This window comes from Ipomoea nil, unplaced genomic scaffold, assembly GCF_001879475.1.
Source record: "Ipomoea nil cultivar Tokyo-kokei standard unplaced genomic scaffold, Asagao_1.1 scaffold2845, whole genome shotgun sequence".
Lineage (NCBI taxonomy): Eukaryota > Viridiplantae > Streptophyta > Magnoliopsida > Solanales > Convolvulaceae > Ipomoea > Ipomoea nil.
The window spans coordinates 1,515,035-1,659,015 of NW_017619273.1; the positions used below are offsets into that span (position 1 = coordinate 1,515,035).

Here is a 143,981-nt window from a genome sequence, read left to right on the forward strand (position 1 = left end):
GGTTTATACATTTTATAGATCAAAAGTTCCTAAGTTTAACATTTCTAAAGATACATAGTACTTCCCAAAATATTTATGATTTTCTGTATAAATATACTTTTAAATATAAATAACCTTCAAACCCAAATAACAATTTATTTATCCCAAAATAATTTTACAAAGATTAAAGTTGCTCAAATGGAAGGGATTTTAATTATTAATTATGAGATTAAGGGTTCAAATCTTACTTCAAATAATTTTCCAAAGCATACAAGCATATGACCAAAACTATATGCAAACTTTGGCTAGAGCATTTGACCTCACAACTTTTCACTTAAACACGTAGAACCCGAACCAATGGGCCATCTTAGTCACGGGACTCGTGTAGTAACGGAACTACCATCTTAGTGACGGAACTCGTGTAGTTCCATCTTAGTGACGGCCAAATCCATTCCTAAGCTTTTCTTCCACACCCTCCATCTTCCTTCTCCCAACCAAAGCATAGCAACCACTTCACCATTTCAACTCAAAAAACACAAGTCACCCACATAAATATATCATTTTAGTAACTTAACTAGAGGATGGAATGGAGAAAGAGAGGAGGAAGCTTACCAAATCTTGAACCCTAATGGCCCGTTTGGTTCACGGAATCAATTTGGAGGGAATAGGAATGCTATTCCATAGGGAATGAAATAGGTAAGGAATAAAATAGAAATTGTATTCTGTTGTTTGGTTCGCTGAAGGAATAGACATTGGGAACTGTATTCCAATGTTTGGTTGGTTAAGGAATAGGAATAGAATATATGTTTAAAAGACATAAATGCCCTTGTACAAAAAATATTATTATTATTATTATTATTATTATTATTATTATTATTATTATTATTATTATTAGGCATCAATAATATTCAGAAGAAGCATCACATATGTTATTTTTAACAAAATACTCAAAACAATCCAATGAAAGTTACAATGTTCATAAAATATAACTATGAAGAAGAATGATTAATTGATAGCAAGGAATCTTCTGATCCAGGATAGTCTTCAATCAGGATCAAGATTGAGAAAAAAAACCTACTTTATTAGGATGATCAGTGAGCTTAAAAGAAACAAGGTCCATTTCATCATTTGCCAAACCATCAACCTCTTTTAATGCACGTTCAAGCTTCTGAAACATATCCATATCACGATCATATTGAAGACCATCGGACAAATTCTTACCAACCTCTGACATTGTATTGCTTATTAGCTTCGCAGCATTAAGTATATTCTCAGCACATATCTCAATAGCTTCATCATGACTTCTCTTGCCTCTTACTTGAATTGCTTCTTTTTTTACCATCATTTTGTGGCTCAGGTTGTGTACTCGTTAAAATGATGACAAATATAATAGAGAAGGAATTAATTCATCGACTGAAAACAAACAATTACTTTCTTATATACAAGAGTCTACCACCTAAATAGGTGGAGCAGCTTAGGTAGACTAAAGACTCTAACAGAAATATAATAACAACCACTAATAATATAGTTGGTCTAATACTCCCCCTTAAGCTGACGGGGGGCAGGGCACAACGCCAAGCTTGTGTCGGAGCTCAGCAAACCTAGCAGCAGATAGGGGTTTGGTGAAGATATCAGCCAGCTGGTCGTGAGTGGAGACAAAGTTAACCTTCAAGGCACCTGTTGAGACCTTGTCCTGGACAAAGTGATAGTCCACCTCCACGTGTTTGGTTCTGGCATGAAAAACAGGATTGGAGCAGAGGTATGTAGCCCCGAGATTGTCACACCATAAGATAGGTACAGCTGCTGGGCGCAGGCCTAGATCACGGAGAAGAGACTGGATCCACGTTACTTCTGCTGCAACGTCTGCGAGGGCTTTGTATTCTGCTTCCGTAGACGAGCGTGCAACCGTGCGTTGTTTCTTAGACACCCAGGATAGAAGATTGGGCCCCAAGAACACAGCATAGCCTCTTGTGGACTTTCGATCTACAGAGCATCCGGCTAAGTCGGAGTCAGAAAAGGCATGTAGAACTGGTGCAACGGATGGAGTAATACGTAGCCCAATGTCTACGACCCTTTGACATAGCGAAGCACTCGCTTGAGTGCACCCCAGTGGCCCTAAGTTGGGTTATGCATAAAGTGACAGAGCCTATTGACTGAGTAGGCTAAGTCGGGCCGTGTTATCAACAAGTACATTAGTGACCCAACTAGCTGACGATAAGGTGTCGGATCTTCGAGAGCATCGGAGTCATGCGATGCAGCTTGTGTGGATGGTGAGGCAGGTGTTGCTAACGGCTTGCATGATTCCATACCTGCTCTACGGAGCAGCTCAGTCATATACTGTCTCTGGGAAAAGACTATTGTCCCTGCTGTGTCAACAGCCTCAATCCCCAAAAAGAATCTTGGCTTCCCAAGATCACGAATGCGAAACACGGTGGATAGCCGGTCAAACACCGTTTTAATCACTGCTGAATCATTGCCCATTAGCAAGATGTCATCTACGTACACAAGTAGATAGATACGTACAGACCCAGGGTCATAAATAAAAAGTGAGATGTCGGTTTTGGAGAACCTGAACCCAATTTGGATCAGGAAGTCATGTAGCCGAGTAAACCAAGCACGCGGGGCCTGTTTGAGGCCATATAACGAACGTTGCAACTTGCATACGTAATCCGGGTAGTTTGGGTTTGCATAACCCGGGGGTTGACGCATATAGATGTCTTCGTTGACGCGCCCATTTAAGAAGGCGTTATGAACGTCAAGTTGACGCATGACCCACTTGTTAGACACTGCATAGGCTAGCAGAAGCCGGATAGTAGTGGGTTTCACCACTGGACTGTATGTGTCAAGATAGTCTTGTCCTGGGATCTAGTTGAACCCCTTGGCTACCAAACGAGCCTTGTAACGCTCAATTGTGCCATCTGATTTCCTCTTGATGCGATAGACCCACTTGCAGCCAATGACATTCATGTCATTGCGTTGCGGGACGAGACGCCATATCTGGTTCTGTATTAGGGCATTGAACTCCGCATTCATAGCCTCACGCCACTGGGGTTGGCGAATTGCCTGAGAATGACATGTCGGCTCATTGTCATCAACTGATGCAACCATAGCGGTAGGACGCTTCCTTTGTGCATCCGTGGTAGTTCGCATCCTCATGACATGGGTTCGGACGGTGGGGCGTTGACGCCGTCGCCTTGTTGTAGTCGAGGTAGATGTTGTAGGATGATATGAGGAGGATGCATGTGCCGCCGTGGAGGATGAAGTCGGCACCACGCCAGCCGAATTATTTCCACTTGTTGGTGGACTCACCATGTCAGATTCTGCCCGGGTGCCTTGAGGTCGTAGCTGGGGAGACGCCCATGGATGAGTGGACGCCGATGGCACATCATTCTTGGGTTGCGTCTGTGAGAACGGGAACACCATCTCATTGAACCTGACATGTCTGGAAATGTAAACTCGTCCAGAATGAATATCCAGACACCTGTAGCCATAAACAGATTCAGGATACCCAAGAAAAACACAAGACTTGGACCTATAATCCATTTTATGTGAGTTGTAAGGGCGTAAGTACGGAAAACATTCACACCCAAACACACGCAGTAACGTATAGTTTGGATGTTGTTGATACAGACAGAAATAGGGACTTGTGCCATTTGACACTGGAGATGGCAGACGATTGATAAGGTGAGTAGTCGCCTCAAAGGCGTAGAACCAGTATTTTTTGGGAACTTGACCACGAGCCAACAAGGCAAGGCCCGTTTCCACGAAATGACGATTCCTGCGCTCCACACGGCCATTTTGTTCGTGTGTATGCGGGCAGGATGTCTTGTGTTGTATGCCCGCGGCTGCAAAAACCGTACCTAATTTAACATATTCAGCTCCCATATCTGATTGGATGCATTTAATCGAACGGGAAAATTGTTTTTTCGACTAGAGTACGAAACTTGGTGAATATAGAATAAATGTTGGACTTGAGGCGCATGGGATAAATCCACATGTACCGGGAGAAGTCGTCGACAAACAAAACGAAATATTTATGCCCATCGACCGTAGGGACAGAAGATGGACCCCAAATGTCCGAAAAAATTAAATCTAAAACAAAACGACTGGAACTTTGAATTCGTGTCAACGGGAAGCGCGCAGACTTGCCCATCTGACATGGTGTATATAGTTTATTCAGCGAACTAACTAAACCTACAACTGGACAAACGGGAAGGATTTGCCTCAGGACACGATCATGGGGATGCACGAGACGTTCATGCCAAGTCTTCGGGGAGGCTTTAGCTGACAGGAAGGCAACCGGATTAGACAGATTTAGTGTGTACATCCCGCCCAAGCTAGGACCCTTAAGTAGAATGCGCTGAGTAGTATGGTCCTTCACAACAAAATAAAGAGGGTGAAACTCAAAATGTTTACATCATTGTCCTGGGTAAATTTTTGGACCGAAAGTAAAGATGCACGTACTTCGGGGACATGTAATACGTGCTTTAGAAACAGAGACCGAGACGAGGAATTTAAAGACATTGAACCTGTGTTTTCAATTGGAAGACCATTTCTATCTCCCACTCGTAATGAATCCCCGCCAGTGTACTGCTCTACTCTAGTAAGGCCATCGACAGTCGGCGTAGCGTGGGCATTTGCACCGGTGTCCGGCAGCCAAACGTTCGAAAAGGGGGCGGACACATGGTCGTTCGGAGCATACGCATGTGAGCTTGCGCATGAAACGGCCGAACACCCTGGGCCTGACCTGGACGGTGATTACCTGCATCATCAAACCTCCGGTAACACGTGAGGGCGGTATGGCCCGGTATGTCGCAAATTTGGCAGCGAACACCACCGCGCCCTCTCTGACCACGACCACGGCTCCCCCTGTGATTACGCCAGCGCCCACGTCCACCGTCATGAGTGTTCCTAGACGGCAACTGTTGAGCAAGTAAAGCGGACGAGACTGGAGCTGCCGGTGCGGTTTCATCTGGAAAAAGGTAGTTGTGGGTATTCAGTAGGTCTGCAACCTCCGGGATGGTGAGCGGAGCTCGTTTGGTGGTGAGAGACGCCACTTGTAACACCCCGTGTTACGATCCCTAAAACCAATTAATCATTTAACCAATTACCCAAAAGAAAGAATTAAATCACAATAATTAATTAGGAAAGGCCCACCATAGTCCATGGGCCCTTATCCATAAACCCAATTCTTAGTCCCAAAAGGAATAGCATTAGCAAGCCTATAATATTAGTTCCTAATTAGGACTCCTAAATATATAAATAGGGGACTTAAGAGGCACCTAGAACCCCCCCACCACAATAACGTCTCACCACCCAAAGAGCTCCAAGAATTCCCTTAGAAGAAATCAAGAAAGCAAGAAAGCTTAAAGAAAGACCCTTCATAGCCAAGGAATTAATTAAGGCTAAGAGGTAACCCATGTCTCAACAAAACCTATTTTCTTAGTTATGATTCCCCTCTTAGGATTTCCCCATATTATTGTGTATTGATGATTTGTGATATTATTATTGATGATTGGTGGGATGATTTCCATGGGTGATCTTGATGATGAAAGGTTCTTGATAATTATGGTGTTCTTGATGATTATATGATGTTCTTGATGATTGTAGGATGTTCTTGATGTTTATGTGATATTCTTACCGAATCTTGACATTAGAAAATGAATCGCGTCCTTGTTGATTTAAAAATGATTAGAACCCTAGGTTGTATCGTATGGAATTATTCTGGGTATATTGGGTGGGAATTCGCATGATTAGGTGTTTATTATGTTTAGAAAAGCATGATAGGTTATGTGCCGTTTGTTTCCTGATTTTGATCCGTTAATTGTCTACGTGTGTTATCAATTGCGTTTGAAAGGGTCTAAGCATGGTTTCGGGTTCCACAAAGGTTCCCGGGGCGTTTTTGATGATAAAGAGTCAGTGGGGGGTAGGTGGGGGTAGGGGACCCGCCTCCTACCCGCGGCCTTCTTGGGCAACGTCGACAGCGGGCAGCGGGCGGGCGGGCAATTGTCCGCCGGGCACCCGCTGCCCGGAATAGCTGCAGCCGGCGGGTGAACCCTCACCCACCGGCTACCCGCTGGTTTGCACCCCAATTGGGGATTTTGGCTTCCCCGTTTGATGTTCCTCCGATCCCCGTGGTGTCCCAACGGACTCCGTCTATCGTGCCTATGTCTAGTTTGATTTTCGGGTACCGTTCGTAGGACGTATGAGTCTTATATATTTCATGCTAGTTGAATTGGTATCCCGTTGACCTAGGTGAAAGAAGTATGAACCCCTTAGGACTATTCTTAGAATGTGAAGGATCACGCATAGGTTTTGTTATACGTTTTCTCCTCCTTCCCAATGTGTTAATGTGGGTTGCATGTGCTTGCTATGTGTTATGTGTGCATGTCACCCCGAGTTGGTTGAGATCAATCGGGCTATACGGGCAGTCGGGTGGGCTGAGAACCATACCGGCTATTAACCAGGCTGGTAGAGACCGGTCAGGTATATAATATTATATAGGACTAAGGTCCACTATACGGGCAGTTGAATGGGTTGAGAACCATCCCAACTATTAACCAGGCTGGTAGAGACCGGTCATGTATATAAATATTATATAGGACAAAGGTCCACTATACGGGCAGTTGAATGGGTTGAGAACCATCCCAACTGTTAACCAGGCTGGTAAAGACCGGTCAGGTATATAAATATTATATAGAGCTGCGGCTCATCGGTCGGTTGCGATCGACCCCTCCGTAGTGTGAGAAGGGACAGGGTGCTGCGGGGCCGTGTCAGAGCTATATGCGCTGACCCTCATGTATGGGCATGCGATTGGTCCTGTGGCGCCAACAAAGTGTGCTATATGATGAGATAAGAAGGATTGATGTGGTGACTGTTATAGGGCTCTTGCTAGAAATGCTTAATTGTGATTATTGGTTGTGCTTATCTATGACTGTTTCCTATGTGAGAATTGTATATGCTGGTTATGACTGTAGTTTGTGTGTACCCCTATTTGTCGAGTCGGTCCCCTGATTTGAAAGCTAGAGTCTCTTAGGATATATCTTCATGCTTCAAAATGACTTTTCATATATCTATGTATATATATATATATATATATATATATATATATATATATATATATATATATATATATATATATATATATATATATATATGTATTGGATTTCAACGCGTTGGAGTGGGTTACCAGCATCTCTCGCTGAACAGATATATTTGGCTTTCAGGCACAGACGAGTAGACCACTGGAGCGCGCTAGAAGCTTTGGGCGTAGCTTAGATAGTTTTCCCTTTCGGCCTGCGTGCCATGATTTGGTATTGATACTGATTGAGGTTTTAGAATTTAGCCTGTGCACCCGAGTTCGCTAGCTCGGGTGTGGCATAGCACCCCGTACTCTTTGTATCGTATTTTGGGATTTAATGGGATCCTATCTTTATTATATAAGTTTTAAAAGTCTTGAAAATCTGGGGTGTTACAGTTGGTATCAGAGCCTAAGTTTGACCCTAGGATAAGACTATTAAGACAGACCTTAGGATATAGACTTGAACTTTAGGGACATAGGATTCGGGAATCCTAGGACGCGCGGTGAGATTGTGAAACCTACACATAACCTCCCCTCACTTTATCCCTCCCCTATCTAAAGAGAACTTTTTCCCCCGCTTATCGCATCGAAAGAAGAGCACCAAGCTCTAACTTAACATTCTTATAAACATTGACCCAGAAAGACGACAACATGGCGTCAAACAGAAGACAATCAAGGACTCCAGAACCCGCCACACACGACCCCCTGACCCAAACACTACAACAACTAACGCAAGTCGCCCAGGCACTAAGCGACGTAGCTCTTCGCAACAACAGGCCCCCGCCTCCTCCATCAAACACGAACTCAGACGTCGCCCGACAAGTTTCAAACCATCGACCGCCCACGTTCTCAGGAGAAGAGGACCCCGTGATCCTGGAAGAATGGATCCGGACCCTTGACAAGATTCTCGGGTTAGTAGAATGCCCAGAAGAACGTCGCGTAGAGATAGCCTCGTTCTACTTCGGACACGAGGCCGATCTTTGGTGGATCCACGAGGGTCCCGCTTACCAACAAGAACCGGGGTTCAACTAGGAAAACCTCAAAACACGACTACGAGAACGACTCTACCCAACACACGTGAAAGCATCCATGTACGAAGAGTTCCTCCATCTGAAACAAGGGACAACCACCGTCATGGAATACCACAAGCGATTCCTCGAACTGGTGCGCTTCGCACCAGAGCTAGTCCCCACCGAAGTAACCAAAATAGAAAGATTTGTCTCGGGCCTCAACTTCGAAGCCCGAAAAGCACTAGTGGTAAGCCGACCTCGGACTCTCAACGAGGCTTACTCCAGTGCCGCCAATCTCTATCGAATCCAACTACTCCAGCGCGGGGTTCAGGAACAAATACGAAAAAGGAACACCGGAGGGGGAGCATCACCAGTAAAGAAGACAAGGAGCGACGCCAACACAAGACCAAGTAACCTGACCAACCAAAGGCCACCTCTGGGGAACAACGACGCTAGCGCCAGAAGCTTTCCTTGCCCGAAATGCAACAAGAACCATAGAGGCAAGGATTGCATGGGCTATCCCTTGCGATGCTTCAACTGCGGAGAGGAAGGACACAAGGCCTTCCTTTGCACCCAACCCCAAAGGCCACGCACTACCACCATGGGACAACAGGGGGGCACCGCTCATCGTGGAAACTACGATGCTCCCGGAAAAATATTCGTCATGAGCCGCACTCAAGCCGACCTCGGGAACGAGAGCAATCTCGAGGAAGGAAACCTAAGCCCGGAAGACGAGGACCACGCAAACCCCGTGGGAGAAAACCAAGAAGACGAATTCTGTCTAGGTTAGGTTGGCAATTTCTTGTAATCACCTTCGTGGTAGAACTACTTATTTAGCTTAATTACTTCGGAGATATTATAAATAAAAGATCGGTTCAAAATTCGGTCCTATTTACGGGGGTAAAACTAGAACTATACAAACTAACCAAGTCTCACCACTAGAAGACAAAAGAAGGAAAAAGACAAAGGCCCCATCATCATAGGGCCTAGTGTTGCCAATAGGAATTGAACCCTTGACCTCCCACTTACAAAAACAAAGTCTTGACCACTAAGCTAAAGGTGTTTCTTGAAACCTCAAGGGAACACTCCTTTGTTAAAGCCCTACAAAATCCCTAAAACCCACAAATCCCCAAATCAAAAACCCTTCTTCTTCTCCTTCTCCCTCACTTCCTCCCCTTCCCTCTCTCGCTCACCTCACCGCCCCACCAAGTTCCGGCAGCCACGCAAACACCACCACCAGCCGATCGCCGCCGCCGGCCGAGCGTCGTCCGCCAACCCCATACCGCCGCACCGCCGCCCAGCCGACCGCCCCCTCTTCGCCCGGAGGCCGCCCAGCTGCAACCCGCTGCCACCACTGCCCGACGCCACCAAGGACCGCCACTCCCCTTCACCGGAGCCCAGCCGCCGCCGCCCCCCTCATGACAAAGCCGCACCGTCGACGACCCGCCGGAAAAACGCACTGGAGCCCCCACCGCAGTCTCGCCAGAAAACGTCACCATCACGTAAAGCATCACAATGCCAAAGAAACCCCTCGGAACCCGTACCCCGGAATGGAGCAACGCCAGTTATACCGTAATCGGAGGTAAAGCTCTTGAACCCGACCAATTTTCTCCGGAATTGATCGATATGCTTAATCATCAAGGCCTTTTGGATACGTACCTCACCATCAAGGGGGATACGTACCCCGAATTGGTGAAAGAGTTCTATCAACACTTGGTGGCCATCAAACGAGGTGATAAACTAGAAATCACCACTAAAGTCCGAGGCAAGGAAATCATACTTTCCGAATGCCGTTTGACCAAGCTCTTGAAATTGACCACCACGGGTGTGTCAAACTACGACCGAAAGGGGTGGATTGACACCCAAAGTACGGGGTACAAGGACTACCTTGGGTACCTACTCGGGAGAGGGGAAGGATTCACCTCGGCCACACGACCGAATAGGAAGTGGCTAACGGCGGAACAAAAGATATTGGTTATGATTGTAACCGATAGCCTCTTGCCCACAAACAATAAGAGCAAGGACGTGGGGAGTTTGGAGTGCACCTTTGCCTATCTCTTGAAACACAAAATCAAGTTCAACCTGCCGGCCCTCATGCTAAAACACATGGAGTTTTGCAAAACAAGTAACCGGCTTAGCCTACCCTACGGGATGATCCTAAGTTGGATCATGGAAAAGAAGGGGGTGGACCTAAGCCACACTGAGGTTAAAACCTCGAATGGCATGATCTTTAATGCCCAGAACCTCCGACGCAATGATATCTACTACACCAAGGGAGGACAGTATGTCACCCTCGAGGAAATTTGTCTCAAACCTGAGGAGGAACGAAGAGAATTGGTCGACCAATTAGACATCTCCAACAAAAAGCTCAAACGGGCAATGCAAGATTGCGGAATCCTGGAGGGAAATGAGGACCAGGAGGAGGATGACGAACCCAACCCGTCGGTGCAACCACGATCAGGAGAAAACCCAAGGAAGCAAAACGAGGGCTCAATCAATGAACACATACTCGCACAGCTCAACCGGCAAAACCAAATCATGGAGGAAGGGTTCTCATCCTTGATCCGTACGACACGCGCACTAGATCAGAGGGTGGCAGCAATCGAGGCCACCTTGGGCACTCGCGGGGCGTCTAGCTCAGGAGCAAGAGACCAAGGTAGACCCAATTCCCTTCCATCAAATCACTACCAGAAATCCAGTCTACCCCAGCTAAGGCAAAACGTGGGGCCACATTCCCAACCGGGAGGCCAAGATGCGGGATGCCTAGGGGTGAAAGAATGGATTGACACACCGGGCTTCGGGGACGAAGCCCCTCGTAAGGGGGGGAGAGTGTAACACCCCGTGTTACGATCCCTAAAACCAATTAATCATTTAACCAATTACCCAAAAGAAAGAATTAAATCACAATAATTAATTAGGAAAGGCCCACCATAGTCCATGGGCCCTTATCCATGAACCCTCACCCACCGGCTACCCGCTGGTTTGCACCCCAATTGGGGATTTTGGCTTCCCCGTTTGATGTTCCCTCGATCCCCGTGGTGTCCCAACGGACTCCGTCTATCGTGCCTATGTCTAGTTTGATTTTCGGGTACCGTTCGTAGGACGTATGAGTCTTATATATTGCATGCTAGTTGAATTGGTATCCCGTTGACCTAGGTGAAAGAAGTATGAACCCCTTAGGACTATTCTTAGAATGTGAAGGATCACACATAGGTTTTGTTATACGTTTTCTCCCCCTTCCCAATGTGTTAATGTGGGTTGCATGTGCTTGCTATGTGTTATGTGTGCATGTCACCCCGTGTTGGTTGAGATCAATCGGGCTATACGGGCAGTCGGGTGGGCTGAGAACCATCCCAACTGTTAACCAGGCTGGTAGAGACCGGTCAGGTATATAAATATTATATAGGACAAAGGTCCACTATACGGGCAGTTGAATGGGTTGAGAACCATCCCAACTGTTAACCAGGCTGGTAAAGACCGGTCAGGTATATAAATATTATATAGAGCTGCGGCTCATCGGTCGGTTGCGATCGACCCCTCCGTAGTGTGAGAAGGGGCAGGGTGCTGCGGTGCCGTGTCAGAGCTATATGCGCTGACCCTCATGTATGGGCATGCGATTGGTCCTGTGGCGCCAACAAAGTGTGCTATATGATGAGATAAGAATGATTGATGTGGTGACTGTTATAGGGCTCTTGCTAGAAATGCTTAATTGTGATTATTGGTTGTGCTTATCTATGACTGTTTCCTATGTGAGAATTGTATATGCTGGTTATGACTGTAGTTTGTGTGTACCCCTATTTGTCGAGTCGGTCCCCTGATTTGAAAGCTAGAGTCTCTTAGGATATATCTTCATGCTTCAAAATGACTTTTCGTATATCTATGTATATATATATATATGTATTGTATTTCAACGCGTTGGAGTGGGTTACCAGCATCTCTCGCTGAACAGATATATTTGGCTTTCAGGTACAGACGAGTAGACCACTGGAGCGCGCTAGAAGCTTGGGGCGTAGCTTAGATAGTTTTCCCTTTCGGCCTGCGTGCCATGATTTGGTATTGATACTGATTGAGGTTTTAGAATTTAGCCTGTGCACCTGAGTTCGCTAGCTCGGGTGTGGCAAAGCACCCCGTACTCTGTGTATCGTATTTTGGGATTTAATGGGATCCTATCTTTATTATATAAGTTTTAAAAGTCTTGAAAATCTGGGTTGTTACACCACATGTGAACGGAATTCCGGACGTAATCCCCGGAAAAGATGAAGTTTGAATTCATCCAGTCCAATTGGTCTGCCGGCTTGCGCTAATTGTTCTACCAGAACCTGGGCACGTCCAAGGTAAGCCGGGGTGGTCGAATCGCCTTGATGAAGGCATTGTAGCTGCGTCAGAAGGCTGAGCGTCCGCGACCGAGATGTTGATCCCAGTTTAGTTTCGATCGCTTCTCACACACCTCTGGCAGTCGAGTGTCCGATAGCTAGGTAGAGTACTTCATCATCGAGGGAGGAGAACAACATGCTAAGAATAGACTGGTCCTATTGGACCCAGTCTGAATGCAGCGGGTTGAGCACCGTGGTGGCCGCTGAGGTTGTCGCCGATGGAAGAAACTCCGGCGGGCACGGATGCGTGCCATCTACGAACCCGTATAAATTTTGTCCACGTAGAAACGGGATAAGCTGCGCCCTCCAAAACAAGTAGTTCGTGGCTGTTATCTTGATAGACATATAATGGTGTGCCTATTGTAGGACGGTAGGAGTTCGGCGCTCGGAAGGTGCAGCCACCTGAGCCGCTCCATTTGAGGAGTCACTGGGCAGGGTGGTGGTGGGATTAGTTTCATTTTGATTGGCCATAGGTGAACCTGGTCGTCTGATACCAAATGATGACAAATATAATAGAGAAGGAATTAATTCATCGACTGAGAACAAACAATTACATGCTTATATACAAGAATCTACCACCTAAATAGGTGGAGCAGCTTAGGTAGACTAAAGACTCTAACAAAAATATAATAACAACCACTAATAATATAACTGGTCTAATAGTTAAATCAATTAATATCATCCAAACCAACAAATGAACTATCTTCCGTGTTAGCTCTTATATCATTCTGTTCTTCAGCTTGTATTTCTTCAACTACATTGTTGGTTTTAGGGTTTTTGGGCCCAGGGAGGTCCATCACAACCTTAGTTGGTGGATTCACCTTTCAACAATAGAAGTGAAATAATAGCTCTGTAAGTGTGTGTGTGTATTCTTAGCCTGATCTTGTCGTCCCCTTTACATTCTTGAGGAGCCCCCTTTTATAGTGGGTCTCCTTGGAATCATTCAAAAAGTATACATTTAAGGCCATAAATCGGCCTATTAATTCTAGAGGCCATTGGACTGCCGTTATTGGGCCTCCCAACGGCTTGCAGACCGGGCCCCTTAAATGTCCTCTTAAATGCTTTAACGGCTATCTCCGTGTTGCTTGCCCACTCGCGCCGACCCCCCACTTGCGCCGACTTCTTGGTTTTAGCCCTTATCCCTATTGGGCTTTTCCTCTTCTGGACTTGGCCTTTTCTCCTCTTGGACCTCTCTTCTTCTTAGGCTTCTCTTCTTTTTCTTGGGCCTCGAGCCCACAGGGTTCACACCCCATCAACTAGTCCCTCACTTTCTAGTATTGAGCCCTTTTTCACAGCTCGAATATTGGAAAGTATCCGCCTTGTTATTGCAGATCACTCCCCAATCTTCTCTCTTTAATGGTCAGATTGTGGGCAGATCCTTTGTGATCTTTTTTATTCTACCTGCCCGATCCGCTTTTACTCCTCCCTTGCTTCTCAAACCTATAAATGGTGTCTTTGTCTTTGTTTCTCCTCATCTTCCATGTTAACATGGGTCGTCCCCCGATTAAAGGAAAGAAAATTGTTTTCAGGTCGCCATCCCATTCTCTTCCGGCCAAGCGGTCGAGGTCTGAAAAAGGGAAAAGGAAGGCTCATAAGCCTGCTTCTCGCAAGCACTCCATGGGCTCCACTTCTTCGGGTTCCCGGATGACGACCGAGGCTCCTTGTGACACCCCAAAATCCAAATCCAATTAAGGGATTAATTGAGTAATTAATCCTATTTCAATTTGTAATTTAATTCCTTAAATTCCTGAAATTTAATAGTTGGGGACTAATAATTGACTAGTCAACCCCAAAGTCAAAGTTGTACATTGAGCTTTGTAAGGACTTCCCTTGTTCCTTACACTTCCTTATGTTATTAAGGGTATTCTTGACCTTTCACTTGTTGTTGGTAATGTAACCTAACCTAGTAAGACCACTTTCATTCTCTCCTTACACTTTTCTAAAAATCTAGCTCCACCCTCTCTCTAAAAGGTGAGTAGCTTTTCTTCCAAGCCAAGTTGGAACCTTGCCAAAACTTCAAGAGTTTCTTCCAAGATTCAACCTTTCTTATATTTGGGCATCTAGGAGGGTAAGATCTAAGTTCATCTTGTGTTTTTGGTTTTATCTAAGGTGTCTTTTCTTAAAGATAGGATCTTTATAATCTGTGGTGTGTTCTTGAAGTGGGTTTGGAAGGTGAGCCTAGTGAGGAGCTTGTTGAGGTGTAAAGTGAAGTCTTTAGTTTACAAGAGGTAACCCATGCTCTACAAAACCTATTTTGCTTACCTATATGTGAATATTTCTTGGATTCTACATGTGTTTTGCTATGAAATGTGAGTGTTGATGCATGATCTTGTGATTGTGAAAATGCATATCTAGAGCTTGTGTTTAGGGTTCTTTTATGCCATTGCTTGGCATTTCCTTTGATTCAAGTCATTTTGTTGTATTTGGTGAGATTTGGCATGTTTTGGACTTGAATTTGAGTTGGAGATGAAAAATCCGCGAAGTGTGGTTTTGTGGTGTAGGTTGTACCCGCGGGCGGAACGGCGGGTAGGAGGCCCACCCGCCGCCCACCCGCGGGGTACATGTGGTGTAGGAGCCTGTACCCGCGGGCAGGACCACGGGTAGGGGCCTACCCGTGGGCCCACCCGCGGGTACACAATGTTGGATGTTGGGGAATTTGTTCCCCGTGATTCTTTTGACTCGGTATTTGGTCTTTTGACTTCCCGATGTTCTTTTGTGGAACTATTTGAGTGTCTTCTTGATGTTTCGTATGTCTAGAACTATATGGTAGGATTCCATGTAGGTTTTGGTGTCGTGAATCGTGCTAAGTGTTCAACATTGTGTTTTGTTGAACCGTGATGAGTCTTGTGTGTTCTTCGGAACTATCTTTGGTTTACCCGTTTGATAAGCATGCTAGTTCGGTGTTTAAATGCTAGCGTGTGTGTTGTTTGTACCTTCCCATTGGTTGATGATAACTTGTGTTATTCATCGTTATTGTTGTTGGGCTGTGACCCGTTCCTTGATTGAGTATGGTTTCATATCTTCGTTGTAATCCGTTGATTGATTCCTGTTGAGGTGTGATGTGTGTGTGGTTTTACCTGGATTGCACGATTAGTGGAATGGGACACTAGTCACCAAGGTATTGCAGCGGTCGTCGTGGTGGCCGTGACATGATTATGGAGTTGTGGCCTTTGTGTAAGGTTCACGTGATTCTTGGGTGGCATGTGTTGCCGTGTGTGTGTACGGTATCCTCGTGTACTATGAAATCGGTGGTTTTGTTGGAGGGACTGTTGGAGGGGGAACGACGGTTCCCAGAGGAATAAGGTTGGACTTGGTGTACAGGGGTCCTGGAGGTAAAGGTTGGAACGATATAAGGTTGGGGGTAGCCATAAGGTTGGAACCGGGCATAAGGTAGGCATATCAACTCGTGATGAGTGATGTCACGAGGGCTTGTGTAGCCGTGGTTGTGTGTTCTCTTCTTGTGACGTGTGTAGTCACAAAGACATGTGTTGCCAACGGTCTTGTCGTTATCCTTTGTGTTGTGGTTAACCTTTGTGGTTTGGGATGTGTTCCCGTATCCTTGTTGAGAGTGTTGAGTCTTGTGTTGACTATTGATCTTGGTTTTTGACTTATATACTTTTGTATTCCGTTTCGAAAATGGCTTTACAACTTATATCTTATCTATGTATGATATTTCACATGTATTGGTGGGTTACCAGCATTATTCGCTGACCGGGCGTCGTCCCATGTTTTATTGTGTAATTTCAGGTGATGTCTAGGCGAGTACGCAGTCTAGTGCCTGTTAGCATAGCTTCTCCCGTTTGTTTTATGGCCTGTGTGCCGCTCTAGTTGTAGACTTTTGAGATTTTGGATAGTTGTAAACAATGCAGATATTGCCGCAGCGTTCATCCTTGTTGGTGAACGTGGCATAACACCCTATGACTTGGATTTATGTTTATCCAGTTATCTTTTAGTCTTCCGCTGTGTTTGTTGTTTAGTTGTGTTATCTGCATGTTTAAGGCTTTTAATTAGCCTGTTTTTAGGGGGTGTAACACTCCTCCTCCGGCCGCTGACCCTTCTCCTCCCCAGACTACGGCTCGTGTAACAGCCGAGGATGGGACCTTTGTAGAGGTGGCCGTCCCGGAACAGCTAGCTTTCCAAATGACCTTTACCATCCCGCTGCATGATCCTGAAGGACCGACTTCTGACGTGATGTCGGATGCTGACTATGCACGCTACCTGGAGCTGTATCCAGATGATGAGGCTGTAACACCCCAGATTTTCAAGACTTTTAAAACTTATATAATAAAGATAGGATCCCATTAAATCCCAAAATACGATACAAAGAGTACGGGGTGCTATGCCACACCCGAGCTAGCGAACTCGGGTGCACAGGCTAAATTCTAAAACCTCAATCAGTATCAATACCAAATCATGGCACGCAGGCCGAAAGGGAAAACTATCTAAGCTACGCCCCAAGCTTCTAGCGCGCTCCAGTGGTCTACTCGTCTGTGCCTGAAAGCCAAATATATCTGTTCAGCGAGAGATGCTGGTAACCCACTCCAACGCGTTGAAATACAATACATATATATATATATATATATATATATATATATATAGGGACGCACTCAGGTGCGAATAAGTGCCCAGGAAGGAAATGCCAACGAATCAGCGCGCGACACGTGTCCAGATCTAATAACTTAAAAAAAACGCGGTGGCATTTTCGTAAATAATTGAACATCGAAGTGCAAGTAAAATCTCTTATAAGTGCACCTATTTTCACCTATAAGTGCATGTAATTTTGCCTTGTTAGCATTCACTTTCCGCAACCATTCATGCACCTGGGTGTGCTTATAACTATGTGTGCAACTATTTATAACTATAGGTGCAACTACTTATAACTATAGGTGCAACTACTTTCACCTATAAGTGCATGTAATTTTTCCTTGTTAACATTCATTGATCTGAATTCAGCGGGTAGTAATACTCCTGAAAACCACTCGCAAACATTCATACACCTAGATGCAACTACTTATACCTATGTGTGCAACTACTTAGAACTATAGGTGCAACTACTTAGAACTATAAGTGCAACTAAGTATTGACGCTCAGTGTAAATTTTTACTTGCACCTATAATACATTTTACTTGCACTTGTAATACATTTTACTTGCACTTCGATGTTCAATTATTTACGAAAATGCCACCGCGTTTTTTAAAAAAATCAGTGTTTCTCATCCATTAGATCTGGACACGTGGACGAACAGAATCCATTCCTATTTCGCGCCTGGGCGAGCCGTTTGCACCCGAGTGCAAGTATATGTATATATATATATATATATATATATATATATATATATATATATATATATATATATATATATATTGGTAGGGAATATCCCGACCGACATAGCTTCACCACGACCGAGATGCCTTTGTCCTTTTCTCTTTGTCTTTGCAGGTAGCAGGTCGGGCTCCTTGTGAAGAACCCGGTCGGGGTCCGACCGGGAGTTGCCCGAACGATGATGTCAACCACCGAGCGGTAGCCCTTTGGCGAGAGAGCTGACGAAGGACACGTGGCGGCTCTCTACATCGACAGGCAGGGCACCCGGGAGGATGACACGTGGTGGCTACGTGGAGGACATGCCGAACGGCTGGAATCCTGTCCCCGGCATAGCGGCTATAAATACCCACAGTAGCTACACTGGGGGGGACTTTTGGACGATCGATAGGTTGTTGTTAGAGAATCCCGACCGCAGTCAGTCGGTACTCAGAGCAACCAAGTAGATTGTACTTAGGGCCTCTACCGTGATCAATAAAGACATTTATTTACTTTCCTTGGTCTCGGGTTATTGCCTATTGCTTACGTATAATTAGCAGTATCATTTTGGCGCCGTCTGTGGGGACCCGTTCAAGAAACCAACGTCTTGACGAGCACCCGGTCTCTATATCAACATGTATCCGTGGGCTCACAACAACTTTGCCGACGACCAGGCGGATGCGGCGAGCTCCTCCGACCACTATGCTACCCAACAGCAGGGTTAGACGATGGACCTCAACCTCAACCTCTCACCACCGCATCCATCAAATGCATACCCGGCCGCCCAGCAGCCGGTGAATTACATACAACCGGGATACCCAACACCCGGTCTGCCATACCAGCAGCAGCCGATGATGTATCCCGCCCCGTATCCGTACCCGGTCCCACCTCCGCCGTATGGGTATTGGCCAGGCCAACCGATGTGCTATACTCCCCCGGTTGGTTATCCACCATATACGCCTGCTTACACAGCTCCAGCCGCCGCCCCTCCAGTACAACCGACCGCACAGGTAGAGCCGCAACGTCAGTCCGCATCCCGGGCTCGACGCTCGGCTCATTCGCGGTTGGGGTCGGGGGGTTCTGATGCGATGGAGGCACCAGCTCAGGCCGTCCAAGCGGAGGACCCTGAAGAAGTTGCCCGAGCGGTAGCTTTTGATCGTCTTCGACCGGAAATGCGCCAGCGTTTGGGACCACAAGACCCGAACCGCGGGCAAGGAGACGTACAGATGCAGGAGGCTAGTCAGGAGGCTTCATCTGGGTATAGCGGGTCGAGATCTCACCGACGGCGACGCGCTCGGGATACAGCCCAAGCCGCTCAAGCCGCCGAGCTCAACGAAACCCGAGGATTGCTCTATAACCTCCAGGCGGAAGTTGCGCAGCTCAGGAATGCGTACCCTGCAACACCCCCGGTCAACCAATCGACCCTACACCAGACGCCTTTCACAGCAGCGGTAATGGCCCAGCCTTACCCGCTTGACTTAAAGGTCTCCGGAGAGAAGAGTTATGACGGACGGGCAGACCCTGAGGCCCACGTGAATGATTTTTTTAGCAACATGATGCTGAAGGGCGTTTCGGACGCCGTGATGTGCAGGGCCTTTTATTCGACCCTCACCGGTCGGGCTGCAGAGTGGTTCCGTACCCTGCAACCGGGGTCGATCGATAAATTTGAGACCCTGGCGATCAAATTTGTAAGGAAGTTCATTACTTCCAAAGCGATGAGAAAGTCCTACATGTATCTTGAGAAAGCCAAGCAGCTAGAAGGGGAAAGCTTGACCGATTTCCTCGTCAAATGGAAAGCAGCGGTCGGGGAGGTCGAGCCCATGGATGATGCGACCGCCACCCATATGCTTCACATATCCCTCCGGGCGGGACATTTGTATCAAGACTTCATCCTACACCCCCCGACCAGTTATGAGGAGGCCCTTCGGAGGGTCACAGACTATGCCAACGTCGGCGAGGCGAACGCCGTAAAGCGCTTGCAGGAGGTCGGCTCTTCGTCCCGTAAACCGGCCTGCCGGGCGGAACATCGGTCGGGAGATGACAATCCCCGATCCCGCACCAGGCCTGGCGAGTTTACGGCCTTGAACCGATCCGCAGCGGAGGCCATGCAATACGCCCAGTCCTGCAATCTCATCAAACTCCCCCATCTCGATCGAGACGGCCCTGACAAGAGTAAGCACTGTGCTTACCATCGATGCGCTGGGCACGACACCGAGGAGTGTACCCACTTACGCCAATTGTTGGAAGATCTGCTCAGCCTGGGAAAATTGGACAAGTGTGTGGGGAAGAGAGAGGACAACAAGAAGAATATCGATCGGAGGGATCACAGGCGTTCTCATCACCGCTCCGATCGGTCAGGTCAGGACCGAAGAGACGATCGAAGGGACGATCGTCATAATGACCGACGGGACCCTGACCCTCCGTCTGGTAGCCGCCCGTCCGGAAAGCCTACCATCCACGTCATTTTTGGTGGACTGGAAGATGCTTCCCGACCGCGGACTAATTGCCCGGTCGCTATAGTGGACTCCCGGGGGACCGGGAAGAGGCAGAAGATGGAACCCATGACCTTCACCCTCGAGGACCAACCTACCAGCAGCGACCACGGCATGGAGGCGCTCGTGGTTACGATTGACGTTAGGGGGACGGACGTCCAAAGGGTTATGGTGGATACGGGCAGCAGCGTGAACGTCCTTTACTTGGACGTCTTCGAAAAGCTTGGCCTCGACAGGAAGGAGCTGACTCCGGTCGGTGTACCACTGTCAGGATTTACCGGGGCTCTCATTTACCCCGAGGGAAAGATAACGCTTCCGGTAGAGATCGGCACCCCTCCAAAGTCGATCAAAACGGAGCTGGAATTTGTTGTGGTCAACCTCCATTGCGTCCACAACATTATCTTGGGCCGACCCGCCATTATGAAGGTCGGTGGGATAATCTCTATGCCCCACCTGTGCATGAAATTCCCCACCCCTAATGGGGTCGGCGTGGTCCGTGGCGATGTCCAATCCGCCCGGAAGTGTTACACCCGAGCGGTCAATAGACGTGACTCCGGTCCATCTTCCCGGGTGAACACCATAGCCAAAGAGGAGGCTAAGGAACGGAAGGAGCAGCCTGAGCCTTCCGAAGAAATAGAAGAAGTTCCCCTATCCGAGGACCGCCCGGATAGGAGGATCAAGATTGGCCGAGCCCTCACCCCCGAGCTTCGAGCGGAAGTTTTGGCCATACTCCGGGAGTATGCTGATATCTTTGCGTGGGGGCCTGAAGACATGCCCGGGATCGATCGATCGGTCATCTGTCACAAGTTAGCCGTCGATCCCGCAGCCAAGCCGGTCGTGCAGAAAACCCGACACCTTTCCTCCGATCGCCGCGAATTTGTCAGGGAGGAAGTTAAAAAGATGGCGGCGATTGAGCACATCCGTCCGGTGGTCTATCCCCAGTGGGTGGCAAATATCGTTCTTGTTCCTAAGCCCCCAGCATGGAGGATGTGCATCGATTTCACGGACCTCAACAAGGCCTGTCCGCTCGACCCGTATCCTCTGCCGAGCATTCACCAGATGGTCGACGAGACGGCCGGGGCCGAATTAATGAGCTTCATGGATGCCTTCAAGGGGTACCATCAGATCATGATGCACCATGAAGACGAGAGCAAGACAGCCTTCGTGACCCCGGATGGGCTGTATTGTTACCGAGTGATGCCGTTCGGCCTCCGGAACGCAGGAGCGACCTACCAGAGGATGGTCAACATGCTCTTTGCCGATCTACTAGGCCGAACGATGGAAGCTTACATCGATGACATGCTGGTCAAGAGTCGGGACCGATCCGACCACACTCGGGACCTCCGGGAGTGCTTCCAGATCATGAGCAAGTACCAGTTGCGGCTAAACCCGACCAAATGCACATTCGCGGTTCAGACCGGCAAGTTCCTCGGCTATATGATGACCAAGAGAGGAATTGAGCCTAACCCGGCCAAAGTAAAAGCGATTCTGGACATGCAACCACCTTCCACCGTTCGGGAAGTCCAGCAATTGACCGGTCGGTTGGCAGCCCTCAGCCGGTTCCTCTCCAAGCTAGCCGAGCGCGCTTTACCTTTTTTCAAGGTATTGCGGAAGGTCAATGGATTCGTCTGGGACGAAGAGTGCCGAGCAGCTTTTGATGAGCTGAAGGAATATCTCATGTCACCGATCGTGCTCTCAAAGCCTGAGCTCGGAGAAGAGCTAGACGTATACCTCGCCGTGTCCGATCGCGCAGTAAGCGCAGTGTTGTGCCGAACCGATCCGGAAGGGGTCCAGCGACCGGTGTACTATGTAAGCCATGCGCTACATGGTCCCGAGCTCCGGTACTCCCGGCTAGAGAAGGTCGTCTACGCCTTATACATTGCCACGAAGAAGTTGGCTCCCTACTTCCAAGGTCGAGCAATTCGCGTGTTGACCGATCAGCCGATCGGGCCAGTCCTCCGAACTGCTTCATCATCAGGTCGCCTAGTCAAGTGGGCGTTAATGTTGACCCAGTACGCGATCGAATACCGACCGAGACCGGCTATTAAAGGTCAAGCTCTTGCTGATTTCTTGGTCGAGTGCACCGCCCGGGATACCCGACCTCCCGAGGTTGCGGATCCCGAGGCCGTGTGGTGGTCGTTGGCTACTGATGGATCAAGTAGCAAGAAGGGAGCAGGAGGATGAGTGGTGGTCACGAGCTCGGAAGGATTCAAAGTCTATTTTGCTCTAATGTACCAGTTCCACCCGACCAATAACGAAGCCGAATACGAAGCATTTGTTAATGGCCTACAGTGCGCTCGGGACTTAGGGGCTGAGTACATCCGAGCTCAGACAGATTCCGCGCTCGTGATCGGGCAAGTTCTCAGGGATTATGAAGTCAATGGAGAACGTCTGCAGCTTTACCGAGACCTTGCCATGGAGAAGCTTGCTCAGTTCCGGGGGTATACCGTCCGACACATACCCCGATTGGATAATGCCGACGCAGATATTTTATCTAAATTGGCTCAAGATGCCCCGGAACACATGTCGAAGATAGCTCGGATCTTGGTGATCCCGAGACACAGTATTCATCGTCTACCGGTCAATCCTATCCAACCGGTAGAAGACAATTGGATCACCGATCTGAAGGAGTACCTCGAGCATGGTCGCCTCCCAGACGACCCACAGCGTGCTCGGAAGGCCAAGCTTAGAGCCCCAAGGTTCCAAGTTTTGGACGGTCGTCTCTACAGGCGATCGTATGGAGGCCCTCTGATGCGTTGCTTGACCGCATTTGAGGCCGATATAGTCATGAAGGAACTGCACTCGGGAATTTGCTCTTCACATCAAGGAGGCCGATCCCTGGCCCGTCGTATCATGCTGATCGGGTACTATTGGCCGTCCCTCCAGCTGGACTGTGAAAAGTTAGCTCGGGAATGTGAGACGTGCCAACTGTTCGCCCGGATGCCTGGACGACCGGCAACCTTCTATCAGCCAGTCACGACCGCAATTCCTTTCGCTAGGTGGGGGGTAGACATATTGGGCCCCTTCCCTCAACTTTCCGGTTGGAGAAAATTTGTGATCGTCGCCATCGATTACTTCTCCAAGTGGATAGAAGCCGAGCCTTTAGCCACGATCACCTCTCAGCAATGTGCTCGTTTCCTTTGGCGAAATGTGATTTCCCGCTTTGGTGTGCCCGTGCATCTCATCAGCGACAACGGCCGCCAATTCGTAAGCCAGTATTTCCAGAACTTTTTGGCCACGATCGGGACAACTCACGTCCGGTCGTCGGTGGCTTACCCGCAAGGAAACGGTCAAGTGGAGAACGCGAACCGGACGATTTTGGAAGGTCTGAAAAAGAAGTTACACTCGGCCGGTCGTAGTTGGGCCGATGAGTTGCCATATGTCTTATGGACTTATCGGACGACCCCGAGGGAAGCTACTTTGGAGACCCCTTTCGCCCTGGTTTATGGAGCTGAAGCCCGACTCCCGATCGAGGCTTGGATCCCGACCGATCGAGAAAGAACCTACAATGCCGAGGAGAATGAACATGCTATGGCAGTGGATCTCGATGGGGTCGAAGAAAAAAGAGAGCTAGCCGCTCGGCGTATAGCCGAGTACCAGAAGCGTGTGAAGAGTTCGAAGGACGTTCGGGTCAACCCTCGTTATTTTCAAGTAGGGGATTACGTTCTACGTCGGAGGGAAGCCAGTCAACCGTTAGAGGGCGGAAAGCTGGCTCAAAATTGGGAAGGGCCGTATATCATCAGCGCCGTCATACGGCCGGGAACATACCGACTGGAGACAACAACTGGTCGGGTAATCGAGGGAACTTGGAATTCCGAGCACCTCGTTATGTTTAGGCATTAAGCCTATTTTTTGTAACTTTTGACGAAGTGGGGCTTGACCTGCGAGTAGGTCCCGGTCGTCGGTCGTAATTAAACTATCATTGTAAATACTTGTTTAACCGCCTACGAGCGGGAAGGTTTTAATGTATATACGATCGGTGATTGCTCGACCGCTTGCATGCGGCGGCCCGGTCGGTTATTTTCTTTACCTTCAATGTACGCAGATCAATTTATCTTCAAGCTACACCGACCGGGCGAATCTATCGACCGGTCAGATGCGCTCCACATCGGCGGACATTCGAGTCACGCCACCGGTCGGGGAAGCCAGGAGCACACAGCATAATTCCCCGATCTGATCACTTCTTGTCCACTATTGCACTCACTCGTGCCATGAGAGCACAATAGTGTGGGGGCTGGGATGAAGGAAGTGTTTACAGGCCCGTCGTTCGGAAGTATCCCGACCGTAGAGGCTTACTTATTTTCTTTTTGACAAGGCCTGGACACCGGGTAAACCCGATCAGGATGGCCAAAAGGAAGTGTTTACAGGCCCGTCGTTCGGAAGTATCCCGACCGTAGAGGCTTACTTATTTTCTTTTTGACAAGGCCTGGAGACCGGGTAAACCCGATCAGGATTGCCAGTTTGACGTTGAAATCCCGCTGCAGGACCGGGCCAAAAGGCCATGAGGTCAAGCAACTATGATCAGTATGCGGCTACGATCAGTGTGTGCAATTTAGAAGCAAAGGTGTAAAAACACGAAACGAACGATGCAACAGCAAAAAGGGAAATTTATTAATCACGAAGAGAGTGCCCGGTACAAATTCGGGACCGGGCTCCCGATCAGCGTTTCTACAAAAAAGAAGAAGCCTATTCTACTTCTTCAATTCCCGAGCTCCGATAGCTGCCTCCTTCCCGCTCGAAGTGGCCGCCGATGATGCCCCAGGCTCGGCCGCCTTTTCCTTGGGAGCGAAGGGGGAGGGGCCTGGGTCGCCTTTTCCTTGCGTTGCCCGGACTTGAACGCCCATCGGCCGAAGGAAACGATCAGGTCCTCTCCGACCTTAGTTCCCCGGGCCGCCGTGAGAAACGCCGAGCCCGACTCGCTGTCCTTGAAGACAGTCTGCACCGACTCGCTGTCCTTGAAGACAGTCTGCACCGACTCGCTCGGATTATCGAGCCGGGCCTTCAGCTCTCTCGCTTCCCCGATCGCCCGTTGGGCGACTTTCTCTGCGAGGGCCCGGTCTTCCTCGCTCTTTTTCAGGCCCTTCTGGGCCTTCTCCAGCTCGGCCTGGAGGTCCTTCACCTCCTGAAGACGCCGAGCAGCCATCTTCTTATGTCGGTCGGCTTCCTCGGCCAGCATTGCCCGGCCTTGGAGAAGTTGAGCGGCTCAGGAGATCTGCAATGGAAGGATGTCAGTCAGTTCGTTTAAAAGCACTTGGAGAATGTTTTAGAAAGGAAAAGTGCTTACCTCGGCCAGGTCGTTCGCGGCGGCGTTTTATGCCGCCCACCTCGGACACGCCTCGGTCGGGGACCTTCTCCTTGCCCTGGGCGACTTCCACCCGGGTGATCAGGACGTCGGAGGGCTCAACGATAAAGCCCTCGCCCGTCGTCATGGTCGAGGTACTTAGTGGTCGGGCCGAGGGAATCTCCTTTTCCCCGGCGGGCTTCGCCTTCGCCTTCTTCTTGCCGCCAAGGGAGATCTTGGCGGGCGGGGGAAGGGGGCATCTTCGTCACCAAACTCCGCCATAGTTGCAAACAAAGAAATCAAGTTAGTGTGATCGAGGCATAAAGTTAGGTCGGGAGGATTAGCTCGAGTCAAGACCTTTCTTCGTTCGCCTCGACGGTTTGGCGACCGTCACGCCCATCGGCACGGGCAGATATTTCTCCCGTAGTTCGTATATAGGGGGCGGGAGCTTAGCCGCCTCAAGACTCTCGGCCGTTCGGAAGATTGTATACTCGTGCAGCTCGCTCGAGATCCGACTGACTGTCTCCCTGAGCGCTTGCGTATCGTCCGGCACCACTTGTTTCCGAAAGTGGGTGCTCCAAGCGCGGTCAACCGGGAGAATCCAGGGGTCGTATTTGATGGAGAAAATCCTATTCTTCCACCCCTTGTTGTTCCCGGGCAGGCCTCTGATTGCGCACATGTCGGCTCGGGACTGTAACATCAAGAACCCGCCCCCGTAGCTGCCCGGGAGAACTTTGACCTGGTAGATGTAGTTGAACAACTCCATCGTACAGGCGGCCTCATGCCGAGCGCATATCTGCGGAAAGCAGGCAATGATCCGGTGCGCGTTGGGGCAAATCTGGGCCGGGACGACCCGGTAGTAGGCCAGGAAGGCGTTCAGGAGGGGGGTGAAGGGAATGGCGATCGGAGCCATCAGGGAGTCGTAATGCATCCCGATCCATTTGCCCCGATGCCGATCGATGACATTCCCTAACTTCCGGCTCGTGTCGAATTCCACCCGACCTCCGAGCCTTTCAGCAATCCTAGCCGCTTCGCCTTTGGTCAATCGGCTCATTTGTTGTTCGACATTCTCGCTGTTCAAGAATTCGAACTCCGTTGCGGCTGGTGCGCTTGGCCCAGCTGTGTCTTCCTCGGCCGGCTCGGGAGTATTTACCCGGTCACCTCCTCGAGGAGCAGTTTCCGGGTGGTCCCCAACCACCCGGATAGGCGTTTCCCTAACGTCTCCGAGCGGGGAGCCCTGTCTGCCTGATGAGGCTCCTTCTTCCTCTTCGCCGGAACTCCCCGATCCGCTTGAGCTGGAGCTCGATGACCCAGAGGAGCTTGACGCGTTGTCTTGTTCGGAAGCCCGCTCGGGGGCTGGCGCCGGTCGGTGGGTGACCTCGGGAGAGTAGGACATGATGTCCACCTCCTCGTCGCTGAGGTACTCGACCCCCTCGTCATAATCTGCGATCGAGGCGTTCTGGCTGTCAGAATCCGTCATTTCGATCTACCTAAAGGTCGGTCGGGGTTAGTAAGGGACTTGAGATGTCCGGGACAGTTAGTTGACCTATCAGTTCTACTTATAAATGAAAGCGCAAAGTAAAGGGAGGGGTTGAGAACTTACCGAATGGAGGAACATTGCGGTTGAAAGCTTGAAGGTTTCCTTGCTCGACTGCCTTGTTAAGGTGCTCTGCTCGGGACTCTCTGAGGGTACCGACTGCTTCAGTGGATTGAGGAAAGTTCAAATGGAGGCCTCAAGGGCCTATTTATAGGGGAGCATTTAGGCGGGAAACCAATCCACTTGCGTGACACGACCCGCACTGACTCCGAGGCCGGCAGTGGCCGACACGTGGTGAGGGAAGGAATGACAGCTGGCCGGTCGGTTTAGTGGCCGACGGTTGGGCTTCTTCATCCCGTCCCGTTTTTTCCCGGACGATTAAAAAGGCCCAGGCTGGGGGGCTCTTGGTAGGGAATATCCCGACCGACATAGCTTCACCACGACCGAGATGCCTTTGTCCTTTTCTCTTTGTCTTTGCAGGTAGCAGGTCGGGCTCCTTGTGAAGAACCCGGTCGGGGTCCGACCGGGAGTTGCCCGAACGATGATGTCAACCACCGAGCGGTAGCCCTTTGGCGAGAGAGCTGACGAAGGACACGTGGCGGCTCTCTACATCGACAGGCAGGGCACCCAGGAGGATGACACGTGGTGGCTACGTGGAGGACATGCCGAACGGCTGGAATCCTGTCCCCGGCATAGCGGCTATAAATACCCACAGTAGCTACACTGGGGGGACTTTTGGACGATCGATAGGTTGTTGTTAGAGAATCCCGACCGCAGTCAGTCGGTACTCAGAGCAACCAAGTAGATTGTACTTAGGGCCTCTACCGTGATCAATAAAGACATTTATTTACTTTCCTTGGTCTCGGGTTATTGCCTATTGCTTACGTATAATTAGCAGTATCATATATATATATATATATATATATATATATATATATATATATATATATATATATATATATATATATATATATATATATATATATATATATATATATATATATATATATATATATATATATATATATATATATATATATATATATATATATATATATATATATATATATATATATATATACATAGATATACGAAAAGTCATTTTGAAGCATGAAGATATATCCTAAGAGACTCTAGCTTTCAAATCAGGGGACCGACTCGACAAATAGGGGTACACACAAACTACAGTCATAACCAGCATATACAATTCTCACATAGGAAACAGTCATAGATAAGCACAACCAATAATCACAATTAAGCATTTCTAGCAAGAGCCTTATAACAGTCACCACATCAATCCTTCTTATCTCATCATATAGCACACTTTGTTGGCGCCACAGGACCAATCGCATGCCCATACATGAGGGTCAGCGCATATAGCTCTGACACGGCCCCGCAGCACCCTGCCCTGTCTCACACTACGGAGGGGTCGATCGCAACCGACCGATGAGCCGCAGCTCTATATAATATTTATATACCTGACCGGTCTTTACCAGCCTGGTTAACAGTTGGGATGGTTCTCAACCCATTCAACTGCCCGTATAGTGGACCTTTGTCCTATATAATATTTATATACCTGACCGGTCTCTACCAGCATGGTTAACAGTTGGGATGGTTCTCAACCCATTCAACTCCCCGTATAGTGGACCTTAGTCCTATATAATATTTATATACCTGACCGGTCTCTACCAGCTTGGTTAACAGCCGGTATGGTTCTCAGCCCACCCGACTGCCCGTATAGCCCGATTGATCTCAACCAACTCGGGGTGACATGCACACATAACACATAGCAAGCACATGCAACCCACATTAACACATTGGGAAGGGGGAGAAAACGTATAACAAAACCTATGCGTGATCCTTCACATTCTAAGAATAGTCCAAAGGGGTTCATACTTCTTTCACCTAGGTCAACGGGATACCAATTCAACTAGCATGCAATATATAAGACTCATACGTCCTACGAACGGTACCCGAAAATCAAACTAGACATAGGCACGATAGACGAAGTCCGTTGGGAAACCACGGGGATCGGGGGAACATCAAACGAGGATGCCAAAATCCCCAATTGGGGTGCAAACCAGCGGGTAGCCGGTGGGTGAGGGTTCACCCGCCGGCGGCAGCTATTCCGGGCAGCGGGTGCCCGGCGGGCAGCTGCCTGCCCGCCGGCGTTGCCCAAGAAGGTCGCGGTTAGGTGGCGGGTCCCCTACCCCCACCTACCCCCACTGACTCTTTATCCTCAAAAACGCCCCGGGAACCTTTGTGGAACCCGAAACCATGCTTAGACCCTTTCAAACGCAATTGATAACACACGTAGACAATTAACGGATCAAAATCAGGAAACAAACGACACATAACCTATCATGCTTTTCTAAACATAATAAACACCCAATCATGCGAATTCCCACCCAATATACCCAGAATAATTCCATACGATACAACCTAGGGTTCTAATCATTTTTAAATCAACAAGGACGCGATTCATCTTCTAATCTCAAGATTCGGTAAGAATATCACATAAACATCAAGAACATCCTACAATCATCAAGAACATCATATAATCATCAAGAACACCATAATTATCAAGAACCTTTCATCATCAAGATCACCCATGGAAATCATCCCACCAATCATCAATAATAATATCACAAATCATCAATACACAATAATATGGGGAAATCCTAAGAGGGGAATCATAACTAAGAAAATAGGTTTTGTTGAGACATGGGTTACCTCTTAGCCTTAATTAATTCCTTGGCTATGAAGGGTCTTTCTTTAAGCTTTCTTGCTTTCTTGATTTCTTCTAAGGGAATTCTTGGAGCTCTTTGGGTGGTGAGACGTTATTGTGGTAGGGGGGTTCTAGGTGCCTCTTAAGTCCCCTATTTATATATTTAGGAGTCCTAGTTAGGAACTAATATTATAGGCTTGCTAATTCTATTTCTTTTGGGACTAAGGATTGGGTTTAGGGATAAGGGCCCGTGGACTATGGTGGGCCTTTCCTAATTAATTATTGTGATTTAATTCTTTCTTTTGGGTAATTGATTAAATGATTTAATTGATTTTAGGGATCGTAACACAGGGTGTTACACTCTCCCCCCCTTACGAGGGGCTTCGTCCCCGAAGCCCGGTGTGTTAATCCATTCTTTCACCCCTAGGCATCCCGCATCTTGGCCTCCCGGTTGGGAATGTGGCCCCACGTTTTGCCTTAGCTGGGGTAGACTGGATTTCTAGTGGTGATGTGATAGAAGGGTTTTGGGTCTACCTTGGTCTCTTGCTCCTGAGCTAGACGCCCCGCGAGTGCCCAAGGTGGCATCGATTGCTGCCACCCTCTGATCTAGTGCGCGTGTCGTACGGATCAAGGATGAGAACCCTTCTTCCATGATTTGGTTTTGCCGGTTGAGCTGTGCAAGTATGTGTTCATTGATTGAGCCCTCGTTTTGCTTCCTTGGGTTTTCTCCTGATCGTGGTTACACCGACGGGTTGGGTTCGTCATCCTCCTCCTGGTCCTCATTTCCCTCCAGGATTCCGCAATCTTGCATTGCCCGTTTGAGCTTTTTGTTGGAGATGTCTAATTGGTCGACCAATTCTCTTCGTTTTTCCTCGGGTTTGAGACAAATTTCCTCGAGGGTGACATACTGTCCTCCCTTGGTGTAGTAGATATCATTGCATCGGAGGTTCTGGGCATTAAAGATCATGCCATTCGAGGTTTTAACCTCAGTGTGGCTTAGGTCCACCCCCTTCTTTTCCATGATCCAACTTAGGATCATCCCGTAGGGTAGGCTAAGCCGGTTACTTGTTTTGCAAAACTCCATGTGTTTTAGCATGAGGGCCGACAGGTTGAACTTGATTTTGTGTTTCAAGAGATAGGCAAAGGTGCACTCCAAACTCCCCACGTCCTTGCTCTTATTGTTTGTGGGCAAGAGGCTATCGGTTACAATCATAACCAATATCTTTTGCTCCGCCGTTAGCCACTTCCTATTCGGTCGTGTGGCCTAGGTGAATCCTTCCTCTCTCCCGAGTAGGTACCCGAGGTAGTCCTTGTACCCCGTACTTTGGGTGTCAATTCTTCCCTTTCGGTCGTAGTTTGACACACCCGTGGTGGTCAATTTCAAGAGCTTGGCCAAACGGCCTTCGGAAAGTATGATTTCCTTGCCTCGGACTTTAGTGGTGATTTCTAGTTTATCACCTCGTTTGATGGCCACCAAGTGTTGATAGAACTCTTTCACCAATTCGGGGTACGTATCCCGCTTGATGGTGATGTACGTATCCAAAAGGCCTTGATGATTAAGCATATCGATCAATTCCGGAGAAAATTGGTCGGGTTCAAGAGCTTTACCTCCGATTACAGTATAACCGGCATTGCTCCATTCCGGGGTACGGGTTTCGAGGGGTTTCTTTGGCATTGTGATGCTTTACGTGATGGTGACGTTTTTCGGTGAGACTGCGGTGGGGGCTCCGGTGCGTTTTTTCGGCGGTTCGTCGACGGTGCGGCTTTGTCGTGAGGGGGGCGGCGGCGGCTGGGCTCCGGTGAAGGGGAGTGGCGGTCCTTGGTGGCGTCGGGCAGTGGTGGCAGCGGGTTGCAGCTGGGCGGCCTCCGGGCGAAGAGGGGGCGGTCGGCTGGGCGGCGGTGCGGCGGTATGGGGTTGGCGGACGGCGCTCGGCCGGCGGCGGCGATCGGCTGGTGGTGGTGTTTGCGTGGCTACCGGAACTTGGTGGGGCGGTGAGGTGAGCGAGAGAGGGAAGGGGAGGAAGTGAGGGAGAAGGAGAAGAAGAAGGGTTTTTGATTTGGGGATTTTGTGGGTTTTAGGGATTTTGTAGGGCTTTAATAAAGGAGTGTTCCCTTGAGGTTTCAAGAAACACCCTTAGCTTAGTGGTCAAGACCTTGTTTTTGTAAGTGAGAGGTCAAGGGTTCAATTCCTATTGGCAACACTAGGCCCTATGATGATGGGGCCTTTGTCTTTTGTCTTCTAGTGGTGAGACTTGGTTAGTTTGTATAGTTCTAGTTTTACCCCCGTAAATAGGACCGAATTTTGAACCGATCTTTTATTTATAATATCTCCGAAGTAATTAAGCTAAATAAGTAGTTCTACCACGAAGGTGATTACAAGAAATTGCCAACCTAACCTAGACAGAATTCGTCTTCTTGGTTTTCTCCCACGGGGTTTGCGTGGTCCACGTCTTCTGAGCTTAGGTTTCCTTCCTCGAGATTGCTCTCGTTCCCGAGGTCGGCTTGAGTGCGGCTCATGACGAATATTTTTCCGGGAGCGTCGTAGTTTCCTCGATGAGCGGTGCCCCCATGTTGTCTCATGGTGGTAGTGCGTGGCCTTCGGGGTTGGGTGCAAAGGAAGGCCTTGTGTCCTTCCTCTCCGCAGTTGAAGCATCCCAAGGGATTGCCCATGCAATCCTTGCCTCTATGGTTCTTGTTGCATTTCGGGCAAGGAAAGCTTCTGGCGCTAGCGTCATTGTTCCCCAGAGGTGGCCTTTGGTTGGTCAGGTTACTTGGTCTTGTGTTGGCGTCGCTCCTTGTCTTCTTTACTGGTGGTGCTCCCCCTCCGGTGTTCCTTTTTCGTATCTGTTCCTGAACCCCGCGCTGGAGTAGTTGGATTCCATAGAGATTGGCGGCACTGGAGTAAGCCTCGTTGAGAGTCCGAGGTCGGCTTACCACTAGTGCTTTTCGGGCTTCGAAGTTGAGGCCCGAGACGAATCTTTCTATTTTGGTTACTTCGGTGGGGACTAGCTCTGGTGCGAAGCGCGCCAGTTCGAGGAATCGCTTGTGGTATTCCATGACGGTGGCTGTCCCTTGTTTCAGATGGAGGAACTCTTCGTACATGGATGCTTTCACGTGTGTTGGGTAGAATCGTTCTCGTAGTCGTGTTTTGAGGTTTTCCCAGTTGAACCCCGGTTCTTGTTGGTAAGCGGGACCCTCGTGGATCCACCAAAGATCGGCCTCGTGTCCGAAGTAGAACGAGGCGATCTCTACGCGATGTTCTTTTGGGCATTCTACTAACCCGAGAATCTTGTCGAGGGTCCGGATCCATTCTTCCAGGATCACGGGGTCCTCTTCTCCTGAGAATGTGGGCGGTCGATGGTTTGAAACTTGTCGGGCGACGTCTGAGTTCGTGTTTGATGGAGGAGGCGGGGGCCTGTTGTTGCGAAGAGCTACGTCGCTTAGTGCCTGGGCGACTTGCGTTAGTTGTTGTAGTGTTTGGGTCAGGGGGTCGTGTGTGGCGGGTTCTGGAGTCCTTGAATACTTTCAAGTTTTATATGCTCTCAAGTGGTGTACAAGCAAGTCTCGAGGGGGCATTTGTAGACACTTAAATTTTGATAAATATTGATTATTTATCAATATTAGTATATTTGAATATATTTGAAATATTTTGGATAATATTGATATTATCTAATTTGTTAATTAGATAATATCAAAAGAGTTTGAGCTTATCAAAATTCTCTATCCTACAGCTATAAATAGGAGCTCTCATTTCTATGTAATCACACACATCCTAGGAAAAGTGATGTAAACATCTAGAAAAATATTATTCAGGATCACAATAAAAATGTGATACTGAAAGTAGAAGTCTCTCCTCCATGATGATCATGCCTATGCCTATTGATCCAAACCTCCATTGAAGATCAAGCCATTTGAACCCGGAGGCCCTTCAAGAAGAACAAGCTATATATACAAGCCCTTCTTTGAAGATCAAGCCACTTGAAACCCGGAGGCCCTTCAATGGTGGAGTGTTCAAGGCACCAATTGAAGAATCAGAGGATATCCAGAGACATGTACCCACACCGCATTGATACTTGATATGTAAACCAGAGCTTTGAATTTCTAAATATATATTCAATTTTCAAAATTGAATTATATTTAGAAATTCAAAATTCTAGAGTTACATTGAATATCAAATGCAGTGTGGGTACATGTCTCTTGATATCCTCTGATTCTTCAATTGGTGCCTTGAACACTCCACCATTGAAGGGCCTCCGGGTTTCAAGTGGCTTGATCTTCAAAGAAGGGCTTGTATATATAGCTTGTTCTTCTTGAAGGGCCTCCGGGTTCAAATGGCTTGATCTTCAATGGAGGTTTGGATCAATAGGCATAGGCATGATCATCATGGAGGAGAGACTTCTACTTTCAGTATCACATTTTTATTGTGATCCTGAATAATATTTTTCTAGATGTTTACATCACTTTTCCTAGGATGTGTGTGATTACATAGAAATGAGAGCTCCTATTTATAGCTGTAGGATAGAGAGTTTTGATAAGTTCAAACTCTTTTGATATTATCTAATTAACAAATTAGATAATATCAATATTATCCAAAATATTTCAAATATATTCAAATATACTAATATTGATAAATAATCAATATTTATCAAAATTTAAGTGTCTACAAATGCCCCCTCGAGACTTGCTTGTACGCCACTTGAGAGCATATAAAACTTGAAAGTATGTAGTGCAAGAAAGTCTCGACACTACAACTTAAAGATATAAGGCCGTTTCAACTCGTGCCAAGGAGCCTTGAAAGATATGAGGCCGTTTTAACTCGTGCCAAGGAGTATCATTTAGCCTCCTCCATTTCAAATTTCATATGGGGTTTGCCCCCATACCGGTTGAAAGTGCCTATGAAGAGATGAGAGGCAGAGCTGTCCCACTGGGCGTGCCAATTTGTAAACAAAGAAAATTGAATTAAAATATAGAAATTCAAAATTCCGAATTACATATCAAGTATCAATGCGGTGTGGGTACATGTCTCTGGATATCCTCTGATTCTTCAATTGATGCCTTGAACACTCCACCATTGAAGGGCCTCCGGATTTCAAGTGGTTTGATCTTCAAAGAAGGGCTTGTATATATAGCGTGTTCTTCTTGAAGGGCCTCCGGGTTTGAATAGCTTGATCTTCAATGGAGGTTAGGATCAATAGGCATAGGCATGATCATTTTGGTGGAGGAACTTCTACTTTCAGTATCACATTTTTATTGTGATCCTGAATAATATTTTTCTAGATGTTTACATCACTTTTCCTAGGATGTGTGTGATTACATAGAAATGAAAGACCCTATTTATAGCGGTAGGATAAAGAGTTTTGATAAGCTCAAACTCTTTTGATATTATCTAATTAAACAAATTAGATAATATCAATATTATCCAAAATATTTTAAATATATTCAAATATACTAATATTGATAAATAATCAATATTTATCAAAATTTAAGTGTCTACAGTAGTGTTTGGGTCAGGGGGTCGTGTGTGGCGGGTTCTGGAGTTCTTGATTGTCTTCTGTTTGGCGCCATGTTGTCGTCTTTCTGGGTCAATGTTTATAGGAATGTTAAGTTAGAGCTTGGAGCTCTTCTTTCGATGCGATAAGCGGGGGAAAAAGTTCTCTTTAGATAGGGGAGGGATAAAATGAGGGGAGGTTATGTGTAGGTTTCACAATCTCACCGCGCGTCCTGGGATTTCCGAACCCTTTGTCCCTAAAGTTCAAGTCTATGTCCTAAGGTCTGTCTTAATTGTCTTATCCTAGGGTCAAACTTAGGCTCTGATACCAACTGTAACACCCCAGATTTTCAAGACTTTTAAAACTTATATAATAAAGATAGGATCCCAATAAATCCCAAAATACGATACAAAGAGTACGGGGTGCTATGCCACACCCGAGCTAGCGAACTCGGGTGCACAGGCTAAATTCTAAAACCTCAATCAGTATCAATACCAAATCATGGCACGCAGGCCGAAAGGGAAAACAATCTAAGCTACGCCCCAAGCTTCTAGCGCGCTCCAGTGGTCTACTCGTCTGTGCCTGAAAGCCAAATATATCTGTTCAGCGAGAGATGCTGGTAACCCACTCCAACGCGTTGAAATCCGATACATACATACATATATATATATATATATATATATATATATATATATATATATATATATATATATATATATATATACACACATAGATATATGAAAAGTCATTTTGAAGCATGAAGATATATCCTAAGAGACTCTAGCTTTCAAATCAGGGGACCGACTCGACAAATAGGGGTACACACAAACTACAGTCATAACCAGCATATACAATTCTCACATAGGAAAAAGTCATAGATAAGCACAACCAATAATCACAATTAAGCATTTCTAGCAAGAACCCTATAACAGTCACCACATCAATCCTTCTTATCTCATCATATAGCACACTTTGTTGGCGCAACAGGACCAATCGCATGCCCATACATGAGGGTCAGCGCATATAGCTCTGACACGGCCCCGCAGCACCCTGCCCTGTCTCACACTACGGAGGGGTCGATCGCAACCGACCGATGAGCCGCAGCTCTATATAATATTTATATACCTGATCGGTCTTTACCAGCCTGGTTAACAGTTGGGATGGTTCTCAACCCATTCAACTGCCCGTATAGTGGACCTTTGTCCTATATAATATTTATATACCTGATCGGTCTCTACCAGCCTGGTTAACAGTTGGGATGGTTCTCAACCCATTCAACTGCCCGTATAGTGGACATTTGTCCTATATAATATTTATATACCTGACCGGTCTCTACCAGCCTGGTTAACAGTTGGGATGGTTCTCAACCCATTCAACTGCTCGTATAGTGGACCTTAGTCCTATATAATATTTATATACCTGACCGGTCTCTACCAGCCTGGTTAACAGCCGGTATGGTTCTCAGCCCACCCGACTGCCCGTATAGCCCGATTGATCTCAACCAACACGGGGTGACATGCACACATAACACATAGCAAGCACATGCAACCCACATTAACACATTGGGAAGGGGGAGAAAACGTATAACAAAACCTATACGTGATCCTTCACATTCTAAGAATAGTCCTAAGGGTTCATACTTCTTTCACCTAGGTCAACGGGATACCAATTCAACTAGCATGCAATATATAAGACTCATACGTCCTACGAACGGTACCCGAAAATCAAACTAGACATAGGCACGATAGACGGAGTCCGTTGGGACACCACGCGGATCGGGGGAACATCAAACGGGGAAGCCAAAATCCCCAATTGGGGTGCAAACCAGCGGGTAGCCGGTGGGTGAGGGTTCACCCGCCGGCGACAGCTATTCCGGGCAGCGGGTGCCCGGCGGGCAGCTGCCCGCCCGCCGGCTGCCCGCTGCCGGCGTTGCCCAAGAAGGCCGCGGGTAGGTGGCGGGTCCCCTACCCCCACCTACCCCCCACTGACTCTTTATCATCAAAAACGCCCCGGGAACCTTTGTGGAACCCGAAACCATGCTTAGACCCTTTCAAACGCAATTGATAACACACGTAGACAATTAACGGATCAAAATCAGGAAACAAACGGCACATAACCTATCATGCTTTTCTAAACATAATAAACACCCAATCATGCGAATTCCCACCCAATATATCCAGAATAATTCCATACGATACAACCTAGGGTTCTAATCATTTTTAAATCAACAAGGACGCGATTCATCTTCTAATCTCAAGATTCGGTAAGAATATCACATAAACATCAAGAACATCCTACAATCATCAAGAACATCATATAATCATCAAGAACACCATAATTATCAAGAACCTTTCATCATCAAGATCACCCATGGAAATCATCCCACCAATCATCAATAATAATATCACAAATCATCAATACACAATAATATGGGGAAATCCTAAGAGGGGAATCATAACTAAGAAAATAGGTTTTGTTGAGACATGGGTTACCTCTTAGCCTTAATTAATTCCTTGGCTATGAAGGGTCTTTCTTTAAGCTTTCTTGCTTTCTTGATTTCTTCTAAGGGAATTCTTGGAGCTCTTTGGGTGGTGAGACGTTATTGTGGTGGGGGGGTTCTAGGTGCCTCTTAAGTCCCCTATTTATATATTTAGGAGTCCTAGTTAGGAACTAATATTATAGGCTTGCTAATTCTATTTCTTTTGGGACTAAGGATTGGGTTTAGGGATAAGGGCCCGTGGACTATGGTGGGCCTTTCCTAATTAATTATTGTGATTTAATTCTTTCTTTTGGGTAATTGATTAAATGATTTAATTGATTTTAGGGATCGTAACACGGGGTGTTACAGAGGCACCAATGTTCCCGCCTCTGATGCCGGCCTTTTGGGACACCGTTTGCCCCTCTCCTGCTGGTTCCGGTTCATCGGACGAGATGGCTTTTCTGGACGAGCCATCTTCACCTGAGAAATGAGTCTCGCCGACTAAGGCTTCTGAGCGACTGAGTGTGGTGATGAGTGAGGACGAGTGAAGGATCGCGGGGGGAATTTACTTAGTACGAATAAAGTTTCCCCCTTTTCTCAATGTACTGGACCCCCCCCCCCCCCCTTCTTTCTTAATAAAATGCATGAACTGTCTTGGCTTTTACGTTTTCCTCTTTCTCTTTCGAGTATACGACTATGCTTGTTGCCTTCCGACTTACGGGTCGGCCCTCGCGCCTCCCGAGGTCTGACACTTGCGATCCTCCCATATCTAGGGGAGATTCGCTTTTAAGGTCATGGCAGGAATCTCGCCCTATCCAAGCGGGATTGATGGGATTTCACACTGACGCAGATTCCTAAGTGATGGCAGTTTTGATTTTCCCCAGCGATTTGCTCCGTAAAACCCGCACGGCCTGATTATAAATAGGGCCTCCTCTTCCTTATCTTTCTCACTTTTCTTCCTTGTACCCTTTGCAGCCGTCTTTCTTTCCTATATCTTTCCTTCGATATGAGCTACAGGGATGGTGAGTGACGTTCCTCCATTCGCCTGAAAGAGCAAGCTCGACTGGAAGAGCTGAGGCAGCGAAGGCTGGCACACGACGGTCACTTAGTGGGAGACTCCGGCTCAGACCCCATCGTGGTTTCTCTGGACGTTCTGGACGTAGTCCCGGTGGACCTTGCCAGCCGGAGAGTGGACCCGGTGATAAGCGAGCTGCCGGTGGATGAGGAGGAAGTGTGGAAATTTCCTCCTCTTTTTGGGGTGGCCATGTCTCCCAGTGCCTTGGAAATGCCTCTCCAAATGATTGATGACGGGGATCCGCCAGTTTACGTGGATGACGTCCCAGATCAAGCTCCGGCACTGGCTCCTTTCCGACCTCGACTATTTCTGGAAGGTCCACCTCCACCTGCTCGTCCGTCCGAGGAGAAAGCCAACCCATGATCCTGCTCTTTATGTTTCTAGTCTATACCAGGGCTGTGTTCTCGTGATGTATGCTTGTTTTAATCAATAAACGTTTCAGTCCTGCTTTTCTCGTTCTCTCCCGGAAAAAGAATCTTTTACTTTGCAATGTTTCTTAACGGCTTCCCATTTACCAGGCCGGCCCATCGTTTAGGGTAGACGGGCCCTTTTTATCCGACTGCCGGGCTGAGTCGAGGACGAGTCTGGGCTCGGGGCCCAGCCCAAGCATGGTGCGGAATCGACCCAGTGTTCGCTCCAAGGCCTACTGGAGTCACGTTGTCATTTGCCAACTGTTAACTCGGACGAGCTTGCAGCTTGTCCGCGGATGGCCTCGCCGTCCAACTGAGATAGCCATCCGGACGGCCCAAGGGGCTGTCTCATAACCAGATTGGGCCTAGGATTCGACAGGCCGGGTCACTCTGACCCTACGCGTGCCCAGGCGCGCCGCTTGGGCTAACCCTAGTTCAACCATCGTTCCGTTTTTCGAGGGGCATTAAATGCTCCCGTCTCTTCACATCAATCAACCGTCCTTATCAACTAATGGACTGTTGACACGTGTTAGTCTCTTGGAATTCTCCCTAGTTTAAATGTGTCCTCATCCCTCTCCATTGCTCACACTTTCAAAGAGAGAGACCAGAGATCCTTGCACCTCCGTCCAGCTCTTCTCATTTCGCCGGGCATTTCTCAGGTTGGTAACCCTTTCCATAACCATGTCGCCTTCTTCCTCACCTTCTCACCGTTCGGTGGTGTCCTCCACCATGTCTTCTCCCTCTTCTTCCCCGTCCTCTTCTTATCGTCGTCAAGAAGTGCCTTCAGACCTTCCCTCTCCCTCTTCTTCTCAGCCAGCCCTGCCGTTTTCCGGGGCGGCTGTTCCCCTGAGTCCAGCCCCACTAACAACGGTGGCGGCTCTGCCCTCTGGCAGCTACTCCGTCGTTGATAATGGAGGCGGATCTCAGGATGGCCCGCTTTCTTCTTAGCCCATCGACCAACGTTCTTCCTCTGGGGAACCAGTCCATTTTTGACCCGCCGGAGGGTTATGTAGGTATACACTTGCATTCGGTGGCCTTTGGCTTCCGAGTGCCACCCCATCCTTTTCTCTCCCTCTTCTTTCGCTATTATAATTTGGTTCCAGGTCAGCTGGTCCCCAACTCCCACCGTCTCCTAGTCTTCTTCATAGTCCTCTGTCGGTGGTGGCTTTGCGAGCCCTGCGTAGAGTTGTTCTGGTGTCTGTACACCGTGAACAAGGTCGGCCCTCACTCTCGGGGCTTTATACAAATATCTGCCCGCCCCGGGTGTGTTTTATTCGAGGGTTTTCCAGATTCCGTGAAGGACTGGAAGCCCTTCTTTTTCTTCTTTCGTCCTTTTTCTTCTCTCCCCACTTTTGCATTTCCGACCATGTGGCCGACCACCCTCTTCAAACCCTGCTCCCGGCGAGCTATCTTTACCAAAGAGGCGACATCCAAGCTGAACCCATGGGCGATCGGGCTGAAAAGATGAGGCGGCGAATAACTCAGCACTCGGCTGGCACCCCTTCTGCTCCAACCTCGCTTCCTCCCCCATTGTCTCGCGGTACTCCACCTGGGAACGTGGTGGATTTGTCGACCTCCCCCGTGGCTTCTCCTTCCCGTCCTCCATCAGCCCCGACAAAGAGTTTGGGCTCCAAGCGACCTCTGGAGCAGCCTGAGGTTCCTCCGCCCAAGAAGATCCGAGTGGGCTTGGAACTGAGCGCGGACGCTCAAATATGGCAGGTCAACTTCTCGGTTCAGACTTGGGCCGAGCATGTGCTTCTTCCCATGGATCTGGAGTCGGCAGCTAAACTGAAGGATGAGCTCATCCTGGAGGCTTCTATGCGTCAGTCTTACCGGGTGAGTATTCAGATTCTCCTTATTCCTAATTTTTTCTCTTTCTTTATTCTTTGACACGGCTTTATCTTTTCCTTAGAACCTGTCCCTCTAGCTGGAGATGAGGAAGCGGATGCGGGTGCTTAAGGCCGGGGCGAGCAGTGTCAACACTCGTCTGCTTTAGTCGCACGAGGCTCGCAGAGAGGAGGAGGCGGCCTTCGCCAAGGAGAGGGAGGTTCACATAGCCGAGCTCCTCAGGGTGACTCGCCTGTGGGAGGAGGAGCAAAAGAGGGTGGCGAATGCTTTTGCCGAGTACAAGGGGTCGGCGGCCTTTGATATGGACGTGAAGTCGGCAATGGCAGGTCGACGGGAGGAGCTAGCAAGGGAATGGCTGGCGACCCCGGAGGGCGATGATTACCTGCTCGACCTGGGCGAACGCGACTACCGGCTTGGCTACCGTGAGGCACAACTCGAGCTATACGCCGGCCTATTGGCCCGCGATTTCTCTTTCACACCTGAGGGTTGGGGTCTCAAGCCGGTGATAGAGCCGCTTCCAGCACCCAGGGCTGCGACTATAACTTCTCCTCCGGCTCCACTAGGGATGGCAACGGGGCGGGGCGGGGGCGGGGAGTATACTCCCCATCCCCGTCCCCATCCCCATCCCCGTCCCCGTCCCCGGCGGGGAATTGAAAATGTTCCCCATCCCCGTCCCAGCGGGGAATTAGACGGGGTCGGGGAATCCCCATTCCCCGTTAATTCATAGTCAAAATGTAAAATGATTTTAATTTTTAATAATAAAAATTTAAAATTTAAGTACTAGTTTCAAAAATTAAAATACTAACTAACTATATATATATAAAGTACTAACAGTATATTATATATATGTGTGTAATGAACTATATATATGTTTTTTATAATGAATGTTGACACAGTATATATAAAGTACTAATAGTATACTATATATATGTGTGTAATGAACTATATATATATATATATATATATATATATATATATATATATATATATATATATATATATATATATATATATATATTATAATGAATGTTGACACAGTATATATAATTGTCAGTTTTGCACTGTACTGTTATATATACTGTTAGTACTTTATATATATATATAAAATTATTCGGGGACGGGGCGGGGAGGGGTACCCCCATCCCCGTCCCCGTTCCCCGAAAATTTTCCCCATCCCCGTCTCTTTCGGGGTGGGGATCGGGGATCCCCGTCGGGGACGGGGCACATTGCCATTCCTAGGCTCCACCAAGTTTGTCGGTGACTGATATGGCCCTGCCTGCTGATGTGCCCCTTGGTCTGACGGCTTCCCCGGTTAGCAGTGCGCCCCTTCAACTAGAAGACCCTTCGACCGCCCCCCCTGCTGAACCATCGGCGGGTGAGCAAGTCGAAGGTGAAGAAGTCGCAGCGTCCTCCCCCTTAGCTTAGGTCTTCTCTTCCTTAGCTTGTTTTGTAAGGGGCCGGTCCTCCCTTTGGGCCTTTATTAATGAAAAACTTCCCTTGTTGCTTTCTACTTTGCCTTCTTCGTCTTCTATCCTCTTGAAAATCAGCGCAGCTTTCCAAGCTTTCGAGCTTTTGATGCTTCCACTGGCGAGTCCCTCCGTCGAGGCGACTCCCTATGCTTTCATTCTTGGAAATGTCTTAAGGGTCAATGCCCTGTGTTTCTTTTCTTTCTAGCCGAGTCCCTCAGTCGAGGCGACTCCTTAAGCTTTTTCTATCTCAGAAACATTTAAGGGTCAGTGCCCTTTTGTTTCTCTCTTTTCTTGCCGAGTCCCTCAGCCGAGGCGACTCCTTAGGCTTTTTCTATCTTAGAAACGTCTAAGGGTCAGTGCCCTTTTGTTTCTCTCTTTTCTTGTCGAGTCCCTCAGTCGAGGCGACTCCTTAGGCTTTTTCTATCTTAGAAACATTTGAGGGTCAAAGCCCTTTTGTTTCTCTCTTTTCTTGCCCAGTCCCTCAGTCGTGGCGACTCCTTAGGCTTTTTCTATCTTAGAAACGTCTAAGGGTCAGTGCTCTTTTGTTTCTCTCTTTTCTTGTCAAGTCCCTCAGTCGAGGCGACTGATAAGCCTTGATTTAGCCCATAATTAAGCTTCATTTGTACTAATTTTTAAGTTAATGTTAGGTGTTTATGCGTGAAGGAAGCACATTTCAGGTGTTCATAGCTTGAGGAAGGAAAATGTAGATCGGAGTATACAAGAGCTCAAAATGATGACAAATCAAGATGATATTGAGGCAAGGTGGTCCACAAATGGGAGAGGAGGATGACAACAACAACCAACATAGCATCGGATCGAAGGAGAAGACACAACAAGGGACACTCCGGCTGGCTTTCAGATGGTCAGGTGTCACGCTGGGGGTCACGCCGTGACCCGCAGCGTGACAACCTACCCATCTGAAAGTAGTCTGCTGGTCACGGTGGAGGTCACGTCGTGACCCCCATCATGACTAGCAGACTACTTCGCGGATCCTAGGCGTCACGCTGCTGGTCACGATGGGTGTCACGCCGTGACCCCCATCGCGACCAGGCGTCCCGGAAGCAGTTATTTGGTGCGTTGACTTTAGTATAAATAGTAGGGAGGAGTTATTTTAAAGCTCTCTGGCAGTTTTTTAAGCTTTTCCTTAGATTTTCTCTCCACAAATCCATCCTAGAACCTCCCTCCATTATAAATCCATCAATTCGTGGAAGATTTAGGGAAACGTTACGACTTATAACTACAATTTCTACTTCAATTTCAAATTTACCGTATTTACATTCAATCAAGTAAGGGTTCATTTCTTATTCTCCTATTTTGCAAATTACTTTGGTACTTGAATTTATTGCATATTATATCAATTGCTTTAGTTTATCAATTTCATTATGAGTAGTTAAACTAGTTAGGGATTTAGATTGAATTGCTTTGTATGAATGTCAACATAAATTAAATTGGAAAACCTAGGGCTTGCAATATATTTAGAATGAATTTGATTGTGAATTTGGTAAAATGTTTTAACTTTTGCTTGGTTAGGGCCCAACTTTGTAAGGGAATTTTGGATTTGGTGCTTCACCTATGAGAATAGGGATTCACCATAGCCAAACATATCACAATTCTAACTCACTCTTGAGAAAGGGGAGTTGGAAGAGATATAGCACACAAGGTATTTGATTTATTGCTTCACCTAATTTAATTGCTATGAGAATGGAATTAGAACTTAGGTGATAGCCCAATGAGCATGACAATGGCATTGGCACTAGCTAAACGCCTTCACTTTCATTATTGATATTTGTTTGCCTTAGAATTTAGAACACTAAGAAGCATTTGTACATTGCTATTTAATCTAAGTCCTATCTTTTATCCTTGTTTGTCACTTAATTATTTATTTGTTTTATAATTGTCTCTATGCAACAAAACATTTCAATTTGGTTAGCTTTCAAACACTTAATGATGTTGTGTTTAACCCCACTTGCTCAATTCCCTTCTGGCTATTCCTAGAGGACGACACTCACTTAAACATCACCACTAAAACCAATTTTCAGCGACTCCTTAGGCTTTATCTATCTTAGAGACGTCTAAGGGTCAACGCCCTTTTGTTTCTCTCTTTTCTTGCCGAATCCCTCAGTCGAGGCGACTCCTTAGGTTTTTTTTTTTTATCTTAGAAACGTCGAAGGGTCAGTGCCCTTTTGTTTCTCTCTTTTCTTGCCGAGTCCCTCAGTCGAGGCGACTCCTTAGGCTTTTTCTATCTTAGAAACGTCGAAGGGTCAGTTCCCTTTTGTTTCTCTCTTTTCTTGCTGAGTCCCACAGTCAATGCGACTCCTTAGGCTTTTTCTATCTTAGAAACGTCGAAGGGTCAGTGCCCTTTTGTTTCTCTCTTTTCTTGTAGAGTCCCTCAGTCGAGGCGACTCCTTAGGCTTTTTCTATCTTAGAAACATCGAAAGGTCAGTGCCCTTTTGTTTCTCTCTTTTCTTGCCGAGTCCCTCAGTCGAGGCGACTCCTTAGGCTTTTTCTATCTTAGAAATGTCGAAGGGTCAGTGCCCTTTTGTTTCTCACTTTTCTTGCCAAGTCCCTCAGTCGAGGCAACTCCTTAGGCTTTTTCTATCTTAGAAACGTTGAAGGGTCAGTACCCTTTTGTTTCTCTCTTTTCTTGCCGAGTCCCATAATCGAGGCGACTCCTTAAGCTTTTTCTATCTTAGAAACGTCGAAGGGTCAGTGCCCTTTTGTTTCCCTCTTTTCTTGCCGAGTCCCTCAGTCGAGGCGACTCCTTAGGTTTTTTTTTTTTTTTTTTTTTTTTTTTTTCTTAGAAACGTCGAAGGGTCAGTGCCCTTTTGTTTCTCTCTTTTCTTGCCGAGTCCCTCAGTCGAGGCGACTCCTTAGGCTTTCTTAGTGAGACTAGTGAGAGGTTTAGCTAAAATTGAGAAGTCCTGCACAAATCTTCTATAATAACCTGCTAGACCCAAGAAACTACACACTTCCGTGACAGACTTGGGTAACTGCCACTCCGTTACTGCCTTAATCTTGGATGGATCTACTGTTACTCCAGCTTTGGTGGCAATATGTCCCAAGAAAGCTACACTGTACCTCCAAAATTCACACTTAGACAACTTAGCGTACACTTGTTGGTCCCGCAATATCTGTATTACTATCCTCAAATGTCTCTCATGATCGTCTACCCCTTTTGAGTAAATCAAGATGTCATCGATGAAGACTACTACAAACTCGTCCAAGTTCGGCCGGAATACCCTATTCATCAAGTCCATGAAGATTGCTGGCGCATTGGTCAATCCAAACGGCATACAGTGAACTCATAGTGTCCGTATCTTGTACGAAAAGCCGTCTTCTGTATGTCCTTGTCCGCCACTCTCAACTGATGGTACCCAGATCGTAAGTCTATCTTGGAGAAAACCCCCGCTCCTTTCAACTGATCAAATAAATCATCAATCCGCGGCAACAAATATCTATTCTTTACAGTGACCTGGTTTAATTCCCGGTGGTCTATACATAAACGCATACTCCCATCTTTCTTTTTCACAAATAGAACAGGAGCTCCCTAAGGCGATACACTGCGTCTGATGTAACCCTTCTCTAGTAGTTCCTGTAGCTGTCCCTTGAGCTCCGCCATTTTTGCGGGTGCCATACGGTAAGGTACCTTGGATATGGGTGCGGTGCCTGGCTGTAGGTCAACTGAGAACTCCACTTCTCTTACTGGAGGTAATCCTGGGATTTCATTGGGAAAAACATCTGGGAATTCCCTCACTACAACAATCTTTTCTAAGCCCTCATCTTTTGCATCTAAGTCCTGGAGAGTACATAAATAACCCTCATGCCCTTTACTCACGTACTTTCTCATCTTAGCCATGGATACAACTCGCATGCCTGATGGTTCCGGATTACATTTGTATGATACGTACTTTCCTTTTGGTCCCCTCATTGTTACCTTCCGTTCCTCACATAAGATCTTGGCCTTGTATTTGCCCAGCCAGTCCATTCCTAAAATTGCATCCATACCCTCCAGTTCTATCTTAATGAAGTCCCCGAGAAAGGTTACCCCCGATATCTCCACGGGCAAACCTTCCAGGATGTCTTTGCAATTAATCAATCTACCCGAGGCTAGCCGAATGCTCATCTTCCTCTGACTGGTAGGCTGCCATCCAAACTCGTCCACCATTGTAGAGGATATGAAAGAGTTGTTAGCTCCAGAATCGAAGAGCACCTTTGTAGGTACGTGATTTACTAGAAGCGTCCCTGTGACTAGCTCCACTGGTACAGCGGGATCCAAATGGGTGGTGAGCACTCTTCCTTGTGCCCCTTCTTCTACAGTGACTTCATAGAGTGGCTGATTGCGTTGACTCTTGGCAATTTCTTTCCTTCGTCCCGACCGGTTCTTTTTCTTCTTAACTCCCCCTTGAATTGACAAGCCAAGGGTGTACTTGCTACCAAAAGGTGACTTATCCCCATACGGTCATCTCAGTGGCATTTCACCACCTTTAACGTGAAAGAGAGAAAACAAAGTTAGAGCTCTTAAGAGTTAACTGTCTCTAGCTTTCTTATCTCTAAGGCAAAGCTCACAATACCAAAGCACAACGCAAGCAAATGCATCTCTTCTATTTTAACAACTTAGCAAGCACAACTTCTCTTCTAAGCTTAAACTTTCAAACTCTTGGTTTTTCTCTTTCAACTACTCTCTTTACTTCTCTACTTTACTCAAAGCAGATATCAAAGGCATAACAAGCACATTGGTAAATCATATAAACCAGGCATAAGTATAAACTCGTATACTTTCACATTAGCACTTTTATAAAACTTCCACTTTCAAACTTTAACTTTCACAATCTCAACTTTTAACTTTCACTTTAGCTTCTCACTGAAAAACTTCTCTGTTTCACTTTCAGAATATAGAAACAAGCACTTTAAACACATTGATAAAACACAAAGCATATAAGCAATCACAAAGAAATTCACGACCTCTCCGCGTTCCTAACTGTTACTTAGAGTTTCTCTTAACTCTGATTCTCTTACTTGGTCATTGGACTTAGAGTCATTCTCATCTCAGTTTTCATAACTTAGGGCTCTTTCCCTAATCTTATCCTTCTTAGGATTTCACTTAAAGTTCTCATCTTAGCTTGTCTTCCTTAAGGCTTCAACTTAATGGTCTTTCCTTAACTTGTCCTTCCTAGGACTTTCACTTAGAGTTTCTATACTCAATCTTAAGGGTCAAACATCCTAAGTTTCCCGCGGTTCGTACCCTCTGATACCAATTTGTAACACCCCACTTTTCTAACTCTTAATTACATCTCTAAACAGTCATTAACATAAACTAAGCAACGGAAAACTAGAAGATAAGTAGTGGGAGTGTCACCGCCACAACCACCACTCTTTGGTGATTGCACAGGCTAAAAGGGTAAAACTACAAATAAGATTAAGTCTGGGTACTAAGATTAAATACTGGAAAAGTAAGGGGGGAAAACGTCACCCCAAACACAGTCTACATCAATCCTCCAACATAAAGTCATAAGTCTAAATCCATAACATGATCATAAATAAAACTAGAGTTTAGACATCTCAAACTAAGAGACTAATCTAACTCGATCTCTTCTCACTGCTGGGCCCACCTGAAAGGGGTTTTGCAAGCAACACATAGACAATAGGAAAAACACCCGTTAGCACGAAGTTAAGTATAACCACACTCAACCCTGTAAAGCATTCTAGCATATACTTTGAAAACATTTGATATCTTTATAGCAATAAGCTAATCTCAAATCATCAAAAGATTTATCACATTCTTTCTAAATGCTTGCACCCTATAATATCAGCTGGCATGCTCATATATGTATAAGACGGATCACGTAGATACATAAGCATATAGACTTCTGAAATAGCTTATCAAGCAACTCATGCTCACGGATTGGATCATATTAAAAGACCATATAACAGATGTTTACATGCTTTCATATTCTTATCACAAAACTTGGTAAGTAGAACTTCTACTACACAACGATAATCATGCTCAAGGAAAATCTCAAGTTAAACTTCTCATTAAACAATCTTTTACGATGCTCTATTCGCATACAATCATGTATAACATTATGATCATACTTCTTATGCAATCCAGTGCAACAATATATTCGTACTCATATGCAATCTCGTGCAATTATATAATCATACTCATATGCAATCTAGTGTAACAATATAATCATTCTCTTATGCAATCTAGTGTGACAATATAATTATACTTTTATGCAATCTTGTGCAACAATATACTCATACTCGTATGCAATCTAGTGCAACAATATACTCATACTCATATGCAATCTAGTGCAACAATATAATCATTCTCTTATGCAATCTAGTGCGACAATATAATCATACTCTTATGCAATCTCGAGCAACAATATACTCATACTCGTATGCAATCTAGTGCAACAATATACTCATACTCATATGCAATCTCGCGCAACAATGTAATCATACTCTTATACAATCTAGTGCAACAATATAATCATTCTCTTATGCAATCTAGTGCAACAATATAATCATACTCTTATGCAATCTAGTGCAACATATAATCATACTCTTATGCAATCTAGTGCAACAATATAATCATACTCTTATGCAATCTAGTGCAATAATATAATCATACACTTATTTATAAATTAGAGTACTTTCTGTGGAGGTTTCTTTGTTACTTTCTCGAGTCTCTCTTGACTCTCTTTCTTTCTCTCGAGTCTTTATTGACTCTCATACTTGAGTCTCTGTTGACTCTCTTTCTTGAGTCTCTGTTGACTCTCTTTCTTTCTCTTATACTCGTAGATGGCTTAGGGTTTCATAGAAGTGTGACTCATCCCATCGGGAACGTCATATTTCCGACCCAATATCCTCCTACCGTCTACGGAACCAATCTCGTGGTTCAAACTCTGTGGAATCAGGTATCGAACTATTAGTGTGCACACCCCCTAACCAGGATTCCAAGCCTGGCGGGAAGTTTCCAACCTCGTAACTGGGAATACGCTGCGTTACATATACTGGGACCGCAATGTCCATAAAAATCTCCCGAGAGGAACATAGTCCAAACGGTATCCTCCATAACCTCACTGATATAAATAATACATAAATATATCTCTCATGCATCAATCTCATGCATGCAATAATTCTATTACTTCTCAATGTATCAAAGAATGATATACCAAATGCTTATGGTTTTTGAAAGTATTCTTGGACTCACGTTGGCCCCTTATGCATTTTTGAAATATGACTCATGTGAAATGCCAAAATGCTCTATAACATGCTTCTAAATCATGTATAAACTAACATGAAGTATTCAAGAATATATCATCATGCTCAGTTTGCAACATAGCAATTTCTTATACATTTCACTCAACAAATATGCTTCTATTCTCATTGATCACATAATACAATTTAATCATGCTTTTATAATAAATCATATTCTCAAAGGATCATGCTTCTTTACTCAATAACATATCATCAGATCACAATAATCAAATAATTCTTCATACATAGTGAACTAGCAAATTATTCACTGTGTAGCAATTCTTCACAAAATCCTTCTTAACATACTTGTGTTTAATCCAAATTCAACGAAATCAAAGCCAAAACGTGCGTTGAGATGATCCCGAAGAGCCGAGCCACAAGGGCCCGTAACACTCGGTCTGAAATGACACGTAGCTGAGCCACAAGGGCCCGACCACTGCACAAAAATCCTTCACAGACTATACTTAATTAGAGACCTGGGGCGGGACTCTTCATGGTCCGCCCCTGGAGCCCCGTTGATGCGTCGGGACTAGGTAACGGACCTCCTCTAAGGCCTTGCCCTAGCCCCGTGCCACCACGGCTCTAGCCGGCGGCCCTTCTGATGGGCCGCGGCTAGGGCCGCCACTCTGGTCTAGTGCACACTGTGTTGTGCACCAGATGGCATTTCTCCTGCAAAATCTCATCCAAACAAGTCTAAAACATTTTCAACAAATCACAAACACATGCTAAAACACTTCCAAGCATAAACACATCAAAAACTCATAGTTTCTACTCATTTCTACTCAAAACTAGGCTTCACAGAGCCAAATTTAAAGAGGAATCCATGAGGTTATACCTCTTGCAGTATAATCTTCTTGCTTGGATCTCTTCTTCCTCTTGACCTAGCTTGAGCCTCCTTCACCACCTACACTTCCCAACACACCTTCTATCCTTAGCCTAGAACCTCAAAGACTAAAGAAAACTAGAAGAAAAAAGAGGCTAGAATGAAGGATGAACAAGCTTACTAGGTTGTTGTCTCTCTTCTTGTTCTTGGTAGACAAAAATATGAGGAAGAGGCAAAGAATGAGATCAGGAAAATGAGATGAAATAAGGTGGTTTATATAGGGTTCAAAACCCTAGGATGATTCACAATGATTGGTTGAGGGCAAAGGGGTAATTTCCCAAGTTAAAAGATGAATCAATAAGGGATTTTGGATGTCTTGTGGTCCACCATGTAACATGAACCATAGGCTAGAAATGTTATCTTTTATTACTTTGGGGTGGAAAGTGAATTTTCCCAAAAGCTATATGGATAAACACTTGTTCAAAATTCCCTTTTTAATTCTCCCGGTCTCACTCAGGTAAAATTCTTGATTTAAATCTTGGTACGCGAAGTACCCAAAAACTTAGGGATTTTCGAATGGGATTCATTTCTTAGGTATCGAATTAATTTTAAAATGTGAAAAAATTATTTTATTCAAACACCGATTGATCGCAAAAATTTTTAATGGAGTGAAAAAGCTACTTTGGGATTTCTTAATACTGGATTTATAAAATGAAACTTTGGGTTGTTACAGTCAGTGCCCTTTTGTTTTTCTCTTTTCTTGTCGAGTCCCTCAGTCGATGCGACTCCTTAGGCTTTTTCTATCTCAGAAACGTTTAAGGGTCAGTGCCCTTTGGTTTCTCTCTTTTCTTGTCGAGTCCCTCAGTCGAGGCGACTCCTAAGGCTTTTTCTATCTTAGAAACGTCGAAGGGTCAGTGCCCTTTTGTTTCTCTCTTTTCTTGCCGAGTCTCTCAGTCGAGGCGACTCCTTAGGCTTTTTCTATCTCAGAAATGTTTAAGGGTCAGTGCCCTTTTGTTTCTCTCTTTTCTTGCCGAGGCCCTTAGTCGAGGCGACCCCTTAGGCTTTTTCTATTGGAAATGACTTCGGATACGGGAGAGTAATATGTATTTATTCAAAGCTGCGTTTTGACGAATACACGGGGGCTAATGTTTTACTGATAGTATTTCTTCAAATGGATCACATTCCAGATCTGGTCGACAGGCTTCCCTTCCAAGGTTTCCAGCTTGTAGGTGCCATCTTGAATCACGGCAGCTATCTGGTAAGGTCTTTCCCATTTGACTGCGAACTTCTCTCCCTTGGTGGGTCGGCTGGCCTATCGATTGCGTAAGAAAATGTCCCCCACCTGGAAAGCTCGGGGTCAGATTCGCTTGTCACGATACCTCTTGACAGCCTGCTGGTACTCCACCATGCGAGCGTGTGATGTTTCTCTTCGCTCATCTAGGAAATTCTTCTCAATCCTCAGGTTCTCCTCATTTCCCTCATCAGTGTAATGGCGAACCCTGTGAGTGGGCTCGACAACCTCTACGGGCACCTTTGCTTCAAAGTCGTATGCCAGCGAGAATGGGCTTTCGCCGGTAGCTCGCCTTTGAGTGGTGCAATACGCCCATAATACACGGTCTAACTCATCAGCCCAGTTTCCTCCTACGTCTTCTAGTTTTTTTGCGAATGCCGTCCACAAGGGTGCGGTTCACATTCTCGACCTGTCCGTTGGCCTGGGGATAGGCGACCGACACCTTGGTGTGCCGAATGCTGTGCCATCGACAGAAATCCGTGAAGGGTTGGCAATTAAACTGTCGACCATTGTCGCTGACTAGGTGCTCGGGCAATCCGAAGCGAAATATCACCTTTTTCCATAAGAAACGTCGACACTGATACTCGATGATGGTAACCAGAGGCTCGGTTTCCACCCATTTGGTGAAGTAGTCGATGGCCACTACGCAGAACTTAAAACGCCCTGGGGCAACCGGCAAAGGGCCTAACAGGTCGATTCCCCACTTAGCGAACGGAATGGCAGTAGTAACCGGGGTATAGAAGGCGGCCGACCGAGTGTATTTTCGTGCAAATGCTTGACACACGGTACATTTGGCTATCCAGTCGATGCAATCTCTCATCATGGTGGGCCAGTAATAACCCTAGATAACCAACTTCCGTGCGAGGGTGTGAGCACCTTGGTGAGTTGCGCATATCCCACGATGGGCCTCGTTCATTATCTTCTTTGCCTCCGGCCTGAGCAGGAACTTGAGGAGAGGACCCCCAAATGCCCTTTTGTATAACTGTTCATCTATGATCTCAAAGAAAGGGGCTTTTCTGCGGACTCGGGCAGCGACCGTAGGGTCGTCAGGCAATCTTCCCTCATCTTTGTAACGTTGGATGTCTTCGATCCAAAACATTTCCGGGTTCTTGGCACGGTCCCAGTCCGGAGTCGTTACCTGTTGAACTTCTTCACTTGGTTCCTCGATGCTGGGTCGGCGCAACTCCTCCTTTTAACAGATCCTTAGGAGATGGTCCGGCACTCCTTCCAAGGCGATCTTCGACAAGATGTCGGCTTCTGTGTTCTCGGCTCGCGAAATGTGTTCTGTTGGTCCCGATAGGGTCGTAGAAAGTCTAGAGGGGGGGGGGGGGTGAATAGACTTTCTAAACTTTTTCACAATTTAAATAACTCTTTGGTAACTTCAACTCTAAGTAACAAGTAAATAGAGTAAGTTTAAACTGCACAGCGGAATAGGTATTATGTAAAGAGTTATGCCCAATTAATGAATTAAATACGCATGTAAGATAGAATAAAGTAACAGAGGTATCTTGAATATATAAAGGAGATGGTTCACTCAATATATAATAACAATATTCAAGATTGTAAATAAATATCGTATCACGTTGACCGTGTAACGAATGTTACATGCAACACGTCAAACTTGCTTAGAATAATTCAATATTTAAGCTTGAGAAGTTTGAATCACATGCATACGTGAAAACACACTAAACCCGAAAGATTAAGATTAACTGTGAATAGTAAACGGGTTAGTCGGATAAGATAGATAGATAGAGCAAATTATGTAAGTGCGGTATGTAAATGAGAGAGGCAATTTATAGTGGTTCGGAAGTGGCGTAATCTTCCTAGTCCACTTTTCTCCTTTCGCGTCTAGGAGAAATTCACTATTTTTCACACACAGTTACAATAGTGAATAAGCGCTACACAAGCACTTCTTCCGGATGTCTTGCACACAGCTACACCCAACTCCGAGTGTCTCGCACACAACTACACTCAACTCCAAGTATTTCGCACACAGCTATACTCAACGCCAACTAAGTGTCTTGCACACAGCTACACTTAGCAACTACGAGTGTTTTGCACACAGCTACACTCACTAGAGTATTTTGCACACAGCTATACTCTTTTTACAATTACAAATACAAAGGTAATTGTATCTCTCTCCAACTAGATTTGAGACTATTCAGACTAAGTCTCTAAGAATATCTGAGCACTTGCACTTTTTGAATTTTCGTGTGTATTGCACTTCTATCTCGTGACTATCTTGTTCACCTCTGCTCCACAAACTATTTGTCTTCAAGTCTTCATGGCTTTTTATAGGCAATCAAATATATCCGTTGGAGTGGGATAATTTGATATTTGAATTTTGAATCTTCATAGCCTAATATTGTTGACAATAATAGGTCTTCAATTTTGATTTGATTGTCAACTTGCCTGACAAATAATATTTTATCACAACTTGATTTTCTAGCTGTTTCTTAAAATATTATTTTTCTTGTTATATTGAATATCCAACGTATCTTTGAAATAAATTCATCTGATAGAGTTTATTTCTAGGATAAGTTTTTATATTCATGTCTTCATAAATATTTTTCCGTTCTGATCAAATGTCTTTCAGGCAATTTTGGATTCTTGTGGCATGTGGGTAGACTTGGAATAAATTCCTTCGAATTGATTCAATTTCTGATCATCTTGCTTCTTTGCCACATTGTGCTCCTTTGACTTTGAACAGCGTGCTCCTTTGACTTGAACATTGTGCTTTTCTGATTTGGTCACATTGTGCTCTTTTGGACACATCGTGCTTGTTCACATTGTGCTCCTGTAGAACATTGTGCTCCTTTAGATACATTGTGCTTGTCAGCACACATCGTGCTCTTTTTAATACATTATGCTCTTTTGATAGCATTGTGCTCCTTGGTAGCATTGTGCTCCTTGGTGAACATCGTGCTCTTTTAGACATTGTGCTTGTCCGAAAATTTGACTAGTAAAAAATAAGTCCTTAGGAGGAATCATTCTCGGGTGTGATCGTTTTAAGTAAGGACTTCTACCATTTCGCCATTAGGCTCATCCGGTCATTCTTTGCAACGCCATTCCTTTATGCTTCTTTCTCGGATGAATACTCGTAGGACCAAAATTAATTTCTCAAATTAATTTTGTTCTTCCTATGGTAGATTCCTTTTGATTCGCTATTCTGATTTATGATGCTTGTACTCAAAGACCTAAAAACTAAGGGGATCTAAAGTACATTTGGCTTCATCAAAACTTACAAAAATATTCCTATCAATTTTCCCCCTTTTTTATGACGCCAAAACCTATACTCAGTCATTTGGCTTGTCTTTTAAAAACAATTATTTTTCAAAAGATTTTATTAACTTAGACATAGCCAAGACGAGTTTAACATTTGATTTTGACTCTAAGAAAGGTATTTTTAGCAACTAAAATTCCTATTCACATTTTTGGATTTTAATAATAATGAATTTTTGCATTTTTCCAATTTATGCGATTTGACACAATCTAAGCTAAAAATGTTACCTTTCAAGACAAATAAAATATCAATAAATAACAAGGAAAACTAGTAGCATCATAAACAGAAATTTCGAATCATTCCAACTTGTTCCAAATTGTTCATGGGTTCATGTTCCCGTGGACCATACAAAAACAAGTGTGACAATCATACAAATCATCTAATGACTTTGTTTCTCTTCTCTTTAAGCACATGATTTATATGATTTTGAACATCAATGAAATTGTCACTAATGGCATAATTGTTGCATACCTGCCCAACTGAATAATAGTTGAATGCTTCAATGATGTTGTTCCAGGGCAGTATACCTTCTTCATACCATATGATGCATTCTTCTAGGCTTCTTCCATTTTGTAGCTCGGCATCATTGACCTTGATATAGTCCTTTAGAACCATGATCATCAAAGCTCTAGCATAGCTTTGGATTCTTCTGAAATTCTCGTTTGAAACCCACAAATTTTGATCACTTGGACCACTCTTCTTCATACCCTTTGGTAGATCATTCAAAGTCACCAACTTTGGCATTTCAACTCTACCATCTCTTGGTGTGGATTCCAAATAGAGAGCTGCGCGGTTATACCAATTAATTTGCTCAACATTTCCTCCTGCACAAACAATGTCACGAAAAGAACAGTTAGTGGTATTTGCGCTGCTTGATCCTCCTGGACTGCTAGCCTCACCACCACCGAACAAATATTCTAATCCTCCTCTTCTAGCAACATTTCTGCCAGCAGATCTGCCTCCTCCACCTCTACTACTGCTTGTGCCAACATTTCGGGTGGCCATGGCAGTCATCATCATCTCAAGCATGCCTTCCAAATGACTGAATCTCTCTTCCCCCCATTTTGGCGTAATCAAGGAGTGTATGAACCGATTCACGAAGAGATGAAATAGATTCGGAAATATTTTCATATGATCCCCGAAGGCAGCCAGCCCACTTTGGTGTTGACGGAGATGAGATCCGTGTGGACATCACTAATGTGCTTCTCATGTTGATGAACAACATTGAGAATTCCTTGGCTTTGACTCACGGCAATTGCTTCATTTGCCTTTCCAGAATTCTTGAGGATTTGAGAGAGTTGGATATAGAACTCATTGAGTTTCCCCTTGACATTTGCATTCAATCCTCCAACTTGTCTCTCAAGTGCTTGGTGGGTGTCGATCAAATGTTGTTGACTCCTCCGATTTTCATCAAAAGATGTTTCAAATTTTCCACCTTGAGTATTGACAACATGATCCACATGAGTGTAGATGCCTTGAAACATGTTTTCCATTCGGTCAACAAGGTTTAGTACAACTTTCTCCAGATTTTCCAATTTTTCTTTTGAGGTTGTGCCATCAATGTCTTGCTCTTCTCGGGTTGTGGGAACACACCTTGCTCCTTCTTGAGCAGAATTGACTTCAAGCATGTGAGATTGTGCTTGATTTTCCACTTGATATCCTTCTCTTTCCGGTCTGTGTAACACGTGCGTGTCACCTTGTGCACTTTCTGCATGAATGGATTGAATTTCCTCCGTGTGTTGGCTAGCTTGCATGGCGTTTTGATCTTGACTTATTTCAGTGAAATTCAAAACACTCACATCATATAAACCACTGTCCATTAAATGTGCACCACATGTGACATTTTCTTCTTCTACATTCCTTGTGACAAATTCCTCAATATCAACTAGGAAGTCATCTTCGGTAGGCATATCTCTTTGGACTGTGACATCAACAGTAGCTTCGGCCAACTTAGCTTTCAATTTATTCACAAATATTCCATTCACCGTAGACATCAAGGTTGCATGGCCAACATCAAAATTACCAATCCAATTCAAGGAAAATAATTCTTCTTCTTGCATACTCGGTCCTTTTGTCATCAAATTTTGATAGGAACCAAGTCTCCATTTTCTCCAATTTAGGACTCTTCGGTATTCACTTACAAACACCAAATCAAGTCCATCAACTTGATGAATCTCCTCATTCAACATTGTTTCCAATTCGGCAATTTGGGAAAAATGATTTATGAAGCTTTGGCTTGTATTGGGATTGTGACTTATGGTTGGATTTTGGCTTGTGGTAGGATTTTGGCTTGTGTTTGGATTTTGGCTTGTATTTGGATTTTGGCTTGAGGTAGGATTTTGGCTTGTGTTTGGATTTTGGCTTGAGGTAGGGTTTTCATGGGATTGAGTTGAGGGTTGCGAGGATAAACCAAGAATTTCTACAACTGGCCTTTTCCTAGCAGGAATGCCTCTCGGTTTCCTTTTTCTCTTGGAGCTCAAATCAGTTGATTCCTCATGATCCTTAAACAGTATCCAGTTAATTCCAAAAGACTTTCTTGATCTCATTGGTAACCCTTTCATTTTTATAATTTCACCAATAAGCAAACCGAACCCTAGGATGCGGTTGAACTTCCCATTCCTAATTTTCGCACCTTTCACAAAATGTGCAATCCGGCTCAAGATAAGCTTACTCCAGTCACCCCTAACTCCATTCATCACAACATGCAAATATCCAATTCTCACGGGTGATATATCCTCCATACTATTCAATTTGCACAATACACATTTATAGAGAATTCTAACTAGCATCTCATACTCATGCTTCAAATCAGATTTTTGACCGGAAAGATTTGGTTCGAGAGAAGCATTCTCATTCCGAATTTCTGTCCAAATTTCCGTGTGATCATGTGTGAACATCTAAGTCCAACAGTGGCTGTTCTGGACTAGATATAGGCAATCCAAAGGTTGTGTGCAACTCTTGTTCATCAATGGTGATGAGAGTTCCATTCACGGTGGACTCAATGGTCCATCCAACAACCTTGGCATTCATATAAAAATCTGCTACATCTTCATCATAAAATCCTGAGTATGGATAAGAACATAACCTCATGAGATTACTTTGTTGAAGTGCATGGATGATTCTTTGTGCAAGATGAGAGTTCTCGGCTTCTTTTAGAAATCCTTGAGGGTCAAAGCTTCCTCCGGCCTTGATTCCAACTGCTAGCTTCGAGAGATTGAGTTGTTGAGAGTGTTCTTCATTTGGTTGAGAACTTGAATCTCCAATGGTAGCCATAATGTGCTTGGTATTTTTAGAGATTGAGGGATTGAAGATTTTGAAAGAGATGAAGATTGAGTGTTTCGGCTATGGAAGGTGAAAAGATTTTGAGAGTTTTGAGTGTAATGGTGGCTCTTCCAACCGGTTGGGTGGAAGGGAGGTGTCTTTACACAAATATCCTCACAACTTAAATGTTGACTTTTAATAAGTGAGGGGTATTTTTGATATTCCAATAGCTTCCAACCTTTGACCTAACTGATAGTTAGTTTAGGTTATATATTCTCCATCCAATTTGTCTGCTGATGTGGCGCCAAAAATTTAGATACTCGGACTGATTTTACCTGAAATAAAATTCATAGAGCACTAAATCTGTTCCGAAAATGATATGTATATATCTACACGTTTTATGTAGATGAAAGAAAGAGAAATATATTCTTTCTAGACTATTTATTATGCACAACTACCATAAAAAGGTGTTCTTATTTAAGGCTACTTATCATCATACCATCTTGTCACTCTTAAATGGTAAGATTGTGTAGATCTTAATAATTTTTATTTGTGTAAGAAGTAAATAGATAGATACACGGGTAGACATGCATGCAATATATGCTTTTTCAACATTTAATGTAGACTTAAATATATAGGATGTGACAAATTTGCATGTGAGACACATAGGCAAGAAAGAGATTTAAATAAATCAGATAGTAACGAATTTTTCAGATAAAAAAAATTTGAGCTTTTAATTTAAATAGAGTTTAGAAACTTAGCTCAATTCAATCATGCCCATCTCGTGTCTTAATTTCGAAAATCTTGATTCACACAGAGGTTTTGTGAGAATATCAGCTATTTGATTCTCGGTCGGGATGTATTCAATTGATAATTCCTTCTTTTCGACATGATCCCGGATAAAATGATGTCTCACATCAATGTGTTTTGTTCTTGAATGTAACACGGGATTGTGTGTTATAGCTATGGCACTTGTATTGTCACACAATATGTTGACATTTTCACAATTCACGCCATAATCTTTCAGTTGCTGTTTCATCCAAAGAATTTGCGCGCAACAACTCCCAGCGGCTATATATTCAGCTTCGGCTGTACTCGTGGCTATGGAGTTTTGCTTTTTGCTAAACCATGATACCAATCTTCCCCCTAAGAACTGGCATGTCCCTGGGGTACTTTTTCGATCGATTTTACATCCTGCAAAATCTGCATCTGAGAAACCAGTTAGTGTAAAATTACCTTATTTGTGATACCATAATCCCACATTGACTGTTCCTTTTAGGTATCGGATGATTTTCTTGGTAGCAAGAAAATGACTTTCTTTTGGCTTTGACTGGAACCTGGCACATACTCCCACTGAATAAGATATATCTGGTCGGCTTGCAGTGAGGTATAGTAATGATCCAATCATTCCTCGATATTTTGTTTCGTCAACGTCCTTGCCTTCATCATCTTTATCCAATCTTAAAGATGTGCTCATCGGGATCTTGATTGAAGATTTTCCATCTTGACCGAATTTCTTTATAAGATCTTTCGTGTATTTGGCCTGATTGATGAATATCCCTTCGTTGAGTTGCTTTACTTGTAAACCAAGAAAGTAGTTCAACTCTCCCATCATGCTCATCTCGAACTTATTCTGCATTAGCTTGGAAAATTTCTCACATAAATTTTATTAGTACTACCAAATATAATATCATCAACATAAATTTGTACCAATAAAATGTGATCATTTTCTTGAATTCTAAACAAGGTTTTATCAACAAGGCCTTTTGTAAAACCACAGTTAATTAGGAACGTTGATAGAGTGTCGTACCAAGCTCTCGGTGCTTGTTTTAACCCATATAACGCCTTCTTTAATCTGTAGACCTTATTAATATCACCTTTTACCTCGAAACCGGGAGGTTGCTCAACGTAGACTTCCTCTTCAAGTAAGCCGTTCAAAAATGCACTTTTCACGTCCATTTGATAGACAGTGAAATTCTTGTATGCGGCATATGCTAGAAATATTCTGATGGCTTCCAGTCTTGCAACGGGTGCAAACGTTTCATCGAAATCTATGCCTTCTTCTTGTGAATATCCTTTTGCCACTAAACGTGCTTTATTTCGTATGACAATTCCATCCTCATTTGCTTTATTCCGAAAGACCCATTTTGTTCCAATTACATTGTAATTTTCAGGTCTTGGAACTAATTCCCATACGTCACTTCTTTTAAATTGATCAAGCTCTTCTTGCATTGCATTAATCCAATCTGGATCACTTAGAGCTTCTTCAATGCTTGTGGGCTCCACCTGAGAAAGAAAACAAGAAAATAAAGTATGTATATTTGAGGACCTTGTTTTTACTCCTTCTCTTGGATCTCCAATCACTAGCTCTGGAGGGTGATTTTTGAGCCATCTCAAGTCAGGTTGTAGGTTGCATGGGTTTTCCACGTTTCCTTGCTTAGTAGGTAAGTTGGAGGTAGACACATTTTGCTCATCAGATTGATCTCCAACTTGTGTTTCAACTTGAGAATTTTGACTTTCCACGTGGGGATCTTCATTGACTTCCACGTGTCCTTCACAATCAATGTCCAATTTCTCCATACCCTGTATAATTTGATCTTTGAAAGATATGTCAGTATCATTAAATGATTTTTCAACTTGACAACTTTCCTGATCATTTTTGTTGCTCTGGGTTTTCTTCTTATGAGCTTCATCAAATGTGACATGAATTGATTCTTCTACCACCATTGATTTCTTGTTCAATACTCTGAATGCTTTGCTGGTAGATGAATATCCTAAAAATATTCCTTCATCTGCACGCTCATCAAAAGTCTTTAGATATGTTTTACCATTATTAAGAATAAAACATTTGATGCCAAAAGTATGAAAGTAATTGAGTTTAGGTTTTCTCCCTTTCCATAATTCGTACGGAGTCTTATTGTAAGACTTGTGTATCAAGCTTCGATTTTGCGTGTAGCAGGCGGTGTTGATCGCTTCAGCCCAATATCTTTTAGGTAGCTCGGCTGACGTAATCATCACTCGTGCGGCTTCTTTTAGCGTTCTATTTCTTCTTTCGGCTACACCATTTTGTTGCGGTGTACGTGCGGCAGATAATTGATGTAGAATTCCTTGAGAATTGCAGTAGACTTTAATTACTTGATTCACGAACTCTGTTCCTCGATCAGTTCGGATTTTTGCAATTTTCAAGTCTTTCTCGTTTTGTAGCAGCTTGAGTAGTTCTGGCAGCTTTTGCTCGACTTCGTTTTTCTTTTTGAGAAATATCGTCCATGTGTACCTGGAAAAATCATCAACAACAACTAGTGTATATTTCTTACCACTTAGACTTGCAGGGTCTACTGGACCGAATAGATCCATGTGTAGTAGACTCAGCGGTCTTGTTGTAGATTCTTGGGCTTTGGATTTGAAAGATGACTTGATTTGCTTTCCTCTTTGGCAAGCATCACATATTTGATCTTTCTTGTAGATAATGTCGGGTAAACCTTCAACGAGTTTGTTTCTTGCTAGCTTGTTGATTGTCTTGAAGTTTAGATGATTCAACTTCTTGTGTCATTCCCAACTTGTTGCGTGTGAGTTGTTTGCTAGTAGACACACTGATTCTTTTGTTGTGTTCCAATCCACAACATACATATTTTTCTTCCTTATTCCTTCGAGCACTACTTCTCCCGAGGAATTATTCTTCACTTGGCACTTGTCTTTGAAGAACTCAACTAGATATCCTTTGTCACAAAATTGACTTGTACTCAACAAGTTGAATTTTAGACCTTCAACTAGGGGTGTTAGCGAACAGAGCTTTCGGCAAACTACTCGTGTTCGTGTTCGGTAAGCGTTCGTTTATGTTCGTTTGTTAAGGTAAACGAACATTAACAAACAAAATTTAGAGCTCGGTTAATTAACGAACAGAGCTTGAACAGTTGTAAGCTCGTTTGCTAAGAGATCGTGAACAAGCTCGTTTGTGTTTGTTTACTAATGTTCCTGAACAAGCTCGTTTATGTTCGTTTAATAATGTTCGTGAACAAGCTCGTTTGTGTTCGTTTAATAATGTTCGCGAACATGTTCACAAACATATATATTATATTATATTATATTATATTATATTATATTATATTAGTTATGTAGTTGTGTTGTTTGTTTGATTATTGTTCGTGAACGTAGATTATTTATCGTTCACGAACGAATTGTGATCATGAACATGTGCATGTGTTTGTTTATTAAGTGTTCGTGAACGTAAATAAATATGTTCGTGAACGTGCTTGTTAATGAACATGTTTGTGAATGTGTTTGTTAACGTTAACGAACATGTTTGCAAACGTGTTCACGAACGTTAACAAACACGTTCGCGAACATGTTCGTTAATGTTAACGAACACGTTCGTGAACGTGTTCGCGAACGTTAACGAACACTAACAAACGCTTAACAAACGAACACGAACAGGATTTTCAAAAACCTTAACAAACGAACACGAACACGAACACTCCAAATTCCTTAACAAACGAACACGAACAACCTCCGTCCGTTTATGTTCGGTTCGTTAACAGCCCTACCTTCAACAAAGGATACATCTTCGATTTTCAAACCATTTCGAAAAATTGTACCAATTCCTTTTGTTATGCCGTATCGTTCATTTCCACCGAATACGACTTTTGGTCCTTCGATATTTTTAAGATTCACAAGACTAGATTTATTTCCAGTCATGTGTCTAGAACATCCACTATCGAAGTACCAAACTTCCTGCAAACAAATTAAACGTTTTTAGGTACCCAACTTGATTTGGGTCCTTGAGTGTTAGTCATTTTTGGTACCCAAATCCACCTTGTACTCACTGATCTAAGTTTAGGTGATTGGTAACCATTAAACACATTATAATCATATTTAATTTTTGAAAACATTTTTTGTGCCGGTTTTTGAAAATTTACTCGATTTTTTGGCACGTGGGAAGAAGATTGTTTGGGCCTAGGATAGGCATTAAATCTGGACTTAGTCCATGGTTTAATATAACCAACCCAATCTTGTTTTGAGGGATAAAATCTCCCTGCCTCAATTCTTGGATTCCTTCCCATTTTCCTATGAGGGCTTTGTGCACTAGACTCATTGGTGTATTTCCATTTAGGAACAAACTTTTGCCTTTTTGTATACTGTTTAGGTGAAATAATATTTCTTTGAGGTTTTGGCCTAACAGTATTAATTTTGACATTCGTTTGATAACCAACTCCTTGTCTCACTGTGCTTTCTTGACCTTTTACAAATTTTACTACTTGGACTTTATTACTTAAAGTAGTAGTAGAATTGGCCAAGTTCTTGGAGGCTTGAGAACACGATGGATCATAACCGAGTCCGGTTTTATCACTTGAGGGTTTTTGCATATTTACCATTTTGTCCATTATTTTGGATGAATGTGTAAATGTTGCTATAACCTCTCTAAGGTTGTGTTCTCTCACTTCCCTTGATTTACACTCTTCTTGAAGACAAATAATTTTATCTTTCAAGTCTTTCACTTCAAGTAGAGCATTTTGCAATTTCTCATTTATTTGATCTTTTTCGAGAATCAAAAGACAATTGCGCTCTTTGAGTTGAGAGTGAGTGTCCATTACGGTTTGACATTCTTCCATTAAGTGAAAGAAGGACTCTCTAGAAAATGAAGAATTGACAAAATCATAAGAGTGAGATGTTACCTCATTTTCTTCTTTCCATTTGCCATAAGACACATGTCCTCGTAGGGTGAGTTGTTGGAGATGCTCATGCAAAACATTGCATTGTCATCCTTTGAGGTGTCACTTTCATCACTTGAAGATTCTTCTGACTCACTTATTTCAAGTGGGTCACTAATAAGTGCTTTTCTTCTCTCCTTTGTGAACCTTTTATCTTTGGGCTTGAATTCTTCCTGTTGAGAGTTAGAAACATTTGTATATTGACTTTTACTTACCTTAGGGTGTGGACAACTTGCTGCAAAGTGTCCAGGCTTTCTACAATTGTAGCATAAATTCGAATCTTCCTCAATAATTTCTTTCTTCGAATTCTTTGTTGCATTCCACGATTTCCCTTGTGGATTTTTCTTGTAGTTGCTTCTCTTCATGAATTTCCTAAATTTCTTGACAAAGAGAGCAAATTGATCATTAGGCAATAATTCAACATTTTGTACTGACCTTGAGGTTGATGGTTGGTCGGCTAGACGGCTACAAGTGCATTGTTCTTTTCTTCATGATCTTCCTCTAATCTTGATTTCATCTCAAATTCATAAGCTTTTAAATCACTAAAGAGCTTATCGGTCGATAGGGTTTTTAGATCCCTATGATCTCTCATGGCCGTGACCTTCATGTCCCATGTAGATGGTAGACCACGTAGAATTTTGAGTGAAATTTCTTTTTGATTAATATCTTTTCCAAGATCATTAATCTCTCCTAAGATTTTGGCAAATCTTGTTTCTATGTCGGTAATATTCTCGCCGTTTAGCATTTTGAAATCCTCAAATTTCTTTAATGCTATGGTGAGCTTATTATCTTTTTCTTGTTCATCTCCTTCACCAATTTGAATGAGCGTTTCCCAAACTTCCTTCGCGGATTGACACTTTCGAACTTTTGGAAATATCGTGTCATCGATAGATTTAAACAAAATATCCTTGGCAATATTGTCCAAGTTATTTCTTGTTCTATCTTCACGAGACCATTCCTCTTTTGGTTTTGGAATGTATTGTGGAGTGTCACTTGTTTGTACGGATGAGGTGTTGACTTGCAAAATCTCAATAGGACCACATGTAACCACTTCCCACATTTCATCATGTAATGCGGATAAATGTACCTGCATGCGAATTTTCCAATCATCAAATTTTTCTAAGGAAAACAATAAATTTTGGGCAAGAGCCATGTCTCTTTTCATCATCTTGATTTTTCGAGATCTGTCTAGCAGTCAAGATTGACTCAAATAGACAACCGCTCTGATACCAATTGTTGGTCCCGATAGGGTGGTAGAAAGTCTAGAGGGGGGGGGGGTGAATAGACTTTCTAAACTTTTTCACAATTTAAATAACTCTTTGGTAACTTCAACTCTAAGTAGCAAGTAAATAGAGTAAGTTTAAACTGCACAGCGGAATAGGTAGTATGTAAAGAGTTATGCCCAATTAATGAATTAAATACGCATGTAAGATAGAATAAAGTAACAGAGGTATCTTGAATATATAAAGGAGATGGTTCACTCAATATATAATAACAATATTCAAGATTGTAAATAAATATCGTATCACGTCGACCGTGTAACGAATGTTACATGCAACACGTCAAACTTGCTTAGAATAATTCAATATTTAAGCTTGAGAAGTTTGAATCACATGCATACGTGAAAACACACTAAACCCGAAAGATTAAGATTAACTGTGAATAGTAAACGGGTTAGTCGGATAAGATAGATAGATAGAGCAAATTATGTAAGTGCGGTATGTAAATGAGAGAGGCAATTTATAGTGGTTCGGAAGTGGCGTAATCTTCCTAGTCCACTTTTCTCCTTTCGCGTCTAGGAGAAATTCACTATTTTTCACACACAGTTACAATAGTGAATAAGCGCTACACAAGCACTTCTTCCGGATGTCTTGCACACAGCTACACCCAACTCCGAGTGTCTCGCACACAACTACACTCAACTCCAAGTATTTCGCACACAGCTATACTCAACGCCAACTAAGTGTCTTGCACACAGCTACACTTAGCAACTACGAGTGTTTTGCACACAGCTACACTCACTAGAGTATTTTGCACACAGCTATACTCTTTTTACAATTACAAATACAAAGGTAATTGTATCTCTCTCCAACTAGATTTGAGACTATTCAGACTAAGTCTCTAAGAATATTTGAGCACTTGCACTTTTTGAATTTTCGTGTGTATTGCACTTCTATCTCGTGTCTATCTTGTTCACCTCTGCTCCACACACTATTTGTCTTCAAGTCTTCATGGCTTTTTATAGGAAATCAAATATATCCGTTGGAGTGGGATAATTTGATATTTGAATTTTGAATCTTCATAGCCTGATATTGTTGACAATAATAGGTCTTCAATTTTGATTTGATTGTCAACTTGCCTGACAAATAATATTTTATCACAACTTGATTTTCTAACTGTTTCTTAAAATATTATTTTTCTTGTTATATTGAATATCCAACGTATCTTTGAAATAAATTCATCTGATAGAATTTATTTCTAGGATAAGTTTTTATATTCATGTCTTCATAAATATTTTTCCGTTCTGATCAAATTTCTTTCAGGCAATTTTGGATTCTTGTGGCATGTGGGTAGACTTGGAATAAATTCCTTCGAATTGATTTAATTTCTGATCATCTTGCTTCTTTGCCACATTGTGCTCCTTTGACTTTGAACATCGTGCTCCTTTGACTTGAACATTGTGCTTTTCTGATTTGGTCACATTGTGCTCTTTTGGACACATCGTGCTTGTTCACATTGTGCTCTTGTAGATACATTGTGCTCCTTTTGATAGCATTGTGCTCCTTTTGAACATTGTGCTCCTTAGCACACATTGTGCTTGTCAGCACACATCGTGCTCTTTTTAATACATTGTGCTCTTTTGATAGCATTGTGCTCCTTGGTGAACATCGTGCTCTTTTGGACATTGTGCTTGTCCGAAAATTTGACTAGTAAAAAATAAGTCCCTGGGGGGGAATCGATCTCAAGTGTGATCGTTTTGAGTAAGGACTTCTACGATTTCGCCATTAGGCTCATCCGGTCATTCTTTGCAACGCCATTCCTTTATGCTTCTTTCTCGGATGAATACTCGCAGGACCAAAATTAATTTCTCAAATTAATTTTGTTCTTCCTATGGTAGATTCCTTTTGATTCGCTATTCTGATTTATGATGCTTGTACTCAAAGACCTAAAAACTAAGGGGATCTAAAGTACATTTGGCTTCATCAAAACTTACAAAAATATTCCTATCATGTTCTATCTCATATGCCGCAAACCCTTTCAATAACTCCACGGTCTTCTCCTTGTATTGCACTAGCCGAGTGCTTGTAGCTTCGCAAGTTCCTGATACCTGTCCTACCACAAGACGCGAATCCGTCTTAATATGCAGACGGTCGACTCCTAGGGCCTTAGCGAGCCTAATGCCTCCTAGCACATCTTCATACTCTGCCTCGTTATTGGATGCTTGGAATTGATAGATCAAGGCGTAATATAGTCGGATTCCTTCCGGAGTGATTAGCATAACTCCACTGCCACAATGATGGCTACTCCCAGCTCCGTCGACGTGTAGTTCCCACCATTCTCCCGAACCTTCTTCCGAGGTTGGGACTCCATCGACCTCTCCTATTGTGCACTCGACTAGGAAGTCGGCCAACGCTTGTCCCTTAATTGAAGGGCGGGGTTGGTACTCATTTCCATATTGGGTCAGTTCCACGGCTCATTTGACGAGTCGCCCCGATGACGTGGGGTTACGTAGCACGCCTCCCAAAGGTTGATCCGTTAGGACTCGGACGGTGTGCGCCTGAAAGTAAGGTGCCAGCTTCCATACTGTGACCACTAGTGCATATACCACCTTTTCCAGGGGAGTATAACGGGTTTCCGCGGATTTCAGAGATCGGCTAACGTAATAGACCGGATGCTGAACCCGCTCTGTGACACCCCGTAAATCCAAAATCTATTTAAGGGTTAATTAGATAATTAATCCTAGTTTATTTGGTAATTTATTCCTAAAGTCCTGAAAATTAAATAGTCGGAGGACTAGAAATTGACTAGTCAATCCAAGTCAAAGAGTTGTACTCTATGCCTTATGAGTTGTTCCCCTGTCTCCTTATTCTTCCAACTTTAATAAGGGCAAAAAAGTCTTTCTACCTTATGTTTGTGCCCCAAGCTAACCTAGCATCATCCTTTCATTTCATTCACTAACACCCCAAACACAAATGTTCCACCTTCTCTCTAGAAACTTGATAGCTTCTTCTTCAAGCCAAGTTTTGGGCATCTTAAATCCTACAAGTTGGTCTCCAAGATTCAAACTTTCTTAACCTTGAGCATAGGGGAGGGTAAGATCCTTGATCTCTTGGTATTTTTAGTATCTTTTTAGGTGTCTTTTTCTAAAGATGGAATCTTTGTTGTCTTTTGGTGTGTTTATGAAGTTGAAGTTGAAGGAGAGCTTTAAGAGAAGTCTTTAAGGGTGTGAAAAGTGAAGTATTAGGCTACAAGAGGTAACCCATGCTCTACAAAATCTATTTTCTTACCTATATGATGATTTCTTGACTTCTACTTGTGATTTTTGTTATGAAATGTGAGTTTTGACGCATTGTCTTGTGGTAATGCATATCTAGAGCTTGTTATTAGGGTTCTTGTATGCCATTGCTTGGCTATTTCTTGGGTTCAAGTCATATTGTTATATTTTGTGAGATTTTGGGTGTTTTGGACTTGAATTTGGACTTGTTGTTGAAAATCCTCGAAGGGATTATTTGTGGTACAAGAGTGTACCTGCAGGCGGAACGGCGGGCAGTGGCCTACCCGCCGCCCCACCCGCGGGGTACAGGCCTCGTGGGATGTGGTACCCACGGGCGGAACCACGGGTGGTGGTCCACCCGTGGCTCCACCCGCGGGGTACACATTTGTGGTCGGTCGGGGATTTGCTCCCCGTGATTCTTTTGACTCGGTAATCGATGTTTTGACCTCCCGATGTTGTTTTATTGGGCTATTGAGTGTCTTCTTGATGTTTCGTATGTCTAGAACGGTATGTTAGGAATCCATGTAGGATTTTGGTGTCTTGAATCATGCTAAGTGTCCAACTTTGTGATTCGTTGGACTATGATGAGTCTTGTATGTTCTCTGGAACTATGTTTGGTTTACCCGTTTGATAAGAATGCTAGTTTGATGTTGAAATGCTAGTGTGTGCGGTTTGTTCTTTCCTATTGAAGTTGGCAACTTGTGTTGACCATCGTTGGTGTCGGATTGTAATCCTTCCTTGTTGAGTATGGTTTCATATCTTTGTTGTGATCCATTGATTGATGCCTATGATGGAAACGTGTGTATTGGTTGTACCTTGATTGCACGATTAAGGGTATGGGACCTTAATCTCCAAGGTACAGATGTGGTCCTCGTGGTGGCCATGAATGAAATTGGTGGTGTAATCTGAGCGTAGGCTCACTTGTTGGAGATTGTGTGAATGAAATGAATGGTACCCTCGTGTACTCATATGTCGGAGACTTTGTTGGAGATTGTTGGAGTGGGGGCGACGGTCCTCGGAGGCATAAGGTTGGACTCAGAAGTACAGGGGTTCTCGGAGGTAATGGTTGGAACTGTAATAAGGCCGGGGGTAGCCATAAGGTTGGAACAGGGCATAAGGTTGGAACTTGTGACATGAAGTGTCACTGTGGCATGTAGTTGCCAATATTTGAATGTCTATTCTTTGCTAATGAGTATGTCGAGAGGTATTCTACTTTGTGATCAGTAGAATACACCTCGATCAAGTTGTATTTGTCTATTTTGGTTGTTCTTATCTTGTTGTTGTTATGGGATGTTGACTTCCCTTCTTCCTTTGAGAGTGTGAAAGAGTCTTTGCAGTTGATTTCTCTCTATGATGTTTGAACTGATATATATTGTATCCCGTTTCGAAATTGATTTGATTTATACTATCTATATATGCTATTTAACACGTATTGATGGGTTACCAGCAATATTCGCTGACCGGGCGTCGTCCCCTTACTTTATGTTGCTTTACAGGTCTTGAGTAGCTTATGGCGAGCGCGTTAGCTGTTGGTTTGTTAGTGTAGCTCCCTTGGACTGTTTAGTTAGTGTTTTGGGCCTGTGTGCCATGGGTGTATGGACATGACTTAGTACGTTGGTTTAGCTTTTAGCATGTACACCTTTAGATGTATAGGTGTGGCATGACATTCCCCGTATTTTATCTTTTGCTTCTGCGTTACTTTAATGTTGATGAATAGACTTTATCTCTTTATTAAGCTTAAAATATTTTTGAAAGTTGTGAAAATCGGGGGTGTTACACGCTCTTATTCCCGAACGAGCACTGAACTGACTGCCTTGGGTGACGCCGCTAAGTATAAGTATAGAGGTTCGCCGAGCTACGGGGTAGATAATACGGGAGGCGTCGAGAGATACCTTTTCAATTCTTCGAAGGACTCTTGACACTCGGCAGTCCATGCGAAGCCATCTTTCTTCTTCATGGCCTTGAAAAAAGGTACAGTCTTGTCCCCCGACTTGCTAAGGAACCGGCTTAGGGCAGCCAGTCGGCCAGTCAACCTCTGAAGATCCTTTATGGTGCTGGGAGGTTGCATGTCCATAATAGCTTGGACCTTCTCGGGGTTCGGATCGATGCCCCTTTTGGTCACCATGTACCCTAGGAATTTTCCTCCTTGCACGGCAAAGACGCACTTTTTGGGATTAAGCCATAAATTATATTTAAGCATTACCTGGAAACACTCGGCCAAATCTCGAGCATGACCCGATTCTTCCCCGCTCTTGACCAACATGTCATCAACGTACGCCGCCATAGACTTTTCTAACAAATCCTAGAATCGCCGAGCGACCATTCGGGTATATGTAGCTCCCGCGTTTTTGAGTCCGAAGGGCATCACTTGGTAGCAGTATACACCATCGGGAGTGATGAAGGCTGTTTTCTCCTCGTCGGCTTTGTGCATGTAGATCTGATGGTAGCCTCGGAAAGCATCCATGAAGCTCAATAAGGCCGACCCCGCAGTCTCGTCGACTAGCTGGTCAATCCTGGGTAGGGGAAAAGGATCCTTCGGGCATGCCTTGTTGAGGTCGATGTAATCTACACACATTCTCCAGGCCAGCGGTTTTGGCACCAATACCACGTTTGCCAACCAATCCGGATATTTTACCTCTCGGATATGGCCGGCAGCTAGCAACGTGCTCACCTCCTTCTTCACGAATTCTCGTCGGTTGTTGGCTAGATATCGTTTTTTCTGAATCACGGGTCGGTGGCCGAGATCTACCGCGAATCGGTGAGAGATGATAGAGCGGTCCACACCCGGCATGTCATCTGGCCCCCAAGCAAAGACCAGACGGTTCTCACGGAGCACACGTATGACTTCCGCTCGTATTTCCTCCTTGAGGCCGACTCCGATTCTTACCCGCCTCTCCGGTCGGACTGGGTCGATCTCAACTTCTTCTAACTCCATGGCCAGTTCGGGGCGAGGTGGCATTGCTTTCTTTGCGGGCCGCTTGGTGATTTCATGCACTCGCATTTCTCGTCTTCCCATTTCCCGGCATGCCTGCAAATAGCACTCTCGGGCGACTCTCCGATCGCAGCGAACCGTGCCCACTCCTGTCGGCGTGCGGAATTTCAGACATAGATGCTCAACGGAGATTGATGCTCCCAAGTCCTCCAGACCAGGTCGTCCGAGGATGGCGTTGTGAGAGCAGGCTAGATCAACTACGATAAACTTCATATCTAGTTTCTGTATGTCAGGATAACTGCCGATCACGACCGGCAGGGTGGTGGACCCATCAGCTTCTATGGAATCCCCAGTGAAGCCTGCCAGTGGCGTATTTACCGGGGTCAGCCGTTCTCGTGCTAGACCCAACTTGGTAAAAGTTTCGAGATACAGGATGTTGACGCTACTCCCGGTATCTACCAAGATTCGTCGAACAACTACCCCGTTCACATCCATCGCGATTACTAGTGCGTCGCGGTGCGGTGCTTGGCCAGTCGGCAGATCCTTGTCCGTGAAACTTATAGGTTCTCTGCACACTCTCTTCGAACTGCCTTTGCGTCCGTATACTATATCTACGTACAACTGTCGAGCCCATATCTTTCGAGTATTGGAGGGGTCGCCTCCTTCCGGCCCGCCGACTATCATATTTTTGACCGGCTTCTATCTCCATTGTGTCTCATCCTCCGCGGACATCGGCTGCTTGCCGTGATCTAAGTCGGCCGACCTGGACGGGTTGCCATCTTCTTTAGTTTGGGATGTCGGTCGTCTTCGCCATTGATTAGGAGGCGAAGTACCTTGCTGAATGATCCCCTCCATGATCTTTTTTAGTAATAGCATATTTCCGTGTTGTGAGTATAAGTTTTATGATAGCGACAGTATTTGGACGGCTTACCCGGGTCGACACTCGTCGTATGCTCACTCGGCGGAGGCGGCGGGGCGGCGCACATGCTTTTATCTCGTGCATTGGACGCGGTCGGTAAGGGTGAGTACCGACTCTGTCATAGACGCGTCACATCTGCTCTGGTTCGTTTTCCTCCTGAGGCCCCTCCGACCTCGCGCTGTCACTTATACTTCATCGCCTGCTCAGTGTTAGCTCGCTTGTTGGCCATGTGTATGGCCTCCGCGTATATGGCCGGCCGATTATCCCGTAGGTCTCGATACAGCTGGCTGGATCGAAGCGACTTAATGAAGAATGTAAGTGCGGTCTGATCCTCGACCTCTTCGATAGATTGGATCTCCTTCTGCCACCGAGCCAAGTATGTTTTGAGCGATTCTCCCTCATCTTGACGGATGTCGCCAAGATGCGTAAGGTCCTTCTGAGGCTTTATGTTGGCAGCATAGTGACTCATGAAACGGTCGGCCAATCCCTCGAAGCTGCGGATCGATCTCGGTGGCAAGGCGACGAGCCATCTTTGAGCCGGTCCTTTCAAAGTTGGCAGGAAGGCGCGACACATGACAGGGTCCTTGACTCCTAAGACCTGCATTTTCGCCTGATAGCTCAAGAGGTGTTCCCGCGGGTCACCAGACCCGTCAAAGATAGCTTGCTCTAGGAATTTGAAGTCGCCAGGTATCTTGTAGGCCTTGATCTCGGCTAAGAAGGGTAAGGCGGTGAGCAACGTCTAACCCAGAGACTTGGTCTTGCCCTCTACTTGCTCCTTCAGATTACGCAATTCTTGAACCAGATAGGCCATCTGTAACACCCCGTGTTACAGCCACTAACCCAAACTAATTATTCAATTACATACCATTAAAAGAGAATTTAATTCCCTTAATTAATTGAGAAGGGTCCACCATGGATCACGGACCCTTATCCCTAAACCAAACCTTTAGTCCTATAAGGAATAGAATAAGTAAATCCCTACCATTCAGACCCCAGTTAGGACTCTTAGATGTATATATATAAGGACATAGGAGGCACCTAGAATTCACACCACAATAGGTTCCACCACACAAGAATTCCCAAGAATTCCCCTATCACCAAACGTAGGAGAAATCAAGAAGATGAGATCTTAGAGAAAGAACCTTAGTAGCCAAGGATTCTAATTAAGGCTAAGAGGTAACCCATGTCTCAACAAAATCTATTTTCCTTGCTATAATCTTCTTCTTTGGCTCCTTTGATATGCAATTCCATGCTTGTGTCTTGATAATGCTTTTATGATGATTATGAGATAATCTTGATATTGATGAGATGATCTTGATATTTATGTGATCTTGATAATCTTGATGTTCTTGATTTTAGTAAGACTAGAGCCCTAGGGTTAAATCGTGGATTTCGTATCGTGATATTCCTGGTATGTTTGGGCGGGATTTCGCATGTTCGGTTATTGAGTCTTGATTATGTTTAGAAGTCGTGTTAGGATGTATTTAATGTGATTCTTTATTTTAATCCATTACTTGATTACGTGGTGTCGTCATTTGTGTTTAAATGTGTCTGGACATGATTTCGGGTTCCACGAAAGATCCCGGAACTGAATTGTTACATAAGAGTCAGTGGGGGGTAGGTGGGGGCAGGGGTACCCGCCACCTACCCGCTGCCCCAATGAGGGCGCCGGCAGCGGGCAACCGGAGGGCAGGCGACTGCCCGCTGGGCACCCGCTGCCTTGTGTTGCACCGCCGGCGGGCAGCCGACGGGTGGTCCTCCACCCGCCGGCCACCCACTGGAAATCCCAAAGTGGAATATGGTAGTTTTCCCCGTTTGATGTTTTCCCGTGTCCCATGGTGTCCCATTGGACCCCGTCTGTCATGCCTGAGTCTAGTTTGATGTTTCGGGTACCGTTCGTAGGATAAAAGAGTCTTGTGTATTGCATGCTAGTCGAATTGGTATCCCGTTGGCCTAGGTGAAAGATGTATGAACCCCTTAGGCATATCTCTAGTAATGTGATTGACCACGCATAAGTTTTATATATATGTTTTCCCCCTCCCTATGTGTTAATGTGGGTTGCATGTGCTTGGCTATGTGTTATGTGTGCATGATACCCCAATTGGTTGCGATCAATTGGCTATACGGGCAGTTGGATGGGTTGAGAACCATCGGCTATTAACCAGGACAGTTGCGATCGGTCAGGGATATAAATATATATAGGGTTGCGGTCCATAATCTGGTTGCGATCAGATATACACTTACTATACGGGCTGCGGTCCACCGTTTGGTTGCGATCAAATGTTACTATATGAGCTGCGGTTCATCAATTGGTTGCGATCAATCTCCTTGTGTTGCGGTACAGGCAGGGTGCTTCGGGGCCATGCTAGAGCTATATGCGCTGGCGCTTCGTGTATGGGCGCGTGAAGGGTCCTGCTGCACCACCAAATGTGTTTACGTGTTGAGATAATGATTGAATACTGATATGAATGATGTGAAATAGTCTTGTGACCTTAGGGTATATGATAATATCTTTATATGCGTGATTATATCTGATGAATGTGTCTACCCTTACTTGTTGAGTCTATTCTCGGTTTTAAATTAGAGTTTCATACGTATATATCTATTCCGGCTTCAAAATAATTTTCCTTATATATATATATATATATATATATATATATATATATATATATATATATATATATATATATATATATATATATATATATATATATATATATATACCTATATTGTATTTTAACGCGTTAGAGTGGGTTATCAGCATTATTCGCTGAACAGATATATTTGGCTTTCAGGTACAGATGAGTAGCTCCGGAGCGTGCTAGAGGACTCGAGGCTTAATTAGTTTAATTCCTTATCGGCCTGCGTGCCATGATGATATACTTGACATTAATTTGAGGATTTCTGTTATTTAGATAGTTAGCCTATGCATCTGAGTTCTCCAGCTCAGATGTGGCATAGCACCCCAAACATTTATGTTTAGTTATGCTCTATTTCGGGATTTAATGATAGTATTGCCTTTATTTCATAAGTATTCAAAGTTTTAAATTTTAGGGGTGTTACACCATCTCCCCAAAATTCCGGATGTGATTTGCGGTGGACTCGGTGCTCTCCCCGGCCTGAGACTCGGCTTGCCGATCCTCATTACGGGCAGGCCTCTCAGTCCGCCGCCCCTGGGTTCTGGTTCTTCTGGTGTGAGTCTTTTCTCGGGTGAGCTCATGATTCTGTCGACCTGACCGCGCTCGGCTGGGTGCTCCCTTACCCAGTCGTTCTTTCGCCGATTGACGGGTTATGTTTGGGCCCAGTCTGGAGTGCATGGACCGAGGCGGTGGATCTTCTGCCCTTTGGTCCTCTCGTCTGTCTCTGTCAGACCTTTGGGACGGATGTTGGTTTTGCGGTTGTGGATTCGGCGATCGGGAGACCGATGGTTCCCTCAGCTCCCGAGTTTGTACGGCTACGGCGCGAGCAATGGCATCGATCTGCGCGGGGGTGAGAGGTATCATCGATGGAGGTCGATTTTGAGGCGCCGAATCGCCTCCCTGACTTTGTGAATTTCGCTGGTTTAATTGATTCCTTAGGTCTGCCTCAGACACGCTGTGACGATCGGAGGTCTGGCTTCGACCTCAGCCATCGTTTTAAACTTTCGCTCCTGCTTACTTGACTTTCTGCTCTATTTCTGACTCCTTTCTCAATGCAAAAGAGCAAATCGTAACCTTTCATTTCGATCCCCATGGACGGCACAAGTGTTGGTTTTAGGGTTTTTGGGCCTAGGGAGGTCCAACACAACCTTAGTTGGTAGATTCACATTTCAAAAATAGAAGTGAAATAATAGCTCTGTAAGTGTGTGTGTATTCTTGGCGTGATCTTGTCGTCCCCCTTACATTCTTGAGGAGCCCCCTTTTATAGTGGGTCTCCTTGGAATCATTCAAAAAGTATACATTTAAGGCCATAAATCGGCCTATTAATTCTAGGGGTCGTTGGGCTGCCGTTACTGGGCCTCCCAACGGCTTGCTGACCGGGCCCCTTAAATGGCCTCTTAAATGCTTTAACAGCTATCTCCGTGCTGCTTGCCCACTCGTGCCGACCCCGCACTCGCGCCGACCTCGGGGTCGAGCCCAGGCCCGGCCCTAGGCAAGGGCAGGCTGGGCCCTTGCCCAGGGCCCATGCTTGGAAGGGGTCCACTATCCTATATCATTACTTCTTATATATACTATAGAAATGTCGTATAATTATTTAATATACATTCTAGTTAATGGTTTTTTATTTGGTAAGGCTTGGTATTTTATCTTGCATGGTCGAGGGATCGAATCCCCTTTTAGTAATTTTACATAAAAATCCCCCCCCCCCCCCCCCTACTATTTAGTAGATTATTTAAGAATTTTATTGTATTGAAATTTGAGTTAGGGTCCGTTTGAAAAGCAAGAAATGACTTCTGAAAAATGTTCTCTGGAAAATGAGTCATTTTCCGGAAAACATTTTCCTTTCCAGTGTTTGGTTGCATTCTGGAAAACTGTTTTTGTGTGTTTGGTTCATTTTCTGGAAAATGAGTAGAATTATATAATTAAACATTTTAATTATTTTATTTAGAATATTACAACATGTATAATAATATATAATAATATAATAATAATTTCAAATATAATAAAAATAACTAATAATATATCAAAAATATTATGGTGGTGGGGGTGGTGTAGTGGTAGTGGTGTTATTCGTTATATAATAATAATAATAATAATAATAATAATAATAATAATAATAATAATAATAATAATAATAATAATAATAATTGGTGGTGGTATGACGGTGGTGGTGTGGTGGCGGTGGTGTGGTGGCGGTGGTTGCGGTGGTATGGTGGTGGTGGTGGTGGCGGCGACGGTGGTTGCGATGGTATGGTGGTGGCGGCGGTGGTTGCGGTGGTATGGTCGTGGTGGTGGCGGCGACGGTGGTGTGGTGGTGGTGGCGGTGGTTGCGGTGGTGGTGGCGGCGGCGGCGGCGGCGGTGTGGTGGTGGTGGTGGCGGCGACGATGGTTGCGGTGGTGTGGTGGTGGTGGCGGCGGCGGTGGTAGTGGTGGTGGTGTGATGGTGGTGGTGCTGGTGCTGGTGGCGGCGACGGTGGTTGCGGTGGTGGCGGTAGTGGCGGCGACGGTGGTTGTGGTGGTGGCGGTAGTGGCGGCGACGGTGGTTGCGGTGGTGGTGGCGGCGGCGCGATGGTGGTGTGATGGTGGTGGTGTGGTGGCGGTGGTATCGTGGTGGTGGTGGTGGTGGCGGGGACGATGGTTGCGGTGGTATGGTGGTGGTGGTGGTGGCAGCGGTGGTGGTGGTAGTGGTTGCGGTGGTATGGTGTTGGTGGTGGTAGTGGTGGTGGTGGTGTGGTGGTGTGGTGGCGGTGGTTGCGGTGGTATAGTGGTGGTGGCGGCGGCAGTAGTGGTGGTGATGGTGGTAGTGAGGTGGTGGTGGTATGGTGTTGGTGGTGGTGTGATGTTGGTGTAAAACTTGGAAAATGACTTCCCCCAAAAAAAAGGGGAAGTCATTTTCCTCCAAAACAAGCCTATTTTCCAAAGTCAACGAAAAATGATTTCCGTTGACTTGATTTTCCAGGCACATCCAAACAACGGAAACTTGGAAAATGATTTCCAGAACTCATTTTCCAGGTTTCCAAACACACCCTTAGTTGAGTTGGTAGGACTTGTAATTTTTATGCTCATAGTCAAGGGATCAAATCCCTTTATATATCATTTCACATAACTTTTTTCTACAATTTATTTATTTCTATTTCTAATTTGTATTTTCTAAATTTAATTTGTAACTTTGTGATTTTGTTACTTTTCTATAATTATAGTGGGATTTATAATATAGATTGATTTGTAATTCATACCAAATTTTGAATCTATTTCTATTCGAGTAATTTACTACTTATATTTAGAGTATTTGTTGTTTTTTGAACTTTATAATGAGTTATGTATATGTAATATATTTTGTGATTTAGTTATGAAAAATATTTTAAAAGATAATTTAATTTTTTTTTATAAATTATCTAATCAATGTAGTTTAGAAGTTTTATTGTGCGTCATCGTATTCAAATTAATCTAGAAAAACTTGAAAGTGATATAACTAAAAAAGAGTATTTATAAATACGATATCAATATATAAGATGTGTGATTTATTACATGTTTTTTATTCAAACTATTTTATCCAATTAGTTATGTTTCATATTTTATTATGAATATCTTTTATCACGTTTGAGTGTTTTGATTTATTGTTTCCAATGATTAAGATTTTATGCTATACTCATATTTGTAAGTTTATACATACATATATATATATATATATATATATATATATATATATATATATATATATATATATATATATATATATATATATATATATATATATATATATATATATATATATATATATTATTTATTTATTAATAATTACTTTATTATTTATTATAATAACAATAATGTGATTGTCTATAAGCTCATTTGGTTTTAAATTATTTATTCATTTTTATAAACTATAATTCTTCATTTATGAAAATAGTGATGTGGTGATTGATTATTTTGGATTTAGGAATGCATCTATAATTGTTTTCATGTGTATATAAAATTGTTAAAAACTTGTGAATCTTATTAAGTTATTTGACATTAGTATTGCTTCCTAGTATTGCTTCCTTATTTAATTTAAATTTTAGTTATAAAAATATATTTTAATTTCATATAGGGCCCATTTTTGTCGTTATCGCAAATTATGCCCTAGAAACGTGTTCACCATGAAAGGTGAACACGGGTCCAAACGACGTCGTTTTTACGTAAAAAATAAATAAAAAAATTCGCGGATGTGGTGTTAATGGCGCGCGTTTGGTCAGATTATGAATTTTCTGTTATGAGATTATGAATGTCCTATAAATTCATAATCTCATAACAGAAAATTCATAATCGCATAAAAGAAAAACATTTATTAAATTATGAATTTTCTGTTATGAGATTATGAATTTACTGTAAATTCATAATCTCATAACAGAAAATTCATAATTTATGAATGTTGAAGAAGTTTGCGCTACAGAGGAGCAGCCATGGTTTCGGACGGAAATGTGTAGGCATGGTTCCAAAGTGAATGTGCAAGCATGGATTCATAATTTATGAATGTCCGAAATCATTGCTCACCTCAAATTAAAGTGAAACCGCGAAATGTGAAAATAAGAAGAAAAGTCACGCAATTAATTAAGAAAAAGAAGGAAAAAAGAAGAAGAAAAAAAAAAAGAAAAGAAAGAAGATAACGGTGCACTGTTGGGACCGTGTTCACCATCCATGGTGAACACAGTTCCATGGCATAACGATTGTGTCGTTATGCCCCGGGCCTAAAAAATGATAGGACCAGGCCTGGTCGAGCCGACCTCTTGGTTTTAGCCCCTATCCCTCTTGGGCTTTTCCTCTTCTAGACTTGGCCCTTTCTCCTCTTGGACCTCTCTTCTTCTTGGGCTTCTCTTCTTCTTCTTGGGCCCCAGGCCCACGGGGTTCACACCCCATCATACATCATCTGCTGTCTGTGCATCTTTTCCAGTTGCACGATCTTTAGAATATATTGCAGATAACGCATTATAAAACCTAAAGCTTCTTGTTCTAAAAGGTGTAACTTCTTTGTTAGTCTATAATAAACATAAATAAATTAGTTGTATGTATACATTAATAAAAATAAATGAAAGTACAGAAAAAGGTAAATACTTACAATTAAGTATGATTCCCAAATTGCATCTTCAGCATACACCATGTGTTTTTGGTCATTCCAACCGAACCCACTAGTGTTCTTACCTTGAACCATATCATGAATAATGCCCCATTCTTTTCTCAAAGTTTTAATTCTACTCTCAATATGTGGCTTAGCTTTTATGGTACAATTTGGTATTTTATCCAAAATCATTCTTTCAAGTTCTAATAAATAACTTGTCTTAAACCATGTATCGGAATTATATTTTCTTACATTATGCATTTCGGTCAAACATGACACTAATATAATGTCTTCTTCGCGTGTCCACTTTCTTTTTGTTTGCTTAACACTTTGAGAGCCGATGTTTGCAGATGTAGGGGGGGGGGAGTCATTCTTAACTACAAATAAATTGAAATAATAAATTATTAATCAAACTCAAACACATTATATTGTTCATAAACCACATTAGCAAAAACACCAAATCACAAAATCAAACATCAATGAATATGTCCTTAATTTCTAGATGATGTCCATTCAGTAAACATGTCATTTGCTAATTCTGTCCTCCAATTATTCCAAACTTCTGAAGGCTCTATTTGTGTAACATCATCATCATCTTCATGTATGCCATTACCTTGTACGAATTCATTTTCCATAGGATCAACAATCATCTCATTTCTAATAAAATTATGCAGCAAACAACATGCAAGTATAATTCTGTTATGTATTCTAACAGGATAAAATGATTGGCTTCTAAGTATAGCCCATCTCATTTTCAATAACCCAAAACAACGTTCTATGACATTGCGAGCAACTGCATGTTTCATATTAAAGAACTCTTGAGGAGTTGTCGGTTGATGAACTTGACGCCATTCATTTAAGTGGTACCTTTGACCTCTAAATGGTGCCAAAAATCCCTCACTATTAGCATATCCCTTGTCAACTAAGTAGTAACAACCTAGAAACATAAGTTTATAGTTTAATAAGAATGCATATTATATTACATGATATTTGGAATTTAATATTATAATGCTTACCATTAGGGACCTTAAGTGGATGCCTTCTAGATAATGCATCATGAAGAACTCTACTGTCTGCTACAGATCCTTCCCATCCCGGAAGAACATACACAAATTGCATATTAGGTGTACATACACCTAATACATTTGTTGCAATTTCACCCTTGCGAGATCGATATCTAGGCTTATCTTCTGATGACACTTGTATTCTAATGAAAGTTCCATCTAAAGCGCCTAGACAATTCTAGAAACAATATCAAATATTATTGACAGGATAATTGGGCTGGCACCCGACCCGGATCACAAATGGGCCTTGACTCAGCATATGGGCATTGACTCAGCATCACATGGGAACCCAACGGGCAGAACTCCAACGGTCAGGAATTCCAACAGGTGCCGTTGTTACTACCATTGAAGCCAGCATTGAAGCCCCCATTGATGAGAGAGAATTAAAGGCTAGGCTCCCACTTATGTCCCACGTTGTTACCGTTAGGACTCTAAGTATAAATAGGGCTCTCCTCATCTAGTAGAGGACACACTGTACTTTCTATACTGAGACAAAAGGCAATACAACTATTGTTACGTCTATTGTTACTTCATCACATCATTTGTTATTCTAATATTATTACCGGTAACGTTTTTACCGTCATTGGTGCTTTCATTGAGAGCCTGAGTCCAATACTCAAGCAGGCTGCGACACAACTCTTTTACTCTTTTAACAGCAAGCTTGGGAGAATGGCGTCCCGCAGCTCCCACGGTTCTCGCAACGCGAACAATGGCAACGCCTCAGGTGACCTCCGTGACCTACTCACCAACAATCGCGGAGGGGATCTCCGAGAACATCTCAACAACGGGAGGCCCGGGGACCTTCGAGATCAACTCAACAATGGAGGAGACCTTCGAGACCAACTCAACAATGGAGGAGACCTCCGAGATCAACCCCGCGATGGGGGGGGGGCGAACCAAGTCATGAGCCTCCAGGCAACCATTCAGCAAGCAGTGACGGCGGCACTAAACCAAGTGGCGGTGGGACTGCAAGGCCAAGTGCCCCCGCCGCGGCCTCGGGAAATCGAGGTAGAGTCCCCACGGAGAGTGGATGCCCAGGACGCAACCCGTGCCGCGAGGGACGCAGGGCGTCGCACTAGGACTGGGGGCCCGGGAGAGGGCACCCAAAGAAGCGGACCGGCCGGACAGCAACCTAGGCCCTCCCGCTCCGCCTTAGAACGGTTGGGACACGGGGCGCCCGCTCGGCAAAGGCCAGAATCGCGTGCCGAGGGGTCTTCCGCTAAAGGCCCTCGCCGACACGAGGAACGAGAAGCGGAGAGATCGCCCATAGAAAGGATGGGCGAGTCTCGTGGGCCGGCCCCGCGCCGCCACGGTCTTGAGTCGGCCCCGCGTCGACACTCCGAAGAGCGACGCTTCGACGAACCGGCCCCGCGTCGGCACTCGGCGGAGCGACGCGTGGATGAGCCGGCTCCGCGTCGGCACTCAGCGGGCGAACGACGCGTTGGTGAGCGGGTTCCACATCGACGCTTGGATGGACAAAACGTCGAGGAACCAGCTCCGCGTCGACATTCAGATGGACGACACGAACTAGCCCCACACATGGAGGAGCGGCAGCCGGCCCCGCGCCGGCACCCGGATGAATCAGCCCTGGTTGAAAGGCTGCAGAGAAGGATCGAGGAGTTAGCAAGAAGGGTGGAGGCACGGGAGCAGTCGCCGGAACCCGAGGTACGAATGGCGGCACCATTCTCCCCAAGCATCATGGACGTACCTCTGCCGAGGGACTTCAGGTTACCCGCCATCAAGGCATACACAGGAGCCACTGACCCACGTGTCCACATGACTAGGTACAAGGCTACTATGGTAATGATTGGGGCAGGGGACGCCATCATGTGCCGAGCGTTCTTGTCCACCCTGGATGGAACGGCCCAAGATTGGTTCAACACAATCCCAGACGGGTCGATCCAAAATTTTGGAGAGTTGTCCAAAAGCTTCCTGACATACTTCTCTGGTAGCATACAGCGTAAGAAACCATTCTCTCACCTGTGCGTAGTAAAGCAGGATAGAGGCGAAAGCCTCAAGGACTTCCTGATCAAGTGGAAAAAGGAAGTCAATAATGTCTATGACTTCGACTCCAAGGCGGCAATCCCTATATTCATCCATGCCTTGAGATCGGGGTACTTTCACAAGCAACTGAATGCCCACCACCCCCGTTCCTACGAAGATTTGATGAGGACGGCTAGCCGCTATGCCGAAGCAGAAGACGTCGACAGGAAAAAGAAAGATGAGGAGGACGGCAGGAAAAACGGGAAACCTGGGAAAGCTGGTCCGTCCAGCCAGGCACCACGTTCGAACCACCCGGCTGCAGGGAAGGGCCGGGACCATGAACGGCCTCGCCTGGTTCCCCTGCGTAACCTAACTCCTCTTACCCATCCCGTTAGCGTCATCCTAAAACAGGCTGAGGAGATGGGAATAGTCGAGTTCCCACCGGAATGCATGAAAGTCTCCCCAAAAGGAGACCAAGCAAAGTACTGCAGGTTCCATAGGCAACCCGGGCACGACACGGACGAATGTAACGTGCTAAAGAGACAAATAGAAGAACTCATCCAGCAGGGCTACTTTCGGCATTTTGTCAAGCGATCCAAGCAGCAGCAACAGCCGCAGCGCGACCCATCGAAAAATCCACCAAAAAATGTCTGGAGGAAGGAGGATGGCGCCGAGCCATCCACCTCGAACGCCAGGAAAAGAGACCACGACCAGATATCGGAGCAGGATGATAGCGAGAAGGAAACCGAGATGGCGCCCAGACGACAAAAGAAACACACCATACATTTCATCTATGGTGGACCAGCTGGCGGCGACACACCCACAGAGAGGAGGAAGTGGAGCAGGCAGCTGTACGTGGGAGAAGTGGTGAGTCTTCCCAAAGGGAAGAAGCAGAGGCGGGAGGCCATCACTTTCTCTGACGAGGACCTCCCCGAGGGCCCCTTACCCCATCGCGACGCACTAGTGATTAAGATGGACATTAATGATATGATCGTACATCGCATCTTGGTCTACACGGGAAGCTCGGTTAACGTGATGTACTACGACGCCTTCACCAAGTTGGGGCTACCTAGAGGCCAGCTCAAAGAGGTACGAACTCCATTGTTTGGGTTTACTGGGGATTCCGTGGAAACAGAAGGGTCGGTGACCCTGCCCGTGGAGATAGGCACGAGCCCCAACATTCGCAAGATGGACATGGAGTTCATCGTGGTAAGGCTCACTTATGCGCACAACATCATACTGGGGAGGCCAGCACTAGAGGACCTCAAGGCCATAATATCAGTGGAACACTTGTGCATGAAGTTCCCCACTCCGAATGGGATAGGAGTCGTCAGAGGTGACCGACGGGCAGCCCGCAGTTGCTACGTGAAGGCATGCAAGAAGATTGGCAGCAAGGACTTACAGGTCCACACGATCGCGGAGAAAATTTTCAAAGAAGAAGAGGCCTGGACCCGCGCCGAGCCCGTGTCAGAGACAGAAGACATAGTTCTCGATCCCTCCAGACCAGACCGAGTGGTGAAGATCGGCACAGGCTTAAGCCCAGAGCTAAGGGCCCAAATTCGCCGTTCTCACACGGTGTTCGCATGGGGGCCAGAGGACATGCCGGGCATAGATCGAAGGATCATAACCCACAAGCTCGCGGTCGACCCCAGCGGAAAACCAGTGCATCAGCGAAAAAGGTATATGTCGGCAGAACGAAGAGAGTTCGTGAAAAAGGAGGTGACCGCATTACTCAACGTAGGGCACATCAAGGAAATTTACTACCCACAGTGGCTGAGCAACGTAGTCTTAGCTCCCAAAGGATCGACATGGAGGATGTGCGTGGACTACACGGACCTCAATAGGGCATGCCTTATGGACCGTTTTCCACTACCCAATATAGATCAATTGGTGGATGAGACGGCAGGATGTGAACTCATGAGCTTCATGGACGCCTTCCGTGGGTACCATCAGATATCCATGCATGAGGAGGACGCAGAGAAGACCGCCTTCACCACTCCCGAAGGGATATTCTGCTACTTGGTCATGCCGTTCGGATTGAAGAATGCCGGGGCGACAAACACTCGCATGGTGGCAAAGCTGTTCAAGTCAGTACTGGGACGAAACATGGAAGCGTACGTGGACGACATGATCGTCAAAAGTCGCAAGGCCACTTCCCATGCCGAGGATCTCAGCGAGGTATTTTCCATTATGAAAAAATTTAATTTGCGCTTGAACCCAAAAAAAAATGCACCTTCGCCGTTGATGGGGGCAAATTTTTGGGCTTCATGGTCACCAGGAACGGCATTGAGCCGAATCCAGAAAAAGTAAGGACTATCCTTGACATGGAGCCTCCGCGGTCCATAAAGGAAGTCCAGAGACTCAACGGGCGTCTGGCGGCCTTAGGCCGTTTTCTATTGAAATCGGCTGAACATTCCCTCCCCTTCTTCCAAATCTTGAAAAAGAGCAAAGGGTTCGAGTGGACGCCGGCCTGTCAGATGGCCTTCGAAGAGTTGAAAAAATACTTGTTGTCCCCGCCCCTGCTAGCAAAGCTAGAGGCAGGTGAAACCCTAATCCTGTACTTGGGCGTATCACAGGGTGCGATCAGCTCCGTGCTGGTCAAAGAAGAAGGAGGGACTCAGCGTCCCATCTACTACGTAAGCAAAGCCCTTCACGACGCGGAGCTCCGGTACAGTGTGTTGGAGAAAACAGTATTTGCCATAGTCACTTCATCAAAAAGGTTAGCTCACTACTTCCAAGCTCACCCCATCCACGTACTCTCACATCAGCCGTTGGGAAGCTTCCTACGGAACACTAACAGCTCCGCCAGGATGGCACGGTGGGCCATGCACCTCAGTCAGTTTGACATAGATTTTAAACTGAGGCCCGCCATCAAAGGCCAAGCTCTTGTAGACTTTATAGTAGAGTGCAGAGCTCGGGAAGTAACGGATCAAGTAGAAACTGAAGATGGAGGGTGGTGGACTTTGTCCACAGACGGCTCTTCCAACAGCAAAGGCTGCGGCGGCGGCGTGGTGCTCGTCACTCTGGAGGGATTCCGCGCCTACTATGCCATCCGATTCCACTTCAAGTTGTCTAACAATGAGGCGGAGTACGAGGCCCTCCTCAATGGACTGCGATTGGCGGCGGGACTACGAGCTGAAAAGGTCCGAATTCGATGCTACTCCAAGCTGGTTGTCAGCCAGGTGTCCGGGGAGTATGAAGCCAACGAAGGGAGCATGCAGAAATACAGAGACGCGGTGTTGAGAACCTTGCGCGAATTCGAGGGATATGAGATACACCAAGTACCGAGAGAGCAGAACGCCGACGCCGACATGCTCTCAAAGCTAAGTACCGGAGTCCCCAGCCACATTAGGAAGATCGCTCGACTAGAAGACCTCGAGACTTCAAGTATTGACGTCTCGTGGGTCTTCCCTGTGCAGACTAGGGAGCCATGTTGGATTGATCATATCAAGCGATACAAGGCAGATGGCACCCTACCACAAGACGAGGCAGACGCCAAGGTAACGAAGTTACGGGCACCTAGCTACGTTGTCTCGGGCGATAAGTTGTACAAACGCTCCTACAACGGCACGTTACTCAGGTGTCTATATCCAGATGAAGCGAAGTTGGTGATAAAAGAAGTCCACGAGGGAGTATGCTCCGCGCACCAAGGGGCGTACACCATTGCGCGCCGCATCATGCTACAAGGGTATTTTTGGCCCAAAATGCTGAGGGATTGCGCCGAATATACAAAGCGATGTCCCAAGTGCCAAGAATTCCAAGCACTGCCGGGTCGACCTGCGACGAACTACACCCCGGTAAGCACCGCGATTCCTTTTTCAAGATGGGGAATTGACCTGGTAGGGGCCCTTCCCACGGGGACTGGAAGCAGGAAGTACATCATCGTGGCCATTGACTATTTCACGAAATGGGTGGAGGCCGAGCCCCTAGCGAGCATCACTGCAGCAAGGTGCAAGAGGTTTGTCGAGAAAAACATCCTGTATCGTTTCGGTATCCCCCTCCAGGTAATCACAGACAATGGTCGTCAGTTCGAGGCACGAGAATTTTCAAAATTCTTAGCAGGATGGGGCGTTAAGCATAGCCAGGTAGCGGTATCTTATCCTCAGGCGAATGGGCAAGTGGAGAATGCGAATAGAACCATCCTCGACGGCCTCAAGAAAAAGCTAGAAGTAGCCGACGGAGCCTGGGTGGAGGAACTCGATGGCATCCTCTGGGCCTATCGCACGACACCAAGAAAGGGCCACCGGAGAAACCCCGTTCGCGCTCGCCTATGGATTTGAAGCTCGGGCCCCGGTGGAAGTAATCATACCTAGTAGAAGGGTGGAGGAATTCGAGTCAGAACAAAATGAACTCCACCAAAGGGTGGATCTAAACTTCTTGGATGAAAAGAGGGAGGCGGCATTCTGCAAGATGGAGAACTATGGTCGTCAACTAAAGTCCTACCACGATGCAAAAGTCCGACCCCGTTACTTCAAAGTCGGCGACCTTGTGCTGCGAAGAAGGGAAGCCAGCCAACCCCTTGAAGGGGGAAAATTCGCAAAAAAATGGGAGGGGCCTTACGTCATGGAGGAAGTCGTTCGTCTAGGGACATACAAGTTAAGAACTACAGGGGGAGGAATGATCGATCGGGTATGGAACTCGGAACATTTGATCAAATACTTTCCTTAAAAACCTTGTAGTAGCAATCATTAGAATTAGTGCTTGGCAATCGCGGTCCGTCCGCTTTACACACTAAAAGTCCTGGGAAATAACATCTTACTTTCATGGTCCGTCCATGTTACTTAATAAAACAAGCTCGTTATCATCTTTTACAAAAATTTTCGAAGTAATATCTCGTGCTCGTGGTCCGCCCACGTTAAAAAATAAAAAATTAAAAATTAAAAAAAAAAAAAAAAAAAAAAAAAAAACCCAAGTGGCCGAGGTGGCCGAGGCGCACGCCTCGGCCACAGGCATCGGCCACGCCTCGGCCACTCGGCCGAGGCGCATGCCTCGGCCAAGTGGCCGAGACGCATGCCTCGGCCACGGGCCGAGGCCGAGGCCGAGACCAAAAAAAAAAAAATAAATAAAAAAATAAAAAAATAATAATAATAATAATAATAATAATAATAATAAAATTAAAAAAAATTATAACAACATGTTTATTCCGAAGTAACTAGTTTATTTCGAATATTCTAAAAATAATAGCAAGTTGTTCAAAAACAGGAAGCGAATTGTTCAACGACATAACCAGAAAGCAAGGGAAAATCTCAAAGACTACAAACTACTCATGATCCGAGAGCTCCTCAATCATAATCTGATCCAGTGGAACATTGGGACGTTCCTAGTGTCGATGCCATGAAACTCGTCCACCAGAGAATCCTCCCGAGCATCCGTGACATCATCAGTGGATTCATTCTCAGCATCAGGATCCGGATTCTTCTCTATCACAGACAAGCCAAGGGACACGGGGTCAAAATTTGGAACCTTCTCCCTCAGCACTGAAAAGATCTCATGTTGCTTCGTGTACCGCCCAATATTAAAAGCCACCTGTGCCTCAGCCTCGACCGCCTCTTGGCCAGCCCTAGTCTTGAGGAACTCTCGGATAGCCTCAGGAATGCACATAAAGTGCATCGCGTCCTCCCTAAACTCGGCGGAACTCTTATAGACCTCCACAGCCCGGCCGAGGGCGTCGGCATGGCCAGCACGGGTCCTCTCGTGGTCCTCCCGCTCCTTCACAATGGCAAGTTTAGCCGCTTCGTGCTCCTTCCTTAGGGCCTCAAGCTCGCCCTCCATCTTGCTTATAGCCTCCGCCCGAGCCAACAATGCTTGGTGTTCCTTCCTTAGCGCCCCGAGCTCGCCTTCCATCTTGCTCAAGGCCCCTTCTCGGATCGATAGCAGGTCCTTGAGGCTCTTGTTGTCCGCGTCCCTAATTTTAACATCCTCAATGAGCGAGTCCATCACCCGCCCTCGTTGGGCATGAATGATCTGTCCCTCTAGCAGGGCCTGAAAGTAAACAAAGTAAGACACACGCCAGGGCAGAGAGGGAACATTAAGTATGAAAACACTAACCTCAAAACTGTGCCTGAGATAACGCTCTTGCAGCATGTTGACATCCATGGCTACAAGGTGTTCCAAGTCCGCAGGAGGAGCGATACGGGCGGCATACTCAACCGCATCAAGACTCTTATTTATTAACGACGCTCCGGGTGGCACGTCCATTCCCAGTCGAATCAAGTTGGTCCGAACACGCGAGCCGGACTCAGTAGAAGTATCTCCTCGCACCTCGGGGGGTTGAGGGGAAAAGGTAACGGCCGTGGGCGTCCGAGCCGATGGAGGCTGCGTCACCCCCTCGTCAACCTCGGTTGGAATAGGCACACGCACCTTCGGGGCGACCTTTTTTGGGGTAGGCGTACGCTCAACGTCCTTGGATGGATTTGGCGTGCGTGCCGGCGGAGGCGGCATCACCTCCGTGGCCTCGGCTTGACTCTTCTTTCCTCTCTCCACCTTGCTCTTCTTAGGGGGGGGATCCGGCCGCGACAAGTATCGGCTAGTCCTCGAAGATGAAGACATGGTACCTGCAATAAAAAGGAGACAAGTTAGAGTTAGTGGTTGACGAATAAAATACTGAGTGGTAACTGAAGAGTACCCGTGGGCAAAAAAACAGCCGGATGAGTCCTCACGAAGCCTAAGCCCGCGAGCTTCCACTCGGTAGTATAATCAACGATCGATAAGAGACCATCCCCCAGTAAATCATCTACATCTCGGCGGAGGGAGGGACTCATGTCAAGAGTAGGAGGGCAACGTAAATGGGATCCCCACGTGACACGAAACGGAAACGGACGACTCACAAGAGTGACAAAGACATATTTGGGTTTCCAATCCTTGTTATAAGTAGGACGGTCCTCAAAGAGTTTGAAACGTGGCCTGCTCGAAATCTGGACGAATCCTTTACCCTCCTGAGAAGCCCTACCAACTATGAACAGAGCCTGGAAAAGATCTAGCGTGGGCTCTATCCCTTTGTCCTTACATATAGCAAGAAAGCCCGCAATTACCTGGTGACCATTGGGAACTAGCTGGCCGGGGACTATCTCATAGTGGTTCATAAAATCTACCACAAACCTATGGAGGGGAAACCGCAGCCCAACCTGTAGCGATAGAAGGTGGACCCCAAAATACTTATCCGTGGGTGGGTCGGTGATATTACCCCGAGGCTCAGGAGGGAGAGTCAGAACGTCAAGACTAAGGAGGCGTCTAATATCATCCAAATCCCGTTCCCCTAATTGAGGCTGTATGGACAAGACAAGGGACTTATCAAGAACAGAATAGGAGGCCTTGCGTTTTTTCTTCTTTTTCATTTGGGGCTTAGGTGTAGGCGAGTCAGCAGCAAATGGAAGAGGGGGAAAATTTTCGAACAGAGGGGAATCATCATATTCCTCATCAAAATCAAGTTCAACATCAATCAAGGGAGTGACATCCATTATGAAGCCAAAGACACTAAACTCACCTCGGTTACGGATGACTTGGGTACAAAAACTGCCTGTCAGGAAAAGAGCGTGTCAAAAAAAAAAAAAAAAAAAAAAAAAAAAAAGGCCGAGGCACACGCCTCGGCCAAGGGGCTGAGGCGACGCCTCGGCCACAGGCTGAGGCAGCGCCTCGGCCCCGATCAAAAAAAATAAATAAATAAAATACATGCATAAATACGTTGTAAAATAAATTACAAAATAATAATAACAGCGGAGACTTACAGAGCTGTGGCAGAAGTTGTTGAAGAAGTGCTCTCAAACTGCTCAGAGAGACAGGGGTTTATATTGGAGAGGAGGTTGAGATAAAAAAGTTAAGTGAAGCAGGAAAGGATTGAGAAAGCACAAATCAGGGATTTGGAAGGCAAGTTAGGGATTTGGAAAACAAACCAAATCAAAAGAATTCTACAGAGGATCAAATAAAAAATCCTAAATCAAGCAGGATCCTGCACAAGATCAAAAGAAATTCAGCTTGACTCCAAGTCAACTCAAACACATCCGTTGACTCAGGAGTATGGGGACTGGTGACAGGATAATTGGGCTGGCACCCGACCCGGATCACAAATGGGCCTTGACTCAGCATATGGGCATTGACTCAACATCACATGGGAACCCAACGGGCAGAACTCCAACGGTCAGGAATTCCAACAGGTGCCGTTGTTACTACCATTGAAGCCAGCATTGAAGCCCCCATTGATGAGAGAGAATTAAAGGCTAGGCTCCCACTTATGTCCCACGTTGTTACCGTTAGGACTCTAAGTATAAATAGGGCTCTCCTCATCTAGTAGAGGACACACTGTACTTTCTATACTGAGACAAAAGGCAATACAACTATTGTTACGTCTATTGTTACTTCATCACATCATTTGTTATTCTAATATTATTACCGGTAACGTTTTTACCGTCAATTTTATATATATATATATATATATATATATATATATATATATATTCACATTGTAATTAAACTTATAACTCCAGTGTAGGGGATATGTTTAACTACCTTAAACCATTTCCATCTATGATCTGTAGAGGTAGCTGGAACTGGTTCAGGATCTTTGAATAAATGATTTCGGAGTTTCAAAACAGCATTTAATACTATATTAAAGTATCGACTAATAGTTTCCCCCGGCCTTTGAAAATTATTTTGAATGATCCTATTTTTTACGTGATGAGCAATAATATGTAAAATTATTGCTACTTGCTCATCAACAAGCATATTTCTTGTTGGCCTTAACCCTCCTATAGTTTATAACATTGCACACAACTTCACAAAAGCATGTCGATTCATCCTAAGTTGAGATATGCATTTTTCGTAACATATATTCTCGAGCCCCTAAAGTATTAATAATATAAGATTCCACTCGTTTTTTATTAGAACAAAAAATTGTCAAGGTTGACATCATCATTATTATAAACAATAAACTCACATAAGCACACATATCCAACCATACACGCAACACAGCTACACATCTTTTCCTTCTTTCAGTACGAGTTATTAAATGCAATCGAGCCATAACTGCAAATTTAATTTAAAACTTACAATAACTTATACAGATTACAATAACACTACTGTGATTAAAAAAAAAAAACAAAATAAACAATAACACTTTTGCAGCAAATATTATATATATATATATATATATATATATATATATATATATATATATATATATATATATATATATATAGTGAAAGGTTTCCGTGCGGTGAATGCTTCCAGTGCAGATGTGCGGTGGATTAATGTGCGTGAGATTTGTACTCAATGTGCGTGAGTGTTGTGCTTAATGTGCCTGAGATTTGTACTTAATGTGCGTGAATGTGTAAAATGCAGCAGAAAATATTGATGTCAACTTCTTCCCCATCCCCAGTAGCCATTTGCCCCCTCCCTGATGATGATGATGCGGAGGCGGGCTATGGTGGTTAAAAATTATGGGAATAATACAACAAAAATCCACACTTAGCTGCTGTGCAAATTTTACTGTGCGTGCGTCATTTATATAAACATTCAACTGCACTGAAGGTAGCTGATAATCCAGAATCCATGGCCAAATTGAAGGAAGAAGTAACAAGAAGTTTGGGCGTTAATGTGCGTGAGTTTCTGTTCTGCTTCCTTCTGAGCTCGTAATTCTGAAATACGCACGCACATTAAGCACAAATCTCACGCACATTAAACACAATACTCAGGCACATTAAGTACAAAACTCACGCATATTAACATGACGCACATTAAGTACAAATCTCAGGCACATTGAGTACAAATCTCACGCACATTAAGTATAAACCTCACACACATTAATTCACCGCACATCCGGACGGGAAGCAACAAACGCACCTGATTATGCTAGTATGATACCCGTGCGATGCACGGATCAAAATGTTAGCATTATTAAATTTATGTTTGTTTATTGTAAGATAATTATTTTTTTATATGGATATTACAATTTTTGTAGGATTTTAAATTTGGGATTTAAACATACTAAGTAATAAGCGTTAGTGTTATAAAATGAGAAATTATTTTAAATTACATATTATTAAAGACCTCTTTGTAAACTACATTAGTGGTTGAATAATCACTATTGCCTAACTCATTACATATCAAAATCTTGATTTCTCACTTTAGATGTGGCTACATATAACTGCCAGTGTACAAAAACTGGCTGAATAGCAATTCAAAATGAGATAACGTTTGTCTTTGACTTTTATTTATAATCATTGCATATGAAAGCAAGCATTAATGAAAATTGTCTTCTCTTAAACTTGAATGGCAATCTTGGATCTAATGGTGTCATAGCCATTCGAGGAACCAACACCCTAGTAATTTTACCAAAATCTATTTAGCTTGATTATAGTTAGGATATATATACACATAACTAATAGGCACCCCAATTGTTTAAACAATAAAAAATAAGCAACCCAATTTTATATTCAAATAGAATGAAATCCACAAATACATAAGCCCAAATCAAAACGCAAGCCCACAAACAAAACACCTAAAAACCTAAACTGGTCAGACATTCTTGCAGCTAAGCTCAAATCTCGCTGTGTCGTTTCTCTTATCTCTCTACCTTTCTGGAAACTTCACCAAACATAGATTACATATCTCCTTCAACCAATTTCATTTACCTAAATCTCGTTTTTGCCATTCCCATGTCTAACCATTAACTCGGTGATTTCTATCTATACTCTATCAAACGTTTCTAGAAAGTTCACCACAAATATATTCCCGGTCTCGAGTAACCCTTTCTCCTTCGGTCTCGATCTGGTTTTCTCGCAATTCCGTTCTTTAACCGATCAGTCATCTCCTTCAATGTAATCGGTTCACACATGCAGCAACTATCCAACAGGACCCACAACTTTTGAACACTGTGATCCGGGAGCTGGTGGTGGGGCTGTGGGAGATGTACGACGCGTTCGCGAGATCTTCGGGATTAAATCCGGGTACCGCGAGTTCTACTCTTTCAAACCGCTCCAAGGTAAAAATTAAATTTTACTGATTTAGCATATTTAAGTTAGGTCGTTATTTCTACACAAATCTATTTTTTTATTTTAAAAAAATTATAAACATGCAGTAATTTCCATTTCTAAAAATTCTAAGTATATGAACAGACACTGATATCCGAAGGATTATTTTTCTTCAAATCTATGTTCAGTCCAATTTTGTAGTTAATATGTCCCTGATGGATCAAATTTGGAACAAAATCAATAGTCCACTTTTAACTTATAATTAGTTTGTTATATATGCATGTTGCGAAAGAATACTGTGAGCAATTGGGTCTTGATGCATCATGCAATGCATAAAGTTGTTTGAGCAGTTCAGGTTATATGATGCATAAAGTTGTTTGAGCGAGTCGCCAGAACTCTAGGGGAAGCAACTGGAGCCATTGTCGCCTGAAGGAAGAGAGAAAGCAGCGATACTGGAAGGATCATTTCTGGAATTAACTCAAAAAACAACAATAAACAAATAAATAAATACTTGCATTGACCTTTGGTTACATTTTACACTGCTTTAGATGATAAGAACACCATTGCTTCAAAATTTGAATCGAGCCAGCCAGCCAGCCAGCCAACAAGCATCATGAAAGAGAACCCCACAAATATAATACCCTAAAAACTATCAATCAAACTTGACACTTATACACAGCATTCCCCTTTTACATATATATATTTTTTCCATGGATAAATGACTTCTACAATTTACAGAGCTATGTATAAATTATGTATCTTATATATTCATAGCAACTGTACTGTCGTGGAAGCCGAATGCACTGCAGCAGCAAGAAGAGCTGCTCCGATCCCCGATCCATCTTCGGTTACTGTAATGGTAACGTGGGACGAAACTTCTTCCCCTAATATCTCTGCCACTGCTTCATTCAAGTACTCTCTGAAAGAGGTGTAGCTTGTATACAACCCGCCTTCGATGGCCACCACCGTTCTTTTCATCCTGCTTGAGCTACTACCACTTCTCAATTTCCCACTGGCAATGCCGCCAGTTCCATCCCTCCCGATCTTCTTTAATATTCCCACGATACCTGCTGCAGCTAACCTAGCAGCTCGTCGAGTTACCACATCGCACACTTCCACTACTAGCTTCCGAAGTTTAAGAGGGACATCGGGTAACTAAAAGATGGAATACCAAAATTAAAAGGTAAGCAACATAAGCTAAATGTACACTAACTGTGATGCATATACATATTGCAATCTTAAATGCAAACACAGAATGATTCTACCTCCAGTATTTCTCCGAGAACTCTTGCTACTTCACTCAATTCAGGTGAATCATCATCGTGCATAGCAGCCATGAGGGGTGTCCTGAAATTACAAGTGGAAGAAATATAAAATTGAGGCAACAGAGTAGAGAATATTAAAAAGGAGGATACAACAGCTAGTATATGTTGTAATGAACATTAAAAGATCCCCACCCTTGCCTAAAGATACACTGTTGCAGTAACATCAGAATTAACAAAACAGTGGAAAAGAACCCACTACAAATTACACGTATGTTATAAATATGCAAAAGTTGAAAGGGTCATTCTTAGTATGGGAAAAATCCCCTCAAATTATTGTGTGGACCATAACAAAAAGTACATTTTTAATATACTAAATGTACATTATTTTTGTACTATATGTACATTATACAATATAATGTACACTCAGTACAAAATAATGTACATCCCCTGAATACAATGTACATTATTTTTGTACTGGATGTACATTATTTTTGTACTGAATGTACATTACTCTACAGTATACAAAATATGGTCCACACAATAATGATTGCCCTAATCCACATAACATGACCTTCATTTTGCTAATTACCCCTATGTCATGTATGGTAACGTTACCTTCATTTTACTAATTACCCCTACGTCATGTATGGCTTCACAAGGAAAGGCATCTCACAGGCCAATAGTAGATACCAAGCTGAAATTACACGTACTCTTGGTAACTAATGCACTTGAACTTGAAAAAGGGTTTGTGGTTTTTCTTTTTGTGTTTGTGTGTGGTTGATGATTGGGGGAGGGGTATTATTTTCTTTTTGTGTTTGTATGTGGTTGAGTGACTGGGGGAGGGGCAAGGGTCCAATATCTTATCAATATATATGACCATGTGAATAGAGTGAGGTGGGGAGAGAATAATACACTACAGGTTGAAAATAATATAGAACTGGATTTTACCTCAGCAGAAATGGCATTGCTAATTTGGAAGACACAGGTCCGAAAACATCAAACTCCTGTGACATTCTTAGAAGAACTCTTCTTACTATGTCCCCCAAATACATCCCTGAAATCATTTTCTCGAATCCCTACAAAACAAGATGAAGCAGGCGATCAGCAGAAAGCTCCCTGAGGAAAACCTTTAAAAAAAATACCAAATTCTACCTGATCATTAGGATTTGGGCTATCAGCATCCAAGTCACTGTCATATGATGTTCGTGGTAAATGAGATGACCAGAAGTTTCCCCATTCCATATTGACTACCTAATTAGCAGGAAACATAGAGATGCATGTAAAGAACAGTTCTCCATAATCTTATCATGTTCAGAAGAACAACAAGAAAGATGAGAGGAATACCATGCTTCCTGAAGTTGTTAAAAGGCCTTGGCATTTTATAATAGCATCTGCACGCTCCACATAACACGCATTAGTACCTGTCCCAAATATAACAGCTGCAACGGTGTCTTCATCATTATAATGTCCAAGAGCCAGTGTTGCCACTGTATCATTTATCTGTTCATGACAAAAAGCAAAAACAGCTGAAAACTAAATTCATAATTCTAAATAAGTAGTAAAATGGTCAGGATAAGAGTTCTATCTAAAATTGTCACATATCCAAATTCCTAATAGACACCAATTTTGAATAAAATCTATAAAAGAAAACTTTCTATTAATTAAAAAGAGCATTTCATCGTTGGTATAGTAAAATGTATCAGCAAATAGACTAGAAAATGATGACAGAAACATTAGAATATTTAAATCATTTTAGCTGTACTCTTGAAAGGAAACTACATCATAAGAACAGTAAGCTCACAAGATTATCAAAAATAAATTTTTCAGTAAAGGAGGTGAAAGCTATATATATATATATGTGTGTGTGTGTGTGTGTGTGTGTGTGTGTGTGTGTGTAGGATCTCATTCAGGTGAGAACATCTCTTAGCGTGAGAACATGCGAACTTATTCAGTAATGCACGGTAAGTTCTTCAAAAATGCACAATAACTACTCGAGCTGCGTGAGTACTACATGTGCATCTACTACACAAAAATGCACGGTAATTACTACACGAATGCACGGTGCATTCATATAGGAGTCACGGAACTGGAATAGTTATTGTGCATTCATGTAGAACTTACCGTGCATTATTGAAGAAGTCCGCATGTTTTCACCTGAAAATATATATATATATATATATATATATATATATATATATATATATATATATATATATAAAATAAGTTCCAATCCAAGTTACATCTCTAATTTATGTCCATTTTTTCTGTTAATGTTTTTATATATTATGTTATAAGAGTTGTACTATACAATTTCTTGGACAAAAATATCTCTACCGTTATAACCTCTGTAATATTTTTCCATTATTATTACCATGCACATCCATACACAATATCGTTTATTATATTTTTCAATATGGTAATAATGTGGGTTAACATTATATATTGGAGTAATATAAGAAATAAGCTTGATTTAATTTAAATTTTAATTAAATGTTACCATAATTATATTTAGTAGTTTATCATGTCTAAAATTCTTACTTTGATAATATTAATCATACCATAATTATTACTCAAATTATCAATTATACATTTAATATAATATATGAATTCTACAACTATAAATTTTTTAAAAAAATAATAATATACTATTATTTTTTAAAAATATTTAAATATAATTAACATTGAGTATTAATATTGGGCATATATTTTTGCTCATTGCGCATATAAAAAACTAGTGTGTGTGTGTGTGTGTGTGTGTGTGTCAAGGAGGTTTTAAAGTTTCAAAGAAGGTGGAAAACAGTGAATATAACATATAACACCATTGTGCAAGAGTATAAAATGTCAGTCTAGAATGCATCATGCAGGAAGAATAATAATTTAAAAAAAAAAAAAAATGACTCCAAATACTACATTATAGTGCATAAGATTTATTTGAAACATGGCAAGGAAGTTTGCATAAAATTGGCAAATAGTTCTACAAGGACACAATGTTACATTTCAACAAAGGCAGTAGAGAAGAATCTGAATTATGAATTTAATACTCATAACCTGTGCAAAAAATATTCTATAGAATATCATCACAGTAGATAACAAATAATTGTTACACTGTAAATTCTTACCAATGCTGCTACCCGAATATCTAGGCCCTTTCTAGAAAATGCTGCTTGTAGGCACTCAGAAACATTTCTTCCAACCTGATAAAAAGATAAATTTTAATAACCAATCCTTTCTAGAAAATGCTGCTTGTATGGAAATTCTGTTCAATGTGTGGCAAAAAAGAACAGGCAGGTTTGCCCGTCTGATGCCTTCATCATCCACCTGCCCCACATTTAAATATGTAATACAGAAATTCACAAAGAAAATATTATTGACATGTCATCCAAGACGGAGACAATAAATAATAAACCATCTGGACATTACACGAAATTGCAGTGAACATACATTAGAAACACTAATTTTGGAGGATATTTAGTTGAAGTGTTGAACACACTCATTTAAGGCCAAATTAATGATTCACTTATTATTTTCATCAATAAATATATCCACAATTGATTTTAAATGTTATGATGTAAAAAATAATAAATTATTAAACCAGAAGTATTAACAATTTTGAAACTACACATATTTATTAGTCACTAGTTGATAATTAGGACATTGGTTTCAAATTTTAATTTGTTGTGAACTTGTGATTCACCATACTTGCTAATAATATTGAATTATACATATATATTAGTTATAGTTGCTAGTAGATAATCATAATTAGGGTATTTGTTTCAAATGTTAACTTGTCATGACTCCCTTCTATTTGTTCACTAGTTAGTCATGAAATAATTTGAGCTTACTGCTAGTTTCACTCTTTATTGAGTGCTCTCAAATTTTAATGAATGAACAGTTTTAAGGTATCAATCCATAAATGAATAATGATTAAAATTATTAAATCATTTATCATACATAAAATCAAAAGTATATTTAACATATAACAGAGTGTCCTGTTTGTGTTATTTAACATTTATCTGATTGCTCAAAATATAACTGCAATTAATAAATTTACTTAAATAAATTATATAATTTTCAAACGAGTGCACAAGAAATTTGATAATAATCCAGTGCTAAAATAAATTAATAATTGAAAATTTTAGTTAAAATGTACATACAATATATATGTATGGATTTATGTAAGCATGCATTAGGCATTGCACAAACATTTATGTATCTTGTAATACAAGGCATTAATTGGTGTTTTTACCTATCACTAATTTGACATTATACCAGGCACTGCTCTTGAGGATATCCTATCACTTGATTAAACCTAACAAGGCCAAGATTAGGTTAGAAGCTTTTCTAGCCAACAATCCAATCTGTTAAGCCTTGTGAATTCAAATAATCATATTTTTCTTCAAAACAAACAAGGCAAAATTCAGGCCTGAAAAGCAAGAAAGTAGCATGCAAAAAATGTATGCATTGGGAAAATTGTTAACCTCACAAACTAAATTAGTCAATTTCTGCCAAGCACTTTGTGCTCAAATGGCATTAGTGACTTCTCCCATGTGGGAGGTCATGAGATTGAGCCTCAGTGGAAGCGTTATTGACTCTTTGTGTTTCATTAGGTTTGAAAAAGTATATTTGAACAGATACTACAATGTAATAGAGCCAGTAGTATTCAAAAAATTAGTCAATTTCTTTTATCAACATAATCCGGGCGGGCTAAATTCGTGCATAGGAAAACCAAAATGTATCATGCTATGCACTGACAAGGAAAGCTAGCTAGCTAAATAAATGATGATCGATTTCAGTAAAGAACTATTGTCAAACTAACCATGTCTTCAATTTCGAATCCTTGTGTCCACTTGATCAAGATGCCAGATGAGACAGAAGTTTGTTTGACAGGAAAAGAAAATGTGAAGCCAAGACTTCTGCCTTGTGAGTGTTCTGAGTCACTACTATCCCTTTCAATGAAATCCTTCAGCGATGATGCAATAAAATCGAAGAGATCCTGCATAACAAAACAAAATAGAAAGATGGGCACTATCAATTGCAAACTCTACATCAACAAAACCTACATGTTAATTTAGAAGTTAAGAAATAATATAGACAACAAAGTCAGCCACCTCGCTGGTGCCAGTCAATAAGTGTTGAGGAATTGGCTGCTGCTGTACATCGTGTCTGATAGTAGCAGACCTTTGACCACCTAATTGAACCCGCAAAACCCGAAAGTTGGTACCTCCAAGATCTAGAGCATAAAATGTTCCCTCCTCACTACTGCATGCAAACTCATAAAATCAATTTCCTGAGCAACAAAAACAAGCAAAACCAAATAAAAAAGATCCTACAGTAAATAAGATATCATGCATTGAAATGACACTACGCATATTTTCTCAACTATTGTTTTTTTTTTTAATCATAATTAGAAGCCCCATGTTACCCCCTTACTAGGGGCAATTGATATTGGAGCATGTCTAGTTAATACTTTTGAACATAGGTAGACAAGCTAAAGTGAAGTAAAATGACAAATTTATTACCAACTGCAGCAGTAAGCAGTTCAGTAAGTTTAAAGTCAAACTAATAGAATCAAGAATAATTGATTAATTGGCAACATAGCTCCAAAAGCTTCAACTACTCATACTCTTCAACCATTGATTTGTTTTCCGATATCAATCGTGTCGATAATTTAATATAAAAAGGGGAAAGGTAAGTCCCTTGCCATATATAACAAAGAAGGAGAATCAGTCTTCAATGTCAAATATCCAACACATGATAGAACAAAATACAATGCAATCTTATGTAGTTAGCACAAGAATTTTATTATTTTAATCAACCAAGAAAAATAAAAATCAGATATGACTGCTTCAACTCATGATTCTTCTAGAACCCAAGTTCATTAATCAGAAACCACCTTAATGGGGGTGGTTGCACTTGTAAACCTAGGCATTTACTAGAGGCTGACTCCAAAATGCATTTCCAAATACTGGCCACCAATAAGCTGACTCCAAAATGAAGCACAAAGCAGAATCTAAGTAACATTAAAACCGTCTAAAATTAAAAAGAATTACACCCAGAACAATAAAATATTCCATGTGCAAGAAGACTAAACAAAAGACAAAGTCAAACAAAATTTACTGCATAAAATTAAAATGGCAGAAAAAAGAACAGGACAACCACAGCCCCACAAAAATAAATAAGAAATAAACCTTTCAAAGAGGGGAGAGAATGAACAATGAGAGTCAAATTCTAGCAACTTAGAAAGACAAAGTGAATCAGATGCAATAAAAGAGTGACTGGGTCTTGAGAAAAAAACAGTACATGGTACAAAAGTGATAAAAATGTAAAAAACAAATCCTTCAGAATCAAGCACAAAACTTAATCTCAAAACGTGGATCTCAAAACCAGCTAAGCTGACTGGGTAAGAAAATTAAAGGGTCTATAGAAACATGCAGAAACCGCATAGAAACACCAACGAAAATGACAACAACAAAAAAAAACACACGCAAAAATCACCCAACATTAAATACGCAGTCATTCAATTCCCATTCCCCATTCCAATTGAGACATTTCATATCTTTTGGCTTTTACGAAAAGTATCCTACACTCCCAGCAATGAAGAACACGATCAGTTTCGGACACTAAAAATGAACACAAATTAAACAGTCACAGCTTCAATTACGTTAATGTGAATGCGTGCAATTAAATGCACAAGTATGTACCCATTGGGGAGTTTATCGACATATGTGAGCAACATCTTGAGCTTGCTCCCGCCTTCAGAGGCTAGGCCGGCGTGCATTTCGACGGCCATAGCGTCGACAACTTGCCGGAGCCGCCCAACAGGGGTGGCGCAGGCCTCCTCCAGCTCCTCCAGAACCCGCAACACCTTCCGCCACTTCTTCCTCCTCCGTACCCGTCTCCCCACCATCACTGTCGCCACCACACACGCCGCCACTGCACATCCCACTGCCAACCCCGCCGCCAACCGCCCCATAGTACGACTCCCCGTTCCTTCCCCTCTCTAGTCTCCACTCCCTCCCGCGCCGATAACTCTGCGTTGAGAGGCTAAACCAGTAATAACATCTCTCTAACCGACGGCGTTTAATCAAACCCCGTTTCAAAACTCCCTCCCTTTTCTCGGCGATTGAACCAAACGCGCCGTTTAACCGTACGGTTTGACCAAACACCGCCGTTACTCACCGACCACGATAATCGCGGGCGGGCGGTTAACCACACCTTCCCTATTCCCAAACGGTCAGAAACATGGTAATCTCCATCGAGAAGAAACTTTGAAACGGCGCGGAGACTCTCTCCGACAATCGGCGGCGATCAAACGGCGCCGTACGGACTTCCGGAGACGTAGACGCGGCGACGGTTGCCCGGAGAAAAGTTGAGCTGAGTAGGAGAAGAAGGGTCGGTCGGTGTTCTTTGGGTTTTGTACACAGTGGGAGGAGTGTTGGAAAGCGAACTGCGTAGTACTTATAGCACACGGGAAATGACGGATTTGCCCGCGGAGAACATCAGAAATGGCGGATTCGTCAGCTTTCGTTAAACGTGATTTGGTTTTGACCGTTTGCGGAAATGGGAATTTGCCAGATTGGATTTTGTCCCTCTGCGGTTTTCAAGATTGACATCAGAACTCCAAAATATTACGGTTTTGCCACTGCCCTTTTGTAGCACATGATAGCCAAGGACCAAGGTGGCTAGGCTAACTCCAACATTTCATTTCCATAAATTGAAAGGTGTGTAGCTGATTTAAATTGACTTGTTCCGATAATGACCGTTTCTTAGGAGTAGAAATATCAAATATGAATATGACAATTTAGTGTTTGTTGTATAGTTTTGATCTCTCTATGACTGCCGGTTAAATTTACTATTATCAACTATTTTTGGAGTGATATGTCAATATTTTTTAGATTTTTTTTTTTTGTAATATTGATTTCTTTTTGTATGAGTTGATTATAATTTTAATTTATTAATTGATATAATTTGAGGGTATTTATTTTTGGTAATTTATTGAAAATTAATTAAATTTAGTCCCCAATAATTAAAGATGCATCTTGTTTAATCATAAAATTGAAGTTTGAAAGTGTTATAAATTTTTTTTAGTACTAACTTTATTACTCTCTTTGTCTCATTTTACCTGTCATATTTACTATTTATTGGTCAACTCAATTTTTTTATTGCTTTTTAAAATAATTTTTAATTTTTAATTATTTTTTAATTTAATTTTTTTGTATAAGCGAACTCTTTCTTTATTGTTTATTTTTTAAAAATTTTTAAATTTAACTTTTTGTATTTAATAATACTTCTAATGTATTTTCTAAATATATAAATTTTGTATACTAGTACTAAACTTAATATTATAAAAATTTGAATTAAAAATAATTTTAATAAAGCCTTGTTAATCGAATCAGACTAACAAAATGGGACGAAGGGAGTACAATGCAATATTTGTCCATACATACTTTCTTAAAGTCTTAGATTAATAGATTATTGACTTATGGATGCAGAAGTTTAGCTCTTGACCTCGTGTGGTTAGGTTAAGTAGATTTACCCCTTCACAAAGAAGTCTTAGTTTAAGTATATTTATACTAGTACAAATTCATATCCATTTTCGATATTAACAAAGGCTAGTAAAAAGTTCTCCAAAAACTTTTTTTTTTTTTCTCAATTCAATATGTACACTTTGATAACTAATTTTCCACTCATCACTATTATTCATTTTGAACATATAATATACCAAATTAAACCTCTAATTTATGATAGCCCCATCCACTTTGACCTAACAAAAATCAAAAATGGACCCCATTCAAATTATACCTCAAGATATTCGCTTTAAGACCTTAGTCAAAAACAATGTCATTTTGTTTAAATTAGCGGGGCTTTTTTTTTTCCCTCTTGTTTGGTCCACAGTCACATTTGTAATAGGCACATAGTTTATTGAATGTAAATACATAATTTGTTAACTATAAATGTATCATGTTAAGTAATTTTAACATTCGCTAAGTTCATAAAACGTGAATTGTAGGTAAATAAGCTTAAAGCTAAAGATTCATAAATCGAGTGTTTGACATATAATCATTATTATGATATAGTTTTAATCTGGTTGAAAAAAGTTGCTAGGTGCCCGTGTATATATTTTTTAAAAATATGTTTAAATATTTTAAATTTTTTAAGACTTGATAATTATAAACTATTTAATATTTTAATAATTAATACTAAAAGTCTAAAATATTAAATATTAACCTAAAAAACAGTCAAGCACCTTGTGCTCAGATGGCACCCGGGTTGGACTCAGTGGAGGTGTTATTGGCTCTTTGTGTTTCACAGATACTACACTGTAATAGAGTCATTTCGCTCAAAACGATGTGAGACGGCAAGGTGCCTAGACGGCATAGTTGGTACCTAGGCGGCCGCCTTGCCAGCCAGCCGCCTAGACTACCGATTATGGTGATACGCTAGGCGCCCCGCCAGCGCCTAAGCGCCGATTTAGGATATATTTGGTTGAAAATTAGAAATGGACTTAATCTATATTGATTTTATGAACTTGTAGTTAATATGTAATGTATATGCAATTAACAATTTATGTACCTGTTCTAACATTGTTATAAGTTCATAATTAAGTAAGTAAACTTAAAATTAAATATTTATAAATTGAGAGTTTGGCATGTAATCATCATGATTATGATATAGTTTTAAGAGATATTTTGTTGAAAATTAGTAAGTTTTTAGTATGGACTTAAATGTATTGATCAATTTATTGTTGTTTTTTTTTTTTTTTGTTGACAGATTATGTAGATGTATTTAACAAATATGTACTGTAGCAGTGACATGTTTTTGATTACGTGAAGAAATTGGAGGAAAAGAAAAAAAAGTTGTGTTAATTTTAATAAAACACTATCGTTTTAGACAATTGTCCTTAATACATAATGTAGACCGTAGTTCATGATATAATGATTATTACAGTATTAGTGTAGGTTAACCAGATTAAATTATTACATATTTATCAATTTACAATATAATGAATAAATATAAATGTTGGTGACCGGTACAGATAACATTTTCATTAAATTTTCTCATTATGATTTTTTTTTTAAAGTTATTTCTCATCTGGTTATTTGTTCTTTTCCTTTAAAAAAAAAACATTTCAATTATGCAACTTTGACTGTTTTCCACATCTTGTAGCCAGGTGAAATGACTAATCATATAAAGAGAAATAATTGTCGTGCTTGTTTTATTTGCAAACCACATCTTTGACAGCAAGACATTGTACTGATTTATTTTATTTTATTTTATTTTTTGGAATACAAGACATTGTACTGATGAACAAATATATTGCATGTGTTGTTTAACAAGTTGTGTGATGACTCTTTATATGTTTAACGAATCTCTTTGACATTATGATTATATATTCTAATTTCGCTACACAACCATGATTTGGTGTTATTTTAGTCTCATTTTATTCATCAATTTAAGAATTAAAGCGAAAAGGTTACACGAGTAGCTCAGTTAATTATTGACTAAAAATCGTGAGCAATGTCACAAAATCGAGCTCTGACAGTTACAATGTGAGAATTTCACCATCGTGTGAGAGTGGCTCATTGTGGGTGTCAAGGGTCCAGGCTCTCACTTAATGGGAGCTGAGTTACCATGATTTACTACTCCACAATCTTGTTGAAGCGAGAGATTTCGCCTTTTGTGGGCAAGAATTGAAGTAAGAAAACATCAACAATAACAAAAATATTTATTTGAAAAAAAAAAAAAAAAAAAAAAACCTCAAACTCAAGATTTACTTCCTCATAAAATGAAGGGCATTTTCGTAAACTCGTGGTTCTACGCCTCTGGCGAACGGGGTCCCCCCATTCTTAACTAGGAAACAACATAGTTTGATTAATGAATGAATGAATCCCATAAGAAAACGAGGAGGGACCCATGAGTCATAATGTTAAAAGAATGTGAGATAACAGACATTTCACAGTGGCGAGAAGTGGTGGATCGCACAAAAAAAAATATGAGGAGAAACGGCGACGTAGCAGCGACCCTTTCGCGGTGTACCCGACCCGCCCACCAGCTGTGATCCGCTAATTCCAGCTAAGCATTAAAAAGCCCAGTGCTCCCTCTCTGACAGTTGACACAAATACACAATACATAAAATGGGTACAAAAAGTATACAAAATATAGAATGCAGCGCAAGTGTACTATCCAAATTTTCTAATGCATCGTGTTAAATACCCTCCTCTTTTCATGAAATATTTTACTATGTAGTATATAGTTTTATTAAATATGGGCCCATTGTCAAGATTAGACAAACCGATAGTTTCATGTCTGAGCTGTATGTGAAAGTTTAGGAAGGGTTTTGGGTTGGTGAGTTGCAAAAGACTTATCAATATTGAAGTGAAATTTGACTCGGAAGCAATAATGAAGACCGTAACGATAAGGGAGCAGAACAAGGAACTTCTCTTCTACTCTCCTACTGTATTGTAAGTAGCTATTAAATCACATATTAATGATCTCTTAGGATCTCGCAGTAAGGGAATAAATGTGTAGATTACCTGACAAGTCGTGGGCAAATGTTGGACAAGTGCTGAAAAAACCTTCACAGATTATATATGATAGAACATTAGAACTCATCTAATTAGAAGCTTCGGGTGTGCCAATGTGCATAGTTAGAAGTTGGTTTTGGAGGCAACCTTGGTCGAGATGGTTGTGTTGTTGGCTTAATAATCATATGATTCTAAGTTTGACTTATAATGCGAGTAATTTATTGACTTTTTCGGTTTGAACCGGTCAATTATGAATAACCTAGGTTGGTTTACCTCCTTGTGATCTTTAGCGAGTAATAAGGTGGCCTTCACCCGAAGTGTCCATTTGAATAGTGATTGTGAAATTTCTCATATAAAAACACCTTTACTACACAATTAAGTATAATATCATATTTTCTTCCTCTTTTTATGTATATATATTGTTTTCAATGAATAGAATTAATTCTATCACCTATTTACAAGTTTTTCTTTTTTTTTTGAGTACTACTTGACTCTATTATAATGTAGTATCTATCCATATAATCAATGCCCCAGTAAGATTCGAAATTGTGACCGCACATTTGAGAGAGCTACAAAAATGTCATTGAGCTAATCAAACCAATCTAATAGAGTTTGTAAGATGTTAGAATCCTTAATTGTGGATTCAATCCTCCCAACCGAAAGAAAATGATCAATATTTTTTTTTCTCTAAAATTAATATTTTCACTCCTGCGGTGCACAAAATGGATTTGTTATAATATATTAAGAATATTTTGATCGATATACAATTATTTAAATAATTACATCAAATACGGAGTATTATATAGTCAATTGAATATATGATTTAGATCGTTTATGTTTGTTGATGTTATCATTGTTTGAATTCGAGCAAATAATTGCTCAAATTAATAGTTAATGTGTAGATGTACGCATGCGGTGCTGTAACTTTAGATAATAACTTTGGTTCCATCATGTGTCTCATTAACTATTCTTGCTTCGACAATGTGATCTACCAATCTTGTAATGATGAGTCGCGTCCCGTTACAAAGACAAAGAGAGTAGTTTATGTTCCACATGCAATAACATAACAGGTGCACCGACCTTTAATTAATGTCAATGAATGATTATGAAGACCCGACAATCTCAAACTATTTAAGAATTCAGGAGTGTGTACTTTGATAGATTTTCACTATCTGATTCTGCCTAACGAAAAGAGTCACAACTTAAATATATTCGTCATTTTACAATATTCATGTCGCTCATGTACTGATTAATTTGATCAACGACATCTAAAGTCGACGAGAAGATCACTCGGCCTTCTAGTTGTGACTCATCAAGCAATAATAATAATAATAATAATAATAATAATAATAATAATAATAATAATAATAATAATAATAATAATAATAATAATAATAATAATAATAATAATAATAATAATAATAATAATAATAATAATAATAATAATAACAATAATAACAATAATAACAATAATAATAACAATAATAATAATAATAATAATAACAATAATAATAATAATAATAATAATAATAAAACTCCAATATATAATGTCTATATATTATTTGCAGTGAAGAAGATAAGAAAATATATAGTGGATGCATATGCATGGCAACAATAGTGAAAAAAGATAACGAAAGTTATAACGGTATGGGTATTTCTGTCCTAAATATTGTATAGTACAACTCTTATAGCATAATGTATACAAAACAAAATAATGAAAAAATGGACATAAGTGAAGGTTATAACTTTCATTCACACTTATTAGTTTTATTATATAAATATATATATATATATATATATATATATATATATATATATATATATATATATATATATATATATATATATATATAATTAATTAATTAATTGTAATTATAAAAAATTCAAGAATTTCTTAATTAAACTCATTAATTTTAATATATTAGTTGTTTTAATATTATATTGTACAATCTATTTAATATTAAACTCATTATATCTTATATGAAATGGAGTAGTGATAGAATAATATTGTTGAAGAATATGAATTTTAATGTTGTTGTATTGTATTACGAATAGGAAATTTAATGTAGAATTGTAGTAAAAATAGGAAAGTAGGAAAAAATATATTATAGAGTTAACATCCAATATAGTGATCGACTATAATGATTTTACTCAATTTAGTCATAAATGACTTTTTGTGCTCAATTTACTCATCGGCTTTGATGGTTTTACCCAATTTAATTTTTTGTTAAAAATTATGTTAATTGATTATTTGAAATAGGGCCATAGTGGTAATTTCTCATCCTTCATCTTGTTTGAATTGGGATAATTCCTTCTTCTTCCACTTATTAAGATTCACGCAAAAATGCAAATCTTCGTACCCAAATCAACTTCAACCCCTTAAAGAAGGAAGTTTAGGCAAATATTTATTGATGCATGGGTTGAAGTTGATTTGAGGAGTCATATAGCTATGCCGCTCGACCACAAGGCCTTTGGCCAATGAATTTCTAATAAAGGACTAAATTGTGTAAAACTATCAAAGTCCATGACTAAATTGAGCATAAAAAGTTATTTAGGACTAAATTAAGTAAAATCAAGGGATCAAGTACAAATAGACCACTGAACTATTTGGGAAACGTCAATTAAGCCATCTAACTCAAATAACCCCCAAATATGCCATTGAACCTCGAAAAAAAGAGCAATTAACATTTTTAACAGGTTAACTTCATATTTTTGTTGACTGGATTGCCAAATGTTTATTTTATTTTTCATTTTTATTTATTTATTGTAATCCACTACATACTACTATATTTTAAAGTACTTATAATCAAAGTAGTTTGGTCTTGGCTAGATCTAATTTATTTATTTATTTATTATTATATTTTAAACAGAAAATCAAGTGAAAAGATAACAATAAATAAATCAAATCTCGACAAGACAAAACTATTTTGATTATAATTACTTTAAAATATAATATTATCCAAGTGGATAATATTAATATTATTAATAATAAGAAGAAACGTAAATAAAATAAACATTAGACAATTCAGCCAGCAAAAACCTGGAATTAACCTGTTAAAAATGTTAATTGTTTTTTTTTTCGGGTTCAATGACTTATTTGATGGTTATTTGAATTCGATGACTTAATTAATATTTCCCAAATAGTTCAGTGGCTTATTGTACTTTATATAGTCGAGGACTATATTGAATATTAACTCATATATTATATTAAGAATTGTATTACACTATTTTATAATATTACTCAAACCTTAATAGTATTGGACTGTTTTGGGCGGAAACTTAAAATAGAGAATTTTGTTTTTATTAATAGTATAGATCGTGAAAATCTTTTTCAACTTAACCGAAAGCCTTTGAATGTTTGACTAAACAAGGTAATTTCCACCACCCACCAATGATATTAGTTTCACTTGGTAGAACTTAAATAATCAATTGTATTGTTAGTTGTACGCCAATAGATATAATTAGTAGTAGATTTATACGTCTGTAGTTGATGTCTAGCTGCATTTGGCATGTAAGTTTTGAACTTTGAAGAATCATCGAGTGATATCTTGTGCAAGACTAATGTCTTTTGTTGGCTTAGTGAAATTATTCTGGAAGTTTAGTGAAGAATTTTGAAGTTGCTTACCACTTGATGATATATTGGTTGTGTGATTGGGTGATGCATCAATTGAATCATTAAAAAAAAAAAAAACAAAAACAAAACAAAATACAACAATGCTAATCTAAAACATAATAAGTATAAAATGGACGTGGAAATTACTGACGGATCGGAAGTGGATGCCTTGTTATATCCGTATTTGAAAAATGTGCTAAACAACTATTACTCTTAACCAGCAAACAAGTTATGCAATTGAAACAACATGTACTACTCATCCTCCAACCACAAACACTCATATTTTAGATTAAATTAACTTATGACTAATAACATATGAATCTTGCAGGGTCAACAACTATGAATTCAACGTATCAATAACCGCTGAAGTTTAAAAAATAATAATAATAACCGCTGAAGGGTAGTTAAGCAATTGAGGGAGTGGAAAAAGTAAGTGAAAGGGACATTTTAAAAGAGTTTGTGTTTTATATGTTGGAATATTTATGTGGCAAAGAAAAGAAGAATATGATTAAGTGTTGGAATATCCAAATAGAAAATCTAATCCTTAAACAAATGAAAGCAGCCGCCTCAAATTGTCGCTTTCTGCTTTTCTAATCACACTTGTATATACTTTACCACTAGAATTAATTTCACTTTTGGTCCCACGATTTTTGAGTTCTTATCACTTTTGGTGCACAACTTTAAATTTTTTCAATTTTGGTGCCTAACTTTGTTATTTTTATCAGTTTTGGTCCTTCCAACCAAATTGACGGTAAAATATTTTTAGATTTTATATTTTAGGGGCAAAATCGTCATCCCATGGAAAAAACTTCAATATTTAAACAAAAGAAAAATCATATTAAGAGGAAACGAAGAGTTTTTCAATCGTCGAAACTATAAATCCCATAGATTTGTCTGGTTTCTGCCCGTCTTCCCCATTATTCTCATCGATCAATCGCCTATAAATATGATTTTACAGTGATTTTGTTAAGATATTGAAGATGTTTCCTTGTGATGACGATTTTACCCCTAAAAATATAAAATTCAGCAATATTTTGCTATCAATTTTGCCAAAAGGATCAAAACTGATAAAAATAACAAAGTTAGACACCAAAATTAAAAAAATTTAAAGTTGTGCACCAAAAGTGATAGAACATCAAAAGTCGTGGGACCAAAAGTGAAATTTATTCTTACCACTATGCATTTCCCCTTCGCAAAAGCTAAAAGTTTATTTCATTTTTTTTTTTATTTATCTACACCTATGAGACAGACAGCGCCCAAGACTCATATGATTATATGAAGCTAAATAGAACTTGTCCAACTTCAAGACCAAACACTAACTTGTAAACTTTTGTGCAGATCGAAGTAACGATGTCGTCAAAGTGAGCTGAACTTTGTTGGTTGAGTTGCACCCAGCCCCATTAGAACCACGAAAATTATGGACAGCAAAAATACGTGCCTAACATCCATGGCCACGTAGGCCCTCAGCCCTTAGGTCATGCATTATATATATTTGTGTGTGTTATTAATTTTTATTCTTGTAATGTATTTATTATTATTTTTTTCTATATCTTTTTACAAGGCGTTTGGTTGAAAGGAAGGAATTAAGGGGGAAATGAATTGTAGTTTGATGAGAAAAGAATAAAGTAGGAATAAAATAAGAATTAAAATTACATTGTTTGGTAGGGAGGAATAGAATTATTTAGAATGGAAATTGAAGAAGTGATATAAAGACTAAAATGCCCATTGTGTAATAATAATAATAATAATATTTAAGGGCGAATATGTCATTTTCTTCTTTTTCCATTTTCTTTGTATTGATGAATTGCAATTCATAGTGGGACCTATGAATTGCAATTCCATTGAATTGAGAGAATTGCAATTCTCTCCAACCAAACAACTTAGCATTTCATTGAATTGCAATTCATGCTAACCAAACACCCCAATATGTTTATACATGAATCATGATTTTAATTGTTAATCGTAATTTTATTATTATTTTCCATTATATATTAAAGCCATATAGCCATGACCAATCAAATTGCAGTATTTTCCCGCCTAGTGTGAACACATTTTTTTATAAATAGAAATAAATAGAGATAGAGATTTGTCAGATATCCTCTACTAAGAAAAGAATATTCTAGAAAGCAGTCTATTTATTAATAAGTTGTTTATATTTCCAAAGAAAAAATAATGACCAGATATTATTTTTAAGGAGTCTTTTCAGTTTTCAATGAGTCTTTTCAATTGTTTAGATAGTAATATATATAGCGGCATTTGGGTGTTCAGATTTTGAAGAGCTTTATATATATGAATGAATAGTGCAAGGCGGTGGCCAAACTCACGGAAGGGAGCCAAAGAATCCGAGACGGCGGCGAGTGTTAGAAGGACGACGCGGAGAGAAAGATAACAGAGACGACCTATATGCTAGAACGAGGGAGCAGGTGGAGACGTTGGTGGTCGCCGGCCGCTTTGTTCTGGGCGTCTCACTTTTGGCAGTCAAGATTAGAGTATGGTGAGAGTCAGAGGCAAGAGGGTGAGAGACTGAGACTGAGAGTGAGAGAGGTGAGAGGGTGAGAGTCTCCTCTGGCAGTGGTGTGAGAAGATGCGGTGATAGAAAGGCTGTTTCGGTGCATGGCAAGGGGTGGTGGTCCGGCAAGGATGAACACTCAATGATTGTGCAGATTGGAAATACATAAAGGTTTAAAGGAAGTGGTTTTTTTTTTTTTTTTTTTTAATTGAAGCATAACAAATGAGAGAAAGGGAGATACATTTTCAACATTACCAAGATGAAAACAAATAGGTTCTAATTTGGGGATTTGGCTGCAGCATATGGCCATGGATAAATATGATAGAAGTTCTTCTCTAACTGCATTGGTTTGTTCAGGTATGATCATCTTGAATCTACAATAGACTCATCATCAAGGAAGATAATTTAGATGAGTTTTTTTTGTTTTTTGTTTTTTAGGTAATCTGGAAAGTCACCTTCAAGAAAGGTAGTCTGTTTTTATTTCACTGCTTTTTTTAAGATTCATGTTTATATGTATATTATATGTATATTAACAATGTTTGCTATAAGAATTTTTCCTTTGATGTGTAGTTCCATAGAAAGTCACAATGCTATTCCATCTGTTTTGAAGCCCTACGGCCATCTGATATTTATCATAAAACCAATAGTTTATAATTTCATATTTTCTGTGATGGGTTGCTGTTTTTGTTTTTTTGTTTTTTGTTTTTTGTTTTTAAATGGGTTGCTGGTTTTTAGTTTTAGGTTTTATTATTATTTGTTTGGGTGTTTGCCTCTATCTCCTTTGTCAACCTTAAAGTGTGCAATCATGGAAGCCGAGCACCATAGATGAGAACCAGTTTTACCTTTATTTTAAAAATGTGGTTAAGTTTTTTGATTTGCTGCCTCATTGACTCCATGATGATCCTTCACAAATGTGGTGGAAGAGGACCGATGTGCATACTGTCAAGCAAGGTAAAATCTTCATATTGTATTTTTTTTATAGGGTGAAATCCTCCATATTGCAGCCTATATAATGACCACTCGGATGAGAAGATTTGCATGCATAACACATTAATACTCCTTGCAGAGCAGAAACCTTTCCAAAATGCATTCTTGATACATACTTGCACGCCAAACTCGCATCTACACAATAGAAAACCTATAATAATTAGTTTAGTGAGAAAATGTGAGGACATCTGACGGAGGACATCTAACTATAGCAATGACTGCCTATTCATGATGAGGTAAGCATATCTTATTTATTATCTTTTTAATTGTAAGCTGTATTATTTGTGAAAAACTTCTATAAAATGTTTTTATTTTATTTTATTCTATTAGGGTACATACATTTTTCGAAGGATAGATACAGTGAATGGAGTGGAGTGATTTTGGAATTGAACTCAAGTAGGATCAAAACACACTTTGAAGTAATTCTTTTAATGTAAAGGAAGCAGGTAATTCAATAGGTTGGAAACAAACGCATTTACATAAAAAAATTATATATTAAACAAATATTTTATTTTATAAATCAGTTTATTGTTTACTGAAATAAAAAAAAAATTAGGTTATTGGTTTAAAAAAATGAGATTAATCTACTTTTTATACTTACAATTTTATTAAAAACGAAAAAACTTAAATATTTATGATTTATTACAATTTGATTGTTCATTCTAATACACAGTTTTGAGAGAAATAGTTATTAGATCAGTTACTGAATTTTTGTTTTTAAAAATTTAAATCAGTTGTTAAATTAAAAGACTGTGCATGCACAATACTTGCGCAGAGATGAAAAAATTTAAACAAACTGATATAAAGTAATTAGAAAAATAATGTATTTTTTATCTTCGTTGAAAACAAAAAAGTTAACTCGAAGAATTTTATCTCACTGAAAAAATACTATTACAGATATGGTGGAGTTTGTAAAGTAATCTGTAAAATAAAACAAATAATATGAAACTAATATAAAGTAATTAGAAAAATTATGTATTTTTTTATTTTCGTTGAAAATAAAAAAGTTAACTTGAAGAATTTTATCTCATCGAATATTTTTTTTAATTGTATTATAGATTTGGTCGCGTTTGTAAAGTAATCTGTAAAATAAAACAGTACATATTTCAAAAGTGATTCTGATTATGGTAATTTTGATTTCACGAGTGCTTGATTTTGTTAAAGATATAAATAAATGTCTAATTGAGGTAGAACTATGACCAAAACAAAGTGAGTAAACACAGATTCTGTAAAATGATGATCTAAATTGCAGATTAAATATAAAAACATAAGAAATGGAGAAATTGACTTAGCTTTTTGTATGTCCGAATTTTTTGGAGTTGTTTATTTATGTTTAGTCATAGCGTCTAATCTAACACCGGAGAATTTAATAGAATGGAAGATGAACGGAGAATATTAAAAGGAATCGCAACAAATCGGAAGAAAAAGGGAGGGATTAGAAAGAATTGTAATGAAGAAGATGTGTCGCCCCGTCGCGGTCTGCAGAGGGAGAATGCAATGACAGTCAAATGGGTTAAAAGTCTTGATATGTGATGATAATGAGAATTTTGTAATTACGACTAAAAATGTTGTATATTAAGAAATCTTTAATAATTTGTATTTTTTGAAAAATAATAATTTATACTTTCTTTATCGTTTTGATAATATTATTCATCTAGCTAATTTATTTTAATTTCGGATATTTTCAGTTGTATTTCTATAATTAGACTTATATTATATTAGTTTTATATTATGTCCTAATACAATTTATATTAATTAATTTTTGAAACTCTTCATTATTATTTTCAAAAAAAGAAACTCTTCATTATTCAATGTGTATTGTTATTTGTATTACCAATGTATGTTAATAGCCGTGATTAATAGTGATGGCCTGATGGAAGAATCCCTAGGCTGCATCATTTAATTATACTACCTGACTGTTCAGTCTCCAATAACAACCAATTAATGTATTCTCTTCAAATAGGATTTGAACTAAATATACAGACTGAACTCATTATAAATACATGTAAAGAGAATACTTTCAGGGTTTCGACTTGGTTTCATATTACAGTTGGGCAGAAAGTATGATGTAATGGGTAAGTGTATTTAATTTGGATTATATATATATATATATATATATATATATATATATATATATATATATATATATATATATATATATATATATATATATATATACACACACACACACACACATACATATACATATATATACACGCACAAAATATTGATGTTACTCATTTAAAAAATAGATTTTGATATAAAATATGTTATATTTAAAGTTTAATCTGTTGAATATATTATATTTAACTGCATTATAAAGATAATAGTGGTACTGGGTATTAATTGTATAGTATTAGCATGTATATAGTTTTATGTTTTTTTTTTTTGTTTGTTTAAGTATTCCTCGTGTTTGTTATAACAATTGGGTTAATGATTTCTTTACTTTTTATACTCTAAACAAATTAAATCATTTATGATCTACATTAATTTATTTAATTTCAAGTCATTTTTGAGAATTTAAAAATAAAAAATAAAATAATATAATAAACCAACTATTACAGTATTACTTTAACCAACCATTTGATTGATTTCTGCATTATTTGTATGAAAAAAAAATATTGTTATACATCTTTTTTACATTGAAAAAAATAATATAAGCAAGTTATATTGCATACGTTATATTATTTTTGAACTTTATATCCATAATTATGAATAGTTTTAGAAACGGTCCCAATATTTTACTTCTTACACATTATGCATTTTGGGCTCAGAAAATGAAAATATCCAAGGACAGTCAATTTATTTGCATGAGCATATGGATATCGGTAATCGCATCAATTCTCAAAATGATGACATGCCAATTCAAGGTGTACAATTGAACACTCCGACAAGCAATGAGTATCCAAATGGTCTCAAAATTTTTAACATGTGGCGACTCTAGTGTTTGTTTGAACACTACACAAAATGTAATTTACAAATAAATTTTCAATATTGGTAGGGAATATCCCGACCGACATAGCTTCACCACGACCGAGAAGCCTTTGTCCTTTTCTCTTTGTCTTTGCAGGTAACAGGTCGGGCTCCTTGAGAAGAACCCGGTCGGGGGCCGACCGGGAGTTGCCCGAGCGACGGTGTCGACTGCCGAGCGGTAGCCCTTTGGCGAGAGAGCTGACGAAAGACACGTGGCGATTCTCTACGACGACAGACAGGGCACCCGGGAGGGCGACACGTGGTTGCTACGTGGAGGACATGCCGAACGGCTGGAATCCTGTCCCCGGCATAGCGGCTATAAATACCCACAGTAGCTACAGTGTAAGGGACTTTTGGACGATCGATAGGTTGTTGTTAGAGAATCCCGACCGCAGTCAGTCGGTACTCAGAGCAACCAAGTAGATTGTACTTAGGGCCTTTACCGTGATCAATAAAGATATTTACTTGCTTTAATTGGTCTCGTGTTGTTATATATTGCTTACGTAGAATTAGCAGTATCATTTTGACGCCGTCTGTGGGGAGCCGTGCAAGAAACCAACGTCTTGACGAGCACCCGATCATTACATCGACATGTATCCGTGGGCACACAACAACTTTGCCGACGACCAGGCGGATGCGGCGAGCTCCTCCGACCACTATGCTACCCAACAGCAGGGTCAGACGATGGACCTCAACCTCAACCTCTCACCACCGCATCCATCAAATGCATACCCGGCCGCCCAGCAGCCGGTGAATTACATACAACCGGGATACCCAACACCCGGTCTGTCATACCAGCAGCAGCCCATGATGTATCCCGCCCAGTATCCGTACCCGGTCCCACCTCCGCCGTATGGGTACTGGCCAGGCCAACCAATGTGCTACACTTCCCCGGTTGGTTATCCACCGTATACGCCAGCTTATACAGCTCCAGCCGCCGCCCCTCCAGTACAACCGACCGCCCAAGTGGAGCCGCAGCGTCAGTTCGCATCCCGGGCTCGACGCTCGGCTCATTCGCGGTTGGGGTCGGGGGGTGCTGATGCGATAGAGGCACCAGCTCAGGCCGTTCAAGCGGAGGACCCTGAAGAAGTTGCCCGAGCGGTAGCTTTTGATCGTCTTCGACCGGAGATGCGCCAGCGTTTGGGACCCCAAGACCCGAACCGCGGGCAAGAAGACGTACAAATGCAGGAAGCTAGCCACGAGGCTTCATCCGGGTATAGCGGGTCGAGATCTCACCGACGGCGACGCGCTCGGGATACAGCCCAAGCCGCTCAAGCCGCCGAGCTCAACGAAACCCGAGGATTACTCTATAACCTCCAGGCGGAAGTTGCGCAGCTCAGGAATGCGTACCCTGGAACGCCCCCGGTCAGCCAATCGACCCTGCACCAGACGCCTTTCACAGCAACGGTAATGACCCAGCCTTACCCACTCGACTTAAAGGTCTCTGGGGAGAAGAGTTATGACGGACGGGCAGATCCTGAGGCCCATGTGAATGATTTTTTCAGCAACATGATGCTGAAGGGCGTTTCGGACGCCGTGATGTGCAGAGCCTTTTACTCGACCCTCACCGGTCGGGCAGCAGAGTGGTTCCGTACCCTCCCACCGGGGTCAATCGATAAATTTGAGACCCTGGCGATCAAATTTGTGAGGAAGTTCATCACTTCCAAAGTGGTGAGGAAGTCCTACATGTATCTCGAGAAGGCCAAGCAATTAGAAGGGGAAAGCTTGACCGATTTCCTCATCAAATGGAAAGCGGCGGTCGGGGAGGTCGAGCCTATGGACGATGCGACCGCCACCCACATGCTTCACATATCTCTCCGGGCGGGACATTTGTATCAGGACTTCATCCTACACCCCCCGACCAGTTACGAGGAGGCCCTTCGGAGGGTCACAGACTATGCCAACGCCGGTGAGGCGAACGCCGTAAAGCGCTTACAGGAGGTCGGCTCTTCGTCCCGTAAGCCGGCCGGCCGGGCGGAGCATCGGTCGGGAGATGACAATCCCCGATCCCGCACCAGGCCTGGCGAGTTTACGGCCTTGAACCGATCCGCAGCGGAGGCCATGCAATACGCCCAGTCCTGCAACCTCATTAAACTCCCCCATCCCGATCGAGACGGCCCTGACAAGAGTAAGCACTGTGCTTACCATCGATGTGCTGGGCATGACACGGAGGAGTGTACCCACTTGCGCCAATTGTTGGAAGATCTGCTTAACAGGGGAAAATTGGACAAGTGTGTGGGGAAGAGAGAGGAAAACAAAAGGAACACCGATCGGAGGGATCATAGACGTTCCCATCACCGCTCTGATCGATCTGGGCAAGACAGAAGGGATGATCGTCATGATGACCGACGGGACCCCGACCCTCCGTCCGGTAGCCGCCCGTCCGGAAAGCCTACCATCCACGTCATTTTTGGTGGGCTGGAAGATGCTTCCCGACCGCGGACTAATTGCCCGGTCGCAATAGTGGATTCCCGGGGAACCGGGAAGAGGCAGAAGATGGAACCCATAACCTTCACCCTTGAGGACCAACCTACCAGCAGTGATCACGGCATGGAGGCGCTCGTGGTCACGATTGACGTTAAGGGGACAGACGTCCAGAGGGTTATGGTTGACACGGGCAGCAGTGTGAACGTCCTATACTTGGACGTGTTTGAGAAGCTTGGCCTCGACAAGAAGGAGCTGACTCCGGTCGGTGTACCACTGTCAGGATTTACCGGGGCTCTTATTTACCCCGAGGGAAAAATAACGCTCCCGGTCGAGATCGGCACACCTCCAAAGTCGATCCAAACGGAGCTAGAATTTGTTGTGGTCAACCTCCATTGCGTCCACAACATTATCTTGGGCCGACCCGCCATTATGAAGATCGGTGGGATAATTTCTATGCCCCACCTGTGCATGAAATTCCCCACCCCGCATGGGGTCGGCGTGGTCCGTGGCGATGTTCAATCCGCCCGGAAGTGTTACACCCGAGCGGTCAATAGACGTGACTCCGGTCCATCTTCCCGGGTGAACACCATAGCCAAAGAGGAGGCTAAGGAACGGAAGGAGCAGCCTGAGCCTTCCGAAGAAATTGAAGAAGTTCCCCTGTCCGAGGACCGCCCGGACAGGAAGATAAAGATTGGACGAGCCCTCACCCCCGAGATCCGAGCGGAAGTTCTGGCCGTGCTCCGGGAGTATGCTGATATCTTTGCATGGGGGCCTGAAAATATGCCCGGGATCGATCGGTCGGTCATCTGTCACAAATTGGTCGTCGATCCCGCAGCTAAGCCGGTCGTGCAAAAAACACGACACCTTTCCTCCGATCGCCGCGAGTTTGTAAGAGAAGAAGTCAAAAAGATGGCGGCGATCGAGCACATCCGTCCGGTGGTCTATCCTGAGTGGGTGGCAAATATCGTTCTTGTTCCTAAGCCCCCAGCATGGAGGATGTGCATCGACTTCACGGACCTCAACAAAGCCTGTCCGCTCGACCCGTATCCTCTACCGAGCATTCATCAGATGGTCGACGAGACGGCCGGGGCCGAGTTAATGAGCTTCATGGATGCCTTTAAGGGATACCATCAGATCATGATGCACCATGAAGACGAAAGCAAGACAGCCTTCGTGACCCCGGATGGGCTGTATTGTTACCGAGTGATGTCGTTCGGCCTCCGAAATGCAGGAGCGACCTACCAAAGGATGGTCAACATGCTCTTTGCTGATCTACTGGGCCGAACGATGGAAGCTTACATCGATGATATGCTGGTCAAGAGTCGGGACCGATCCGACCACACTCGGGACCTTCGGGAGTGCTTCCAGATCATGAGGAAGTACCAGTTGCGGCTGAACCCAACCAAGTGCACATTCGCGGTTCAGACCGGCAAGTTCCTCGGCTATATGATGACCAAGAGAGGAATCGAGCCCAACGCGGCCAAAGTAAAAGTGATTCTGGACATGCAGCCACCTTCCACCGTTCGGGAAGTCCAGCAATTGACCGGTCGGTTGGCAGCCCTCAGCCGGTTCCTCTCCAAGCTAGCCGAGCGCGCTTTACCTTTCTTCAAGGTATTGCGGAAGGTTAATGGATTCGTCTGGGACGAAGAATGCCGAGCGGCTTTTGAGGAGCTGAAGGAGTATCTCATGTCACCGATCGTGCTCTCAAAGCCTGAGCTCGGAGAAGAGTTAGACGTGTACCTCGCCGTGTCCGATCGTGCAGTAAGCGCAGTGTTGTGCCGAACCGATCCGGAAGGGGTCCAGCGACCGGTGTACTATGTAAGCCACGCGCTACATGGTCCCGAGCTCCGGTACTCCCGGCTAGAGAAGGTCGTCTACGCCTTGTACATTGCCGGGAAGAAGTTGGCTCCCTACTTCCAAGGTCGAGCAATTCGCGTGTTGACCGATCAGCCGATCGGTCCAGTCCTCCGAACTGCTTCATCATCAGGTCGCCTAGTCAAATGGGCGTTAATGTTGACCCAGTACGCGATCGAGTACCGACCAAGACCGGCTATTAAAGGTCAAGCTCTTGCGGACTTCTTGGTTGAGTGCACTGCCCGGGATACCCGGCCCCCTGAGGTTGCGGATCCCGAGGCTGAGTGGTGGTCGCTGGCTACAGATGGGTCGAGTAGCAAGAAAGGAGCAGGAGGAGGAGTGGTGGTCACGAGCCCGGAAGGATTCAAGGTCTACTTTGCTCTCATGTACCAGTTCCACCCGACCAACAACGAAGCCGAGTACGAAGCGTTCGTTAACGGCTTACAGTGCGCTCGGGACTTGGGGGCTGAGTACATCCGAGCTCAGACAGATTCCGCGCTCGTGGTCGGGCAAGTTCTCGGGGATTATGAAATCAATGGAGAACGTCTGCAGCTTTACCGAGATCTTGCCATGGAGAAGCTTGCTCAGTTCCGGGGGTATACCGTCCGACACATACCCCGATTGGATAATGCCGATGCAGATATCTTATCCAAATTAGCTCAAGACGCCCCGGAACACATGTCGAAGATAGCTCGGATCTTGGTGGTCCCAAGACACAGTATTCACCGTCTACCGGTCAATCCCATCCAACCGGTAGATGACAATTGGATCACCGATCTGAAGGAGTACCTCGAGCACGATCGCCTCCCAGACGACCCGCAGCGTGCTCGGAAGGCCAAGCTAAGAGCCCCAAGGTTCCAAATCTTGGACGGTCGTCTATATAGGCGATCGTATGGAGGCCCCCTCATGCGTTGCTTGACTGCATTTGAGGCTGAGTTAGTCATGAAGGAACTGCACTCGGGAATTTGCTCTTCACATCAAGGAGGCCGATCCCTGGCCCGTCGTATCATGCTGATCGGGTACTATTGGCCGTCCCTCCAGCTAGACTGTGAAAAGTTAGCTCGGGAATGTGAGACGTGCCAACTGTACGCCCGGATGCCTGGACGACCGGCAACCTTCTATCAGCCGGTCACGACCGCAATTCCTTTCGCTAGGTGGGGAGTAGACATCTTGGGCCCCTTCCCTCAGCTCTCCGGTCGGAGAAAATTTGTGATCGTCGCCATTGATTACTTTTCCAAGTGGATAGAAGCCGAGCCCTTAGCCACGATTACCTCTCAGCAATGTGCTCGCTTCCTTTGGCGCAATGTGGTTTCCCGCTTTGGTGTGCCCGTGCATCTCATCAGCGACAACGGCCGCCAATTCGTAAGCCAATATTTCCAGAGCTTCTTGGCCACGATCGGGACGACTCACGTCCGGTCGTCGGTGGCTTACCCTCAGGGAAACGATCAAGTGGAGAACGCGAACCGGACGATTTTGGAAGGTCTGAAAAAGAAGTTACACTCGGCTGGTCGTAGTTGGGCTGATGAGTTGCCATATGTCTTATGGACTTATCGGACGACCCCGAGGGAAGCTACTTTGGAGACCCCTTTCGCCCTGGTTTACGGAGCAGAAGCCCGACTCCCGATCGAGGCTTGGATCCCGACCGATCGAGAGAGAACCTACAATGCCGAGGAGAATGAACATGCTATGACGGTGGATCTCGATGGGGTCGAAGAAAAAAGAGAGCTAGCCGCTCGGCGCATGGCCGAGTACCAGAAGCGCGTTAAGAGCTCGAAAGACGTTCGAGTCAACCCTCGTTATTTTCAGGTCGGAGACTACGTTCTACGACGAAGGGAGGCCAGTCAACCTCTAGAGGGCGGAAAGCTAACTCAGAACTGGGAAGGGCCGTACATCATCAGTGCGATCATACGGCCGGGTACATACCGACTGGAGACGACAACTGGTCGGGTAATCGAGGGGACTTGGAATTCCGAGCACCTCGTCCACATGCTTCTTAGGGTGATCGACGGGGCATGCCAACCCATGTGGGGCGGCTTAAGGTTGCTTGAACCCTAGTCCACATGCTTCTTAGGGTGGTCAGGCGCGGACCGCTTTAACATTACTGTGCACAAGGAGTTGGTAAATTATACTATGAACCATGTCAATGTTACAAGGTAAACCACGGATAAATGTTCATTTTTAATATATTAAAAGTTCCTTTTTAATGTACTGAAGGGGGTGTTTGGTTGGATTTAGTTGTAATTTTTTTCCTACTTTATTCCATTACAAGACAAATTACAGTGTTTGGTTGGAGGAAATTGCAATTCCCTCATTTTGTTGAATTGCAATTCATGAGGTATAAATGTTCATTTTTAATATATTAAAAGTTCCTTTTTAATGTACTGAAGGGGGTGTTTGGTTGGATGTAGTTGTAAATTTTTTCCTACTTTATTCTATTACAAGATAAATTACAGTGTTTGGTTGGAGGGAATTGCAATTCCCCCCTTTTGTTGAATTGCAATTCATGAGGTACCCCATGAATTGCAATTCAATGCTTTTAGAAAAGGAAACAATGGATGAAATGACAAAAATACCCTAGAATTGCAATTCAATGCTTTTGGAAAAGGAAACAATGGAGAAATGACAAAAATACCCTTGATGATTGTTATTCTTCTTATTACACAAGGATATTTTAGTCTTTATACCATTTTTTTTTTCTTTTCATTCCCAATAATTATATTCTTCCTACCAAACAATGTAATTTGAATTCTTACATTATTCCTATTTTATTCTTTCCCACCGAATTGCAATTCCTTCCTCCCAACCAAACACCCCGTGAAGGTCCATTTTTTAAGCAGTACACTAAAACCGAATCTTCAAAAAATGAACCATTAATATACTAAAAAGAGTAAATTTCAATTTTGGTCCACTGACTAGTGAAGTTGTGTTAATTGTAATTCCTGACTTTCAAAAATATTAATTTAGTACCTTAACTATGCAATTTTTATCAATTTTGATCACGCCAGTTAAATATGACTGAAAAATTTTAATTCGACAATTAATCTTAAATAGAAGGGGCAAAATCGTCATTTTATAAGCGACGGCGGGGAAGTGATGCTTCACGCTACTGGATCAACAGCTACTGCAGCTTCACGCCCATTAACAGCCAAACTGTTGCAGCAAATTCAGTAGAGGTTTGCCAGCCATTCTATGATCCTCGACTTGCTCGGCCCTAACAATCCTGCTATCTGCTTCTTTCTTTTCCACCAAATTTAAACCACCATAACTCTTGGGATCTGGAAATGCAGGCAACCAAGCAGGTAAATGTTCAGGTGGGTTTTCTCCAGTTTGCAGATAAGTAGGATTTATTTTCCAATTCTTAACTACTGGAAAATTGGGAATGGAGTAGGCAAATGGGATTTCTTCAGCCTCATCCACAAATGGGAGTTCTTAAACCCTACACCCTCGCATATCTGAGCAACAGCAATTCTAGCAATGGCCTGGGCAAATTCGTCCTTCACCATCACCTTCTTCTTCTTCGATGCCCCACAGCTGCTTTCACTCTCTTTTACACTCTCTCCACCTCCATCGCTCATGAAAGGACGATTTTGCCCTTTTCATTTAAAATTAATTATCAAATTAAAATTTTCCGGTTAGATTTGGCCGGTGTGACCAAAATTGATAAAAAATGCATAGTTAAGGTACTAAATTAATAGTTTTAAAAGGGAGGAGATACCCAAACTACTAATCACCTCCAATAAGGCTCGAACCTATCATCTCGACAAATTATTGTATGGACCATGGTCCACACAATTGTGTGGATCATGAATATCATATACATTTTTAATATATTAAAAGTACATTATTTTTATACTGAAGGTACATTATTTTTGTACTGAAGGTAGTAAAGGTAAAATAATGTACCCTTAGTATATTAAAAATGTACTTTCAACAAATGTACCTTACGTACATATATAAATAATGTACCCTTAGATCATCCACACTTGTGCATATTATGGGGAGATTTCAGAATGAATTCTTCCCTACAAGAGATAATAGCTAATGTGGAGGGGAGATAATTGAAAAAGATTTGTCCTCCAAATGAAGGGATATTGTCAGAATTTAAAAAAAAAAAAAAAAAAAAAAAAAAAAAAAAAAAAAAAAGAAGAAGAAGAAGTAAGGCTGTGCGCGTTTTGCGCACAACCTGGGCAAAAGCCGGGCGTGTGCACTGCACGCGCCCGGTGGCGCGCCTGACGCGTCTGATTACTTTATTTTTTTTATTTTAAAATTTTTTTTTTGTTTTGTTTTGTTTTTTTTTTTTTCTCTCCCCTCCCACATTCTCTTTCCTAATCACTCTTACATTATCCTCCATTCTCCCCAACCAATGTGGATGCTCTAGTATATTAAAAATGTACTTTTTATTTATGGTCCACACAATTGTGTGGATCATGGTCTATACAATAATGATTAGGTCATTTGGAGGTTTTATTTTGAGTGGGTCTACTTTTGAATTGGATCACTTCATATTGAATTTGCTTCTTCTAGTTGAGATAATTAATTTGATAAATTATAAATTCAAAATAGTTAATAAGTGAGTGATAAAATTATTCTTAAAAAGTAATATTAAAATTTTTAAAAATGAGCTGTAAACGGTTTTAAATAAGCATTTCTTCTATATTGAAAAAGTATGTAGGTTGCATTAATGTAACTACATTTTAATTTCTTAAAGAAATTTGAAATATGTAGCTAAAATGGAAATTACACATTTACACCAAACAAATAATGTTGAATTACTTGACTCGCTTAAAATTAAAATTAATTAATAAATAACATATGTCATTATAATTTTACTGTATGTGGAATTGTTACATCTAATTATTAACTTTTAATTTCAACAAATTTATTAACAATTACCAAATTGTCTAAAAACTTTAAGTTAGTTGGATAAAAATTGCAACATATCAGAGAATCAAATGTGATAATATAAAAAAGCAGTGAGACTAAATATAGACTAATTAAAAGTTGAAAATTAAATATATATGGTAATGACACAATCGTGGTCAGATTAAAATTCAAGTGAAATTTTCTCTATTAAAAACTTTGATTTTCATTTTCTTCTAGGGAAAATGACACTTTTTGCCCTTGAATTATATACTTATAGCAATTTTTCCCCCTCAATTATTTAGGTAAGCACATTAGCCCCCTCAATTATTCTAAAAGTGGTGCTTTTTCCCCATGATATATTAAATTGACATTTATACCCTTAAAGTAAACATTTTATTTATTTTACTACTCCAACAAATTATTGCGTATACATAGGGATGACCACGGATCGGTTTGAATTGAACCGGATACTAAAGCAATCGAATTAATAGTTTTCGGTTATAATTCAAATCTAGAACCCAATATTTAAATGTCAATTTATTAAAATTATGTATCAAAAAAATTGAATCTTGAACCGTGAACCGGCGGTTCCGGATTCGATTCGCGATTTTGAACCGTCTTTATTTTAAAATCTTATTTTTTATTTTAAAATAGTATAAATTCAACAATAAATGTATTTTATTTTTTCAGTTCGGAACATGAACCGTTCGTTCCGGTTCACGATTTTAATAAACTCGATCTAAATATCGAATTTCGATTCTAAATTGTAATTGGAATATTTCGGTTTGGTTGCTATAGTGTTTGTTTGGTTTGATCCAAATTATAGTCATAATTTGTTGGAGAAAAAAAATAAATTAAATATTTAGTTTAAGGGTAAATATGTCCATTTAACATTTCAGGAGGAAAAGCAACCACTTCAATAATTTAGGGGGAAAAAATGCTATAGGTATATAACACAGGGGGAAAAAGTGCCATTTTCCCTTTCTTCTATCAAAATAAATAAATCATTCCGCATCATATCCAATGGACCATGGAATACAATAGATAAAGGAAATTATAAAGAAATTAAATATGAGCCATAAATTGGGAATTTACAAAAAAAAAAAAAAAAAAAAAAAAAGGAATAATGAATGATATATAATATGTATAGCAGTACAAAAGGAGAGCACTAACAAAGATTCCCACATTATATTTGTGAATATTGTTTAGGTCAGCTGTTGGATGTTCAAGTTCCACCACAAAATGACTTGATTTTTTTTGTGAGAGCAATTCATTCCAAATAAATTTATTAAAGATAAATTCTAAAAAAATACATTATTAATTATATTTTGAGTTATATTAGAGAAAAATAAGATAATAATATGGTATTACCACCACCACCACCACCACCTTGAATGAAATAAAAGGGCATTATCCAACTATTACGTACGAACTCAAGCTGAACGATATCCCACCACCCTAGCCAAGACCGTGCCATCATTGTCTTCTTAGAGTGTGTTTAGAGTGCCACGGGAGGACCCTCAATAAAAATTTGTTAAGATATTAAAAATTGATCCAACTCAAGTATGTTGATTGGTGAACTTTTCTTTTATTTTTTTCTTTTTTTGGGTGGGTGCTACGAGCAAAATCTGTAATCACTTCTGTTTAATGGTGTGTTTGTAGATTACACATAAGAGGTAAATTGCTGATAAGCCTCAAAATATTCTAGTTTCTAGGAGCCTTTGATAGGAGTTTTGTGCTCATTTTAGTTGGAAAGTCTTTGTTTTTATAGTGAAATATCCCAAAAGCACAGTTTAGTACGGAAATACCTTCCTAATTATATCTTATGTGTTTTTAGGTATTCTTGGACGGAAATGTGGTAAAGAGTGGTAAAAAAGAGCATAGCCGAGAAAGGAGCGCGAACAAGGACCGAACACACCGTGACTACGCACGAGAGAAGGAGGAAATGTGAATTATTTCCCATTTATGCCCCCTCACAGCGTGAAGGCCAGTGTGAATGGGAAATAGAGAAGCCGAACAGAGCTTGGACGGAAGGGAGTTATTCCCTATTCACGCCGGCGTCACGTCGTGACGCCGTGCGTAAATAGGAGGCCGAATGTAGCTTGAATATATAAGGCAAAATTTCTTATTTTTGTGTAGGAGTTACACAATTTCGCAGAGAAGAACACCATTAGTTTAGAACACCATTTTTAGATTAGGGTTATACATTTTCTTAGAGAGAGAATTTAGATCTAGCCTAGATCTACCTTTCCTTCACTAAATCTTAGCCGATTTTGCTTGAATTGTACAAGGATTTTGGAGATTTGGAGGTGCTTGCACTTGGATCTTCATTTTCTACTCACCATTAAAGGGATCTAGCTTGGATTTTGGGTGAAATCTATTCCCTACTCTTTTATTGTTTATATCTTGTGTTTCACCTATTGTGCAATTCCTTGATCTTTCCTTTAATGATGTTTGGCTAAATTTCTATGGATTAGGATTGTGGTGTAAATTGCTATTGTGATGTTTGGGTTGATTTGATTGTATATTGTGGTGATTGTTTGATGATTGTTTCTTTGATCTTGTTGTTGGAGGATGAATTTTTTTTTTTACTTCTTTGAAGTAGGGCCCGACTCCTTGGAGGGTTCGGATCTCTGGGTTTAGGCAAGAGATTGCTAAACCGAGGTAGGTCCCTTAATCCTCTACATTCCCCGCCCTAAATTCGATAGGATGGTGGCCTAGGAAGGAATGTAGGCAAGGTTTTTGAAAGTTTTCCCCATAGGAACTACGGGCACCTGGGTGTCGTAATTTGCTACGGGAGGCCTTTTTGGCCGAAATTGGTGACACATTAGCAACATCCCTCTTGATCCGTAACAAGTCACTAAACTCACCACAACCTCTCAATTGCGGGAAAGAACCATCTCACAATGCAATTGTAACACGATCCTAATCCGCTTTTGTCTCTCTTATTCTTTATACTTTTCCAAGCGTGTTACTATTTCTTTTTTCCTACCCAACCAATCGATTACACACTTCCCCTTGAATCGAGATTCTCAAAGTTAAAGCCATTTGGATACTTTACTTGTGGGCACACTTAAAGTAGGAAAAAAGAAATAGTAACAAGCTTGGAGCGGGGGTGTATACACTTAAAGTTGCTAGCTCTGCTTCCATTGGGCTGCGGTCCTTATCATTGCGATGACACTATAGCATGTGATCCGAGTCATTGCGATGACTAAGTGATACATGATTGATGATTTGGAGCCCTCCTCACCAATCCACTATGAACCGAGCCGTGGTGCTGACTCCACGGTATATGACTTGGAGTGATTGTGTCCTATGCGGACTTGGAACTCGTTGTGGTGTGAATCTTGTCTTCCATTGCTTAAGAGCATGTATTTTGTGAATCCTTCATTGTGGGTCGTACGTTGTACTTTATTTTTGAGCTTGTTGCTTGTGGTTCTATTGTCTTATTGAGTATGTTGGTCTTTGTTCTTTGTTATGAGTGATTGATGAGCCTATTGATGTTTCCCCTCTCTCGGCTTTAAAATGATATATACTGTATTCCCAGTCTCAAATGGTTTTGATTATATCTATGTATATTATGATACTTAACGCGTGTTGGTGGGTTACCAGCATTATTCGCTGACGGGTGTTATCCCTGTAACACCCCAGATTTTCAAGACATTTAAAACTTATAAAATAAAGGTGAAATCTCATTAAATCCCAAAACATAATACAAGAGTACGGGGTGCTATGCCACACCTGAGCTAGAGAACTCAGGTGCACAGACTAACTAACTAATATCCTTAATAATGTAAATGCATAAACATGGCACGCAGGCCGAAAGGGAAACTATCTACTTCTACGCTCCAAGTTCTAGCGCGCTCCAGTGACTTATTCTTCTGTGCCTGAAAGCCAAATATATTTGTTCAGCGAGAGATGCTGGTAACCCACTCCAACGCGTTGAAATACAATACATACATATATATATATATATATATATATATATATATATATATATATATACATAGATATACGAAAAGTCATTTCAAAGCAGGAAGATATATCCTAAGAGACTCTAGCTTTCAAATCAGGGAACCGACTCGACAAATAGGGGTACACACAATCTACAGTCATAACCAAGTATATACGATTCTCCACATAGGGCACAGTTATAGATAAACACAACCAATAATCACAATTAAACATGTATAGTTTACTAGCAGGAATCCTACATTCACGTTTCCATATCAGTCACATCATCAATCCTTCTTATCTCATCATATAGCACACTTTGTTGGCGCCACAGGACCAATCGCATGCCCATACATGAGGGTCAGCGCATATAGCTCTGACATGGCCCCGCAGCACCCTGCCCCGTCTCACAATACGGAGGGGTCGATCGCAACTGACCGATGAACCGCAGCTCTATATAATATTTATATACCTGACCGGTCTTTGCCAGCCTGGTTCACAGTTGGGATGGTTCTCAACCCATTCAACTGCCCGTATAGTGGACCTTTGTCCTATATAATATTTATATACCTGACCGGTCTCTACCAGCCTGGTTAACAGTTGGGATGGTTCTCAACCCATTCAACTGCCCGTATAGTGGACCTCAGTCCTATATAATATTTATATACCTGACCGGTCTCTACCAGCCTGGTTAACAGCTGGTATGGTTCTCAGCCCACCCGACTGCCCGTATAGCCCGATTGATCTCAACCAAATCGGGGTAACATGCACACATAACACATAGCAAGCACATGCAACCCACATTAACACATTGGGAAGGGGGAGAAAACGTATAACAAAACCTATGCGTGATTCTTCACATACTAAGAATAGTCCTAAGGGGTTCATACTTCTTTCACCTAGGTCAACGGGATACCAATTCAACTAGCATGCAATATATAAGACTCATACGACCTATGAACGGTACCCGAAAATCAAACTAGACATAGGCACGATAGACGGAGTCCGTTGGGACACCACGGGGGTCGGGGGAACATCAAACGGGGAAGCCGGGATCCCGAAGTGGGGTACAAACCAGCGGGTAGCCGGTGGGTGAGGGGTCACCCGCCGGCTGCCCGCCGGCGTTCTACTATTCCGGGCAGCGGGTGCCCGGCGGGCAGCTGCCCGCCCGCCGGCTCCCCGCTGCCGGCGTTGCCCAACTAGGCCGTGGGTAGGTGGCGGGTCCCCTACCCCCACCTACCCCCCACTGACTCTTCTTCCCCAAAAACGCCCCGGGAACCTTTGTGGAACCCGAAACCATGCTTAGACACTTTTAAACGCAATTGATAACACACGTAGACAGTTAACGGATCAAAATCAAGAAACATATGGCACATAACCTATCATGCTTTTCTAAACATAATCAACACCCAATCATGCGAATTCTCACCCAATATACCAAGAATAATACCATACGGATTCCACGATATAACCTAGGGTTCTAATTATTTTTAAATTAACAGGAACACAATTCATCTTCCAAAATCAAGATTCGGTAGGAATATCATATAACTGTCAAGAACCTCATATAATCATTAAGAATATCAAGAACACCATATAATTATCAAAAACGTCATATAGTCATCAAGAACACCATAATTATCAAGAACGTCATATAATCATCAAGAACACCATAATTATCTAGAACCTCTCCTTATCAAGATCACCCATGGAATCATCCCACCAATCACCAATAATAATATCACAATTAATCAATACACAATAATATGGGGAAATCCTAAGAGGGGAACCATAGCTATGAAAATAGGTTTTGTTGAGACATGGGTTACCTCTTAGTCTTAATTAATTCCTTGGCTATGAAGGGTCTTTCTTTAAGCTTTCTTGCTTTCTTGATTTCTTCTAAGGGAATTCTTGGAGCTCTTTGGGTGGTGAGACGTTATTGTGGTGGGGGGTTTCTAGGTGCCTCTTAAGTCTCCTATTTATATATTTAGGAGTCCTAACTAGGAACTAATATTATAGGCTTGCTAATTCTATTCCTTTTGGGACTAAGGATTGGGTTTAGGGATAAGGGCCCGTGGACTATGGTGGGCCTTTCCTAATTAATTATTGTGATTTAATTCTTTCTTTTGGGTAATTGGTTAAATGATTAATTGGTTTTAGGGATCGTAACACGGGGTGTTACAATCCCTATGTTTTTACAGGTTTTGATTAGATGAGGAGCGCGCCAGTGAAGATTTCTAGCTAGTGTAGTTTTACTTTTTTCCTTAGTTGTGGACTGGCCTGTGAGCCATAAACTTTGAATACTTGGTTTAGTTATTGAGATTGCCTGTGCACCTAATGTTGTGTAGGTGTGGCATAACATCTTCGGGATTGTGTAGTTAGCTTCTGCTTTGCTTATTCTTCATGATTAGACTTTACCTCTTTCATAAGCTTTAATTGGTTTTAAAAGTTGTTGAAATTCGAGGGTGTTACAGTTGGTATCAGAGCCTAGGATGTTAAGAGTTGGACTTTAAGAACCTAGATTGGAACCTAGGTTAGTTCTGTCAAGCGTAAGACCTTAAGAAGTTAAGCTCGAATCCTAAGTGTTTAAGTATCTAAGTCTTAGGAACCTTAGGATGCACGGTGAGGTTGTGAGTTCTCTTATCGTTTTCTATTGTGCTTCCTGTGCTTTATTCTTCCTTCAGCTTTAAGTTCTTTTAAGTTAAGGCACCGGGTAAGGGTGCGGGCTTCTAAGTTTCCTTCCGTTTTCGTGCTGTTTCTGTAGAAGTCAAGGATTGCACCATCTTGACGTCGTGCAAGGTCTTCAGAAGCGACCACCAACGATCAGCTAGTTCAAAGCCTACATTAGCTGACGTTGATCACCCAGACGCTGAGCAACAACCTCCTCAACAATAGCCATCCTCCTCATAATGGGAATCGGGATGTAGTATGCTAAGTATCAAGTCTCCGTCCCTCGGTCTTCGCTGGTGAAGAAGATCCCGCGGTGTTGGAAGAGTGGATCCGGATGTTTAACAATATCTTCGAAGTAGTGGTTTGCCCGGAGGATCGCCAAGTAGGGTTGGCTACGTTCTATCGTAGGCAAGAAGCGGACTTGTGGTGGATGCTTGAAAGACCAGCTTGTAGACAAGATCCGGAGTTCAGTTGGGAAAGCTTGAAGGATAAGCTATGTGAGAGGTTCTATCCCGCTCATGTCAAGGCGGAAAAGTACGAGGAGTTCCTCCACCTGAAGCAAGTACCCTTATCGGTGATGGAGTACCACAAGAAGTTTTTGGAGTTAGCCTGTTTCGCCTCAGTTTTGGTACCTACCAAGGAGAGTAAAGTTGAGAAGTTTGTGGCGGACTCTACTTCGAAGCTAGGAAAGCCTTGACTGTGTCGAAGCCCAAGACTCTCAACGAGGCCTACCTTTGTGCAGCCGACCTCTACCGGGTGCAGCAAGTCCAGAAAGAGATCCGGGAGAGCCGTAAGAGGAGTTTTGAAAGAAGTGTTGCACCTGTGGTTATGAGTTTGTCAGTTACCGGTGCTGAATCAACAAGAAGTCTTCAAAGAGACGGTTCTGAGAGTGGTAAGACTCCCCAGCCAATCCGAAACATCAAAGCTAAGGGAAGGCACTCCAGTCGAAAAAAAGTGTGGAAGTGGCCACCCCGGCGTGGACTGCCATGGGAAGCCGGTAGAGTGCTTTTCTTGTGGCAAGAATGGTCACCGGTCCTTTGAGTGCATGTCTAAGAAGAAGACTTCAGCGAACTCGAAACCAGTTGGTGGTGTGAGACCCCAATCGGGAAGTAAGTTTCGAAGCAGAAGCAACGGTGGACAAAGTAGAAGAAGTAGCCAGGACCCATGTGCAAAATCGAGACCTTGGTGAGGCAAGATCCACAGTCGTGAGTCAGACGCAAGTTGAAACCGATGAAGTAAGTGCTTGTACCTTTTGTTGTGCCCTTTTTGCCTTTGTGCTCTTCCTTGCGTGCTAGCTTTGGTGTTAAGACTTTAGCTTCGGGTTTAGCTAGTTTAAGGGTCAGCTCCGACCTTGGTTTTTGTTGGAAGGGTTCGGTTGTACTTCGTCGTGAAAGTTTTCCCTCGGAAGTTGATGCGTAGTATATTTGCAAACAAATAATTCTTGAAGTACGAGTTATCGATCCACAGGGAAGTGGTTGTATCAAGCACTAGTTACTAACTTATTCATTAGAGCTAATCCTAACAATTACTTAGATGATTGATTGACATAAAATAAATAAAATAAAACAGAGGTTCAGGATTTTGAAAACAATTAGAGAGAAGTTGAGATTCATGGGATTCAAGTATTTAATCACCTAGTGCCAAATATCGTTTGCAATATTTAGTTTGGAATTAAGATTTGTGTGGGAATGCAAAGTGGAATCGAATTACTCCCGTAATCTCTATTCCTAGTGAATTTCCACTCCCATGGCTTAAACACCCAATAAGATCAAAGATCAGCATTCAATTATTCCTAATTACTACCATCTCCCGATTGGCAACAATCTAGAATTAACTTCCCCTAATAAGTTCCCCTTTCCCAAGGACCAACCATTAGGTGCAATCGTGTGTGCCCTAATTTATGCCCCAACTCCCATTGGTGACACAAACATGGCTATGAAACTAGTAACTATGGCCATTAATTACAAGCATCAAACAATATTATCACGATTGCAACACAAGTATTAAACCCAAATAATAATATATTAAAGAAACAGAGAGCTCAGGCACATAGGTTCATAAACACTTTTACCCAAGAATCTCTAAAGAATTTAGCCAAGCATGACTAAATTATACATAGCAAATATAAATAAAGAATTACAAATCATCAAAAGAGTACAAGAATTAACCAGACGATTTTCCCAAATCTCCCTAGTCTTCTTCTTGCTTTCCAAGACAACTTGTGGCTCTTGATTTCTCTCCTTCTTGTCTCCAAGAATCTCTGAATTCTCTCCGTCCGTATTAGGGTTGAGGAAGGAGGGATTTTATAGCGGGTACAAAGTTGAGATGAAATAGGAATCTTGTACAAAATTGGACTCAAATTATAATTCCTATATTTAAATATTAAAGCTTGAAATTGAATTGGAAGTTGAAGATGCTGAAGCCAACGCCCTTTTTGTAATTAAGCCTGCGACTTCGCGCTTCGCTTGACGCGTCGAGACCAGCAGGTCTCGATCATAAAACATTCTGGAAATTTTCGACGCGTCGAGCCTTCTGGTCCCCGAACTTGTCCAAAATTGCTCCAAACTCATCCTTGAACTTCCCTTGCTCATAGAATTGACCTACAATGGTTCAAAAACACTAACAAACACCGTAAAACATTCAAAACAAGTGTGAACCATAATTAAATGATAATAGCAAGGAAAATATGTATTAAATAAGCAAAATTAAAGAACTTAAATACTGAGATGATTCAAAATAACTATAATAACAAGCAAAGATGTGATAACATCAGAAGTGGTAAAGTTGGTGGTTCTATCAGCACATGAAGGAAGTCCGATAAAGATCTTCGTTTGAAGTCGTGCCAGAATCGAAGAAGATATCTGTCCGTTGGTCAAAAGGTCGTAAGCAGCTTGTCCAGTAAAAGGGATCGCCTGAAGTCGGGAATCTTTAACCCTCTTTAATCTGTTTTTCCCTCCTCTTAGTCGAGCCAACCATCCTTCTTGCCGAGAAACCCTCGTTGTTTTTCCCAAACCTTGTTCGTGACTTCTTGTTTAGCGGTTTCCGTGCAAGGTGACAACCTTGACTTCCTAAGTTGTAGCCTTGTTTACCTTTATTCTCTTCTTAACCAATGTGATCTTCGAGTTTTCAAACCTTAAACCCTTCACTCTAATCTTTTCCGTTGAACCGAATATCTTTTTGTGAGCCTTCTTTCCCCTGAGTTACATTTCTCCTTTGTTACCGTTCTTGTTTTGGACCTTTCATCCGGACCTTACACAAAAATCACTTTGTTCTTCATATTTTTCTATTCTTTTTGAAGCAATAGTCTCAAGATCACTTTAGCTCATCTCCAAGGCAACATCTCACTCTCCATTTCTACTCTTTTTCTTATCAAGCTTTTTCTTTTATAAGCTTTGCATGGAAAAATATGTCTTTTTGATCTGTTTGCATGAATCATGTTATAGGATATTTCCATGTACCTTTGTGAGCATTGTATTGATAAATATTATGCATGAACAACTTTGCTTTGATTAAAACCCATTTGCCAATGTGAAATCCTAGAGTGAATGCTATGGAGAAATTGGGTTTTCTTGATGGGGTTGTGAAATTTCGAAATTGCTATTTGCAAAGTGGAATTGAATGATGTTATGACTTAGCTATGCTTGTGAGTTGATTTTAGAACATCTCTGTTGCTTAAACCCATGTTCAAGAATGCAAGAAATTAGGATATGTTGACTTTGACCCATCAATGTGGTATCTTTTGCCTATGTTTCTTGTACAAACCCATGCTTTAATTGTTTTGGTCATAAATTGGTTTTCAACATTGTGTAAAGTTGTCATAAGTGGAAAAAGCATGATGATTAAAAGGGGGTGTTATTGTGTACATCTAATATTTTTTTATTTGGAGGGACTAGCCATATTTGTTGAATATTTGCTTTAAGTACCTTGGGAATTAATTGTCAAAATGTTTTGAGAATGAGTTATGTTTGAGGCATTTGTTTGAAAATAAGGGAGCTTTTGCGTGATGATATTTTGAAAGTCTGATTTGATGATTTGCAAATGAGAAAAAGTTAAGGATATTGTTTGTTAGTTGAATATGTCTTGTGGAAGGAACCAATTCATTTTTATTGATTAGAAATTTCCTAATGCTCATGCACAGAATTGAAGCCATGGATGGGAAGAACTTAGCAGGAGAATCCTCAAAATGGACTATGAGAGCATTTCAAGCGAACATTGATAGTAACCCCACGAAGGATGTACCCGTGGGAGTTATAATTGGTTGGTATAGTTTAGAGTTGGACATAGTGGAACACTTTGACTGCAAACGGTCTGTAGGTAAACTAATGAGCCACCCGCAATGGGCAGAGGTATTCAGCTGGAGAGGCAACACCTATGGACCAGTGATCTACGAGTTCATCTCATCGCTTAAGTTCAAGAATAAGATCACAAATGATAACATGATCTCCATAAGTTTCTCACTCTTTGGACATGACTACCACCTTTCGACAAACCAATTAGCTAGAATCTTAGGAATATTTGACCAAGAGGGTTTGTTAGAAGATTTCCCCTCCGATCTAGAAGCGCAGACTTTCCTAAACATGCACAACAAATCAACTGAATTTCAGAGAGTGGATAACGCCTTTTGTCACCACCTTGCAAGAAAGGACTTCAGAATTGTTCGAAGGTTGTTTGGCCACAACTTAGGAAAGTTGGTATAACACCCTCGATTTTAACATAAAAACAAGGCCATTGCAGCTTGGAGATAGAGATAAAACTAACATTAAGTCATAAAAATTGCGGAAGCTAAACTGGTAAATCGGGAGATGTCACGCCACATCTAACTACAAGGTTAGATGCACATGCTAAAGTCAAACTTAAACATTCAAGAACATAACATAGAATTCACAAGTTCAATTCTACAGGCTCATAGGCCTCAACAACTAACTAGGAAATCATAAGGGAGCTACGCTAAACTAATCCGTAATCTAGCGCGCTCTAAGAAACTACTCAGCACCTGTAAAACATAAGGGGTAGCACCCGTTAGCGAATAATGCTAAGTAACCCACCACTACTTGTGGAGTACAATATAATATAGATATAGGAAAACCATTTGAGACTTGAAATACATAATATATATAGTCTTTTAAAACGAGGAATATGAACATCATAAGACTCATCATAGAACACTCTCAATCAAAGGATCAAACATCACACGACAAATCAAGAGATCAACACAAGGATAATAACAATGGGATCATCAACAACATATGATCATCAATATCAATCAAGGTAACATCACACATGAAGAATAACATCAAAGCATGCTCATAAGCAAACGAGAGTCAAGAATCACAATCAATGACCGTTCCAACCTTATGCCCGATTCCAACCTCATACGCCGCTCCATCCTTATTTCAGTTCCAACCTGTACCTCCGAGTGCCATCCTGTACACCAGCCCGACCTTGTCCCTCCTGGAGCCTCAGCTCCCCGCCAAACTGCCACCAATCATTTACCACCTATCTCATAGCACACGCAGTGCGGTAATCATATAGTACTAATCATGACAGTATACCACCAATCATTTGAGCAAAGCTCTGTATCAATACCACCAATCTCATAGTCACACATACTCATTGTCATAGGGGATTGAGGCTCATCAATAGCCCAATCAAGTATCAATAAACGTGCACATCATAAGCACAAGATCACAACAAATGATTCAATGGAAAGACTTCAATGAAAGACATGAAGTGAACAATCAAGGCAAGATACAATAACGATAGACTCCAATCCAAAGATCACTATGATTGCCCAACACAATTAGTTGCCAATCTTCATTAAGAATCAATGAACAAACACATACTAGTATCAATCACATCAAACTAGCATGCACATCGATAGAATAATCAATACGGCTCAACCGAACCTCAACGAATTCACATTAGTCCAACGAATCACAAGGTTGGACCTTAAGCACGATCCAAGACACATCAATCCTATCATGGATACTTAGGACACCGTTCTAGACATACGAAACATCAAATGAGACACACAATTGCACAACGGTTCAACAAAATAGAAGCCAAAGCATCACGTACCAGTGGGCGGAACGGTGGGTGGACAACCACCCGCCACTCTCCCATAACAGGTACCAGCGGGTGGAACCACGGGTGGACCTCCACCCGCGGCACCGCCTGCCAGTATACAGCCACCACCCGCGGGTAGAACGGCGGGCAGACAGCCACCCGCTGTTCCGCCCGCAGGTATATCTGTACCCTCCAACAATTCCCTTCGGGGAAAAACATCAACAAAACCAAGTTCAAGTCCAAAACTGTAACACACCAGACTTTTTGAAACTTTTAAGACTTATATAATAAAGGTAGTTCTATTATTAATATTGAAAATAGAGCATTACTAAACACAAGAGTTTGGGGTGCTATGCCACATCTGAGCTGGAGAACTCAGATGCACAGGCAATACTAACTAAATATCCTCAAAGCAATGTCAATACATCATCATGGCACGCAGGCCGAAGGGAAACTAACTATCTAAGCATCAGTCCTCTAGCGCGCTCCGGATCTACTCATCTGTTCCTAAAAGCCAAATATATCTATTCAGCGAATAATGCTAGTAACCCACTCCAACGCATTAAAATACAATATATATATATATATATATATATATATATATATATATATATATATATATATATATATATATATATATATATATATATATATATATATATATATATATATATATATATATAGGAAAACCATTTTGAAGCAGGAGATATATACTTAGGAGACTCTAGTTTTAAAACCAGGAATAGACTCGGCAAGTAGTGACAAGCACATTCGACAGTTATAATCAAGCATATAAAGACACTAGCATATATCCTAAGGTCACAAGCATATTTCACATCATTCATATCATCATTCAAACATTATCTTATCACATAAGCACACTTTGGTGGCGCCACAGGACCAATCTCATGCCCATACATGAGGGTCAGCGCATATAACGCTAACACGGCCCCGCAGCACCCTGCCTCATATCGCAGCATGAAGGGGTTGACCGCAGCCAACCGATGAAGTGCAGCTCATCAAACCGTTTGCGAGCCAAACGGTGGATCGCAGCCCAAAAGTGTATCTCTGACCGCAGCCAGGTTATGAACCGCAGCTCATGTAAAACGTTTGCGAGCCAAACGGTGGACCGCAGCCCAAAAGTGTATTTCTGACCGCAGCCAGCTTATGAACCGCAGCTCATGTATAACCAATTTGACCGAAACCAATATTGGGGAATCATGCACACATAACACATAGCAAGCACATGCAACCCACATTAACACATTGGGAAGGGGGAGAAAACGTATAATGAAACCTATGCGTGGTCATCCACATACTAGGAATAATCCTAAGGGGTTCATACTCCTTTCACCTAGGCCAAAGGGGTACTGATTCAACTAGCATGCAATACATAAGACTCCGTTATCCTATGAATGGTACCCGAAACATCAAACTAGACTTAGGCACGATAAACGGAGTTCGTTGGGACACCACGAGGGTCGGGAAACATCAAACGGGGAAACCACCATCCCGAAGTGGGAAAATCCAGCGGGTGGCCGGCGGGTGGTCGTACGGGGCAGCGGGTGCCCGGCGGGCAGTCACCTGCCCGCCGGCTGCCCGCTGCCGGCAACGCTCGATTGGGGCAGCGGGTAGGTGGCGGGTTCCCCTACCCCCCCACTGACTCTTTTTCAATATTTTGGTCTCGGGACCTTTTCGTGGAACCCGAAACCATGCTTAGACACTTTTAAACATAACGACGACACCACGTAGTCAAATAATGGATCAAAACCAAGAATCGTATTGAACCCATCCTAGCATGACTTCTAAACATAATTAACACCCGAGCATGCGAAATCCCACCCAATTATATCTAGAATATCACAATACAAAATCCCCAATTTAACCTAAGGCTCTAATCATATTCAAATCATCAAAATCATAGTTTATCTTTAAAACCAAGAATATCAAGATTTATCATGAACATCACACAATTATCAAGATCCTCTTCTAATCATCAAGATTATCAAGATCAACACATAAGATCATCTCATCAATCATCATGATCATATCATCATCATTATAAAAGATTTATCAAGACACAGGCATAGTGAAGGAGCCAAAGAAGAAGATTATAGCAAAGAAAATAGGTTTTGTTGAGACATGGGTTACCTCTTAGCCTTAATTAGAATCCTTGGCTATTAAGGTTCTTTCTCTAAGATCTCTTCTTCTTGATTTCTCCTATGTTTGGTGATAGGGGAATTCTTGTGTGGTGAAATCTATTGTCGTGTGACTTCTAGGTGCCTTCTATGTCCCTATTTATATATCTAAGAGTCCTAATTGGGGTCTGAATGGTATGGGCTTGCTAATTCTATTTCTTATAGGACTAAGGGATTGGTTTAGGGATAAGGGTCCATGGTCTATGGTGGACCCTCCCTCATTAATTAATGGAATTTAATTCTCTTTTTAGGGTAGGTAATTAAATAATTAGTTTGGGTTAGAGGCGGTAACACGGGGTGTTACAAAAACACCTAAAATCTCACATTCAACAAGAAAGGGACTTGAACACATGAATAGCCCAAAGAATATCATTTATGAGCCCTAGATACAAGCTCTAAACATGCATAAACACAAGATTATGCATCAAATCACTCATGAACATCAAGAACATCAATAGAATAACAAGAATCATCATAGAAAGTATAAAATAGGTTTTGTAGAGCATGGGTTACCTCTTGTAGCCTAAATACTCCTTCTTCAACCCCATAGACCTCCTCTTGGAGCTCTTCCTCTACAAAGTCTTCCCAATACAAACCAAAACCACACAAACAACCAAGATTTGGATAAAGATAAGGAGAAACCAACTAAAAATACTATCTAAGCTCAAGTCTCACCCCTCCTAGGGTCTTGGTGGATGAAAGTTAGAATTTTGGAGGATTTCTTGCAAGGTTGAGGGAAGATTTTGGTTTAGCTTGGAGAAGAAGCTAAACCTCTAGAGAGAAGGTAGAGAGTTGTGTGTTTCTTACCAATTGTGGGAAATGCAAGGTAGTGTTGTTAGGGTAAGGCTTGGATGCCAAGTAAGGTGGAAAAGACTAGAATGACCTCTCTTATTCTCCAAAAAGGTTAGGAAGACATCAAAAGGTTAGGTACAAGGCATAAAGCTCAATGTCCTTCTCTTTGACTAATTCAATTGACTAAGGAACTTGGTCAATTTAGATCCTCCGACTATTAATTAAGAATTTAAGAAGGGATTTTGCCAAGCAAGCTTAGAATTAATTAAATAATTAATTCTGTTTAAGGGGTAGATTTTCGGGGTGTCACAGTTGGGTGATGAGAGAGATAAGATAACACGAGAAGAGTTGTTTTACTTGTGGAGCATGGATACAGGTATGATAATTAACATGGGAGGAATTTGCAAGTGTTGGCTTCAGGAACAGCGGAGGCGGCAATTGGAAGTCATCTTCGTATGACCACTGTTGGCTAGGCTATTTTGGGGACTGGAGCTAGAAAAAGGACTCTTTAAGGGAGATATCCTAGGACGAATCGGCCCGATGCCTATAGCAGAGGTCGAAGCAATAGGTATACATCTTGTGCCACAGACTGTTATAGTAGAGACACGGAGGGAACCTACCCCAATATGTCCCGGACCAACTATGTGCACTCGTCATGAGATGAAAGTTAGGAACCCTTACTTACCCATCGTGCCCTCCAGGTATCCACAAGTAACCGACTGGGTGTCCATGCGTGCATTTCAATATCAGCTACACCTCGAGACGATGAATGTGTTACTCAACACCTTCGGGGCAAGATCCGCACCACAAGTCAACCATCATGAGGATAATGAAGAGGATGGAGATAGCAGTCCGTTATGACTGTTAGGCTTGATTCCCGCTATCTTTGGATCTTTTGGATTTCTAGACTTTGGTTCTGGGGTTATGTTTTGAGAAACGCTAGATACCCTACGCGTGGGGTGTCGACTTTATCCTTTCTTTACTTTAAGCTGTTTAAACTGCTTTATTTTACATTTACCTGCGTTTGTTTAAATCTACTTTTTAGACTATCTTTTAATGTTTTTGAATAAGTGTTGAATTCTCTTTTATCTTGTAAATCTATCTATCTACGTGCTAGCTTGCTGATGCTTAACAGGAACAGTAAGGATGATGTGTCATCCTTACATATCTTTATTTAGCAGCTTGGAACCTTTGCCACTAACAGTTTCATTACCTATCTGTTGTCTATAGAAAGGCTGGGGAAAAGAACCTTAATGTCAAAAGTTGAGGAAATCTCTTGCAAAAAGGGTGTTTTCTTTTCTCTAATCCTTTACCTTTACCCCGGTTTGTGTTTTTAAAGTGTAGAAAGGTACTTTCATGTGCTAGTAGCTAGACTTTATCTATTGCATGCTTTGCTGTCCCTTGAGTCCCATTGCCTATTCTTAAAGTGTGGAAAGTGACAACCTCCTTAGGCTTAGTTTTTTGGGTATGTGAACAATCTAGGGCATCCCACACTACACTTCTAAAGTGTGGAAAGGGAAACCTTGTTTTACCCGCCTGTTCTCGTTCCCACCCTTGCGTCCACAGTAATGAACATCGAGGACGATGTTGTTCTAAAATGTGGAAAGGACTCACGTTGTGCTGTAATTTGAAAATTTTTGGCATACCAATTGCTGATCATTAGATAGTGCATATGACTAGAAAAAGAGTAGAATTGCTTGCATTATTTTGGAAATGTGCTTTATGATGCCTGAGTCAGCTAAATTTTTGGAATATCTTTGAAAATTACTTCTCTTGCACCTTAGGATTGTATAGAACCCAAATAGGGTTACTTTTGTTGCATGCTTGTTTGATAGTTCACCTCCTATTTTGCTTGGACCGGAGAAAACGATAACTCGAAGTGGGAGTGTGCACTATCCAACCTAGAAAGATAAGATAGCAAGACCTGGAATTGAACTAACATCTGTGTGGCATGGGGCAAAAGGTGAGCCTTTAGGTGAGCTGAGAGTGTAAATCCCAAACCCCAGAAAAAGGCTGAGG

The 143,981-nt window shown here is 42.3% G+C and overlaps 1 protein-coding gene and 1 long non-coding RNA gene across 2 annotated transcripts; both read right to left on the reverse strand.

The window, feature by feature from the left end:
• Window positions 1-13,158: 13,158 nt before the first annotated feature.
• On the reverse strand, window positions 13,159-80,126 carry LOC109160038. Its single transcript, XR_002050675.1, has 3 exons — window positions 80,062-80,126; window positions 20,324-20,327; window positions 13,159-13,197 (listed from the first exon to the last, which is right to left on the reverse strand). It is a non-coding gene; the product is annotated as an uncharacterized LOC109160038 (long non-coding RNA).
• Window positions 80,127-94,753: 14,627 nt separating this feature from the next.
• Window positions 94,754-102,962, reverse strand: LOC109160363 (hexokinase-3-like). Its single transcript, XM_019308696.1, has 9 exons — window positions 102,233-102,962; window positions 100,640-100,790; window positions 100,348-100,524; window positions 98,651-98,725; window positions 96,876-97,031; window positions 96,684-96,782; window positions 96,480-96,607; window positions 95,532-95,613; window positions 94,754-95,421 (listed from the first exon to the last, which is right to left on the reverse strand). Exons 1-9 carry the CDS (start codon window positions 102,502-102,504, stop codon window positions 95,035-95,037), a joined length of 1,527 nt encoding a protein of 508 aa, XP_019164241.1. The 5' UTR covers window positions 102,505-102,962; the 3' UTR covers window positions 94,754-95,034.
• Window positions 102,963-143,981: the final 41,019 nt, after the last annotated feature.

Coding starts and splice junctions, on each gene's coding strand:
- LOC109160363 (XM_019308696.1), bottom strand. CDS start 102,504: ATGGGGCGGTTGGCGGCGGGGTTGGCAGTGGGATGTGCAGTGGCGGCG. Junction 100,791..102,232: donor GTCGATAAACTCCCCAATGG/GTACATACTTGT, acceptor GTTTGCATGCAG/TAGTGAGGAGGGAACATTTT. Junction 95,422..95,531: donor TTCTCGGAGAAATACTGGAG/GTAGAATCATTC, acceptor TCCATCTTTTAG/TTACCCGATGTCCCTCTTAA.